We start from the raw sequence: 122,856 nt of genomic DNA, 5'->3' as shown, positions 1-122,856 counted from the left end.
TCTGCTGTCTGATTAACAGTGCTTGAGCAATAAGAGTCATAGCTTTACACGTTACAAGATGATGAACTCGACCTGCTCAACACCACAGCAGATACACTGCCATAATCTCTGCACTCATTATTAAGTATCCCCTACTGTAGAAAACCTGCTGCAGAAAACCTGCTATATACCTACTTGTCCATTATAGATGTCTTAGTTTAGAAAATGACGCAAGACTGCTTTTTACTGTAAAGCCTGTAACTATAAGCACTTTTGGCATTAAATTGTAGCCCACTGACACAGGCTGATCTAGTTTATGTCAAAGGCATATAGAATCAGGCCATACAGTTTCGTATTGCTTCGAGTTTTCTTTTTGACAACAAATATAATTCCTTGCATTAGGCTAATCACTGAGTATTCTCTCCTATATTGCATTTATAGGAACAAAAAAAAATTTTGAAGTATAAGAGACACTCCTCATTTAATATTTTCCTTTCACATTGGATTTAGTAATTAATTAGTGCAATACTCCAGAGTCTACAGACTATCACAAGCATTTAGATTAGACAATCCTCATTTTTCCTGAAGCAGTCAGTCCAGGAAACTGAATTTACATAAACAACAATAAGATTTTATATCTAAAATATACACATAAAATCTTTTTATGTGCAAGTTCATAAATTCTGAGTTTCATGGAAGCAGACACTTGAGCTAACAAACTGTAACAATCCTATACAAAGGCAACTATGCTGGCTGAAAAAACAGCTAGCATTCTAAAATAACTACTGAAGTACTACAGCACAATTCTGCTACTGGATGCCTCAGCTTATACTGGATAACTGCAGTGTGATTTTTTCCATATGGAATATCTAGCTCTGGGGCCTGTACTCAGAAGTTGAAATCTGAGAGCTACAGTGCTACATACATTGCTATTACATATATTCTACAAAAATATCTTCTTACCAATAATTTATTCATAATTTACCCTACCTTACTGCTTCCTTAAAGATAACAAGATCAAATATCAAATATAAAAAAAACAAACAATCTTAAATGAGAAGAAGCAGGAAGAATTATATAAGATCATTTGTGAGCCAGAAGGATGTTCTTTGTTGCATTTCCCATCTGCAAAACAAATTCCTATAGGAATCAATGGACATCATAAGACTGTATCTTTTTCTGGCAGGTACTATTCATGCATTTTATTTAACAAACTTCTAGAAGCGCTTAAATTCTTCAAAGATGAGGGCAATATAGGAGAAGTTATTAGAGAAGTTGAACTGCTTAGTTGATACTGAGCTGTTTGAAAGAAAGATAATTGCATGTTTAACAATGACAAACACTGGGGACTACACATGAAGTAGTTACCAAGAAAAACTGCAATGCTGGAAGTACTTTTAATACCAAGCAAAGGTAAATTCCTATGCCATACCTGCAAAAAGTATCTGCATGTTTAGCAAAAGTGAAAAATTACAACTCAGATAACTCAATGCAGATTTCAGAATATTTATTACAGAAAGAGACATATCTAGTTTTAAAATGTTTGTAACTTTTCCCTCATTTGAAAAATAAAAGTATGCAGCATGACAGAATTGAAACTAGAAACAAATGGGAGTACTTTTCATACAGCAACATGACTCAAAATTGAAACTTCACCATAAATTGACCATCACCTAATATTTATTTAAGAAATAAGCTTAAGGGAAAGCTAAGGCCATTAAATGTATTTCAGTGTTACGCTGGAATAGTCTTGACCAAGAACCTCATTTAGCTAAAATGTGAAAAGTTTAAATACATGTTTCAGTGTAAATTTATTGTTGCTTCAACATTTTCTCTATCGATTTAGTCATTACTTATGGCAACATAATTGGCTGGAAAGATGCCAGTTTGTCCTCCTATTCTTCCTTCCCACCAATCAAACTGTGAGCCTGTTTTGGTTGTGACTATGATTTTGTCTCCAGCTTTGAAAGTCAAGTCACCTGGCTGTTGTCCTTCAAATGAATAAAGTGCTGTTACTTCTACTGGATGGCTTGTGGAGTTACCTGCAGTGAAAGAAACCAAATCAAATAAAAATTACTAAATTGCATGGACAGTAAATCCTTGAATAAAATATTCATAAAAGGCAGTACAAAACAGTAACAAAGATATCAGAATAATTTATCTAAAATGTATAATAAAATTTATCTAAAATGCATAAACTGCAAGTGAAAAAAAAAGGGTTACTCCTTTTCCTAGTAAGGTAAAATTGGATTCCAGCCTATCAGCACAACTTTGTCCATAAAATAGCACTATGCACTAAATAAAGATCAGCAGTTTTCTCTGTATGATTCATACAGAGAAAATAGAGATTGGGAACAAAAGTGTTGTGTTGGAGAAAGTTCAAATAATTCCTGAAACAACTTTAGGTTTTTGTTTAGTTTTAGAATGCGTTCCCTGTGACAGTTTCTTGGCAAAAAGTGCAAACTTAAAGCAGGGATTTTAATTTTTTAATCAATAATCAGGATACAGAATAGTAAAATTCAAAATATTCACAGCCCATCTCTTCTCCTTCCACTGGGTTTGCAGTATTTAGGATTTTAATATAACTAGCATGTTGTAAAAATCCCACAAAATATGCTAGCAGAAATAGATTATTGCTTGATGTCCTGGAAGTGACTTGGCTTGCACAGGGGTATTTTAGACCAGTTATACAAACGGTTTTTATTCTCCTGTAACTCCTTCAGTTCTTGGTGCTGGAATCATGTCATGAAACTTCTGATCTAGTTTGGAAGTCATCTATCATCTATCCACTCTCCATTCATTTTAAAATTTTTAGGCAATTTCTCAACTTTTCATACTATTGAACCTGTAGTATAAGTGAACATCTTCAATTTGGTAATAATTGTTTACTCTCAATTCCTTTAACTGCATGAACTGTAGGAGGCAGTCACATTGGTTTAATATTGACTTACTTTAGCCCCTGGCCTTATCATATCCCAAAGTGAAAATAAGTACCCTAGGGGTGCAATGGAAGACTAGTTAAGAGGAAATAATGAAGACCTCTACACAGCTATGTGGAAATAATTCAGGACACAATGTTTATATTTTATATGAACGTGGTGGCTGCATAAATGGTCAAACATGCAAAATTAAAGGTATTCAGCATTAGCTGCAGCTGCAAGTAATGTTTGTGGGCTAAACTCTGCTGCAAAAGCAGAAACCCATGCTCCTCTTAGTCTACAGATTTCAAGTACAGAGCTGGAAGTGATTATGAGAGATGTACCACTAAATGTTGTTTGGTCAGTCTGCCCTCAACAATCAATAGCCCCAGAATTATTTTTCTGGTTGCTTTTATCAATTCAAAAGATAAAGGAAAAACCCCCATCCCAAATACAAACCTCACTCAAAAAGAATGAAAGGAGAAGATGATGATTACAAATGTATATGCAAAGAGCATAGCTATTTTTCCATTTTTCTGATATGCAAGAGCTGCTTTAAAAGTAATGCCTCTACATGTGCATCCTTCCATACATGCAGAATCTGAAAGCACCACAACTCTTTATGAACGCTGATTTTCAAGTCCTTGCCCCATTTGCTACCTACTATCATTTAAAAGCTTTATTACTGTTTATTACTGTTAGCTATTTTATAATATTTCCTAGAAGCCCTTTCTCATTTTTCTCAAGATTTTAATCTCTGTGCTTTATTTATGCATGTTAATAGTGTAAACCACATATAATACATACTTACTGTCTTCAGATTGTGGCACCTGCTACCTCATATTTATATGGGGCATTCAAACAAAGGAGTACCTTCAATGAATGCAGCATTATGAAAATCTGCCATGTGTTATAAGGGGGAGCTGTTTCATGTTCTCGTCTCCACAATGAAGCTTTACATAATCTCTGGTGGATACTTAGTATACTGTATTACAATAGATGCTATAGTCTATGCATGAGAAAGTCTGAGTTTTTCAAACTCCACTATAATTGATTTTTAGAGCATACTGTCAAAATCTAAATTGTTTTAAATCAAATTGTTACAGATACACTTGAAGGTTCCTGAGTACAAATACTGAAATCACATTTGCAGCTCACACAAGATGGTGCTACAGTGCTACACACAGAGCATGATACTAAAATCATTGAGATTTATGAGTATGCATACTGGATTACACTGTGGAAATTCCTTAATTAAGGAATCTGAATACACACAGCAACCTTCTACAAGCACAGTGGTCAAAACAGAACTGCAGAAATTTTGGTTGAAGATCTGTTACTGAAGATGCACAGATGTCACTTTTTGTAGGACAGCGATACTGGTTACATTTATACTAATTAGCTAAAGAGTGCAAGAGCCTTTGACATTGAGGCCAGCTAGCAGAGACCAGACACACACGTAATAGTAAATGCTAGAGCCACATCCAATCTACAGTCTTCTAGACTAAAGTAACTCCTGATTGGCATCCATTAATTCTCTTGGAAAGTGCTAGGTGAGAATAATGTGAAAGAACTTTCAAAGAACGTAACCATATTGGTAACTGAGTTATAGTGCTTGGACCAACACTGCTTAATTTACTACTAGGTACAGATATTAATTCCACATTCTAATTTATATGATATCACATGTGCCTGAATGTCTGATGGTGAATAATTTGCAGAATTATACTAAAAACGTAAAATGCTGCTTTTGGCCACTGACACAGTAATAAAACTGAAATAATTTTCATGTGTTTGAGGTTAATGGTGAGTTTGCTAGATATCCACCTTGAAAAATTAGCTAATTGTTAGCAATTACACAGCTAGCAGGATCTTTGTGGGTCTTGTGTGCATCTGTACAATAAAACCTATAAGTGAATTAACACAAACTACTTCTGCTGGTTTTGAATTCACCTAAACCACAGTAAGGGAGCTTGCAAAATAACAGCCCTATGATTCAACTGTCATTCCAGATCAGTCAACTGACCAAGGATATTGATGACTGAGAGAGTATTGAATAAGAGGGTAATCAGTAATTGTCCATCTATTATGCATTTTCCTTTTGGGAGTTGAAACTAGATGATCTTTAAGGTTCCTTCCAATCCAAGCCACTCTATGACTCTATGATAAAGTCTCTGCTTTGATAAATGAAACGTGGGACTGTTTTTTTTTGAAGCTGAAACAATGTAGAATGGTTTTCATTGGTAGGCAACATACCATATGAACGCCCAGAAGTCTAGGTAGTTTTACTACCTAGGGGACAGTTTTACTACTAACTGGGGCTGTTTAGTCTGGGGAAAAGAAGGCTGAGGGGAGACCTTATTGCTCTCTTCCAACATCTGAAAGCTGCTTACAGTGAGAGCGGGGTTGGTCTCTTCTCACTGGTGACAGTTGATAGGATGACGGGAAATGGCCTCAAGTTGTGCCAGAGTAAGTTTAGGTTGGATGTCAGGAAACACTTCTTTACAGAAAGGCTTGTTAAGCACTGGAATAGGCTCCCCAGGGAGATGGTTGAGTCACCATCCCTGGACGTGTTCAAAAACCATTTGAATGTGGTGCTCAGGGACATGATTTAGCGGAGATTTGTCATTTAGGGTATTATGGTTAGGCTGTGGTTGGACTCCATGATCTTTAAGGTCTTTTCCAACCTGAGAATTCTAAGATTCTATGATTTTTCCTTGAAAGTGAGTAATCTTTCTACCTCACTCAGAATTTCTGTACAACTTGGATAATGCATAGCTAAAGATTTTGTCACTTAAAATCAAACTGAATGAATATCACATTCAACATACTAACTTCTACTTCCTTTACGTTATGTAAAGAAATAGGGAGAAGTGACTGGAACTGCCACACAAAATGCTGAGGTTGGATGAATTTCCAGCATTAGAGATGACAGAAGTTGTATGCTGCTGGCATAAAAGCTCTGCCAAAAAGTATCATCTTACAGAGAAGCTCAAACAGAGTTCTTGTTGGTTAAATGGACACCTAGATGATTAAGCAACCATATGATCTCTGCTTGTTCTGTAGAAATTAAAAAAAAAAACAAACAAAAAACAACAGACAAAATGATGGAAAACAAAGGATCTAGGCAGATGCAAACATCTATGCTTTGAAAAACAAGTATATCAAGTGTCACAAATATTTAATAACGCTAGTATATAGTGTTCACAGGGACTGAAAGCCTCAGTTGTTGTTCGTGAACTTAGGATGAAAGCTGTAACAGTGAACAGATGCAAATTTTAATGGTTCACCTATTATGGAACACACTGGGCTTTTATTAGAAAGGATTATTGTTGTGTTTATAATAAAAGTTCATGAAAAAATACAAAGTAGGCTGAAGAACTAAGTTAATTTTTTGTCCTGCAAATGTTTGAGTAAAAAATTAAAACTGATGCCAGCAGCAATGAAGATTTAATTGCTTTTAGTGGTCATCTTTAGCAAACAACTTGGAGAACAACATCTGCTAACACACAATTTTAAAATTAGATAGTGTGTGTATACATAGATTGAACACAACAAACTGAATGATGCTTGCCCCAAACTACCGTACTAAAAAGGAAGACTATCACCCATTCCCAAAAGGACATGCTAAACAGTAAGATGATCATTAATTTGATTCAACAGCAACAGAAAATCTTCACAAAGAGTTTTGAAACAAAGAAGTCACCTTAAGGAAGGGAAGATTTAGGCTGGATGTCAGGGGGAAGTTCTTTACAGAGAGAGTGGTGAGGTGCTGGAACAGGCTGCCCAGAGAGGTTGTGGATGCCCCAGCTCTAGAGGTGTTCAAGGCCAGACTGGATGGGGCCCTGGGCAGCCTGGTCTACTATTAAATGTGGAGGTTGGTGGCCTTGCATGTGGCAGGCGGGTTGGAGATTCATGATCCTTGATGTCCCTTCCAATCCTGGCCACTCTGTGATTCTGTGATTAAGAAGTATAAAAGCAGCAAGAAAATTTGCAATAGCAGGGAGAGAGTTTGGACTGGAAACTGCAGTATTCAAAATCCAGCTTGATTCTACCTGAAGCCACCTTGTTGGCATCAGCTCTGTTCAGGCCAGATTGAGCAGCCTTGTCATTGATACTGTGACTCTCCTGCACTCATCTATGGGGGTGAGGGCACAGGTGTATCACTTTGTGCACACCTGGCCTTATGGTGGGGCTTTCTTGCCAACTTACATTTCAGTAGGTAGTAGGGGTCTGCACAAACACACACACAATTGGAATACCCACATCTCCAACAGGAGGTGTAGGAAAACTTGCACTTGTGTACTTTATGTACATGAATGCCTGTAAATGCAATTAAGAATTTGGACGGTTAATCATAAAAGAGCATTTAGGACTTTGAGGTATTCATTAATATGTTGCAGTTGTCTAATATTGTACTTCACTTGCTGTAATGCTAACACTGATCATGTATTACCAGCAATCTCTCATTGATGAATTAATAAACTTCTCTGATTGTGGTTGTGATTTAAGCTGTATTAACTGAGCAGTCGTGCTCTGTGACAGTTCTTGCATGTGTCTGCGCTCACAGTGAAGACTAATGTTGAAATTAAGTGCCTCATGGCCATTGCTGAGTTTTAACAAATAACTTTAATTAAAGAGCTTGATTTAACTGCTGGACTAGTAAGGTGGACAAGTATGCACTGTGGTAATAAAGCTAGGATGAGAGTGTAATTCTAATTGAATAGCTAAGTTCACTAACAGTCCCATGAAAAGCCAGGACGCTTATTCTTTCTTTACCTAAGACTGAAACGGTGACTGGGCTACTGGTAGGTCAGAGTTTAATAAAGTAAGGGCCAATAAAGTAAGGGTGCACTAGTGGATCAACAATATCAAGAATGAGATGAGGCACTATATTTCTGGTTTTGATGTGCTCAGAATGCTCAGAGCAAGATTTGGATTCTTGCATAAATAGAGAGTAGGAGCAACAAATTAATTAGGGATCATTCTGAGTTAAATATGTTACAGCATCACTGTCAAAGCTTTAAAGATGGAATTTGAATTTAGTTACAGGAGCCAGTTAGCAACAGTTATACTTTCACATTAATTGTTAACAAGGGTTTAATAGATCTAGTTCTTACAGTGATTACTGCGGCCCCTTCTCCTTCATATTTTGAGAATTAAGGCATACTAAGCAATATTTTAGATAGGCGTTAGGAACCACAAACTGAGACACATTTTCTGTTGGATCCATCACATTCCTTTAGAATGCAGACAACACAATACAGAAAAAGCAATATCCCATAGAAAATTCTGAGGAATCACAGTACTGCTAATGACAGGGATAACTTTTAAATTAGAGTTAGGTCTCAGGTCAGTAGAAACTAAAGACCTAACATTTTGACTTAAGGAACGCAGCAACATTGGGCTATGATGGGGCTGGAAGATAGACAGATAAATGACTTAAGTTTGAATTAGCAGGTGAACTACTAAGTTCAATCTGTAGTATTCACAAGAACAAGATCAAAGCTGGATCTGACAGGGGCGTTCTTTCACTTCTGTTTGAGCTCAAAGACATTCTTAACTTAAAGGAAGATGATACAGGAAAAGTGACAGGGAAGGAAATTAACTTTGAAGTAAGAACTCAGCCTAGATGAGAGTAAAGGAATATTGAATTTGCAAAGGTCAGAGAGAAGGATATTGCAACAATTGAATCATAACAGGACAAAATTCTGGACAAAAGTAGAAATGGAAAGAAAAGGCTGCATCTTTGAAACGGTACTCAAAGGTCAACATATAGGAAGGTGAGAACTGCTGAAGAAAATTTGGAAAGTGATTTGGAAATCACTTGCTCTGTATCAACCAGCAACAGACAACATTTCAAATTCAATTTTAAAAATTTTGGCTTGAATTCAAGTAAGCGACACATTAAGGCAAAAAGATCTGGAAAAAATTGTTATGAGGATTTTGCACAAAATAGTATCTAATAACTGAAAAGGGATAGAGAGTAGGTAACTGGTTGGGAAGTTGTAACAAAAAATGGAGGATTGATAAGGAGGATCTCTCAGAGACACTGGAACAACAGATGTAAAGGCAGTTATAGACACAGTCATACAGTGGAATATAAAGAGCACCAACATTACAAAGAAAACATGCGATCATGTTCTATCAGGTTAAGGTAGGATGCAATGTGATGTCTAATACATGCTTATAAAGTGGTCACTGAAATCTTGTAAGTAGCAGTTATATTTACATTACAGAATGGACAGTAACAAATACTTTTAAAATACTAAGGAATCACTTGGCACCCATTACCTTTCCCAGGTCAAAATCATACTAGGGACTTACTAACAATGCAGTAGAAGTGATTGGATTTCAGTGCAAAAAGCACACTCCTTAGAAATGTTTCATTTATCGGCACAACTGGAGTCAGTAGTTTCAGCTGGGTGCAAGAGAAACTGCTTTAAAGAGGGTCCAACATAATACAGAAGAATTTCAAATAGAAACATAAAGTAAGATTAGGTAACAACAATATTGTAGGTGTTGGAAGGGACCTCCAGAGATCATCGTGTCCAACCCCCCTGCCAAAGCAGGTTCCCTACACCAGGTAGCACAGGTAGGCATCCAGGCAGGTCTTGAACATCTCCAGAGAAGGAGACTCCACAACCTCCCTGGGCAGCCTGTTCCAGTGCTCCATCATCTCACCGTAAAGAAGTTCTTGCACACATTTGTGCGGAACTTCCTATGCTGCAGTTTCTGGCCGTTTCCCCTTGTCCTGTCACCACACACTGCTGAAAACAGTCTGGCCTCTCCATTCAGCCCCCCACACCTTAGATATTTATAGACCTGGATCAGGTCCCCTCTCAGTCTTCTCTTCTCAAGGCTGAACAGACCCAGTTCACTCAGCCTTTCTTCATAGGAGAGATGCTCCAGGCCCTTCACCATCTTTGTGGCCCTCCACTGGACTCTTTCCAAGAGATCCCTGTCTTTTTTGTACTGGGGAGCCCAGAACTGGACACAGTACTCCAGATGAGGCCTCACCAGGGCAGAGTAGAGGGGGATGATCACCACTCACTGGCTTTTTTGGCCACAAGGGCACACTGCTGGCTCATGTCGTCCACCTGTCCACCTGTCGTCCACCAGGACACCCAGGCCCCTCTCTGCAGAGCTCCTCTCCAGCAGGTCATCCCCCAACCTGTACCAGCGCATGCATTCCTCCCTACGTTCAATACTCTACACTTGCTTTTGCTGATCCTCATTTGGCTTCTTACTGCCCAGCTCTCCAGACTATCCATGTCTCGCTGAACAGCAGCACAGCCTTCAGGTGTGTAATATAGTCAGCAATGGATTTTATTAGATGTAAGATAACCTACCAAGAGACAAGATTAATTTATCTGCATGTTCCCAGTTTCTGAAGCATAGGCTAGTGCTGCCAGACATTAAATCTCCTTTTGGCCCCTCTTTTTGCCCCCAGTAACTCCTCAGAGAAACTATTTCAGAGCCCTACTCCACCAGTAGGAGGGGGCGTCAAATAACACAGCTTCAAATAATTCACTACTGGTTAAATTCTTCTTTTTGGCAACAATAGATTTTGGCTAAAAGTTTTTTTTTCTTCTTATTTACCCTCATGCTTTTTTAGTCATATTTTTTTCCATATCTCCAAATTGTTACAGTAAAAATAACTTAGCAACCTTATATCACTGACTTCAATGAGTATCAGAATACTGTACAATACAGTATCAATAAGTAAACAGAATACTTCAGATAAGGTGAATTCCAAACATCACTTCCCTACTTTCACAGTAAGATGCTTGTAGGTAACTGACTGTTTTACTATTAAGAGCACAAGAATGAGCAGAACTGAATGAACACAGTGCAGATTTTGTGGAGATCATGGATTTATTTTTGCATGTGAAAGTTAAAAAAAAACAAAACTGAGATGAATCAGCACAGAAGTCTGTCAGAACAGATCTTCTGATGAGGAGATAAAGTTATGAATGAACAAATCAGCAAAGCAAAAAGAGGAAAAGCATGGACAGCAGAGAGCACTGGAGAAACTGGATGCCACAAACTGCTAAAACGAGAATGAGAGAAGCATTAGCAACAAAGAAAGACTGGGAAGGCTGAGTTGAGTGAAGGCTACAGAATAATACAGATAAATAGCACAACACAGAGCTAAGGGACCAAATGTTTTTGAAAGAATGACAATGGTATTACATAGCTAACAACGAAGACTGAGAGAAATCATAAGAAAAAAGACATGACATAGTTTAAACAAACTTCAATATACAGCTATAGATTCTGAATGTCAGTAGTGTATTCCACATACCAGATCTCTGAAATTAGAGCCATATAACATAATACAATGTTGAACACAAAAAATTAACTTATTAGTTCAATGGTCATTAATCCAAAAAAGTCCTCAGTTCCATACACTATATTGACAGTAAGTTTCAAAAGAGGAGTGTCTATGCACAATAATGAGACCTGTTCCAAGGTTATAAAAGAGAAAAAAAAAAAAAAAAAAAGGAAGATAACAACCCTAAGGCTGGGAAGATGCAAGATTAACAATAGAAAGGAAAAACTATCTGCAATGAGGGCTTTTTTATCTGCTCTCCAACCATGAGAAGAAATACCAGCATGGTAATTAAATGGTGAAGTTATTCCAAGGAGAGAAAGGAAATAGGTTTAAAAGTAACTTGTTGATATTAAATTAGAAAATAATTAAAAGCAGTATTAATCAGGAAACCAAAGAACTAATTATGCTGGACCACCAATATGGACAGAGACACAGGAATGCCCACTGTATGATAAAATGCTATCTCTTCATCCCTCTTTTCTCCAAAGAGTTATGAATCTGAAACTAGGTATAGTAATAATGCACTTTTTCAGGACCAGAAGGAAAATCTGAGCCTTTGGTTATACACGATTATAACAGAATGGCTAACGTTGGAAGGGACCTTAAATATCTTCTAGTTTCAGCCCCTCTGTGCTTTGGACAGTTACCACCCATCAGAGCACGCTGACCAGAGCCCCATCCAACCTGACCTTGAACATCCAGGGATGGGGGCATCCACAGCTTCTCTGGGAAATCTGTTCCAGTGCCTCATCATCCCTTGTGTAAAGAATTTCCTCCCAGCATCTAATCTAAATCTCTCCTCTTTTAGTTTAAAAGCATTCCCCCTTGTCCTATCACTCAATATCTACGTGTGTAAAAAGTTGGTCTCCTTCTTGCTCATAAGCTCCCTTTAACTACTGGAAGCCTACCAAGATGTGTCCCCAGAAGTTCGTCTTCTTCAAGCTGAACAAGCTCAGCTCCCTCAGCCTTTCTTTGTAGGAGAGATATTTCAATCCTCTGATCATCTTTGTGGCTCTTCTCTGCACCCATTCCAACAGCTCCACATAGTTTTTGTGCTGGGGGCCCTAGACCTGGATGCAATACTAAAAGCGGGGCCTCACAAGCCAGAGTAGAAGGTGACCAGCTGGCGACCTGTCTTTTGATGAAGCCCAGGGTACGGCTGGCCTTTCAGGCTGCAAGCAAACACTGCTGGCTCACATTAAGCTTTTTGCAGATCTTTAGTCTTGGTATTAAGTAAAACAGCACCCCTGAAAACTTTATGAACAAAGTTATGCCCTGTAGTGATTTTGGTGAAAAGTGCCAGGGAAAGTCTAAGAAGCGTTGTAAGGGATCGGAGAGCATGTGTAAGAATGAAATAAGGCTTAGCGTTGGATTCTGAAGGAACCATTAAGTATTCCTACATGCCAGTTTCCTGCAAGCTGTCTAGTCATCTAATTTTATGTAGCACATGCTCTACATCAGTACTGAATTTTGGAATTGCTGTTAAGTCAGAGATGCAAAACAATGAGTACAAGTTTTAAATTCAAGTTGTAAAGATTCATATTCTAATGTATTAGAAGAAAGAAATGATTAAATACAAACTTAGATGTCACTAGAAAAGACGGTCTTAGAAGTAGTTTGATTGCCTAAAATGCATTCATGCATATTCTGCATGTGTCCCCCCTAGAAACAAAACAGTGGAAATGATTTGTTCATTCTAGGACAATAATAAAAAATGCACAGAATATTTCTGAAAACTAAGAAGAAAGTCTAGGGTGCAAAGAAGCAAAGCTACAGAAGTATGTAATTGTATGTTTATCACTGTGCAGACAAAAGCCTGTTGTTACAGTGGATTTTTCCACTCGGAGTTTATAAAAACAATCAAAACTATGAAAACTGCAACAGAAAATAGTATTCTTTTATGGAAACAGAAAATGGATACTTTAGAGTTGACATGACTATCAGTTTGAATATTACCTCATACTTAAAAAGATCTTTCATAATTCCTATTTTAAAAAAGAGAAATAAAGAAAAAGGATTGGCTCATTTGGTTGCTAGAATGTAAACAAAGACAAATAAAATATTGCTATAGTGCGGTTACAGAATACTGAAGCACCACTGCCTCAAAATATTTACTTTATGATCATATGCAATAATAAAAACATGACAGATACAGTATATTATTTCACATGACTTTTGGAAAAGTGTCATCTTGAATTAAGAAATTTTCAAGTATAGTTGACTGGATGTGTATGCTTCATAATATTTTATGGATGTAGAAGTTTAGTGAAGTTAATAGTCCATCCTTTGATAATATTAGAACTCCAAGGCTTTGCTATTCATAATAACTACTGTTTAAATAATGTCAACTTTGGCTTAGATCTATAGGTGATGTTTGGTTTATGTTCACAGCTAGGTAGCACAAAATCTAAGACAGCTTCCTGCGTTAGCTAAGTTAGAATATCATGTTTAGAAGAAAGAAAGCACTTTATAATGTTAAAACTCACTACAGGGTAATTCTCTGGACTTAATACCAAGCATTGTGAGTGATAGGTTGAATGTGAGAATTCATCTATGTTTAAAGATAAGACAGAAGCGAAGTAAGAAATACTGAAAGGGGAGATAAAAGGAAGTGAAACAAGTTGCTGCACAGAGCTAAAGAGGCCCTTTGGGGCACTTTTGGCCTGACTTTGGAGCCATGACAACTAGACGTCATGGCTTTCTTCAAGACAAAATGAAATATCAAATGGAGGGGCAGCAAAAGAGAGTAAAGCAGAAGCATAGAATCACAGGATCTTAGAATGGCTTGTGATCATCTAGTTTCAACCCCCCTGCTATGCGCAGGATCGCCAACTACCATATCAGAGCCTGATCCAGCCTCGCCTCGAGTGCCTCCAGGGATGGGACATCCACAACCTCTCTGGGCAACCTGCTCCAGTGTGTCACTGTCCTCTCGGTGAAAAACATACTGCAGTATGTTGTACACTGCGATTCTCTGAAGAAATTAACTTTTCAGATTCTGTCTGGCAACAAAGCATTCCATATGTCCACTTACAAAAGAGTCTCTTTAAAGCACTCATTCACAAAGCAAAACAGTAGCTCAACTGTATATTAAATGCTACAAGTCAAGAAAACAATTATTTCAGTTCTTGAAGCATACCAGTACACGCATTAATTCCTTTTTCAACTTACTGCAATTTTCTGCATTTAGACTACCTCTCTAAGCCTTTAACATGAAAAGAAAAGGTTTTAGCTGAGGCTCTAGAGCAAAACAAACACAAGAAAAAATTAATTTAGTTGTTTCTTGACAAATTATAATCCAGTGTTTGTTCAGGACATAGATAGGAGCTAAATGCTGGAAGTCAGGAATCTTACAAATGAAATCTCAAGTGTCCTATCTGCATTAAAGTTCTTTTGTTCTGGATTTTTTATTCATTTATTTTTTAAAATTTTCCTAAATGTAGAGTCACCTCAAAAACCCTCAGCATGCACAAAAACAAGAACCTCAGATCTCAACTGAACAGATGCGAGAGGGCCTAAATATGCACGGTAGAATTGACATTTTATATCTACAGGTACTAAGCCGCTATAATCAGATATAAGCATAAGTTTTCCCATACAGATGCTTGAAGTATGTCATATGCCACCACTGATCCAATTAATCTCCAGCAATGTTCATCTGACGAAAGGTCAGGAAACATGATATTCAGCAAATCACTCTCAGAAACAAATATTCTCTTGTCTGAGCTGTTGTTTTACCTCAAACTATGGCCTCCTTTAAGTAAACAAAAACAGCTGCCTTTCTCTATGCTTTGATAAAAAAAACTTAAGATTCTCAAAGTATTTTAATTAAACACTGAAATCAGAAAACCTCTGATGTCCACAGAAGCATTTATTAGTGCCACCAGTTACACAAACACTTTCCGAAGGGGGAAGGCAGGCCACAGCTTCTCTGCTTCATCCTAGTACTTGTAGACGAAGAAATGACTCTTATTCAGAAGACTCGATGTCTATTTTATTATAGCATCTGTAGATTTAAGGCAATTTCAAGAAGTTCAAGCTTAGATAATAGCAAGGAGAATTTCTTTAGTATTTCTCATGACTAAAAGTACTCTCCAGTCCTGGAAAAGATGGCAAAACTAAGCCTGAAGCCCTCATCCACTTTCACAAGACTTGTCTGAGCAAATTTTATTTAGAGCTAGACATTATCTATTTGTTCAAGTAGGTACTTTGCCCAAGTTTTTGCTTTCTGGTACTCCTGGTTACAAAGCCCTCTAGTTGATTTTGAGAATAATTTAAATACTTAAATGATCTCCATCAACACAACAACAAAAAATGGTGATGGAAAAAATCATCCAGGTTTAATATTACATGTTACAGACAGTACAAAGCAAATCTAGACACAGACATAGACACAGCCTACAAGGTACGCCATTCTCAGTTTTGCTCCAGGGACTCAATTTCTATTTCTTAATAGAAATTCAGCAAGAGATGAAAATCTGTACGCATGGAATTGATATATTATACTCCAACAACCCCCTAAAACCCTCAAAAAAGCACTCAAACACTTTGATCTCTTCCACAATCAGCTGGAAACAGACTATCTCAAAGCAGCAGCTTCTGTAATATCACCAGTTTGTGCCACATCTAACAAATAAAATGAATGGTTTCATTGGTGGTTGAAGAAGACCTGAATATATTTAAAGTTTAAGTTACTATGCAATTTTAGCTCATTCAGTACAAAACACTGTTCACTGTTTTTGAGTTTCTGGCCTGCTAGGGAACATGCTGGCTCATCATCTTCCTCTGCTGATGGAATGTTTCTATCTTTGTTTCAGCACACTCAGCTTTTGCATTAAAGAAGTGCCTTTTTTGTCAAGCATCTGTGGATATATTTGATATTTAGGATATAAAAAAAAAATCCCCGCCTTCTAAGAGTCAATTCCATAACATTTTTGCTGATTACTTCTTAGATTTTTTCTGCCCTTTTCAAAAAACATTTAAATTTTCATTCAAACTGAAATGGTCAAATAAACTGTATCGATGTCAAGGGCTTTTACTATGGTCAAGATTACATTAATGCAAATAACGTCTTTTCTGAAATTATAAAGCATCACAGAATCACAGTAGGTCACACAGGAAAGTGTACAGATGGGTCTTGAATATCTCCAAAGAAACTTCACTACCCTTCCAGCCTGCCTGTTCAGGTGCCCTGCCAATGTGACAGTAAAGTTCTTCCTTGTATTAGTATGGAACTTCCTGTGTTCCAGTTTCCACCCAATGCCCCTTGTTCTACTGTTGCTTGCCACTCAAAAGAGTCTGCTCCCATTGACTTGACTCCCACGCTACAGATATTTATAAACAGTTATGTGATGAGATGCAATTCTAAGCATAACATTCACATTCTGAAAAGCAGAATAAGTAAAGAGAACAGATCTATGTTTTATTCAGGTGAGTCTGTTTAGGAATGACATGCACATTTTTTATCTTGTTGACAATATTTCCCACATTTCTGCTACACATACTGAATGTTAACATCTCACCCTGAATACAATGTCTCTTCATTTTGCTTATTAAATCTCTATATTGTTAGATTCAAAAGTTCTGCCACTGAGTTATTAACACGTGCACTGGTTCACCTGATACAAAGATTATCTTCAACCTAACTCTGGAAAACAACTCACAGCCTGAAAACAAATAAAACCAACAGCAAGCCCAATCTCATTCTATGCAGTTTATACACAGATTCTATGGTGGTATCTTCAAATTACTGACTTTTTTCTAATCTGACTTTTTTTTTTTTTTTTTTTTTTTTTTAAGTTTAGTTTTGCAAGACTCTGCTGCTATCAATTCCTGCTTGGCTTCCATTAGAACTAATGAAGCAGAAGCTCCCGTACTCCCAAAAGCTTTTTATAGAAAAATAGATAGAATAGTAATTTAAATCTGTTTATCCTACTACTACAACAGAACAAAAATTAAGCATACATATCATAAGCATGCTAAAACATCAGCCTGTTTTAGTAGGGCCTCAGACAAAAGACTTTAAACTATACCACTTAATATCTTTAAGTTCACATGAACAACTTTGCATTTTAACTGCATCAGAATGATTACCCTAATGCTGCTTGCTGCTTAAAAAAAATATAAGCATAAGCTACACTGAGATTTTCCTGTAATTTTTGCTGTAATTTTTATTCCTATTCATTAAATAAATGCCATGAAAAAATACTGCTCCCTATTCTGTACTTAGCATTATAGTTCTCCACCAACGCATGCACACACATCAGGAAGACACCAATTTCATCCCAATGCATATGACCTCAATCTCTTGTGCTATGCTGTATTTTGAGTTAGTTGATTATACACAGTGAGTTATTTACTTCAGCATAACCAGAAAATTCCTGCGTACTACGTTTTCCTCTCAGCTTGCCACAACATAAGCCATAAGCAGCTGATCATCTGACTTACTTCATTCACAATAGTATGATCCTAGAAAAGTGATTCAGAGATAAAAATAGTCTAAAAAATAATTTCCTGGGATTTCCTGGGTTTGGTAAGTATTAAGAAAGAGCTTGTAATAGCAAGGAAGTTAATACTTTGGGGACCACCAGATGGATGTTTTATGATTTCAGTAACTAAATATAAACATGTCACAAGCCTTGTCATGAAGAAAACAGAAAAATACACCAGGTTTAGCTAAAAGCCTTAAGAGAAAAAAAAAAATTACCATAGATAATTTCCAGGATAGGCCTTCATGACATTGTCTACTGACCTAGTAAACATGAGCTAATGACAGACATCATATATTCCACTATGCAAAAGAGTTCTGAAACAAATATCCATTAGTCTGAGCTCTTCCAACAGAAAAACCAAAAATTCAGATATTACACACAGAAAAATGAATTGGAGACAAGAGAGATATTTGAATTTTATTATCGCCAAAACTGGAGATAATATTTTTACTTTGAGGTATTTAGTCTTACAATAAAAACGCCCAAGTCAAAGGATTTGAGCACACTTAGATTTTTCTTGTGGTGTAGCTGTCAGGTTTTTTGTCTGTTTTTAAATCTGTGGATTTCTAAATGTGGAACTATATAACTGATGTAAATAGTCACATGATAGATTTCCAGTTAAATTTGAGCTGGTACTAGTTTTGTTAAATCAAAGAGAAGACTATCACATAAAAAAAAAAGTGATTGCTTCAATACACATTCAGCAAAGTAAGCCTGTTTTGAAGTTGCAAGCGCACTGACAGTGATGCTCTTTTTCAGAAGCTCTAAATTGTTTCTCTACACTATGCAGAGCTCAGCAATACACATAATTAGAGATACTGATGTAGACACATCTAGAATGTTGTCACAGTTCCACTGCTTTATCTTCTTTCTGCATTTTAATGATATCATCCTACAGAGTAGGATGCACACAAAATGGCAAGATTTTAAGCGCAATAGAAACAAGTGTAGAGCAGGCATCCAAGTACAGTAGGTAAAACAGGAGGTCATGAAAAAAAAAATGATATGGTGCTCAGAGAGCTGCAGAACAGATTTTGCTAACTTTGTATCTCAGAAGCATTCTCTTAATTCTTAACTCATTTAATTTTTTTTTTGGCTTAACATACGTGTAACTGGCCACAGAAAAGGCCATAATATGCAAACAAAACAAATAAATTTGTATACAGACCCTTAAATTTCCTTGTCAAAATATGCTTAAGGAGGCATGAAATTCTTTTTTAGAATTGTCACACCAATCAAATTTTCATAGATTGACTCAACCAGCTGGAATTCAGAGATTATCGAAATATACATTGAGATCACCCTGAAAATCACAGAGAATTGCAGCAGACCTGATTTCTGGAGAACTGTAAGAATGAAAAGCAGCACCTCTGAGAGGGATTTAGTAAATACAAACTGAGTTTGCCACAACTTCATGGTACCACCTACTCAAAAAGGATTGATACAGCCTCAACTGTTTTAACATGGATTAGCAGTAAACAAAAAGATGTAAATAAATTAATAAAAGGTAAGGGGTAGAGTTTGGCTTAAATTCATTATACTCTTTAGAAGTCAAAATCCTACTGATCTCAGTGAGTTTACATCTCAGAATTTGCTATTTGTAGTACTATTTAAGATTTGAGATGAAAAAAGAACATGACTTAGCTCGTCAATCTGTTTAGTAATCAGAAGAAAGATCAAGAAAGATCAAGAGGTGATTCGGTTAGAGCAGAATTTGTCTGAAAGGTAAACTCTCTGGGCAGGAAAGAGCTCTAGTGAATACAGTCACAATAAGCATCATAGATAGACATTTATTCAGCTCAAAAATCAAAAGAAGAGGGCGCATTTTCCCAAAGATAAAGTTAAAATTAAAAATATTTGGTTCAAGTACTTATGAAAGGGAAGAAAGCCCATGTGTCTGAGATAAATGTTAAAGAGCAGCAACAAAAATACAACCAACCAAACCAAACAAACAAAACCACCAGTTAACCAAATCTCAAACACTTAGGATATATGAGCACAAGTTTTCATGACTTTCTTAAGCAAATCATACAACTGTCATGAAGATGTACACAGTATAATTGCTGTTCCCTGATTATGATAAAGTAATTATTCTGTTACAAATGGAAGCACTTTTGTTAGTAGAAAAAATATATATTCTTAAAGCATTGCAACAATAAACCCACTGTTCATAAACATTCCTGAAAGGGAACACATTACTGAGCAGAGGCAGAACGAAATGCTAAGCAAGTATGCATTCAGAAGGTCAGAACTTGGATATGAACTATTTCATACTAACTTACGACGACTGCAAATGAACAGTGAAGGAACAATGTTTAGAAAACTTTTGTTGTTGTCTTAAGGAAAATGAATTAATACACTCATCCCAAGTCCTATCTCAATTCTGTCTCCTGATAGTTTCAGCATCTTGGCCAATTTAAGTGATTTTCTTCCATACATGTGAACCAGTCTTTGTTTCAGATTAGCTGAGATGAAGAAAAAGTGACAAAAATATTGACTTCTGATCCTGAACAAATTTCCTGTTATTATTTAGTTCTCACCAAAATTTCCTGCTTCTACCAGTTCAGTTGAAAAATGGCTGCACTGTTTTCAGAATTGTACAGTATTCAGCAATCTGGATGACAGCCAGATAAAGTAAAAAACCATTCATTTACAGTTTTGACTGCCTGCTGTTCTGTAGCATAAAGCCAAATAGAAATAATGAGAAAACAACACACTCTAAAAAGAATCTAACATCTAGGAGTAGGTATCATTCAAGTGTGGCAAGCTAACAACTTTAAGTTTCTTTAAAAAAAAAAGTAATAGTAAAATAAATTTGTATCCTGATTCTACAATGCTCAAGTAGTCCCTTGAAGAGCCATGAGTCACTTAAATTACAGACCTGGTACAGAACTCTACAGAAACCTTCTATCCAGATAACCTAAGCTACATTTTGCTTATAAAACTTGGAAGGACCAGTCGGCTCTTTTATTATTTGTATGTAACATACATGGGACAAGCAGAAACATAAAGCTACAAGTCCTTTATGCCAGAAGGTAGGAGCAAAGAACTTTCATAGACATAAGCAAATTTAATTTAGCTGAACAGTTTTAAAACAAAACAAAACAAACCCACTGCAAACAATAAAAACAAAATAAAACCACACCTCTATTCTTCAACTACTGTAAAAACTTTACTCCACTGAATCACAATCTCAGCCATGTTTTTTTCCAGAATTGCAAGAGGTTTCTGCAAATTATTATTCCTCTTCAAATAGAACGTGTGATATTTCCGAGTGCATGGAAAATTTTAAAGTGTTTCTGAATCTTATTTTCCAGCTAAATGCATTAAGTATTATTGAGTTACATGAAAACACTCTACTTGAATCTCAGTCAAGTATCACACTATCAGTTTAGAAAAAACATGTTTTTCCATCTAGCATTGTTCTTGTGTTTGAAATAAGCAATGTAATACAACCTTTTTAGATAATTCAGAACTACATAAAATATAATTAAAAATGTCTCATCTGTAAGTCTAGCTCCCCTTTCATTTAATGAGATGGGTGAATGTTTCAGTCTTTCTTCTACTTTCATAACTGTTGAAAAGAGAAAACTTCCAACCAGCACACTCTTCCTACCACCCTTTTCCCTAACCCCAAAAAAAGAAAAATGAAAAGGCACTTCCCTTAGTATGTTACAACACAGAAAAGTTTGTTGCTCATTATCAAAACCTAACCCTGAACTAGCCATTATTCCTACAATGAAGCTTCTTAAAGATTAGTCCCATGCACTCTTCCATTAGCCATCTAACAAGTGCATCATTTTTTTAATGTAATTATAAAGATGCAAGAAATGCTAAGTGTTTTTCCAGATCACTGTGGAACATCCATTGCAGCCACTGATCCTCCAATGAAGTCTGCATAGTAAAAGTTAGATCTGCTAGGCAGCATTATTAAAATCATCTGGACTACAAACAGGAAGAAATAGATTACTGACAGGAGCCATGGCTTTAAGGAGGTTTTTACCCCATCACTCAGCATAAACACACCCTGTATTTCTGTAGGGAAAGGGACTGCAACTCTTTTCCAGACTCTCATCAATGTGCATTTGTACCAGATCTGGAGACTGGTGGCCCTGCCTGTGGCAAGGCATTGGAACTTGATGACCTTAGGGTCCCTTCCAACCCAAATCATTCTATAATTCTATGCATTTAAGGCTTTTGTATTAACAGACAGAGGAGAACTGACTTCTTCCTCGTTTTACCCCTGTAATAAGAACAATCCTTTATAGCCTATAGAAACATATATAATATAAAAATTGTAGATTCAGACACCACTTGAACTGTTACCAAAGAAATTAGAACCTGCAATGCAACGCAAAATATGCCACATCTAGCTTGTAAGAAAAATGAAATTTACCGTAAGACATTTCTTGAAGAAAGTGCTTTCTACAGAAAATTCCACTTTCTCTTGTGCTCTTTAGAGATAGCTTTGTGAATTTTTAGAAATCCTTAGGAATCCTCAGTAACAAACTGAGTCAGTCTACATTTTGATTTCAAGTCATCTGTAAACTCATCAACTATGACCTATGGAAGATTTTTTACTTTCTCACTTGTGTTGAATAGAACACTCTTTTTAATGTTTTAATGTAGCAAATGTAAGTTTGACCTTTTTCCCTGTTGCTGAAGAAACTTCTCAGTTGGTCAGGGTTTTATGAAAACCTGCAAATTTTAGTTGGCCAGAAGACCAATTTTTTTTTTTTTCTTTCTGGATGATAGCTGCTGAATATTTCTTTCCTAGGAAAAACATCATTTTTTTTCCCAGGAAAAGCTTTACAGCATGACAGAAAATTTTTCTTCTCAGAAGGACTTTGGGGATTTGCAGAAATAAATCAATGGCTCAGCCTAAGTTCCTGCTTTGTTGGTCCCATCAACACATACACATACCCCAACAGCATGTATGGCGAAAAGATAACAGGGAAGGTTATGAAGACAATAACACATAATTGACCTCATTTTTAGTGAAAATCTGTAATCACATGAATTGAGAGATTAAAAATACAATTAAGATTTTGGCATTCACACAAGACAGGATAAGTACTGTGTTAAATGACAACAGTCTACCTGAATTAGACTCTTCTGTGATCAGTTATCAAGTTTGATTAAGTAAAAAGGAAATCGTTTCACTTTATTTTCTATTGGTTTATGAAATATGTGAAGACGTCTACATATCCATACACACACATACATGTAATATAGAATGTCTTGGCCTTGGTTTTTATCCCAGCCAAAACCACAAAAACATTTATTTATTAACAGGACAATATATTGTATCAAGTAATTTGCCTCACTGACTCTCAAATAGCAGTCTTAGCTCTATGAAAGATGGGATATTTGATGGGAGAGACCACTATGGCAGCTACATGAACATTACCAGCTCAATCATAACATTTTCCCTAATGAATCACAAGTTTCCAGTTGATGGGCCCCACAAGAGTTACACAGCAAATACTACAGAGTAAGATTCTCTGTTAGAGCTCAGACTGCTCCTGCTTTACAGTTAAGAAGGCTAAAACATGACAGGAACAACTAATAGATCTTTGGTATAATGCAGAGATATCTCACAAAAACCTCAAGGACTGTAACTGCAAGAGAAATTATGTTTATGCAAGCATAATCAGATACGATCTGTGGAAATGCTTAATTAAAACTGGAGTTATACTACCTTGCATAAGAGTTTGGGCACAAGCTTGTTAGATCAGCTTTCTTCTTCAGTTCAGTTAGGTGGCAATGTAAAATAGCTTTGCTGTTTTCAGTGCATTTTTCAAGGTCATTGAGTAAAACAAAATAGCTTTTGCTGTAAGACTTATTTTTGTTGGAACATAAAGCCAAGGAATAAGATACACATTAATGAAATATTTTCAGGATATTCAGGATTTTCATATACAATGAAATATCATTTTAACTCATGGAGAATAAAGAAATGGGCAAATGTTGATAACGTCTTCCGAACTACTTTCAACACTTTCATACTGCACTAATAAAATATGTAAGCTCAGTACTTACTCAGAGAGGCATAATCACTTGGAAGTTCAGGATAAAGCTTGTTTGAGTTCTTTTTAGCTGAAAGATAAATTTAAGCAGCAACTTATACGATATATCAACATACATTGTTGTACTTCATACACTTGTTTTCTAATACATGTTCAATAGTTCCAAAATGACTGCAGTTATCTAAGGAGCGGTACAGGAGAAAGAAATAAGGGCTCTATCTTAAATCCTGTCTTACATCCACTGGAATAAATCAAGTTGGCAAGAGAAACTGCATACTGACTTGTATTCAGTGTGAATATAAAGGTAGACAAATTGTTAACAGAATCAAAACTTTCCCCACTCAACTGTAAGAACTGCTTACTTAAAGACATGACAACCTAAAGGAGAACTAATATTTTAGAAACCAGTAGTTTCAAGAACCAGGACTTTTTACTTAAGCAACATCACTGAGCCAAGGGCCTTCTATCCATCTAATAAATAAGCATGCTTTGAACAATTATTTGCTTTTGTAACTAAACAAATATTACTTCTATAGAAAATATGTCACAGAGAAAAATTTGTTAATATAACACGAAGAAACAAAAAACTCTTTACTCTTCATTGCTCATGGCACTCGGAATGAACATAAAAAACATTATTATGTAGACATTTACTATTGCAATAACTTCATAACTTTAATTAGTCTTAACTTTCTACTTCTAGAAAGAGATAAATTAATTGTTATAAAAATATTCTCTAACCTGGTGGTGTTGGCCTAACAGAAGGTTTATGTGGTTCGGGTCTTGATGGTCTACCAGGTGGGTCATTTACCTAAGATGCACACATTTTTAAAACAAGTTTCGTCAAACTGGAAATAATTTTAACTTCATAGTCTAAAAGTGCACTGAAGTTATACTGAAAATTTGCATCTCCACTGAAATTGTATTAACACTACAGTACACTATAGAACTAGTGAATACACATAACTACAGAGAAATTCACTGTGGGTTTTAAAAAGATGAAACTAAATGATTACATATCAATACAACAGCTGAATAAATAATCTTCCATATAGTTCTCAGTATTATTTTAAATGTGACTGAATGGAAAAGTAGAAAAACATGAAGATTATTCACATCAAACCTAGTATGCCCATTATTTATTTGATTATGAATAGCTTGAAGAAACTTTAACATCATCTTCAGATTTGATCATGTACTGTTCTAAAAAGGCACTTATATATTGTTCTTCCAGATGATACAAAGCCAAACCAACAACAATCTTGTCCACAAAAGCTCACCAGTAGAACACAGAAAAGTGTATCTGAATGGACACATTACACAGAAAGGTGTCCCTGCCCATATCAGGCTAGTTGCAACCAGATGGTCTTTAAAGTCCCTTTCTACCCAAAGCATTCTATGATTCTGTGATGATTCTGTGAATTGCTGGTTATGTGTTACATTCACAAGCATCCAACAGAGATCTTGTGAATGCCACAACACCAAGATTGCCATTACCCTTGACTGTAAACAGTTTACAAAGAGAAAAAAATCTGTGAGAAGGAGTTGCACAAAACCTTCCTTCTTCCCTTACAGCTTTTCCTGGATTATTTCTCTGCTCTTCATTTTCATACACTTCAGTGAAGGATGCTAGAGTTTCATAAAGATCTTCTGCTTGAGCAGGAAAAGGAACATCACCGAACAGGATGGCACTGGCACGTATATCTTGCCCATAGAACCTGGTATCAAAGAAAAGATGTCAGGGATTTGATCACCATTGTATTTCAGTGTCTAGATAAGTCCAGCTTCTGAAAGTGTTTCTTCTCCAGACTTCTCCTACTGACGAGCTATTTTAAAGTGGCATAACTAGTGATAAACTTTGAATGATGAATAACTGCAACCAACTTGGATGCCTACCACCACTTCATTTGAAAATGTCATTCACCAGTTATATTTTGTTACTGGTCACACTGCATGCATCAGCCAGACCATTTGAAAACCAATCACACAATAGACTAAAGAAATACACATTAATTCTACAAAATGTTTTAACAGATTCCTTAATGATGCATTGGAATGGCAATTTTATGACAGGAGATATCTGGAAGTAGCTGATATGCTGTCATTAAAAATCATAGCAGTTTTGCTCATATTAGCAGAACTAAAGTTTTTATAAATATAGAACATACAATACAATAGACATCTCACAGTTACTGTATTTTAACTCTTGAAATTATTTGGTTGACATTTTAGGATCCGCAGCATAGTAAAATCATTACAAATATTTCCTCCTACTCATATGCACCTTAAGTACTTTAAATTTAATAAGCTGCACATCAGAAGTAGCACTTCAAAAATTGTTCTCTCAAATTCAGTGATATCTAAAACATACTTTTTTTTTTTTTGTTTAGCTGGTTTGTTTCAAGTCACTTTAAAGGATGTTTTTTATTATACAGTAAATATCTCTATAACTATATTCTAAAACACTGAGTCTCTTAACATTTAGCTTCTAAATATGTACTTAGACAATACCTGTTATGTAAATTGAAGAAACCCTTGCCATTTAAGAAACCCTGAATTCAGCATGGAACATTCTCACAACACATTCTGCTTTTACAATTGAACATATCCCATTTCATTGCACCACTGTTCCTTTATTGAATCCTCTAGATTCAGAGAGAACTTACTTGCGATTGGTTTCTTTCCTTTCAATTAAACAGGTTCCTTCCAGAGATACACCTGCAAACAGTCCTCGAGATTTGCAATATGTATACACAGCAGCCGAGCTTCTCAGTGCAACATCCCCTTCTAAATTTCTGGAAAGAAAAAAAAAATAAATTACTTCATAGTCTTCAATATGGCTTCACAACATAATGACTGTTTACATGGGTAGACAGTGATCAGACAAGGGCAAATGTTTTCAAACTAAGATGGAGGAGGTTTAGGTTAGATCTTAGGAAGAAGTTTTTCACCCACAGGGTGGTGACACACTGGAACAGGCTGCCCAAGGAGGGAGGCTATGGATGTTCCATCCCTAATGGCACTCAAAGCCAGGCTGGATGTGGCTCTGGGCAGCCTCATCTAGTGGTTGACAGCCCTGCACATAGCAGGTGGATTGAAACTTGATGATCTTTGAGGTCCTTTTCACCCCAGGCCATTCTACGATTCTGTGAACAGTAATGGAATTTAATCTTAATCCAATAAAAAATCAGCAAGGCTATCACATTTTTTTCTGTTCATAAATACTCTACTGAATATGCTTAACTAAGTCAAACTTAAAATTCACCTTCAGTTTTCAGACAGAAGCCAGTACAAAGTATTTAATTTTGGTAATAAGGTTTCCCTCTGAAACACAGAATAACAACTTCTCATAAGAATATATTAGACCTCTTCTTGCATTCAGAAGTCTGAAAAAACTCATGCTAGTTGCTTTTTTGAAACATTCCTCCAATAGCAAATTCCAAATTTTCAATAGACAGATTTGCTACTGCTTACATTTTTTTTGTTAGCTCTAAAGAAATCCTTTTTACCACAGTAATCTAATTTTTGTCTCCTCTACCACTGGCAGAAGGAACGTTTTAGTTGCTTTCATTTTCCTTGTGGCCATTTTGTGCATTCACAGACATAATCACCTCAGTGTTTTCTTCTTTAGCCAGTACTTTAGTCATTGCACATGTTTAAAAAGTTGTAATTGAATGTGCTGTAACCAGGAACTCTATCTTCCTTAATTTTATGATGCCCAAAGCAGCACAAAATATTTAAAGTAAGGTCTTATCAGACCTCAATAGAACAGTAAGATTACAAAGTCTGACCGATGCAGAATCACAGAGCATTTTAGGTTTGAAGACACTTCAGGTAGTTACACAGTGCAAATTTCCGCTCAAAGCAGGTATAACATCAAATTAAGATCAGTTTACTCTGGGTCTTGCATAGCCAGTTTTTAAATACTCCATATACACCCCAGGCAACCTATTTCAGTGCTCAATCACTCTCACAGATATTTTTTCCCCCCTCATATCCACTTAGAACCTCTCTTGCTTCAGTGAGACAATACCATCTTTCATTATCCTGCCAGGCACCTCAGTAAAGCGCAGAAAATTGGTCTTGATAATTCCCCTGGTGGTAATACAGCCTCTTAGAAGGCTGCAGCTAGGTGTCTCAAAGGCTTCTTTCCTCCAGATTAAATATGCCAAGCTTCCCTAACCTCACAGTTCACATTCTCCATGTCTGTTGCCATCTCAGTATCTCTTCATTGGAAGCACTCAGGGTTAGACATCTTTCTTGTACTGCAGGGCTAAAATCAGATATTCTAGGCACAAGCTACGAACAACCAGCTAAAGGGGAGTAATCACTTTCCTTATCTTCTGATTACAATTCTGTTGATGCAGCTCCCCGTGCTGTTAGACATCTTGCACTGTTGACTTAGCCTACTGTCTACCAGGATACCAGTAGGTTGGCTGCTCAGTCTGGCAGGCCCCATCTACACAATTGCTGAGGATTCACTCACATAAGGTGAGTCTTGTTTAATTTCATGAGGTTTCCTGATGTAACTTTCCTCTGTATACTCTATGTCCATCACTTTGTATACAGGACAGCATACCAAATACCCTGCAATGCAGATAACACTCACTGCCCTCCCTTGGTTCACATATTTATCTCATCAGAGGAACAAGCATCATCCTTTTTTTTCTTAGAAGAGATGACAAAACATCAGCAAAACTTTCATCATAAAAACAAAGGTATAAGGAGGGACATATTCCAAGAGAAGAAGCTGAGGAATTGGGCTTGGTTAGACAGGGAAAGAGAAGTCTTAGGAGGGGACCTATCAGCAGCCTTCCAATCAAGGTAATTAAGAATATGATGCCAGGCTCTTCAAGTGGTGCATGGTGGAGGGATGTAACTTTTCACTGAGTAGTGGAATATATTGCCCAGAAGGCTAGGCAGAGGTTTTCGTGATCCATTTGGAATAAAGGCGTGAGCAACCTGATCTGCAGTCATAACAAACCTTGCTTTGAGCAGGAGGCTGGAGTAGAGATCTCCAGAGGTCCCTTCCAAATTAAATTATTCTGTGATTATATCAACTTGTCCTTCAAAGTAGGGTGGCTTAATCACTTAAGCTTTAAAAGTAATTACTTTGTGTATTTCTTTTACTTATTGCCAGGCAGATCTCTGGTAACAAAACACAGGCCCATAGATAAGTGAAAATAATAGTTTGCTATAGTACATTTGCTCTTTATTGAGCCCAGTCAAGCAATGCTTTAAAAAACATGAGTAAACCTTCCTTCCACCAATAGATGCCTTTATCATGGAACAAAAAAAAAAAAAAAAAAAAGATAAAGCAACAAGTAACTAAAACACTGTAACACTATATAACACTGCAGAAACAATAAGGTCCAGCCAACATACAGGTTTGCAAAGATTATTTTCTAAAGATTAAGAAAAAAATATCTTCCGTATTTAAATCTCATCCATATTACAATAAGATTTTACTCTCACCTTCCCAGAGGTCCAATTGCCACAGTCAGATTACCTCCAAGTGTAAGATTCCCTCCTTTGGCAAAAGCTTCTACTGCTCTCTCATGATTCAATATTATTACTAAGTCTGAAACCTATAAAAACATCAAACAAAAGTACCATGCTTTTTAAGAAGAAAGTCTGAACTGCATGGGAGCAAAATCTGCTTGGTAGGCAAGTAGGCAGTAGCATTGAAGAAATTTCCTCCCCCATATGAAAAACTAGCTCCAAACGTATCAAGGTTTTAATTCAATCTAGAATCTGTCATCCTCTCAGACAATTACTTCCATTCTTGCAAATAATCCTTTTGGAATAATTTTCTGAATGAAATTAATTCTTTTTCTACAAGATGTTTGGAAGCTAAAAATCCTGTTCCACAGTTTTTTACTCAATGCAATAAACACAGTTATATTAGAAACACTATTGTGATTTAAAATTTCCTAATCAACAATTTTTAATTTTATAAAGCTTTTGCAAATAATTTTGAAGGCATTTTCAGAATTGAAGAGACATCAGATTAAGAAAATCCATAGCAATTAATGGTAACAGCAAGAAAAAACAGTAAACAAAAATTGCTTGTCTGTCAAAGAATAATACAAAAAAATCCAACAGAACAACAGAAAGGATACTGCTTTTCCTATAATTGACAAAACTGTATTTTCTTGACAGAAAATTGGGATTCTGTAAGACTTCAACTTATGAGATGTAGCCAGTTTCTTCCAGAAACTATTGAGGGAAATAGTTGGAGAGAGAAGGTATTTTTGAAAGACACAAATGCAAAATATAAGAAAAAAAGACGAGTGTTTTTTAAACACCATCTGGATTATGATACAAAATGCAGAAAAACTTCAACTACAACCCAGTAGATGCTTTTTTTGCCACCAGTACCGTAAAACTAAAGCTCTCTTCATAAGTTTCAATAGAACGATCCTATCATTTTTTTTAAGAGAAAAAAAAGTCAAGTCCTTTCTTGTAAAGATCATGGCATCATAACTGAAAGCTCGTCAAACACACAGGTATTAAAAAAAATAAAAAAGACAGGTGAATTTGATGTTAAAGCCAGTACAGCAGAGTGTTTCAGAGTTCAATAAAATAGACTGTTAGACTGTTATGTTGTTGACTTTTTTTCAACTTACCCCAAATTCCAAACAGTGACAGCAGGAAATACAAGAGGAAATATCAGATAATTTGCAAAACAGTGCTAGCCATGAGTATTAAAAACAGTGTAAGAGAGGCCTTTGTTATTAACCTTTCATAACCTCCACCCCATCCCATACAAAAGGTCTGACATTAACAGTTTTTTAACCATCCAGTGATGTAGAGAGAACACAATTCAGGGATGCTGCCATCTCTTTTTACCCATAAAGATGATGAATTCATAGCTAAAGCTAAATGAATTAATTGTGAGAAAGACCTCTAAGGAAAACATTTTAAAATTTTAAAACAGATTTTCAATTTGAAGTACCAAACATTTTCACTTGGAAAACCATTATGCTAATACCACAACTAGAGAAGTCTGTGACTTCCTTCTTATTGTTAAAAGCCACCCGTAAGTATACACGCAACTATGTTAACTACAGTTTGTCCTGTATGAATAAAATGCAAACAATTTCTACAAGGTTTAGCATTTAAACTGCTAAAACATTGCTGAAATTGGAATCAGGGCTCCTAAGCAGCTCAGCTATTTATCTTCTAAATTTCTCCTCTAACTTTATGCTTTAAAAGTAAGGAAACACTATTTTGTAAACCAAGTGACTACAAACGAAGCGCATAATGCTCAGAAAAAAAACAAAAACAAAGCAAAACATATTCTCCTGGAAATATCTTGTGTATTTAAATCTTTTTAGTAAATATCAGTAGTAAATGGTTATATTATCTAATACACCACATGGAGATAATTACAGGAAAACTTTCACAGGTTAATCAAGGCATCTAATGAGTCTGTTTCATTGTCACTAGAGGAAAAAATACAAAATAAATAAAAATAATACAAAATAAAAATCTCCTGGGGCACATCAAATAATATTTTGCAATGTGTTCCAAATTTGTAGTCAAGAAAAACGAAGAAAAACCCTTGCAAAAATTATTCATTTTGTATTCAAAGCATCTTTTAAAAAGTGCACCATAATAATGATATCTGAGATCACATACTGAACTATGAGGATATAAAAAAATACTCAGTTACTCATTATATGAGTACCAGGTGACTAGTTGACAGGAGAGGGATAACTGCAGGACACAGTCTACATCCAGACCAATTTTGCACGGATTCTTCAGAAGAAGAGCAGAATTCTCAAAGCAAAAGATCTTGGCAGTACACTATTACATTAGATTTTATTTAGGAATCAGTGGAAGAGAAGCTAAACAAAGAAAATGGAAGAACAGGAGTAGAAACCAGGGCAGGAAAGAGGAAGACATGGCAATAAATAATGGTGAACAAGCTGTAAGACAAAAGCAGCAGCAGTGGATGATCAGAGTTCAGATCAACAGGGCTCCTCCTTGGATGTGCTGAAAATTCCTCATTTAACTGTTTCTCCTGGATGGAAGATCTTTTATTTTCTGTAGCGAGCTTCCAGAGTAAGTACCATCAGTTTTGGTGCTGCTCTTACACTGAAGGTTGAAGCCAAGAATCACAGTTTGAATAAGGAATGCACGAAGTATAGTGGCATTCTATACCTTCAGTTACTTTCACTGTTTATTGTTAGATGGAGTCCTTGTGCTCAACAAAGCATTTGATAAACTATTAAATATAGTATACTTTTAGTTAATTCTGTCTTACATATGAACTCTGACTTGAATTTTCTCAATAAGGGAAGATTTCTGTCTTCTCTAAGAAATCAATGAAACAGCCATTAAATCACTTATTTTCATTTAAATCTCTCCAAACAATTAGGTTAATAGGATTAAAACTCCACATTCTGTTTGGATTGTATATGTGAACTTTAAAAAAGTGTTGTCTTTTTTTCTTTCGTCTTCTCTGAAAAACAAATCTCACCATCTCACCAGCATTTACATCTTTAATTGCTTGGGGAAAAAAAAAGAAAAAAAAAAATCAACAAGTACTTTAAATGAAAAATTATACCTCAATTCCAATTTCAAAACCACCACCAACGCCAGCAATTCCTATTGCAGAAGGAGCAGACCAGGCTGTCAAACAAAACAAAAATTACAAAAGCATTACCACAGATTACAAGAAATGCTCATCTAATTATTACAGTTCCAAATCACTTGCAATTACCTAAAACTACGTTCATAACAACTACAATGCAATCATATAAAGACACTAGTTTATCCCAGTAAAAAGAATCCACGACACACAAATCCTCATTTAAACAAATCTGTATGTTACAAATTATTTGGCATACACTGTCCATTACTGGCTATAATTCATTTTCCTCATGAGTTTCAAACATAAGTTTTTATATTTCATCCTTTTCTACAAAGATACTGAGAACATTCAGTAAAAAGCAGGTATAAAATTCTGAAAACAGCTTTCTAATCAGACATTTTCATATGCATACACGTGTGTGTGTGTGTATGTATTTTAAAGCTTTTAATTCTCCCATGAAGTACAAAGGGAAAACATCTACTTACTGCCATTAGGAAGACGAGCTAATACAATTCCACTTCCACCTCGAGCAGTCACCAAAAATCCAGCTTTGATAACAGACAAAACTGCAAGGCCTTTGGCTTTAGCTATCACATGGGCTGAAACAGCAAAATCATTTATTCAGAAGGTTCAAAGGAAAGGGAAAATAAAATTCTGCATTTCACAAATTTGAACACACAGAAGTCAAATAATTATAGCAAAAGCTTAAAGAAAACTGAACTAATAATGACATCTCCACTCCATAGTCAACTACAAAGCTAGCTGCATTGATCTACACTTCCACAACTGCTCTAGTTAATCTAGTTAGCTCGTACAAAATTAGCTTGCTTATTGCCATGAATACTGTGTGTGAGGACCCTTAGTAAGACAATCAGGCAGTAAATAGTTGACATTCGTGACTCTACCTATTTTTGGAGGACTGAAGTCTGAATTTAAATCACAGTGACACACATCAGCCTAATCAGTTTACATCATTAGACAGTGCTTTTGTCAAGTAAAATGTCATCATCCTGAAAGTCTTAATACAGACCTTCTGGAACATAATAGATATAAATTCAAAGCCACAGCTACCAATACCTGGGCAAAACAGAGAATAACAATTGCAGAAATAAGGAAGACAGAAGCATGTAAGACAGTCTAACCATTATCAAAGTAGAAATGTACCCTGATCTCTTTCATTCAACTTATTTTTGTCTATGTAATTCCAATAAACAAAAAATATTCAAAATCTACAACTACTATTCAAAGTTCTCCTTACAAATGGACATTCACATGGTGAATGAGAGACATTACAGCCCAGAGAGAGGCTTTCCTGTGCAGATAGCCTTCCTGTGTCTATAAACATGCAAAAGATTTCACTCAGTAAGCAGTGTCTGCCTATAACCCAGCAAACTGAACAGCTTTACTTGCAAAATATTTTCAGAGAAGTTACAACAGTCCAATTCTCCACTCCTTTCTGAGTTAACACTCAATGAATACAGAGGGCATAAATAAAGAGATGAGGGGAGACCTGGAGGTTTTAGTTGAATCATAACATTTCCTTTACTCACGAGGTATGATTTTATCAGGTCCATTTCTGGAAGTTATTTCTGTAAATTCTCGTAATATTTTAGCTGCCTTTTTAGCTTCTGACTTCAAGTTGGAAGGTATAGGGTTATTCACTGTAAAACACGAAACAAATAACTATAATCAGTTTGGGACAGCACAAAAATAAACCAGTGTAACTCTATGGGAAATTTGAAATTTCAGACCAGAAGACTTCCTCTAGCAATCTAATTTCTGTTGAAGTGTTTTGCCATCTGGAGGTATCAATACCCACCACCTGCAAGTTTATCAGCAACAAGGTTTTCCAGTAACATATGCATGTAATGTTGGACCAAAGACCCATCTAGTGTCATGTTTCATCTCTGAAAAGAACTTGCTAGAATAGCACAACAAAATTCCACTGTTCTTCAATTCAAAAAAGCATAAGAAAGAAAATTAACTCTGTAGAAAAGCAACTAGCAGTCAACAGTGACCTAGTTTTTTTCAGTTGGTATTCCCCAACATTCACTCACCTCCTCACTCTGGGTGACATTCCCACTCAAAGCTACGGAGGTGAAAAGACCAAATACATTTTGAGATTAAGTCAGTGAAACATGGAGAACAAGTCTGCTCCTATTAAGTGAAGCACTCAGTGGCAAGTTGGCAGTCTTTCCTGACTAGAAAATGAACTGCTCATCTACTATGACAATAATAAAATAATAATTAAATTATTTGCAATATGTTTTTATTTAGTTCTGTGATATGTTTTTAAATAGTGTTTCCACTGTTCTAACCGTGTGGGGGCAATTTGAGAACAGGCTTTGAGATTGCTGAAAAAAACCATCCACTGTTTTTGTCTACCTGTAGATCCATTTTCAGATGGAACTACATAAATACATTCCCTGCAAATTTTCAAATGGAATGCACAGGGTTGCAATCAGACATTCAACTCAAAAATTTGATCAAGTCACTTTCCTAGGCTTTTATAAGCCCTCTTTTACCACAGAAAAACATCCCTTGGTTCACAATGACAGAGATTTTGACAGCTGAGATTCTGAAGTAACTTGCTCTGCAAAACCTTGTAGCAACACCTGATTTTGGTGAAAATTGAGAGTTTTAAGGTACAGAAATCACCACAATGCTGTGCAAAAATAGCACTCTCTGGGAATATAGGGAAACGGATGCATGGAATGCAACAGACTATTCTGCACTGTGACAGCAGATGGAAGACATGCAAATCTTGTCTTCTAACCTGTTCTGTTTGTATTCAGAAAGTTAGGACAAAGGTGCAGTCTTCATGTGCTGAGGGATACAAAGTGAAGGTCTAAACCCTAAGAACCTAGGACTTTCAGAAAAAAACAGTCGAACGTGCAGTTCTCTCAGGATGCTATGGCACTGAAAGCCTATGCCTATGTTTGCAGGAGTTGAGCACGATTGCGTCTTCCCTGGCTCACCTGGCTGGAACCGGCTGTACCGACCACAGCAAGAGAGTGCAGCTCAGCCCCAGCAAAATGTAAAAGGATAATTGCTTTTGGTAGATCAACAAACTAGATTAAAGCAAATGTCTCCATTACTTCTGCTGTTTGCACCTGACATTACAATTTCAAGGGCAGAGGTGAAATAGTACAAGCATGTTGTAAGAGAAAAACAGGACTTTTGATTTTGTAGAAAGAAAACAGAGTCAGTCATGAAAAGCATATTACACCACCATTCCTCCTATGAAATAAAAAATAACAATTTTTGCATACTGTAAGTTATAATTCATAAGTAACGTTGCAATACAGTGCATGTCCATTTGCATAATCAGGTGAACACTTCTGCATGTGGTATATTTTTTTTAAGTTCAGAGATCTTGATTTTACTTAATCTTCATAAGATACACATTACATTTCATGGTATTTTAATCTTATTCAACAACAAAAATTAAATGGAGACATGCTTCATTTTAACAGTGGTAAAATGGACAGTTGCATGTGTGGCCATGTAGGACTCTTAGCAAAGTCATCAAGCCTTTATGACGCTAATGTGTGTGCACTGACATCTGGAAAAGAAAAACCTGATGAAGCAAAAGCAAGCAATATCTAGCTTTTAGATTGTAGGGAAACAAAAATAACTTCTTTGCTCCATTTACAGTTCTTTATACACATTCACTCCATCACTTTCTCTCTGGCCAATCTTAGATTTTGTAGGAACATCTCCAGTCTGTTTCTTGTTACTTCTATGAGGGAAAAAAAAACACCAAACAAACACACTCATATTTCAAACATATTAGAAGAGAAATATTTCTCTTTAATCCTCCCCCATGCACCTCCATTGACAAGAAACAGGATGTCCTCAGATCTAAAAGTCTGCAAATGAAAGTTTAAAAAAGAAGAAAAAAAATCACTTCCAGTTTTCCACACAGTTTCAGATTCAGAATTGCTTCAGAGAGATATTACGGTTACCAGAAAAAAGTGTTCATGTTCATATAGGAGTTACTATTAGTTATTATTTAATTGAAGACTATCTGAAGCTGAACTTCATGAGCCAGCAAAAGTAATACTGTTACTACCTCACTGTCTCGTCAATTCATCCAGTCACATCTTGTAACAGTAAGTCCGAGAATGAACTTTATTCCCACTCTCAAAAAAACAAGAGAACCATCACTATCTGCCTTTTTATTTGTAGCATACATCAATATTGCTTCTGCAACCTTTGAGCATCTACAACAATTCAAGCACGCATCGTTCTTTGCTTTTTTCTGCCTTGCTACAGACTGGAGTAACACAGGACTATTTTTCTGGACAGAGAAATATCAGGAGGGTTTAAAAACATTCAGCCAGAACTGTGCCCATGGAGTCAGCATAATGCACTGTTAGAAGTGGCCTGAGGGACTCCTAGATCACACTAGAGTCCGAGAGGAAGAAAGGAAAAGGATGAACTTGCTGTCAGCTGAAGAGCTGGATCTTACAGAGGAGGACTATAAATGAGATGATTTACATCCAGACTTTAATTTGGACAATGGGAGATACAAAATTTAAAGGACTTTTCTTTTGGCAAGAAATCAAAGCACAGAAAGGTTTTAATCAATAAGCCAGCTGATTAAACACTTTCAGTGCTTAAAACCCAGAGTTAGTCAGAGTGACCCTTGAGTCGTAAGGAAATGATGACTTCTTTAAAAAGACGACCAATAAATCCACACCCTGACCTTAACTATGGATAATATGATGCTTGACTAAGTGTGGCTGGACTCCTGTTTTGATAAAGTTGCTCATACCAGGCTGCAGTGCCACAGCCAAAGAACGCTGGGGGAAGGAGAACTGGCTCTCCCTCTTAGGCTATGACACACTCAAAATCTTGTTGATAGAATTCAAGATAAAATACAGGCATGGACAACAATTAACCAACAAAACATTATGTTTAATGGTTAAATATACAGTGTAGATGAGGCCTCATTCTTACAGTCTAGTAGTTTTATTAATATTTGTCCAAGGCCAAAGAACATTGTTTCTCATTAAAAAACAAAACAAAACCAAAACAACAGCACAACAAATAAGTGGAAAATCACACAAAGACAATCCAAAGATAGCTCTTTACTATGTGGAAGTTTGTACTATAGAATACTTTGTTTGCCCCCAAATATAACTGAAATTCCATGACTACAGGCTACAGTGAAAGTCAGGAATGAAATCGTGATTCCACTGATTTTAATTGCTGAGTAAACAGTCAGAACCATAACTGGGATTTCTGTGACATCAAAAATAAGTAAAATTTCTGTTCATTCAGCTGCTCTCTTCCTTCTCAAACTTACATTAGGATATGAATAGTAAAATTCTTAAAACCTAAACACTGCAATACTTCGTTGGAAGACAGAAGTTATAGAAATATGTGCTCTTTATTACAAGTACTGTATAAATATTTAGAAGCAAGCAGAAGCTCCATGCTCAGTTCATCCCACAGCAACATAAGGAATAATACTGTACTGTCCCCCCTATTGGCTTTAAGGATGCATACATAATTGTCTGCTTTGTATTCACCCAATGCTCAGGAAAGAGGTAACGAGAAGCAATAAGACAGTAATATCTATCAGGAGGATACAGTGAGTGATGGATTCAGAATGCCGTGACCAGCAAATGCTCAGCTGGGAGCAGGCTTCATTTACACTGCTGCTTGTTGTTGAGGGGAGAAGATACTGAGCATATGTGAGTCAGCAACACAAACCTCATGGGGGAATATCGCACCAAAACTGATTAACTGCTTAATTTGTAAGCTGATGAGACAAGTGCGTCAGCCTCTCATTTACATTCTGACTAACAGTAATAATGTGTTGGCTGAACATTTGGTGAAATTATGTGAGCAAGGTGTAATAAGGAATAAATAAAGTCTTTTTACTTAAAAGCTAGAACTAATTCTGATATAATCAAAATTCTGCTGAATATGAACAGATGAAATAAAGCTTGGAGGCATTATAAGAACCTGAACATCAAAAATACAGTTTCAAAGAAGACTGATGACAAAATGGAGACAAAGACTAGCATGTATATTTCATATACGTATTGTGCATGTATATATGAGTTTTGAAGTACTTTTGCAGAGGTAGTTTTTACATTTTTATTACAAGAAAAAAAATTAATGGCAAACACCTTGCACAAGTCTAGGGCAGCAATTCAGTCTTTACTTTTGCTTCACTAAGAAGTTCAAAAACAGCAAAACATTAAAGCACAGCTAATTTGCATACAGCAAGGTTACAGCAGTAGCATCAACTTCCAAAAGCAAGTATGAACAAAGAATGATTGAAAGCATTCATAAACACGAGAACTAACATAATCAAGAATGGTTAAAGACAAACACTTTATGGGATTGAGAAACCTGAAAATCAAGACCAGTGACCTTTTCCAGTGCTGGAGAAGAGCCTAAACAAGAGATTTCAACTCAGTGTTACAATTAGAAAGATGTAATTTTGGTTTCATAAACATGAAACATCATGATACTGTGGCAGCCTGCTCCAGTCCTGTGGGATCCATCTGGTAGTGGAAATCCTTCAGCAGCATGCAAGACATGCACTGTATTCATTTTGCCTAACCCAAGAAGAAGCGAGTTAGACTTAGAGCAGCAGCCAATTAGCAAGTATTAATCAGCAGATTATAAAGTGCATCTCTGTCCAGTCTCCCTCTATTTAATACTTCCAGCACTGAAAGCCAACAATTGACAGTAAAGATTAGATAGATGTCAAAAAAATATCTGTGAAGTTCAAGGAAGTGTTGGTAGAAACTGAAAAAGAACCTGTAGGAAAAGGATGGAATACAACAAAGGTAATAATTACCACCTTCAGCTGGGACCCACTGTGTTCCAGCTTCTTATTTTGAAGCCAAGAACGACAGGCAGTTACTGCTTCCATGAGAGTTCAAAGTGCATGAGAGAGAAATGCCAGAGAACTTACATATCCTATTGCAAAGCACTGCTGGTATGGCAGAAGGATTCTAAGGAAGCAGTCCCAGGGAGAAAGTAGCAATCAGTGACAGTGAAGATCTTACCAATTGAGTATGTTGCAGAATTTTCCAGATACCTCTGACAGAACAGTAAAGGAGATAACATATGACAGAAAACACATCGTGTAAGGCAATGAAAACAAAGCTGGAGAAAACAGACTCTATGTACAGTGAAGCCTTTCTATTGATCCCATGCACTTGTATCACATTCTTTACCATTTGGATTCATACAGCGCTGTATGAAACCTCACCAAGCTTGGTACAAATGCTCTGTGCTCAGGCAGAGTACCAGTATGCCAGCAGGAACCAGGCGGCCTTGCAGAGCAGCAGCTGAACAGGACTAAGACTGGAAGACTCTAATGTGCACCTTCACAGCTGTGAGAGGTTTCGTACAATCACATTTAATGTAAATAATCTTTCTCCCCTCCCCATGCTGGATAGGTAGAAGTATTTATATGTGTTAATTACGTCAGTGTGAGTAGTGTCATATAGGGAGCCCAAAATACAAGGTTTTCAGTTAGAAATCCCTGCTAGCATTGACAAGTCTTTTCAGACTTCGCTATCAATTATGTATGTACTCCAACAGCACAGGAGATCAATGTTTTTTCATATGGAATCTTCACTTTGTTAATGCTAGAAAAACGCATACACATAAATAAAGCATCCACTTTCACCATGTGCATATTTTTGATTACCACTCTCAAAGCGAAAAGGACTTAACTGATCCAAACAGGAAGTGTAACAGTTGGTAATTTTATGGGTTCTCAGCCCTCAACCTCACTTTGAATTAATTATTTCCTTGAGAAAGGAAAATCTATGAGGTCAAACAACTTAGGGGGAAAAAAAAAGACGTGTAGCAAGTTGTATTTATCAAAAGCATTTGAAGAGTTTGGTCCCCAGCAGTTTTTTTGTTTGTTTGTTTTTGTTTGTTTTTTACTGAAGTCACTTCAGAGTATTCCTAATTCCTTTCAACTCCTAAAGGGATGAACTTCCTGCTGTGAGTTGGGATTTACATGATTAATATGATGATAGTGACATAGCTGAATAAGGCGCTTTAAAGAAAGATGCGTTTACTCTGTATATGTAAGATGTTTTAATTAGATTATGGTTCCTTTAAGGAACTGAGGTATGTGGATACAGTCATTAACTGCCAGAGGCACAGGTGAGTCAGATGACTTCTTCTGTGAAGCATACAAAACAGCTGGTCACCTGCATGGGAGGCACAGCAAAGGAACAGCTGTAGCTAAAGCCTTCAAAAATCCCCCTTAGAAATGGCAAAGATGCTGAAATCCTAACTTCAGCTGAGTATAATCTTGGCACTAGGAGAAAACACAAATGCAAAGGGCAGGGGGAAGAAATCAACACACCTACCAATAAACTCAACATATTATTCTCTCGCAAGTAATACAGGTCCCACTACATTTGAAAAGGTTATTTCTAGTAAACATAATCAATACAAAAGCTCTCTAAGTTGCTAAGTGGTATTCAATGTGTTCCTAAAAATGGGAAATTGGAACAAAGATAACCAATTACAGTATGCTACTTCAAGTTTGTAGTTTGGATATGTGTGATGATCTTGACCCAGCATTTTAATAAAAACAAAATAGATTTAATGTTTCAAGGCAAACAGAAGATACAAGGGGGAAAATGAAAGGAAAAACAAAACAAAACAAAAATCAGCGTGACAACTGCTAATTAGGTTTGTCAGGATGTTTAAAAACAACAAAGAATGAGACCTATTTCTCATCTCAGGAGCAGAAGAAAGCTATGCTGCTAGGAGAGTTTATGTTCCACGACATGGTTTTAGCAGAGTAAATGCTTAGATGTGAAATATGAGGCAATGCTATCCAGACATACATACCATTGGAATAGAAAGAAAATGCACAGTATGTATATAGTACAGAGTTTGTATAAATTATCATCTTCTATAAATCACCTCTGTCCATAGTGGTATGTCTCAGTATAATAGTTTAGGATTGATGTTAGACTAATAAAGTATCCATCAACAGTAGAAAACCCACCCTTTTTAGTGTCACTGAACACATTATACTCACTCAAACTTAGCATCAATAACTATCATCGATTTTAGCCACTAAAGTTGGAGACATTGTATGAGAACTACAACACCAAGTCAACACCAAGCTTTTCAGTTTAGGATATCCAGAAGGATCAGGCATTGGAAAAAGCCAGAAAAAGAATTATGCTCCATCTAAAGTGTTAAACGTCAGTCACACACATATGGAACAATTCTACTATCCTCAAATGAAGTTAAAACAGCCGAAGACAAGAACAGACTCACCTTTCAGATGGTAAAGAAACAATAGTTTATACCAAAACAGTAAAAAATCTGTATTTTCAAGAATATTGAGGCAGTGGAATACTCTACAACAAGCACCAAAGGTAGTTACCTTGAGGGTTCTCTAAGACTAAAAAGTGAACTCTTCTAAGAATTTGTGCAACAAGAATGGCAGGCTTTTGCGCAAAACATCACTGCACCTATTCACCATGCCAGCCAAGCCTTAGGAAACCACCTAACTGAAGCCCTGTTTGCAAGTTTTTCAAACACACTTATTGTAATACGTTTGATGTGTCAACAGTCAGTACCAGAGGGGTTGGGCGCTGCCCACCAAGCGAGATAAGTAGCATAACCAAAGCTAAAGCAGAGCTAAGAATTCAGTTCTGCCTGTCTCCCTTCACGTTAAATACAAGGCTTAGCATGCTATGCTAGAGAGGAAAAGCCCAAACTGAATAGCAGTTTTGTTTTGCTAACTCTATTTTAATTAACTAAAAATAAACTTCAAGGCAATCTAAGGTTCTAAGAAAGTACATTAACCTTTACACAACAAAGGTTTAACTAAAACAAAGTTTTAAGAAAGCTTTTAAGAACAAAATTCCAAATGCCGTCCTATTTACCATCTCACCAGGGACAGAAGAACAGAGGGAACAAGCACCTGGTAGCCTACAGCTGCCCCCCACCTCCCCTCACCTTGTGCACTGCACAGCTGCCTCATATGCTACTGCAGTAACCCAGGAGAAAAAAATATATATATTTGGGTACCTTAACAAAATATATATTCCAGATATTTCCTACAGAAAGCACTTCTATCAGTCAAACTGGACATCATCCAATTGTGGCTCTGGGCAGCCTGGTCTAGCACATAGCAGGGAGGTTGAAACTACATCATTATTGTGTCCTTTTCAACCCAGGCCATTCCATGATTGTATGATCATCCTGTCCCTCATTTCCCCTTCCTGCATATATCTCTGTTCCCTATAAGCATAGAATCATAGTTCACATTGGAAGGGACCCAATAAAGGTCATCTAGTCCAACTCTGCTGCAGTGAACAGGGACACCAACACCCACATCAGGTTGTTCAGAGTCCCATCCAGCCTGACTATGGGTGTCTCCAGAGACAGGGCATCCACCACCTCACTGGGCAACTTGCTCCAGTGCCTCACCACACCTACAGTAAAAAACTTCTTCCTTATACCCAGTCTAAATCTCCTCTTTTTCAGTTTGAAACTATTTTTTCTTGTCCTATCCCAACAGAATCTGCCAAAGAGCCTGTCCCCTTCTTTCTTACAGCCCCCCTTTATATATTGAAAGGCTGTGATTCTGACTCCCCAGAGACTTCTCTAATAGCTCAAACCTTTTGGAACAGTTCAGACAGAGGGGATCTGCAAAGACCATCAGCTCCAAAGTGCTCACTTCCATGCACAATCCCAGCTTTCCCCCAACCAATACAAGTACACAGGTAGGAGGCAGAAAACTATTTCTGATTCGAGACTTCAGGACACTTTAAGAACACAGAAATAAAGGCAGAAGGTGCTGCTTGGCATATGCTACATGACAGAGCCACATGTGAGCAGGACACAGAGCTAGACTCGCCCTGCAGTCTCAGGAGGCTGCGCCCATAATCAGGCGGTGTCACAGCCCCGTCTGGCTCCAACGCTGCGCATTCTTCACACCTACATGGTGCTGGGTGCGTGGGAAACGCAATAACTGATCTGGGATCACAGAATCGTTTGAGTTAGAAGGGCCCTTAAAGGCCATCCAGTCCAACGCCCCTGCAAAGAACAGGGACACCTACAGCCAGATCAGGTGCTCACAGTCCCACCCAGCCTGACCTGGGTGTCTGCAGGGCCGGGGCACGCAGCACCGCTCAGGGCAGCCCGCTCCAGTCCCTCACCACTCTAATCGCAAAAAACCCCAAACTTCTCAACACCCAATGAACGGCCGCAGCCCTTGGTGCCGCCCGGCACTCCCCGACCCTCCAACCGGCCCGGGGGCTCGCTGCCCGGCACGAGGGTTCGGTGCAGCGCCCACCCCGCGGATACTCACTGCTGCCGGCCCCGGCCTCGCCCCGCTCTGCTCAGCGCTGGGGCGGCCCCGCCGAGCGGCACACCTGCGGCAGGTGAGGCGGGCGGGGCTGAGACGGCCCTCCACCGCCTGCCCGCAGCGATCGCCCGCTCGCCCGCCCGCCTCCCAGCGCGCGTATTCGTGCCGTGTAGTTTTTTCAGGGTTTCCTTAAAAAAAATAAAATGATTTATTTCATATATATTTTTTCCGCCTCGACTGTCTTTTCTCAAAACAGGCAAAACCCGCGGCCGCCTACGGCCGTAAAGCCAGGCGGTGCGGCTGCGCGCCAGGCCCGCGTCGCGCGGTCGTGCCCGAGCGAAGATGGCGGCGGGGGAAGCGAAGTCTGTGCTCTTCGTATGCCTGGGTGAGCGCTGGGCCGGGCCGGGCCGGGCCGCGGAGGCAGCAGCAGTGCGGCAAGGCGGCCCGGGGAGCCGGTGGAGTGCGGGGTGCTCCGGGCCTGAGCCGCGTGTCTCACCCGGCCTGGCTCTGCAGCGGTCGCTGAAGCGGGCCGGGAGCCGGGCGGAGGGAGCGGGTGCCGTCCGCTTCTTGCCGCGGCACAACGCTGCCGCTGTGTAGATCGAGGCCGTCGGTAGGGAATAACGGGTGAAACGCGGTGTCGGTAAGCGTGAAGTTGATGTGGGGACTGAGAGTGCGCTGAGTCAGCGCAGTGTGAGTGTTCGCAGTGCTGTGAGCAGCTCGGCTAAGAAGAGCAGCCCGGGGGAGGGCGGAAGGCACGTTGTGCGGTGCGGTCCTGGCCGTCATCTGGAGAGCGGCCCACGTGGAGATGTGAAGGCAAAAGGCTTTTAAACTAAATGAATGAATACGTGAGAATCATACATCATGCATGAGCCTCGTGAGAAGTTAGGAAAACAGAAGAGTGGAGGGATCAGAAAAGGTTTGGTTGCTTTCCCAAAGCTCCTCTGCAACCAGCTGATAGCTAACCTGACTGTATGGCCGTGCTCTGTTGGGTGTATTCTCAAAGTTTCTACTCTCTGATGGGATGGCAAGCTGTGTGCCTCACTGATCTCATGCGGTTTTAACGTCGTCTGTTTCCTGGTTGTTTTAGTCTAACGTGGAGAGAGGTGATCCCTATTAGTCCTTGATGTTTTGACAGTTTTGTTACAAAACCACTGGTTGATTAAACGTTTTTAAACTGTTTATCTGTTTTAATAAGAGAAAACGAAATGAGTTGAATAGCAAAAGAAGAGTATACTTTTGTGAAATATGTTCTAGTATTTCCCTTATAGTAAAACCACCCGTAATACTTCCCACCTGGGGAAGAAGTTCTTTAGATAAGAAATGATCAGTTGCTGTATGTTTGGGAGCGTGTGGTTTGGACAAACATCTCTGTGTAAAAACATCTAACGTGCATCCTTCTCTCCAAATGGTATGCTGTGGAGGCAGTGATATCCATCACAAAAAAATTTATATGCATGTATGGGTCTTTACATCCATGATGGTGATTTGCCCTGTATCAGGTTCCTAATCTAGCTGAGAAACTGTTTTTAGTGAAAGGTAGTTTAGATGTGGATTGAACTATGATATTTAATTTGAGGGAAGGATGAATAAATCACAAAGGACTGATGTGTCTGACACTAATTTTTTAAAATAAATATCTTTGAATTTCTTCTTCTATGCTCCCAGGTTATTAAAAAACAAACAAAAAAGCCTAATTGTACATGGCATGTGATGTAAGAGCTACTAAACATGAAAAGCACTTCTTTTTTCTGGTCAAGTGTATGTTAAGATTTGAAAGTAATCTGTACCTTCTTCCACTGTAAGTTTGTTTCATATTTTTAATTATTCTTGGAAACTGATACTCGCATCTTAATAGATTTTTTTCCTCTGACTTTTGATTAGAATAACTATTGTTGGTGCTGAAAAAAGCACCACTAAATAGGTATCTGGAACTGCATTTACCTGTAGTGTTCTTTGCTTTTTAATGAAGCATATTAGTTCAGATATTCTCCCACATTCAGGGAGAACTGATCCCCAAAAGATCGTGCCTTCATGAAGAAACACACTTTCTTTTTGCATTATTTTGAAAGAAGCCTGTTACAGAAGTATCCGTTTACTGTGTTGGGACTTTTTTTGTAATGAGATAAGCAGCTATTCATTACACAATAAAATATAATCTAGTTAATGTAGATAATTACATTAATCATAGGAGTTCCTTATCACTAAGAAATAAACTGAGCATCCAAGAGCATATTTAATTACAGTATATGAAAAGGCACCAGGAAATATTTTTTCATTCATTTAAGGCAAAGAAATGATTTAAATTGGAGTTGAACCAGAAATCACTTTACTGTTTTTACACTTATGCAACGTACCTAATTAATGCCTGAGCTCTAGAAATGAACTTAGAATGATGCTATGTTATGTAAGTAAGCCTCTTTCCTGTCTTGTCTACTGTAACGTAAAAGGCTGTGTGGACATCTTAGACCAGGAGCTGGCTTACTGATCTCTGTGTGTGGAAGAACAGTTGCTGTATAAACGGTTAAACAAAGTGATTTTGGTAGCATTCTCAAGAAGTTATGTTTGCTGAGATTTACAGAGTGTGAATATTGCCATCAGAGATTGCATAAAATCTATTATAAAATGACAGTGAATGTATTGGCTATGAGAAAACTATGCTGTAGTTAGACTGAGTTGAGCTTTCTGGTTCAGTTTTCACAACCCACAGTATTTGCTTTTAAATGTGGCCAATAGGAAAGCAATAGCTTTGGTAAAACACTGAAGTGACACCAAGACATTTATGACACCAAGTTGGCTGGAAGTGTCGATTTGCCTGGGGGTAGCGAGGCCCTATAGAGGGATCTGGACAGGCTGGATAGCTGGGCTGAAGCCAATGGGATGAGGTTTAACAAGACCAAATGCCACTTTGGCTACGACAGCCCCCTGCATGGCTTGGGGTGCAGAGTGGCTGTAAGACTGTGTAGAGGAAATGGCCCTTAGGTATTGATTGATGCTCAGCTGAACATGAGCCAGCAGTGTGCCCGGGTGGCTAAGAAGGCCAGTGGCATCCTGACTTGCATGAGAAACAGTGTTGCCAGCAGGAGCAGGGCAGTGATTGTCCCCCTGTACTCAGCTCTGGTGAGGCTGCGCCTCGAGTACTGTGTCCAGTTTTGGGCCCCTCACTGCAAGAAAGACTTTGAGGCCCTGGAGCAGGTTCAAAGAAGGGCAACAAAGCTGGTGAGGGGACTGGAGCACAGGGCTTATGAGGAGCAGCTGAAGGAGCTGGGAATGTTCAGCCTGGAGAAGAGGAGGCTCAGGGGAGACCTCATTGCTCTCTGTAACTTCCTGAAGGGAGGTTGTAGTGAGCTGAGGGTTGCCCTCTTCTCTTGTGTATCTGGTGATAGGACTAGAGGGAATGGCTTCAAGCTGCACCAGGGGAGATTTAGGCTGGACCTTAGGAAATACTACTTCTCCGAAAGAGTGGTCAGGCACTGGAATGGGCTGCCCAGGGAGGTGGTGGAGTCACTGACCCTGGAGGTGTTCAAGGAATGTTCGGACATTCTGTCGAGGGACATGGTTTAGTGAGAGCTGTTGGTGATAGGTGGATGGTTGGACTGGATGATCTTGTAGGTCTTTTCCAACCTTGGTGATTGTGTGATTCTGTCACACATTCATCATAAACAGCTGCCAGAACAAGGGTTCTGCCAACAACAGGGGCAAGCTGACAACAAGAACTAAAGATATTTTTGGAGAAAAAGAGAATGGGAAGCTTTAAGTTTGCTGAGAAAGGTATAATGACCCTGTAGGTGATAACTGAGAATAATTAATCATTAATTGGTGTCACGGACAGGATCCCCTCAGTGTTGAAAGGTATCACTTAGCACAAACACTCTGCCCAGTATGTGTGAGTGAAGAGAGCTGGGAATTGGCCTCTCAGCTATAAGCTGGGAAAGGTACAGGCAGTGGCAAGCTGTGACTGACCAGGAAATGGTGGTGCTTAACTGCTCCCTGTTTTTGAAAAATTTAAGTAATATAACGTTTGCCTCACCTCCGTAGGAATAGCATGGGCCTATATTTATATTCAAGGTCAGGCTGGCTGTGGCTGTGGGCAGCCTGGTCTGGTAGTTGGTGACTCTGCAGGTAGCAGAGGGATTGAAACTAGATGATCATTGTGGTCCTTTTCAACCCAGGCCATTCTATGGCTTTATGATATGATTCTGTGATATTATTAGACATGATCCAAATGCTGTGGCAGATAGGATTACAGCACATGTGAAAGAATGAAGAGTGTGACCAGGAAAAGGAAAAGCCATAGTGTATGCTGCGCTGGGAGCAGCATCAGTGAAGGCCTGGAAGGGGACATGCCTGATAAAATGTTAAATCCTTGCAAGAACAAATAAAAACCCAGCAGAGCAAACTAATCGCTGAATGTAATACCACTTAATACCACTCAGCAACTCCCTGTGGCTCTGTCATACACATTGGACAGATTAAATTTTTCAGTCCAAATTAGAGGAAGGAAGATGACAAGGAGCTCCAGGTAGGACAGACCTTGATTCTGTTCCAGATAGTGAACAAAAATTTTCAAGCGTTGATAAATCAGCTGACAAACGGAGGCTGGATTCAAAACCTGTATGCCAATTAAGTAGTATAAAATGAGTTGGGAGATATTTTATCCTGAGAATGCAGAAGCAGTGATGAGGGCATTAATTAAAATGGAGACTACTGATAATGGCCAGAGTTGGAGACCCCTGGAAGTTATTACCTGAATGGCGCCATTCACGGTGACTGGAATTTTGAAAACCTGGGAAAAAATTCACTAGCTTGAGACTGACGTGGAGGGTGTCACTGACCAGTAGTGATTGAGTTTTACTAGCAGAGGATGAGGCTTGGGACCTGGAATTTTCTTAACTACTGATGACCCAGCAGAGCTCTGGTCATCAACTCAATGAGTTACCTATTGGGCAGGAGGCCTGGACCGCTTAGAAAGAGGGATCCAGCATGTATTGATCAACTATAACTATAAACTTTGACCAGAAGTTTGCAGAAGGCAGCTTGTGTTCAGTTAATGCATGATGGATGTTCAGTGTGTCAGCAGCCTTCCCAGATGTTATCAGTTGTTAATCCCAATGGAATGACTCCCCTGAATTGAGGTCTACCTGATTATTTGAAATTATATGCAATATAGTTACAAGACCATTTGTGGGATGCATTTGCTCAGTGAGGAGGGAGGTGGGGCCCAACAAGGAGAACCTGTGACATGCGAAGAAATACCCTAAGAGTTAATAAATTATGGTGGGAGAGTGGGTCTTAGGGGTGGAGTTACTAGGTCTAAACTTGACGTCAGAAGAGTAGAACAGCAGGAAAATTGTCCCCTTCCCTGCACCTCTGGGTGCAAGGAGAAGTATATTATGGGCTGAAAGAATGGAGAAAGGAGTTCCTCAAGATTTCATGGATGTCCGTATACAGCAGCATTAGAAAGTCTTATCTGAGTATTGCAAGGTAAACGACAGTGGACCCTAGCAGTGAGCAGAACCCCTTGTGGGAAGTAGAAGGAAGGAGCCCTGACTAAATGATGTAACAGTAACTGGCTTTGAGGCGCCTACTGCATGTGAAAAGGACTTATCTTTGGATGGGAAACCATGTTTACTGTCCCCAGTGAGTGAGCTGGGGATCAGCTGTTGAATTCACAATTCACTTATAGCGCCTCATAGAAAGTGATGAGGGAGACTTGCTGAGTACTTTCCCCCTTGGTCCCCTTAAAACCCCAGTTAACGTTTCTAGTTGGCAGGGATTATCAAGTATTAGCATTTAGGATTGATGTCGCTAACTGCAATGGCGTAGTTGCTCTTAAAAAACAGATGTATTTGTGAATTCTGAACCTCAGTTGACTGCTCAGGTTAAGTGCTGGTTGCCTGGAGATGAAACCGCAACTGATACTATTATGATATTAGGAGCTTTGCTGACAAACATCCTGGGGTGTGTGTGGTTAGAATGGAAGGAAAGCAGTGGATATTTGATCTCTCCACAGCATCTGTGCAACTGCTCCAAAATGCACCCAAATTGCTCTCCTCTAAGATAGTGAATGTACAACCATACCCCCTTCCTCTGAAAGCATAAGGAAGTCACCCCAGTGATACCAGAATTAAAGGAAAAGGAAGTAATTGTCTCAGTGCACGCTGCCTACAGTTCCCTGGTATGGCTGGTCCTTAAATGTAATGGGAAATAGAGACTGGCCATTGATTAATGCAGGCTGAATGCTAATGCAGGCCCCTTAACTGCCATGGTACTTAGCATAGCCGAACTGGTTGTAACCATACAGGAGCAAGCTCATCAGCTTCTAGCAACCATTGGTGTGAAATGTGTGCATTTTTTGTTCCACTTACGGAAAGCAGATAGAGACTATCTTGCCTTCACCTGGAAAGATGCAATTTACTTTTACATGTCTTCCTTCAGGGCTATTGCCATTTGCCAAGCACGGCTCACAATGCATTATCGCAAAAACTTGCACAAATTACTCACAAAAGAGGGAATCTGAGTATACGATGTATGGATGATATATTGCTCAGGTGCCCAAACTGAAGTAGTACTTCAAATTCCAACAGAAAGTACTACTTCTATCTTCAGAACTAAAGTTTTTGGGCATCTGATGGAGGGAAGGAACAATGTGTTCCCTTTGAACATGATGAAAAATAAGAAAGAGTTACTGAATGCTCAAGGCTTACTAGTATTTTGGAGGAATCATATGAGATTTTTCCATCATAGTCTATTCCTTATATGATTTAACTTACAAGTGCCAGCTGGGAATGAACCTCCATTCACGAGGAGGTCTTAAAGTTGATAACTATTGAAGCAGTGTATACCAAGCTCTTGAGCCAGTACACCCAACTGATCTGTTCCACATTATTGATTGCAAAACTCCATTTAGATCGTGAAACATGTATGTGGCAGAGTGAGCCTGAAGGCCTTTTGGGTTCTATTCACTTCTTCAGAAATGGAGAGAAACGTTATTCAGGCTGGGAAAAGGACATTTTGTGGTTAACCTAGTGATACAGAAAGTTGAAAAGATCGTAATACAATAGCCAGTCATTTTTAGATTACCTTCTAAGGTCTTAAAATCAGTTGAGATAGCATCAAAACTAACCCAGGCTCAGGCAGTCTGATAGGCAAGAAGAGATAATACTATCAGGAGTTTGAAATTGTGATTTAGCTATTTGCCTGAACCTAAGTCCATTCAGTTGGATAACAGAAGCATCCTCACTGCTGCAGTGGTTCGAGAGTGGGCACAGGATGAAGGGATCCAGTGAATTTTCTGTACTCCATGCTATCTCCAGGCATACACAGTGGTATTACTGAATGTACCAGTAGCTTCTTGAAACTGGTTTTAAGATCCCATGAGCCTATGTGGGTGCAGCAGGTGACCAACACAGTAACAAAGGTTACAGCCATTGTGGAATTAATGGCTGCCTGTGCCTCATTGCGTTCTGCCCTAAAACCCCATCCCTGCATCCTGGGAAAGGAAAACATTATATTGTGAAGTCATTCCACACTACCCAGGACAGCCCATCCTAATGGATATGTCAATGGTAGGACAAGTACCTCTGACCTTAAGAACTCCCCATAACCTTTATGCTTGAGTGGCCACTGGTGGACATGAGAAGGACCATTGGGTCCTTACCTGAAGGCACGTTCAATCTTTTAAACCATTTGCTTTTAATATATTACATATCTTTCAGGTTGTTAGAAACCTGTCGTAGGACTTACATTTTCTGTCATTGAATGGATCGTTATCGTTAGCTTAATTTTATTTGGCTTTTTTTTGTAGTTTACTAGGGAAAAATGGATTGGAAAATTTGCTTTTTCTCAGTTAGCATTGGAATAATAGGATTGCTATAGGAGGGGGAACCTCCCAGCCTAGCTTTGGAATTGATACAAGGATTTATGCGTATCTGGAATTACACAAATCAAGGGGTATGTGTTGCTCTCCCTGATTCCATGTTTGAAGGTATTAAATTCACTCTGAATTGGGTAGATTTTGGGGGGATATTAACAAAAGAATTGGATAATCTTAATGTAGGGAAACGCTACATGGGGAGTGGTTAAGTCCCCTTTTCTTGATCAGAAGGAAGGGCAGCCGTGGGTGATAAACAAGACCTGAGTAAAGCGTGAAAGAGCTTGTATCAAATCCCAAGCAATTCTGCTTGGAATCATTTGTAGAATCAAACACGTTATCCATCACTGATAGTTAACTTGACCGTAATACAGGAAAATACCACTTCTATTCCTTGCACCATTGTGCCATGGTGGGGTTCTCCTCATGAGGGTGTATATTTTGAACACTAATGTAATTTATACTGGGATGCAAGCTGGTGTATACAAATTGTTAGCAGGCCAGGCACCACGCACCCCATCAATCATACCAAGTAGCCTAAACAGTCCTACACATGCTCAGGAATGTGTTATAGGGGTCTATGTTCCTGATTATTATGCATGGGTACAAAAGGTCAGTCTGCAGCTAGAGACGTTCTTTGCACCAAGTGAAGTTATTGAATGGCACCAGATGTTCCAGAAAATTTAACTTGGCAGGCTCACATACTGAGGAATTGGACTGAACGCGCATCTGGAGAGCTTAATTTACAGGTTCGACAAGTATCAAAGGTGACTTTGCAAAACCAGTTAGCCTTAGACATGCTATTACAGGAGCATGGTGTATGTGGAGTGTTGAATTTAACAGACAGGGAATGTTGTATCACCATTCACAACGCCACCTCTACCATAGCTGAGGCCCGTCAGAAAACGAAGGAAATCACTGAACAGACTGGTTTTGAGCTTTTCCAGGTAATGCAGGCAAAAGACTGATTTGTCAGACTCAGCCCCAGGTTGCATATGGCGTTGCTGCTGAAATCTTTTGGACTCGTGGGGAGAGGAAGATGGCTCATAAATACCAATCTTATAATATGGCGTGTGGATTTTTGTTTCTAATGGCAGGCCTTGCAGTCAGTCCCAGAAAACTGCACAGCTTAGTCAGATGTAATTGTGAGCAGGCCACTGCCGAGTAACTGTTCCATAGAAATCTCCCATGAAAGTTTACTTATGGTTCTTGACTGTTATTTCACCTTAATCCATACTGAGAAGTTTTGCCAGTCTTAGTAACTCTCCTCTCCCCACATATGGAATGTGACAGGGTAGCTGTATATTTACATATCCAATTGAACGCAAAGTGTCTTCAGGTAGATGTGAGCACAAATAAGGCACAGGGAACCATGAAATTCAGACAGGAATTTGAGTACGTAGTGGCAGAGAGTAGTTAAATTTTAGATGCTTGCTGTTGAGGGGGACAGGTGGTAAGTCACTGAATGATGCAAATTACAGTAGGAAGCAGTATGACAGTGACTTAGGTGAACTGACCATGCAGGGAGTTGAAAGCACTTTCTTAAATGTGAGAGAATGAAAGCTAGTAAAACTTTCTCTTTTGCTATTCCCTCTGCTGTTTCTAACAGAAGAGAGGAGCATCTGTTGTCATTTGGGAAGACAAAGAGTGTGAAAGAGTTAGAGAGCTGAATAAGGAACAATGAAAATACAAAACAGATTGGAAGACTGAGTGGATGACAAGATCAGCAGTATGTAGAGATGAGCTGAAAGGCAATCAAGTTGTCTTTCATGTTGAGATAAATGACACTTACATTTCTGTTCGAGAGTAAATCAAAGATTAATGCGTGGTCTGGAATAAGAACTCATACCCAACATTGGTTTTGATAACCATCAGTGGATCTCTTATTTCTAGAAAATGAGTGAGAAAGCGTGACAATGAAGGTGTTCAACAAAAGGTTCCACTAGTGATTGTGCAATTGAAGTTAGTTAGCTAGTTAATTAATTAGGACTAGTAATGTTATGTTAATTATTATTAATAAAGTACTAAGCGTAGTAATGAAGTTCACTGTTCATTCAGAGTTGTGTGGTATCATTCACACAGAGAATAATACAAGAGGTAAATGGCCTTAACAGCTGGAGTAATGGAAACAGAATTTAAGTTCAGAAACAAGACTTAAAGGTAGTTTGAAGAAAGAGAAAAAAGAGGGGCAAGTTGGAAGTATGAGATTGCGATCATAAATTTGATACTCATGAAGGAGCCATAAATGGTGATAGGAAGTCATCTTTGGTTATTTTCAAAAGAGCTATATAAAAATTTTGGAACTTTTTTTTGTAAAATTTGTCCTGGAATATATTCGTTGGTTTTATTTGTGAGTATTCAGGAATTCAAAGTTCAAATTTATTGAATTTAAATAAATTGGCTTAACTCTAGTCATTGGGTAAGGCTAAATTCATTTCTTGAGGAAACCAGAAGCTTCATTTGTTTAGTTTAGTGTAACTGTGCTTGACAAGGGTTCTGTATCTGTTGAAGGAAGGGAAGATTTTTAAGTTACAGGATGATGTTAATCAAGATCAGATAAGCATTGACTTCCATGGATAAATACTGAGTGGGAATTTGAATGTTTGTGGTTACTCACAAGAAATGAGTTTCTGGAGTATCCTCGAAGATAGGAAATGCTTTTAAAAGAGAGCCTGATGATTTAATAAGAGAAATGATGCTGTAAATGCCTGTGATATCAGAGGACTGGACTCACTGGCTTTGAAGGTTCTTTTCTTACTTATGATGTATGTTACACATTCTGTCTGTTTCCTATTAAAATGATACTATTTAATTCATTGAATTAAAAAAGTAATTTTTAACTTACTACGTTCTTTAACATCTTTTATAATAAATATTATTATCTTGTCTCATGAATAAAAATATTTTTCCTCTTTTATTTATTCTTTCAAGACCTATTTTTTAGTTTCTTTGGGTAAACTAGTTTCAAGTAAAAGAAATTGTATGTTTTCCCCTGGAAAAAGATCTGCTGCTATCAAAATTCATTTTATATTTCAGCACAGTTGTTTTCCCATTGGTTAGCCAGTTGCTTTTGCCCATTTAGCGATGTTCTCTGAAACTCATACCTAAGTGGCTCGTTTACCACTTGTTTTTTTTTTAGTGGTTGGCATGATTGACAGCAACTTATTAAATGCTCACACCATAGCAGCTTCTTCCTCTTCAGTAGTGAAATCTCCACTTTGATATTTTGCTAAGTACTTGATCTGTGAATGTTGTGCTGCCAGCAATGTAGTTCTATTTGTGGGCATTTCATTTCCAGAATTCAAACAGTAAGAATTTCATTTGTAGCAGAATGGTGATCGTGGTGATTTATTTTTCTTTTTAAAGATGTAGAATTGACTCCTACCATTTGTGGTATCTTATACTTCTCAAAAATCAGAGGTGAATGAAGTCATACATTCTGTTTGGTGGAAAGTGGAGGTTTGTATGGCTTACTGTGCATGTGGATAATGTGTCAGCTATAAATGTCTCATTTCTCATGTGAAAGGAGAATAGATATAGGATGAAAAGATGCTGACAGTTTGAGTGACAGTTCAGTAGATTTATTTATTTGCTGTTGAGGTATTTGTTTTTTCCCTGAAGAGAATGTATTTTTGCATGCAGGTCATAGAATCATAGAATCATAGAATCACCAAGGTTGGAAAAGACCTAAGAGATCATCCAGTCCAACCGTTCACCTATTCCCAATAGCTCCCACTAAACCATGTCCCTCAACATTATATACAGGCTTAGCAGTGAAGGAGAAATACTATAGGCCTATTATTTCTAGTTTTTAATTGGGCACTATTTCTCTGTTGAAATAGATCTTGCTGAAAATAAGGTCAGATCAAGTGGCTAGTGTAGTCTGAGGCTGTTTGAAGGCAAGACTCATTACATTTATACAGTAAACAGCCTTGACTGTTGGCTGATTGATGGTACTTCAGCTTTGCTGTCAGTTACTTTTCATTACTAATCTTTCATATTTTGGACCTTACAAACATCTGGAATACTTTTCCTGAATGTTCATAAACATAGGGATCTTATTAATGTTTGTAAATATCTTAAGTGTGGGAGGCAAAGGGACATGGCCAACCTTTTTTCAGTGGTCTGTGGGAACAGGACAAGGGGAAATGGCCATAAACGGAAGCATAGGAAATTCTGCACCAATACGGCAAAAGAACTGCTTCACTGTGAGGGTGACGGAGCACAGGAATACACTGCCCAGGGGGGTTGTGGAGTCCCCTTCTCTGGAGACGTTCAAGACCTCCCTGGGCGCCAACCTGTGCAGCCTGCTGTAGGGGCCTGCTTTGGCAGAGGAGTTGAACTCGATTTTTGGAGGTCTCTTCCAACCCCTGCAGTTCTGTGATTCACTTCTGTGTAATTGAGTTCTCTTTTGAAGTTGGCGAGTTGGTGTGCTGTTAGTATTTGGAAGCTATTCTTGGTAAGGGTTCATTTTGGCATGCAGTTACTTCCCTTCAGTGATCAGGATGTATATGCACATTGTTCAGCCTTTTCTCTATGTTAGTTCCATAGTAGTGGCATTTGTGTTTTGGAATTGTCCAAAAGTTTTCTGTTAATAGGTAGGTAACAATGTAAATGCTTGAGGCAAATATTTATAGAGTAAAGCATTAGCTGAAATTTACTAGCATGTAGGAAGAATATTTGCTCCCATTTAACATTTGTAATTTTTCTTTATCTTTTCTGATCAGAGTGCCTTTGTATGGGAGGAGTTGCCTTCCTACTTATTTTAGCAAAGTGTACATTCTCAGTGAATAATATGCATTTCAGGACACAGGTGGATATTGCGTTTCCACTTTTGCAGAATCTTCTGGGTTGCAATAAGCAATTCACATTCTATCCGAATAAACAAAAATCTTTCATCTGAGCTGTGCTGACAAGTCCACACAATTACTGAAATTGTTTTTAACTTTGATCTCCTGTTTCTGTAGGAAACATATGCCGCTCTCCAATAGCTGAAGCAGTTTTTAGAAAACTTGTAACTGATGAGAAAGTTGAAAATAAGGTAAGCTGTTTATTTCTGTTCCTGTCTATGAAACGACTGTATTCTATCCAGTTAGTACAAATGTAAGAAGTGAGAAAGGAAACATAAAAACATAAATTTGTTTTTCTGTAGTGGAGGATAGACAGTGCAGCGACATCTACCTATGAAATAGGAAACCCTCCTGACTATCGAGGACAGACTTGCATGAAGAAGCATGGCATTACCATGAATCATATTGCCAGGCAGGTACTGTACTTTAATTTTCTTTAAATGTGTGTATGTATTTGTTTTGTTCTTGCAGTGGATGACAGACAGTGCTGCTGTTTCAGACTGGAACGTGGGGCGCTCCCCAGATACAAGGGCTTTAAGCTGTCTAAGAAATCATGGCATTGAGACAGCACATAAAGCACGACAGGTAGAAGAGAGTATATTTTCTTTCTTGTTCATACCCATGCTGTGTTTAGCCCTAACCATTATATTCACAGAAGTAATTTGACCAGTGCATAGATAAGCATCAAATAATAAATGCTGTATGCAGTTTTTCAAAGAACTCTAAAGGTACCTAAATCTTCCAGTTGAGGTTAATTAATTTCATGTTATTAAGTTTGATTGGAAGTGTAACTGGGAAGCATTGGAACGCTTCCTCTGTTGAAATTCCTACCTTCAGGTGTTTAGTATTTGGGGCATTTTTCAAAACATTTGTTGAATACTCTTTTAAAATGGACTTAATCTAGTAATCTGTGATGCTTTTTTTCTGCAAGGAGTTACATTTTTATTTAGCAAGCCCAAAAAGATGTAGAGTACCTGTTTCCCATCACAAAAAGATTCTGTTCTTGAATTAAAAACCATAGAGTCCCGAATCAGGACTAAGGCACTCAGACCCAAGATTAATAAATAATATTGTTGGTGATATCTGCAGAGATAAACATACCTAAACATACCCTTGAAACATTCTTAAGTCAGAGACAGGTTTCTTAGTGAAATCCTTAACTTTGATAAAAGTTCATCTCAGTTTTCAACAAAAAAAAAAAACTAACAAAAAAAAAAGAGTTTATTTCCACTATGATTCTGGAGGGATCAGAAATAAATGTCTGCATCTATGTAAATCATTCAGACACTAAAATAAATGCACATAACTTACTTGACTTAACTACTCTCTGAATGTGGGATATTCCTCAAGGGCTTGACCTTTAGTTAGCTTGAGATTATGCCACTGGTTCTTCTGATGAAAAGATCAAGTAGTTTTGTCATTGTCTTTTGTTTCTGATCCCTGCAGAATTTTACCAGACTGTGTAAGGTCATATTTACTTTCTTCACTTTCAAAAACTGCATGTTTTTTTAACTTTTTTTTTTAAAAATCCCTCAATTAGTCCGTTGCTTTCTGCTGACCTTTCCTGATGCTAATCTCTATTACATAACAATGCAAACAGGACTGAGCACAGTACAGCTCCAGATATTTAAGGCTTTACTATTAAAAAAAATTACTAGGAAATGTCTGTTGTTGTGATCCTCTGGTGGTTCTGCATTTGCTATTTATCAGTGCTTACAAACAGCATTATTTGTCATTATGCAAGCTAAATGGTACTTAGGCTAATCACTGACTATTTCAGTCACTGTCACATAACTTGTTTGTTTTTTTTTTAAAGATGAGCCTTGGAAACTTGAGAATTGGATAGTTAAGCTAAAGCAAAGTGTCCGAAAGCATCTGGTCATTTTCCTTGAAACAGCTGAGAGAGAATGAAAGCATCTTAGTGAAAATAATTGATAATACGTACATTTGGCTAATGAAAAGATTTCAGTAGAAGGAGAAGAGTCTAAAATGTTAAAATGCATAGGGAGAGGGAATTAAAAAGAATGAGACAATAAATTGAAAGAATAACAGGATGAAAACATAAAATCATCCCAGCACAAGCAGCTTGATTTTATTTTAAGTGAAAGAAGTTCTTGAACTGCACGTAGCTGTTCACGTTGTACTGATGTTGACTATGTAATTCCAGTATTTTTTCAGACTTTTGTCAAATGGTCTCTACTGATACTGCAAACACAGTATCAGGTGCTGCAAAAACAGGTGGACCTAACATGGTCTCATAGCACCTCCAGAGTGGGACTGAGCAGTATGACTTTGCAGAATGATCATGCTAGTAGAAGTAGAAGTATATTTGTTCTCTAGTAGGGACAAACTCGAGGATAGAGATTCTGTATGATTTTGTAGCTTCAGAGCAGATTGAGAATGGTTTAATCCAGGAGCTGCAGAAATAGAAAGGAGGGATTTTTCTTCCATTGTCTTATAAATACTGTCATAAGATGATGACCTGATGGAGCTATCTTCTTCGTTTCTGTTACCCAGTGGAAAGCAATTCCTGTGCATAATTATGATAATCATTATGATTATCATCTTCTATACTAAACTCACATATGTGCTACAAGAATCAATATTCAGAAGATAGAATGTTAACTTGGTTGCATCCTGCAATCATATACAGTGACTGTTCAAGTGAATTTTAAATGGAAGAGTAAATATATGTATAAAATACATTAAAAAAATATATGTCAAGATAAAAATGTTTGTTAATGTCTTAGTTTTTGGTAGCTTGCTGTATGTTTATGCACGCATTGAAAGTCTCTAAGCCTTCATGCACAGAACAGAAATGCATTAATCAGTTTAACTTCTGTTCGTGCTGAGGCCAAAATTGATTTCAGTATGACTCATATCGAGCATTTGCCTTAAATGTGAAATTGAGATTAGAGGAAAGTTGCATTAAACATTGCTTCACAATGGGATAAATTTGAGGACTGCTGCATCTCTTTGGTTTAGATAGAGTAAAGGAGATTACTACCCTGCTGTAAATGAAGGCAAATGCTTAACAGAAATTGGAATGATGATGTGTTTCCCTGTTGATGGTCTTCAATAATGGTTATGTACTTTTTTTTAATGTAAAATTCCTCTTTTCTGTGTAGCTGACTGCTTGAACTCTTTATTATTCCTCAGAATGCACATTCATTTTTATGTCCTTTAGATTCTTCCCCTGAAATGGTAGTTTTCATAATATCTGATATCTACTCAAGTACAGTCTAACCAGTAATCCTGTGTTTAGGGGTGCATTTAGATTTGTGTTAATGCTGGTTCATAAGGTAATAACTGTCATATTGTCAACGTACAGAGAGGTTGTGGGAAATGTGGCAGGTGCATTTTTTTGTTTCCACTTTGTTTTTTTAAGTTTTCTCTGTCTGCACAACAAAGGAATCTATGCCTACTTATTTTTGCAGTGTTTAGTTCTGTGGAGCAAGCAGGAGAAGCTTATAGAGGTTCTGGTAGAGTTGCCAGGAAAACAGAGCTATTTCCACTGTAAAAATATTTTTGTAGGTCAAAGGCACTGCATGAATACAGCAAATATTTTTACAGTGAAAATAAACAAGTCTGCATTCGTTTTCATCATTAACTCTTTATTATCAAAAGTTTTCCCCCCTTACATCCCCCTCACCCCATGTGAAATCTTCCTTTATGGTCTTAATCTAGTGATAATTCCTATAAGTTTTTTGTTACTTTCTGTTATGAAAGTGTTTTTTCTGCTGTATATTTTTGGAGGTTAGAACTCTGGTTTCCACCTCTTCTCTTACTTACTCTTTTTTCTAGGGCATCATTCCCAAAGACACCTGTTAGACAGAGCAGAAGAAGCCTTTCAAATTTAATTGTAGGATGGTTTAAGTTGGAAGGGACCTCAAAGATTATCTAGTTCCAGCCCCCCTACTGTGGACAGGGTTGCCAGCCACCAATTTCATCTTTTATATTTAATATGAACTCACTATAGGTTTTATTTGATTTATTCTGATTATCAAAGAATCAGAAGATGAGCAGTTTTTTCTTTCCACCTTTTTTTTTTTTTTTTTTTTTTTTTTAAGAAACTAGAACTAGAAAACGTGAAAACAGTCCCCTCACCTCCCTTCTCCCTTTCCTTCTCCCTTTCCTTCTCCCTTTCCTTCTCCCTTTCCTTCTCCCTTTCCTTCTCCCTTTCCTTCTCCCTTTCCTTCTCCCTTTCCTTCTCCCTTTCCTTCTCCCTTTCCTTCTCCCTTTCCTTCTCCCTTTCCTTCTCCCTTTCCTTCTCCCTTTCCTTCTCCCTTTTTGTTTTTTTGGTAATCAAGCAATGATTGTGGGCTAAAGTACATGTTTTTAATTCTAGGTTACTAAAGATGATTTCCAGACCTTTGATTATATACTTTGTATGGATGAAAGCAATCTAAGGTAATGTATGAAGAAATTTAGAACAAATTCATATGTATTGCTCTAGTGCTAGCTTGTGGGTCGCTTTGAAGACAGAAGTCGCATTTTATTGCTCGTCTCAGCATTTTTGTTTGTGTGTACATGTGTAAATGATAGAAGGATTCTCTACTTCTTTCATGTTTAATGAGTTAGAATTCCATATTTTATTTGTGTGGTATGTGCTACTCTAAATTAAGGAAAAGGAAACTTAGTATGTGTTACACAAGTGCGGCTGATGCCTGTACAGCTACAAAACTGTTTTTAGACCAAAGTGATCTGGTTTTCTGATTGTGTAGGATCTGAAAGATCTTTTGAAAACTTGGAAAGAATTAAATGTGTCGCTTCCAACACATGTCCTTTTTTAAAATGGAAATCTAGTCATTAGCTGGGGAAATCTTGCTCGCTTCTGCTTTCCATGTTTTTAATTGTGTATCTATGAGATGGTTTGAGCTTAAGAAAGACTTAGTGAAATAATTGCTTAGTATAATAGGTTGGATATCATTAAAAAAATTTCTGCTTATTATGTAGATATGATTAAGGGTGAGCTTTAATAACTTGGAGGTCTTGCAGTGTTTTTAAAGACAGTAACATGTAGCATGACAGGATTTTATTTACTATTGTTATTATTATTAACATATGAAGACTTTTAGGACCAGCATCTCTTATCTGAAGTATCATTTGTTGAATATTCTAGAGTGTTTTAGGCGACTGCTGTTACAACTTTTTTTCATACATAACACTTGTGTCAGGTAGAGAGATGACTTGCTTATCTATAGTTTCACGCAAATTCTTAAACTGTTAGTACCAAAATAAGTTTTCATTTGTTTATTAACTGCAGAGTAGCAGAAACATCACAGCTATAGCAGAATTAAGGGCTTTGCTATGGCCACACTTGTAAGTTTCGTCTTGAATGTGTACTCAGTTCAACCACTGTCTTAGGAATGCTTGTTTGCAGCTGGTTCCAAGTACTAATGTCATATCAGTCTGTCATATCAGAAAAGAATTTGGGAAGTCACTTTTCTGTAGTATTGGAACCAGATGGCCCCTTCCTGTTCATTAGCTGGTATGCTAGAAGCCTTGAAGCAAGTGGTTGGACTTCATCATAATCATATGGACGCTTAGGATGACAGTCTTCAAACAAACATAGTTCTCTGAAATATTTCCAGCATTCATTGGGCTACTTTTTGTTAGTTTTAAAAAAGATTTTTTTTCTAAATCTCTAAGGCACAAATTTCTTAGTTGATAAAAAAGTCAACGCTTCTCTCTTTGCTTAAAATGATATTGTGTCCTCACTGCTATTTTGTCTTTCTTGACTATGTGAAATTAACTCCTTCGTTAATTATAATTCATTAGAAGTTAGTTTCTTAAAACTGCTACTTACAACCAGTCGCAAACCACTGTAAGCTTTGTAAGCATTGGACAAGTTGAATTCTGATTTGGTATGGAAAGTTCTAACATTATAAAATACTGAACATATTCCAGTAATACCCAGCTTTTAGTCTAAGGGTGTTTAAAGGTACATTTTAACTGCATTTGGGATACTGGATGGCCATTTACAAGTTGACAAGGAAAATATTGTTTCTAAACCAGTATGCCTCACCAGAGGGAGGCATTGTAGAAGATAGGGCAATTGCTAAAATATTGCAATATGTCAAAGTCAAGACAGATCTAAAGAATCTACTATTCTCTGCAAACTGAATGCGGAAGAACTTCACATGAGCTAGAGGCATAACTGAGAGATGTCACAACATGCCCATTTAAATGCTGTTTTGTAGCCCATGAGCTCATAAATCTGGAAGAAAAAAAAAAAAAAAAAAAAAAAGTAGATAGTCATCATTATTTCTGTTTAATTCAAGTTAAAGGTGGACATTGAAAATACTTAGTGAATGATCTGAGGACGAAGGTAAATTTGCTGTCTCAAAGTTCTGCCAAAACTCTTTGTTCTGGCTTTTTTAGTAGTCTGGAATAAGTTTACGTGAGAATTGAGTGAGTCCAGAAACTTATTGTTTGTCTGTGTTCTCTAGAAACTATCATGAGCATCTAATACTGATGCTGAAAAATTCTGAAGAAATTGATGGGAGTTTGTTTTGTTTTGTTGTTTGTAATATATATATTTTTTTTCTTCCCCAAGAGATCTGAAAAGGAAAAGCAACCAGGTTAAAGACTGCAAGGCCAAAATTGAACTGCTTGGGTCATACGATCCTCAGAAACAACTTATTATTGAAGATCCATACTACGTAAGAAATTATTTTGGTCGCTTAATGAAAACCTGTATATATATAGTACATAATCTTGGCAGATTCCACAGTTCTTATGTAACATGTGAGATGTGCATACGTATAGTGTATATCTATCTGATAATATACAATATAAATTATCGGAGTAGGAAATGAAAGCATGTCTTTATTCATTCTATTTATTATTACTTAAATAATTTAAGTTCATAATACAACTGTATTTTGAATATTCAGTGAAATCCTCTGTGTCATTTTCCATGCAAAAAGAATGTAGTCACAAAAATGGAGACAAAGACAAGGAAACGGTCAAAGAATTTGAGTAGTGTCAGCTAAGAGCAATCACTTAAATTAGCATTCTTCAGTTTAGGAAAGAGAAGTGGATGAGGATATGGTGATGTTCTATAAAACATTAGTATCACGGGGAAATACCAGGAATTGCTATATGTTATATCAGAAATAGAGAACGTCAAATAGATTATTGAATAGATTCAAAACAGAATGTTTGTTTGCACACAGTGCTTTGTTAAATAATGAAATAACATGACAGGATAATGTGAATGTAAAAAAAAAAAAAAAAAAAAAAAAAAAAAGAGGAAGAAGGGAAAAGAAACACCCCCAAAAGGCTTGTAAATTGAATGAAAAAACCAACACCAAATAAGCAAACCGATGGTGAATCAAAGTTCATCCAGAACTGCTGGGTACAAAATCTGTTAGTTAAAATTAGGGAGGAAATACATTAAATCTGTCACCGTATCTTTGTACTGTTTTTGTTGTTTTATTTGCCATTATTGACAGTAGAAAAAACATTTGCAAAGTGAGCCAATATTACTATTCTTACCTTCTTTTTCTTCTTTTTCTTTTTTTTCTAGGGGAATGAAAAGGACTTTGAAACTGTTTACGAGCAGTGTGTTAGATGCTGTAAAGCATTTTTGGAGAAGCCTCATTAATGTTTAATCATTCTATTTCTAAAAGAAAATAATTAGCTTCTCCTGAAATATGTAAGCTTTTCTTGATTGATGTATTTAAATTGTAAAACTGTGCTTCCTTATAAGAACAATTCACAACTTTTTCAGTTTAATTTTTTATTGTAGATTTTGTCATCTCATTGGAAAAAACAGATATTGTAGATGAACCATTTTCTCACATATCAATGTAATAATAAAGTACTTGTTAAGAATAAATTTAATCTGTAAACTCTTACAGTGCTTTCTCAGAAGCACTGAAAAAAAAAGTCTTGCTTCTTTATGCGCTGTACAGTCAACAAGATGTTATCTCATTGTGCCATTAGTGAGTTAGTTGAAGCCAACTTTCTGCAGGTGTATGTGAAATAATAGTTCATGTATGTTAATGTAGGCTTGTCATCCCAATATCATTAGACAACTTTCAGAAAGAAGCTTGTTATATTGAGTCTGGTGAACTAAGGAGACTACCTTCCCAAAACAGGCGTTGTTCTTAGCACTATTTCAAAGTTCAAGCAAGCAGAACTTGTTATCAGGATCCTGTGAAAATGGTTTGTTATTTAGGTTTAAATCTTCATTTATCAAAGAAAAAATCATTTTGTGCTGATAGATTTTTATGCTCATTAAAATGAAATCAGTTTGGAGATGGTCACTGATGATGGTACTAAGACTTCATTATCCTTTGGTCTTGGGGCCAATTTGTAGCACACTGCTGTACATAAAGTAATATAGCACTTGCTTTCACAATAGAACAGTTCAGTTTAAAAGTCTAAATGTGAACTGTATATTTTATATCAGAAGTAAAATATTCAAATATTCCGTATTCCTATATGAGTGGCAGATGATATTTTTATATTTACTCAGGAGAATGGATAGCATGTCAAAAATGTTCTTTAAGAATATAGTTCAACTGGAAGACAGTCTGTGTGTAATATAATTTGAAGCTATATGAAGGTCAGTAACTAAGAAGTTGTGCTCTTGCACACACAAGAAAATGGAATGCATTATGCAAATCTATTCTTATTTGTCTGTACATCATCCTCAATTTTTGCCTAGGCAGAAACATGACTGTGAAATGTAATTAGATTAGTAATGTGACTGATGCCATCTTTTCTTATTTTGAGTAATGCTGATATTGATATGAACAAGGATTACTACATAATCTGTAAAACTGTAAAATTTGCTTTCTTATTTATCTGTTTGCATTTATTCTTCTATTTGCCTTCCAAATCAATAGGAACAGCTCTGTATTGTCATCTACTTTCCTTCTGGGAAAGGGATGCATTTGGATACAGAAGCCTGTTGCCTTTAGGGTTGAAAGGAATCTTAATGTCACCATGCATCTAACTGCAGCCTTTACAATTGGGATTATGTTCTATAGAATCATAGAATGACTTACTTTGGAAAAGACCTCAAAGATGAACTAGTTCAACCTTCCTGCCGTGGCAGGGTTGCCACCCACTGGTCAGGCTACCCAGAGCCCTGTTCAGCCTGGCCATGAGCACTTTCAGAGATGGGGCATCCACAGCTACTCTGGGCAGCCTGTGCCAGTGTCTCACCACCTTAAGTAAAAAATTTCCTCCTAACATCCAGTCTACATCTCCCCACTTCTAAATTAAAGCTGTTGCCCCTTGTTCTGTCACTGTCTATCTGCTTGGGGACTTTTCTGGGATTTTTTTGCTGTAAAGCAGCTAGAATATGTGCTAATGAGATCTCTGACTTTTGTGAAAATTTCAGTTGGATATAAAACTTAAGAACCAGTTTACAGTAAGGGAAGTGGTAGATGGAACACTTGGGTACAGAAAGTAGGATCTGTGTGTATTACTGGATTACCGATGATTTTGAGTTTTTGATGAACTTGCTAGGACTTTGCATATTAATAGCTGTTTTGCTTCAGGGACAAATAACAATATAAACAATATTTCCGAATAGGTCAAGCATGGACTCTGAAAAATATCTTCCATTTATTTTATGAGCACTTGAATATGGGAAAATGATGGGCAGTTGGGGACGAAACATCTAAATGAATTTTTTATGCAGCAGCCTCAGAAGTGGAAGTATTTAGGCACAACCATTGTTATTTTCAGCCAAAAAGACCTTTTAAAATATGCCAGTGACTGTAATAGACTTCAGACAAGAGCCCGATGGGTTCTGCTTTCCCATTTGTGGCTGAGTAGAAATAGAACCTATAGTTTCCTACATATTGAAGTTCAGATTTAGAAGTCTTAACTCTGTATCTTTGGTCTGCTGGGGTAACAGAAAGGAGATAGGAAGATATGGTTGTTTATCTTTGCTAGGCTTAGGAACTTTTCTTTAACATGGTAAGAAATCAAAACTATTTGTGTTAAATTTAGCTCGATAAAAGTTTGAGGTTTGACCCAAGGTATGTTTTCAGCCTGTACACTTAGCTACATAACTCATCAGTTACGCTAGGAGATAAAAGCTCGTTCATTCATTTATTTAGTCCTTCATTTGGTTTCTTTTGGAGGAACAGGAGGAGAGCAACATTATGGTGAAGGCATTTGTGGAACATGAGAACGTAGAATGGGAATTGCCTTCTGGAAGGACATCCGCACAGTACCGTAATTAAGCTTCCAAGAGAAACAGTGAACATATGATACACAGTTTGTGTATTAAACATTGTACATATTTACATTTTTTTATGTTATATTTTAATACTGAGTGAAAAAATGTAGAACTGACTCCTCCTCCAACCCATGGACTGTTTCAGCTTACATAATAAACCTGCACCCAAGACTAAATAAACAAAATCTGCTATCCTATGGTTTTTATCTTGTTACAGACAATGATTTCTGCTAGAAAAAAACCTTCCACTGAATTTAATTTATGAAGCCGCTAAATAGATTACCATTTTCCTTTTATGGTGCTTTTTTTCTGGAAAATTCTGATTTAACCAGATTTCAGTCCTACTGCAAACCAAAATAATCACACTAATTTAAAATCCCTATTATGGGTATTGTGTGAATAGACAGTCCTACAGCACCTGGCTATCGATCAAGCACTGTGCAGGGATTTGGTTTGAAACAACCATTTGTCATGAAAAAGAAATTCAGAATTCTGTATGAAGTTGGAGCAGCCTTGTGGTCTGAGCATTTCGTGAGATTTTAATGCAAAGATCTGGCAGTTCTCAGAAATCCACAGTCCAAAGTACTGAACTTCTCCAAGGTGGGTGTTCCTTTCTTTCTTAATGAAGCAAATTATCATTGGAAAGAGACTTACGTGTGGATAAATGATAGTAGCTACCTGCAAATAGCATCCGATTATCAGATTCAGTGAACAGAAAGCAAATGGAGGACAACTTAATACCAAACACTTTATTACTTATGCATGTTATTTACATTATTTACATATTGCACATTAGCTGGAATGTTTTATACTTTTATTATATAAAGTAAATTAATGGCAGCTTGTGTTTGTGTACAAAATCCATGCTCCACTGTCCCCAAAAATATTTCTACTTGGAATTACATTTCTGGTTGTCATGCAATTAGTACTCCCAGGGTACAATGTGACCCCAATGCAAGTTTGTTTTAACCAAACTTTAAAAAATTTGCATAAGCATGAAGGATATCAAGTGACCACAACTACTGTGGAGAAGATCTTTAGTAGTTCTAAGTGTACTAACAAACATTCCTTAAAACTGTAGAATTAAGCAATAGAACATCAATTTTCTCGGTGAAATATTTGTGTTTATGTAATTTTTGGCAGCATTACACATCATTTGTGGTGTGTTTTTAAGTATGGAACATTATGTATTACTGGCAGTTACGCTACTGTAAAGAGAATGTCAATCTGCAAACTTGACAACATACAAAATACGTGTTAAAAGAATTATGGGAAGTAGTCAATTTGCAAAAATAAATCTCTTGTTCACAATGGAATATGTTATAAAGGTAATAAGTTCTATTTCCCTGTTGGTTTCCAAGGCACTTCTCTTGATTCTTGATGTTTCTTGTAATGGTAACAGTACCTGGTGGATAAAAAAATAAAAGAAGAAAAAAATTGCCTGTCATCATTTTTATATTTAGATAAAACTGCTTGAGAATGTTGTTAGCATAGCTAAAATAGTAAGTAAATAATGCCAGAGAATTCAATAATAAATCTTCACAATGATCTAATAGTGTGTGTTGCTCTGCTAAATTAAGTGTTTTGTTTTGTTACTCAAGGCTGAGTTCTGGAAATCATTCTTGTTTTTGTGCTGGTTTATTTCAGGTAGATAGAAGAGACTGGAATATTACAGTTCTACCAGTTGACAGTATGCTTATAGGTAAGTTTAGCCTGTACCTACATCTGCAGCAGTGATGTCAAAAAGTGAATAAACAAGGATAGCATTAATAAATTGCAAATTTATTTGTTAATGCCTTGCTATTGGGAAGCTGTTGGTACGATGTTTAGTAATATAAATCATCAAGGTAAGGTTTGAAGTATTTAGGAAGGATTTGGTGCTTCATTGGGTCTGTTAGTGAAGAAATTTGGACTTATAAGAAACAATCAAGTAATTTCTTGAGATTCAGTCATATAGCTATTGCTCCTGGAATCTGCAAATAGTGAGGCAACGCAGAGTAGAAGCTGCAACAGGTCAATTGCTGCCAGTTCTAATAACTTTTCCCAGAACAGATTCTTGGAATGAAATTACAGCCATTTCTCTGGCATTGGTATTAAAAATCACTGTTAACAAAATTATAGATTTCTACATTGTGTATGCACGTGTACTGTCTACTGTAGAAATATTAATTTAAAAGTTGTGCAGTGACGCCTACCACAGCCTCTCTCTCCAGTCCTTTAAGCCAGCTGAGAAAATGTAGTATGACCTTCATTGCATGCATGTATCCAGAAATCTATCTCAGTAACTTCTATGTTGACGTTTTCCACAACTGTATTTTCTAGTGATGTGACCATAAAATGCTGCAAGTAGTGTCTACCCAAATTCATGTGTTTCTAAAACCAGTTGTTAATGCCATTATTGAAGGAAAATGCCCTAACTAGAGAAAAAAGATGTCTTACGGTATCAGATGTGGAAAATAAGAACAAAACAGGAGTGGATCCTCTAATACTAGAGTTCTGCTGATGCCACTTTTCATAGTTGTAATTTTCATATTTTGTATCCGAACATACTTATCTCGGTCACAATCAATGTGAACTCTGATATTTTGAGTTTCTCTACATTTTCTGCTGCTTAAGTGTAATTTGTAATGGTATCATTTGAATGCAAAGTCAGACTTGATGTAACCCATTGAAAAGCAAGCTATTGATGCATACAGAAATACTTGTTAGTATTATTTAAGCGTATATTTAATTCTGCAATGTTTTTGAAACTATTAGGAAATGTAATAATGTTACTGACAAGCTTAGTATAATTTAGTTTTCTTCTGGCTGTGTAGATAGAACAAATATTTATTTTATGTCCTGCCTTAGAGGGGAAAGTGATGTAAATTTTGTCTTGCATTTTGATCTGTTTTCCATATGTGTGTCCATACTGTGCTCTATTTAAAGCGAAAAGGGTTGTCTGAAAACAAATTAATGTGTTTTTAGTCTGATTAGAGTGTGATATGACTGACAAGTTAAACACAGGTTTTAATAAATAGTTTGTTCATTACTAATGAGAATATGCAGCTTACCAAGGCTGGAAAAGCTAGAACTGACTGAACTTATTTGAACTTTACCTGCTCTTGTACAGATACCTGATCAAAGTCTGTGGGTCTTAGATGCTCAGTGCTCAGGTAAATTTCAGTAAACTTCTAAATCTGTAGTTTTAGTTTTCTAAATCGGAATTTTAGCCTTAATCAATCTGTTGCTGTACTTTTAAATGTTTCTTATAATCTGTGTTGCATGCATCAGTCTAGAAAAATTAGAATGGAATTTAGTATAGTCAAGTAGTATTGTTAGTGGAGATCCTGAATGGTACTTGACTGCGATAGGCATACAACTCCGTTTTCTTTGACTCTTATTTTTTTTGTTTTCCTTTGCTAATGCAAATAATAATAATAATAATAAACATGCTTTAAAGGCATATTACTGCTTTTCTCATTTGGTTCTATTCATTATCTGTGCATGATGTTAATTCTGAGAAAGAACAATACAAGAGAGGAAGTTAATGTTTTAAATATCAATATAAATAGTAAAACATTGCACCAGTAGGGCTCTGTGGCAGAATTTCCATTTGCTAATATCTAAAATTCCTTTTCCTTTCCCATCAATCAGCGCCAGGTGGAAAGTGGCTCTAGTGGGAGCATCAGGTCACAGAAATCCATACAGCAAAGATCAAGCCGTTAGTGTTACATCTGGTGCTAGCTACAGATATCCCCTACTAATGAAAATTCAAAATTGCTTCTTAACAAAGTTGAACAATACCACAGTGGTAACCAAGTACGCGAGCTACCTACTTAGTTCAAAGCAGTGGTTCTGATAAAGTCTTAAATTAGTTTCCTTGGGGATGATTTCCTGTCACCAAGCAGAAGTGATTTAATATGTCATGAAAAATTGTATGTGACAGATCAACATATACTTTCTAGAAAAAAAAAAGGGGTTGTTTTCACTGTATGATATGCAGAACTCACATCTGAATTCCAACTTCACTTTCTTTAAGAAATGAAAGTATCTGTGATGTTTCTTCAGTGCACTTGGTCTTAGTCTGAATAAGAAACTGTAAGAAAGCAATTAAATACTGCTGTTCTACTGTTAGAAAACACTTGAAGCAAAACTTAAGTAAGAACCCAATATTTTTGCTTAAAGATCATTTGAAGTAATGCTTATACAATATGGTGTTCAGGATTGGGATGTCCAGTATGGTATTTGTTTTCTCTTTATGTATTTAAAGTTTCCGAATTTCTCTCGTACTTTCAATTTTCTTAGCATACATTATGAGTTATGGTTAATGCATCTTAAGAAGTTCACAGTTTTTTAATTTCCAAAGAATTTTTTAGTTATCAGGATGCTTTATCTTACTAGGATTTTTATAAAGAATCTTTGACCTTCTTATGTATAAATTAATTCTTGCTCTGTAATGTGCATTATTAAGCAAGCAATATTTATTGCTTTTATTTAAAATATTGCTAGTTGTATCTGCTTTTATGGGGAATAAATAACCAGTAGATTTTTCATGTACTTTTTGTATTATAGTTCCCTTTGTCACCCTTTGGTCTTGTATTTAGTAATTTAAAGCTGTATAGCGAGTTTTATCTTATTCATTATTAGCAACTGAAGAAACTTAAGGGAAAATAAAAGTTGATACATAAGCACTTATGTGCAAGCACTTAGAACAGAAATATGTAATCATACATTCACTTGCAGTCCTTAGTCCTTATGGGACCAGGAGGTGTTAAGAATGTATCATGAGATCACCATTGGTCCTAGAAAACACCTGGTCATGGAAATGGGAGAGTGCCAATAGGTGCCAACCACAAGCACCTTGTGGTTTTCAAACAAATGTAGTAAAATGTGAAAAGGGTAAAATAAAACTAAAAAATAAAAATAAATAAAAGTTAGAGGTAAAACTAGTGACAAACAAGGAGTACGGTCTGGGTTACTTATCAGAAAAGGGATTACTGAGTGATGTGTTAATGCAGACATGCTGCTCTGGATTGAGTGATGCTCTCTGAACAAGTAAAAGGGATCTATTGGGACTGTGCATTGCTCAGATATATGGGACAAGCGAACTTTGAAAGTATAGTCTAAGAAGTAGACGGGAAAGGAAGCTTAGCTACATATATGTGGGATAAACGAGATGAAGAACGTGTTCTCTACTACTTCGGAATTAGTATGAGATTTAGAATTGATACTAACCCATAGCTTTATGGCAGAAACAAAAAAATGTACATTTCCAGACTATTAAAAAACCCTCTTAAACTAGAGAGCCATCTTAAGCAAGAATAGTTTTGAAGTCTTGTCTTGCTATGTTCAAAACTTCAAAACTACTTGAAAACCCTCTGTGGAGATAAATGATTGATTGTTATTTGGACAAATACAAACCAAACCCAACCCCTACCTTTTTCTACATCTCAGTCCATGAAATGATTAAAACAAAGCCTGCTTTGCACTTCCCTGTGAAAGTGGATGTGCTACCCACACAAAAATGAACTGATTCAGTGGAAAATATTTGTGTAGAAAAGATGCTTCATTTTATGGGGACACCAGTGTGGATCACTAGGCACATGTGATAAAGAATAGCATTTCTCTCCACTAATAAATGCTGTGTAAGGGTACTATTGTTTGTGTATCTTTGTGGAGGAATACAGAAGAGAAGCCTTGTTGAGACTTTCAAACGTGTAAGTCAGCTGAGCAGAGGAGTTGCTTGGCAAAATAAGATGGATGCAGTTTTTTCTAAAAGATTTTCACGTTAAGTGAGAACAGTTATAGTTACTAGTTTGTGCTTTCAGGGTAGGATGTAATGATACAGATGGAACTTCCAAAAGAACGGAAGAAAAAAAAATCTCTGCTCCAATGTATCTGCTTGCTAGTCTTGGTAATAATCCTAGTCACCTGCCTTTCACTGGTGAATATTATTATATAATAGCCAATTTGTTCCTTGCTTTCCTTGAAATGAAAGGTTGAATCCCTCAAATACATTCTAGTTAGGTCAAGAGATTTATTGATCTGCTAGCTTTTATTTGTCTTACTGCTATATGCAGTTGTTTCTACAATTCCATTCCTGAACACATGGTGTGAGGGTAAAAAGTGTCTTTTCTATGGCTGCGTGTTTCAGTGACATCAAGTCACCTAACAGTCATTAGGGCTTAGAAACCTTCTGCTTTGAAGCTGGGCTGCTTTAGGAAGTGAGGCAGAAAATACTAACAGGAATGTTAAGGTTAGCCTGAAGTCAAAATGCTGAATTACGTCTAATTATTTAATATATTATCTCTGCTCTTGCCATTAGAGGAGTATTTTTTAAAATCTACTTGGAACCCTCTCTTGAAAATTTAAGCAAATTACATCTTATTTTACCACACTGGGTGAAGAGAATGGCTTATGAAACCTTTTATGAAACTGAATAGCTCAGTTATGTTTTCTCATACTCCTCTTTTCTTCCCAATTCCTTTTAGCTGTTCTTGTAAATTCTGTTTTCTTTGGTCATGCATGTTGCTCTTTTTCAGACTCTGACCAAGAGGCACCTGTATGCCTTCAAATGTTGGGTCCTCAATTAGATGCATTATTCACAGTGATTATTTCAGGTGTTTGATAAACGTTTCCATTTATAAATTTCATCTTGTCCTTTGCCTTGTTTTCAAGTGTGACACGGTTGACTCGTGATTAGTTTATGACCCACCGTAATCCCTACACTTTCTACAGAACTATCTGTCTAGTAATTCATAACTTGCCATATATTTCTGCAGTTGACTTCTGCTCCTTGACTTCTTAATTCTGCTTTCCCTCGTATTTTATCCTTGTTCTAAACTAAAATTTATCCTTGTTCTAAACCATTCAGCTAATTTTTCAAGATTATTTTCAATTTCAGTATTCTTTGCTGGTTGTGTCTGTTACTCTGCTGTCATCAATAAGTATACTAACTTCTCCTACAAAAAAAATAATGAAAATGCTGACCAATGACATATCTACAATGTAGCTGTGTGACCCTGTTCAGTACAGTCTTCCAGTTTGACACTGCAGCACTAATAATGTGAATGGTTTTCCAACCATTTTTCCTTTTTTTTTTTTTTTTGAATAACATCTTCCTCACTGGCTTCTGAGAATGCCATGCCAAACAGTTTCTGTGCTTCAAAAGAAGAAATTAAGATCCTTAAGCATTATTGCTTTTTTCAGTGACTCTGTAAGATATGTATCTTCTCATCATGTATCTGATAACATTTGTTACTGCCAAATCCATGTATTACTTATTCCTTTGTCAAAGGTCACATTTCTGTCTCAAGCAAAGACTGAGGACGGAATTTAAATTTGTCCTTTTGTGTCAGTTTGTGTCAGTCTTCTAGAAGTACAGATCATTTGGAAGAACTGTTTTTTGGAGCATGCTGAGATCCCTCAAAGTACTTCTAGGAATTAGTGGTACATCTAAGCAAAAAGGGAGAGAATAACCATAGGCATGAAAATCCCAAGAAATCTGGGCAGCTTAATGTTAGTTTATGAACGCTACTAATACATTTTAAGTACCGTAAAAGCACCTGCAGCCTATCTGCATTTATAAAGCTGTCTTGTGTGTAGCTACTTATATATTAGCTTATGCTAAAATGTACCCCGTAGATCTACAGCTGCACTCATAAAAGGGTTGCTGCTGCCAATATGAATGATTGTATGCTGAATTAACTCTTGAAAAATGTTACAGCTGTCTTCTGTTCTATAACAACAAATTCACTATTTGCTAACTGTATAATGCTATAAATAATTCACAGCTGATGCATGTGGACTTATTATATAATGACTTCCAGTAGGGGGTAGCCTTTATTTACTGCCACCATTTGCCAGATTAAGCTAGTTACTCCAGATATTCTGAAAGAGGAATATCTTATCCAAAGAAAGGTATTATGAGTTTTCATGTATGAAACAAAATCCACAGCTATGCTGTTCAGTAAAATGTCATTACTGCTCTTAGAGAAGCTTACCTTATCCCTCCATGCACATTGGGCTTACTGCCAACCGAGTAAGAAGCCTGGCACATCTTTTGTAGTCTGTCATGAAAAAAAGAGCATAAATACAGACATTACTAAAGTAACCGATTTTGCTTTTAAAAATCAAAGTCAATAAAGGTGTGCAGATTACTGCTGTAATTAAGTTTAATGAACAACTTAGTTTGAAACAGTATAGGAATCTGTTCCTTGGACTTCAAAAGCTAGTGCGTAAAAACTTTGTAACTGAAAGTTGATCACAACAGCAGAATAAAGTATCTCTTAGTTGTTAACACTACTAAGTTACCCAAAATACTAGAAGTTATGACAACAAAATAGTTTTGTGCTGGCTCCCACCTTGTTGCAGCATCATAGATGCTTTTAATTTGTCTTTCAGATGCAAAATAATAACATAGAGTGAACAGTAAGCTTAACCTGAAATCGGAATATTATCAGAAAGTAATATCACACTGCGTGTGAAGCATTAAAGTTGTTTATTTCAGGTTTGTAGAAGACAGTTACTTTAAGAAGATGCTGGTCAGTCCAGTCCAGTGAGTGATGTTAATTTTCATTCAGCATTATTTTCATTAACTGCTAACTACATCCTACAATCCTAGAGATGCTATGTTAACAGTTTTTTATCTCACAGCATAAATATACTATCCAATTATCATTTGTACAAATTATCTGCCGTTATCCAGACGCTATGTTGGCAGGTGTATCACCTGTCAGAAGGAAAAGGCTAATTCAGACATAAAAGCCTACTAGTTTTTAGCTTCACAGCTTGAAGTATTTGTTAATACAGAGTCAAATGGTATTTGCAATGTTATCCTTATGAAAAAGGTAATATGACCATTTCCTTATTTAAATCACATTAGTTATGAACAACTCCATCTCCATCAATGTAAACCATTACATTAACTGTAAATCTCTCTGTTTCCAAGGAAATCTTAATATGAGGCCTTATGAATAGGGAGAAAGTCTGCAGGTCTTACCCAATATGTCTTTAAAATATATTTAGCTGAAATATTTATTAATACTTGAAACTTGGAATCAGGAACTCCTATTTCTATTCCCAGCTCTGCAACTGACCCAACTGGTTGACCTCAGACAAGTAAAATAAAGTGTGCTTCCATTCTGAAAAGGCTGTGCTAAAACAGCGTCTTATTCAATAGGTCCATCTTGGTATGATTCTGGAGTCATGCCTACAAAGTGATAAATGTTGGTTTCTGATTTATTTTAAATTCTCTGTGCTGCCAACACTGATGAAATATCATAATATGAATTTGCTTCTTTGTACCCATCAGCTGATTTTTTTTTAACTTTTTTTTTTCATTAAGCCTTACAAAGTTTTATTTTTGTAATTTACTGAAGAGAGAGGTTGCAAAGTCAACATGACTGATAGACTGGTGACTGAACTTAGAAAATATGTGATGCCTTTAAAGCATGTTATAGAATCACATAGCAGCTGAGGTTGGCAGGGCTCTCTGGGTTCATCTGGCCCCACCCCTGCTCAAGCAGAGACACTCAGAGCAGGGTACCCAGCACCACATCCCAGTGGCTTTTGAAGGTCTCCATGGAGGAGATCCTGCACCCTCTGGGCAACCTGTGGCACTGCCATTACGTGTTCTACATAGATAATTAACGAAAAGAAAATAGCCCCTGCTGTTGCTATTTTGAATTTGCAGCACTAGAAGTTAAATGTGACAGGTTTAGGAGACAAATCATGTGTTCTATGAAAAACACGCCTTTGATTTTGAACAAAAAAGGTGTATGCATAAATAGCTGAGGAAGCAGGGTTTACAGTCATTCTGTACAGTCTATTCACAGCTAAAAAGTTGTCTTGCCATTTCCCCTCACTGTAATATTAATGCTGAAGAGCACTGCAAGAAATACACTCTCACAGAATCACAGAATGGTCAGGGTTGGAAGGGACCTCAAGAATCATGAATCTCCAAGCCCCCTGCCAAATGCAGGGCCACCAACCTCCCCATTTAATACTAGACCAGTACTCTCACACTGTGTTACAACTGGTATTCCACGGAGTTACTCCACTTTAGAGTTCTCTGTTGTTTTATGAAAATTAGCCTTTGTTTTTAGCACTTACAGGCTGGGATGGTGCAGTCCCTTGTATTGTGGTAAAGCCGATGAAAGTGTTTACTGCATTTTGGGCTGAAGTAGAGTGGACCTGAAAGAGAAGGAAAAACTAACTTAAGAATCACCATAGCTTGCAGGAGAAACAGAACAGCTTATGATACGTATGCAAAAAAATGGATAGCAATGCAAAATTAAAACATACCTGTTAAGTGCTTTAAAAACTTGTCTTTCATCCTCAGATCTCTGGGAACTATTTCTGATGGAAAGAAAAAAAAATAGTCACTGCTGTAGGGACAGTTCTTGGCAAGTATGGGAAAAAGGAATGAATTCTGACCAGCACCTCTTGACAGATGCACAAAAGTCAAACTCATTTGCACACAGTAGGCCAAGTGCCAAACACTTGTTTTACCTTCAAAGCCACTGTGAAACACACTGTGATATGAAACAGGTGATGTCTATTAGGTGTGCAGTCATCAGTGGTGTTGACAGATAACTAACAATCAGAGTTTAGCTCTCCATAAATTGCATTTTCCCATTTACCTACTTAAAAACCTCTACAAAATTTTGATTCACAGTGACTGAGAAATGGATTATTCTAATACTGGTAAGGATCCAAAGGTAAATTCAGGTTTGGTTCCATGCCTCGTCTTCCAATTTTGTTATGCAAACAACATCTATTCTTTTGTTGGAGGTGTGTTTGTATGAGCACTGTCCTGCTGTAATCATGAAACTGGATTGATCTACTTACAGGAATTTATTTTTTTTTCCTCCCTCAAGCTGTAAATAAAATTCACAGGAAATGATTCTAAGCAAATCGCTCTCTTCTGGCTCTCTGTATTTGTGGTTTACCACCTTGCATATTGTGTTCAGCAGATGGCAAAATGAAACTGGTTTACTGAAATCCATTTTAGCCCTAACCCTTCCCTGTGTCTTCCTGATTTACAGCTATCTTTGATTGCTTTCTGTTACAAACCCAGTGCTGATAGCAGAGTGCTGCTTGTGTATGATACCCTACGTGGTGCTTTATTTATCTGACCATAAATGCTTGAGCAGCCTTTTTCATTCCCCTGCCACCTCTTATCAGATATAAAGCAGAGAACATTTCCATCTAGATCTGATTCGTTTCTGAGGTTAGACACTTCTCGAAAGTCATTCTTCATTTACTTCTAACTTTAGTCAGTGTAAGTAAAATTGACCTTATCGTATTTGACCTAATTATGTCATGAAAAGCATAAAAACCACACGTGCTTCGCTCAGAAATTTCCCGGGGGACAGACTCACTGGGAAAGTGATGCCAAAACTGAAATGAAGAACTCTTAAGCAGTAGTTCCAAGTTGCTGGGAATAACTCCGTTATGACAGGATGAAAGCTTCTCCTGAGGAGTCAGTGACACTGGTACCAATGCTTCTGTTTTGGTTTTCCAGTCTACACAGATAACTGATTGGTACAAGCCAAATGTTTTGCACCGATATGCTGATGTGGTTGAGTAGTTGAGTTGCACACATTAGGGTTCACCGCTCAGCCTGGTGTAACTTTTCAACATTTATAAAACAACATGTTCTCACTGCTCTGTTCTTAAGTGGAACAAAATTGGAAATAACATTTTCATGACAATCGCCAACAAATGCAAATCATGAGGATATTTGAATATGAGTGAGTAAAGGAAATAGAGCTCTATGAGATCAATAAAGGCAAAGTAACATACTAGCAAAATAAAAGACAGATTGGAAAAAGGTGAGTAGACATCTGCTGGTAAGTATTCAGAAAGTCACTTTCAGTAGGAGGGGTAAGATAAGCAGCAATGCTCCAGGGGTTTGGAAGTGAGCAATAAATGAGACTTGGCAGCAGAAGCCACATCAGCTTGCAGCTGGATGCACAGAAGCACACCATGAAACTGAGCTGTGGACTTCCACCCACCCCTTTGGGTTTGGTATCACTGCTTCCGGGCTGCTGTGGACATCCAGCCCTGGATGGGCTTCTTCTGGACAAATGGAACCTCATGCAGGTCACAGAGGAGCCACTCAGCTGAGCAGAACTGACTGAAGGAGTGACTCAAAGCATTCAGAGCTTGCATGGTGACAGAGGAGTACTCTGCTGCAGTTCCCTACCACCTATCAAATGTGTTACTTCCAGAGTACAAATGGGACTGATTAAAGCTGGGCAAAAAGTTAAATGAAATGACAGAGTTTCTGGTATCTATCACTGCATAGGCATAGAATCCTGCAGGGGAATCACTACTAGAGTGATTTCCACTTAAACCGGGCATGTTTTAAAAAATGTAAACTAACAAGAGAAAGAACATTTTCGTAGCTTCTTTGATCTCACACATTTCAGTCTTTTCCCTAGTTAGCAGGTTTTGTTCAAAGCCCACACACAGGAAGTCAGACTCAGATGAGTACATTGTCCAGAGGGTATGAGACTCAGATGTGAATGGAGTTTTTCTGTTCCAAATGTGCCTCCTGCATCACTTTCTGATACCAAAGTGAGGCTACAGGTATTCTGGGTGGTGAATCCTCGGTCTAAGATTGGTAACCTGATGTCTGATTCCCCTGTGCCCTGCGAAACAACAGAGACCTAAGCCACGGGTTAGGACTTACCAACTCTCTGCTCATCCTGGTATCCTCCGTAGTCAGCCACTTCCCTGCGATCCAAGCCGTAGTCGTGCTTGGAGAAGTACTGCACCCCACTGTCCTTCTCCAGGCGGTACCTCTTCAATTCCTGAATGATCTCCATGATGAGATTTAAGAGACTTTGCCTGTCCTTCAGATCCCCGGCGTCGGTTTTCTCTTTGCAGTATCCAGCCGAGAGCACCAAGAGCATCAGCCCCAGCAGCCCAGGAGACCTCAGTCCGCTCATCGCCGGCTGTCCTGCGGGCTGAGCGCGCCGGCGGAACGGAACGGGAGCTTCCCTGTTTCACTGCGAGAGAACAACAGCGGGAGCGGGTCGGAGGCGGGCGGCTCACGGGGGTGAAACGGGGAATATCGGGGGGAGCGGGGAGACCGCTCCGCAGGTCGCATAACGGGGGGAGCCCAACTTTCACAAGTGGGCAGCCGGCTGAGCCGCGCGGGGCCCGGCAGCACCTGCCCGCAACCCGCCCGTGGCTGCTGCCCCGCGCCGCCGGCGTTCGCTCCGGCCGCGTGTGCGCTGCCCGTCGGGCGGCTCCGTGGCGGCTGTCAGCCAGCAGCGGCGGGAGCGGGATGGGGAAAGGTGGGCGGCCGCCCCGCGCCGCGTTACCTGCGTGTCCGCTCCGAGGCGAGCTGCGTGCCCCCGGGCAGCGGCGGGGAGTCCTGGTTGCCGGCGGCTCGCCGCCCCCTTCTCGACCCTCTGCTCCCTCCGCATCCAACACCTTACTCCATCGCCGCCAGCCCCGGCGCACCGCTTATATAGGCTATAGGATGGCCATGAGACGGCAGATAGTATCGACTTGGAAGTGGGTGGAAAACAATAAAAGTCCACTTGGCAACCTCGGGAACGTCGCCGCCGCACTATTCCCCCCCCCCCAACCCCCCCTTCAGCCCTGCCCTCGCCGCTCCCGCCCGGTCCCCCCGTCCCTCCCCCGCCTCGGCGCTCGGGCAGGGCTCAGTCACCGCTCTCCGACGTAAGGAGACGGTCCCCAGCGGGCGTGTGTGGTGCGAGGGGGCGGCGGCGGGGAGGTGAGGAGGGGGGGGGGAGAGCCTCGCCCCGGACTTTAATTAGAAACGCGCGGAGCGGCCTCTGCAATATTCATGGCCCTGGCGCAGCTCCCGCCCGGCGCTCCCCGACCGCGAGGCCGCTGCCCGCCGTCACCCGCCGGGGGCCGCGCGGCGGGGGCGGGCGGGGAAGCCGCGTGTTTACCAGGAACTTCGGGCTCGGGGAAGGGGAGGTGGCGGGGCGCCGCCGGGGAAAAGGAAACATTTCTGCTCCAGCCGGCCGGGAAACCCGCGCAGAGGTGGCGGAGCGGGGTTTGGCTGTATTCTTGGCGCGGGCAGCGCCGGGCGGCGGGGCGGCTTCCTGGGTCGGCGCTGCCTGGAAGCTCGGGGACGGGGATGGAGACGGGACGAAGGCTCGGCACGGGCTGCGGGCAGCGCAGCGTCCCGTGCGCGCCCTGCCGCTCCGCCGGGCGGTGTCACCGCGAGCCTCGGCGGGGCTGCGCACGGCTGAGCCCCTCGGAACGTGTGGAGCTGGAGGGAAACGCGGATGAAACTCGATCCGGCTGAACTTTTCTATTTACTTTGATTGTGTGTATAAACCTCTCCCTTGGCAGACGAAAAAAAAAAAAAAAAACAACTGGCAAATACAAAGTTGGACCGCGTGGCGGGAGCTCTTTCCAAACGCTGAAAGTAGACCGGGGAGGGGGGGGAACCGACCTCACAGCGGCCGCGGGGCAGGTGAGGCGGCGGCCAACAGTGACCCGCAGCGGCCGCTGCGCCGCGAGGCGGCCCCTCCAGGCGGCGGGAACGGCGGAGCGCGCGGCGCTGTGAAGAGTGCCGGGTCTGCCCGCCGCCGGTAGGAGCGGAGCGGGCGCGACCTCGCGGGTACCGTGGCTGAGAGAGACTTTTGGGGACGTGACTGAGCATGAAGGGCTTTGTCTGAAGTCCTGAATCCCACCTTCTCTTTGGCCTTACCTGCCGCCCCGAGGCTCAGGGGAAGGAATTAATTGGAAGAGTAGCTCAGCAGCGACAAAGCATGGCTCTCGGCATGACATAACTTGATATGGTGTATTTACATGTTAGACACGCCAAATATTTACGCTCTGGCTATGTGCTGGGGTCAACTAATAGACATGGGCAAGATGGAGAACCAAGTAGGTACAGCCTGATGTTCATAGGATCACAGAATCGTTTGAGTTGGAAGGGACCCTTAAAAGCCATCCAGTCCAACACCCCTGCAATGAACAGGGACACCTGCAGCCGGATCAGGTGCTCACGGCCACATCCAGCCTGACTGTGGGTGTCTCCAGAGACAGGGCATCCACCACCTCTCTGGGCAACTTGCTCCAGTAGCTCACCACCCTTACTGTAAAAAACTTCCTTATATCCGCTCTAAATTTTCTCTCTTCTAGTTTGAAACCATTTCCCCTTGTCCTATCCCAACAGACTACACTGAAGAACCTGTCCCCTTCTTTCTTACTGAAAAGATGTTGAAAGACTTGGTCCCCATGCCCTAAGCCGCCTGTGCTAAGTGTGCACCAGGCAGCTCTACACCATTCAGCTCACAAGTTAGCCACAAGTTAGCAATTCATATGTACCAAAGCAGGTCTGGCATGGAGACCAGCTGCCGTGGAATGACCTGTATTGCTTTCTTCCTCTGGTTAAGACACAACATATCAAAAACTGTGCATTAATCCCTCCATGAGGTAACTTCATAAAAAGGTATATGGCATGATCCAAAAACATGCCTAGGACAAATTAACATCATAGATAATTTCAGTGCTCAGGAATACTCCTTTTTAATTGATTTGTATAAATTCAAAGTACTACGGAAATACTAACTGGGATATCAAGCAGGTAAGTAACTCTACTGTCTTTTTATGCACACAGAAATTGAGGCAAGGGTCTGTTCTGATTTGTTTATGCTAAATTACACAAATTGTGTACAGCTCCCATGGCTTTGGTGCAGTTAAGTGAAATTTACATTGATTGATTTGGAATGAAAATGTTCCACCAGGTTACATTTTCTTAGGGTTTAATCTAAGCCAGCTACCTAAATGCTTGCTACTTAAATGCTGCCAACTGTTCTCCAGCCTATACACTATCAAAACTGACCCCCAGAACTTCCACCCACCCTCAGTCTGACTCCTGAGGCTTCTGAAGTGAGTAGATGCACTGTTTGCCATTAAAGATCTTGGATTTCTTCCTTGGGTACTAGGAAGCACCTGACTCGTGTCAACACTAAGCAGCCAGGCTGCTGCAGAAAGCATTCTTCCAGGATTTACAACATGTGAGCTTTAATCTCTTCAGGTAGAAATGAAAGATGAACACAACTTCACAGCCAGAACAAAAAACAGCTTGTTTTCCATGAAAGAAGGTTGAGGAGATAGGAAACCCAAATCTGAAAGTGCGACCTGAACCAGGAAGACCAGATCACTATTCAAGTGTCACTGCAGGACATTTTGGCTTGTCCTGCAGTGGTAGATTTCATTTTAAAATACCTGGTGTGAGTCCATTGGCTTATTTTTACAGGATGTAAAGTGAGTGAGCTCCCCTGCAATCAAAATCTATGAATAGATCAACCTACAATGTTACTGAATGACTTATCATTAAAATACTCATTGTGATCCTTGAAATGAGTGAGCACGTTTGCATTAAAGGACCACATGCTGTATGTGGTGGATAGATTTAACCGCTGTACTTTTCCCACGTTCCCTTGGTGTGTTACGAAACAGGGGCACTACATTTGGAACGTGAAGCGAAAGCCAAGCAGAATCTTAGCTTTGTTAAATAACACACATTACTCACTGTTTTTACCAGTTCCACTCTATTACGCCTTGTTAAGATAGTAAAAGGAAAGATGTCTTGACTTTTTTTACTTTCGTGGTGTACATGAAAACAAGAAAGTGTGTACTCTTTGGTTCTGTCGTCTGAGAGTGGTGAAATTTTCATGCTAAGAGCCCTACGGTTTCAAGCATGCTCTTGTTTCAGCTGATTATAACAGACATAAAGGTTCCTATCTATATTTAATAGAAGTAAGTGCAACATTTTCTTCAGTGATTGCAGAGCAGAGCTGATTGACTAAACCAGTCTCATAACCAATACAGTGTATGCTTAGGAGAAAATTCTGATGGATGTTCTTATGACTTGACAATAAAAATGCTCCTTGTGTTGCTCTTTATTGACCTCTGAACCTCAAAATAATATTTCAAAATGCATTTTTTTCCCCTTAAACATCACAACTGCTTACAGTAATGTTAAAAACAGAAGCTACATCATTTGGTTAAAACAAACTTTTCATTTCTCTTGATAAATCTGATGGAATAAGGTGGGTCTGGTAATTCTGAATTGAGTGGGTATTGGCTTGTTAACATGGTAACTGGACTTCCAAAATATTTGAAGTCTGTTATAAAAATAAGGATTTGATAGCCATGGATACTTTTATAATTTAAGCTTCTTATCCCAATAAAAGTTAGGAACTTCTATTGAGGAGCTTTTATCCCACCTGATGTTTAAAGAATAATTGCACAGGCAGGTGGTAAGCTGGTTTCTTTTTCTGGCCAGTGTACTTGTAGTACTGTTCAGTCAATATAACATGTAAGTAAGCATTACTTTGGAATTAAAAGTATAATAGCTATTTTTAAAAATCTGTACAGAAAAGATACATATTGCATCCAACAGACAATGCTTTCCAAAATCTCTCCTCCAAGTTATGAAAATGAGTAACATGTTTTCAATATAATGCGTTGTACATCGCTATAAAATAATATTTATGCACCTGGCTCAGTCAGCTCTGTGAGCCTCCAGCTCTCAGAGGCAATGCCCAATGACAGCTGCTGGGGAGAGTAATGATGAGGCATTAAGAATTCCTGTAGCACTGAAATCAGCCAGAGAATATATACAACTTGAACAAAAACTTCAACAGATGTTAGGGTTATTAAAGCCAATTGAGCATTTTAAGGGCTTTCCCCGACTTCCTACCTGATGCAAATGCCACAAGATTAAAATTCCATCAATCATCACTGCAACCAAAAGTGAAGAACTTTGATATAGTTCCTAAATATTTTATTGGTATTATGATCAGGGCCAGCATGATGTTTGGTAGAAAGTTTAAAAAATACCACAAAACAGATTTCTGGCTATGGCTTTTCTGTACTTGTAAATTTAAAGGCAGCTCTGTACTAACCAACAATCGGTCATTGAGCAGTTTCAAAATTATCCCCTATCAGTTTTACAGTGCTGCATCCATGCAAAGCTGCTGTGGAAGTTGTCCTCAACCAGCAGTAAAAGGAAATGTAAATGTTCTGAGAGTTGTCTCACCTTTTTTAGCTACCTTGCGTTGTGTTCAAAGTATTCCCTGAAATCTCAAGGTCCAGAGGCCACCACTTTGAGCTATTCTCTATATGGTTTTTCAGAGTAAGGATAAATGCCTCAGAGAACTAAGTCAAACCTCTATTGACAGTTGACCTCAGCAAGATGCTAACATAAACCTTAACCTTCAAGCAGCTGAGGAGGTTGATTCCACTTTAAGAAACTTACAGGCCATAGGAAGTTCTACACCTACTGTATAGCAGTAAGCCTACTATATGTGTTTTCACTGTTGACTCTTATTTGTTCACTTACAGTCATATAGCTGCAGTTGCAAGAGACTGCCTTGCCATATCAAAGTAAATGAGTAGAAGCTGATGTCTCATTAGCTGATAGAATGCATTATGTTTGCTCGCTTGCTCTGTTCTCTGTCCAAAGGGAAAGAGGATTGCTTCAGCGTACCTAAGAACTCAGTAGAAGCAGGGTAGCTTCCTCTTTCCTTCCCAGCAATGGTTCTTAACTTGAGGAGACAAGCGAATCACATGTGTTTTGTAGAGCCATTGCTGACAAATGACGTATTTTGATTGTACAGCCTAAACTCACTGCGTGTTTGCACCATTTCTTTAAAGATTTATGCTAAAAACCTGAAGTCATCTCAGGCAACATAAGGATATCTCACATATGCCTTGTTAACAGCATCTGAATGATAAGCACAAACATCTAAAACTTGAAAAGCAGTGAAATGTTTTCCTTATGTGGATCTGTAGGCAGACATACTGCTCATCTATTGAGCAGGCTCTGTGACTGTCGGGTGGCAACTGGCTGTCTTTTTACACTTCAGGTCTAGAGCACACCTAACAAGCAAGATCATCATCCAGAAACTGCTTGTAGGTAAGCTTACTTTTTGAAAGACCACAGGCCTGCAAAATAATCACTGGTTCTGTCCTTCCAGAAAGCAGCATTACAGTCCTGACTGTACACTGCAGCCTCTTCACGACCAGCTTCGTAGTAAGAAAAGCTGCTTTCTACAAGAAGGCATGAAGTTTATTCAGCAGTAGTTCAAGACCATAAGGAGCAGCCTAGAGATTGAAGACATTGACTTCTAGCCTTTCTTGTGCAGAATCACTTCAAGTCCACTGGAAGTTTTCCACTAATCCAGGCTTGTGATTATTGTCTCCTTGTATGGAAGACTGCCATTCTTTAGAGGAGAGAAAACATCTTGAGTCAGCCAAACTGCGGGAAATCCAGGACCTGGCACACACAGGCTACGTTTCTAGGAGTAAATGTAATGTGCTCAAGACCATTGCTAAAGACTGTGTTACTTAAGCCAGCTGGCACAGGATAGGTCTCATCCATTCTGTCCATCCTTCTTATTCCCTGTGAGAGGACATCCTTACGCGAACTACTAATTACTTCCTGTGCTTCCTAACTTCCCAACAGTACCACAGAATCAATGGGGAGAGTTGTCACAACCACGTGTCAGGGTTTGCTATTGCAATTTAACAGTGCACATGGCTGGATTCCAGTGCCAGGAACCCTCCCTAGCAGCATTCAGTTTTGTGTTCTCGTGGAGGCGCGGCCTGTAAGTTCTGCCTGTACTTCAGTGATCACCAACATCGTTTGAGGACTGTTACCAGTTGGAAGAACTTACAGGGCCTTTTTTGCATCATGGCCTAAACTGGAGTAAAACAAACATCAAAATCTGAGAATTCGTAAGCAGCTTCGAAAATAATTCTGTCTTTACTGTCAGGCAGCTGTACAAAGCCTCCACTGGAGGCAGCAAAGGCTCTATGTAAATCAGGAAGATTCACACTGAAATCGTATTAGCAGCAAATTGAAATAAAAAGGGCCTAAAAATATCTTTTTTTTCTATTGTGTACATTTTCTTTTGAGTAGATCCTATATTGCAATGAAATAAAACTGCCAATATTTTTAGTTTTAGCCTGAGGGAAAAGAAGCATTTAAAAAGCAGTATTGTAAGATCTTGGCAAGATGGTCATTCTACTAAGACAGAAAATGACTTTGCCTCACATTACATTATTTTTAACATTCTATACTGTACTTACTGAATTCTTTACTAACACAACTGCTCTCTTCAGCCTCTTTCATCTCATTTCCCTCCAGAAACTTAGAACCATGCTAAGTGGTTCTAAAGCTGAAATTTGTCTGTATTTAACATTCAATACAAAGTGGAGAAAATCTTCTGTGTTTTTTTTTTTTTGTTTCTTTATGTTTTTTGTTTTTGTTTTTGTTTTTGCTGGTGTTAAATTTCTTTGTTCCAAAAATCATGTCATAAAGATCTTTTCTACCATCTTGAGTCTAATTTTTTAAATTATCACTATTCTGGAAGCACAGCTAGATGAAGGAAAAAAAAATACACCACAAAACAACCATGTAACTGTGAAAAGACTTTTCATTGCTGAATTAGTACTTAGTTTGCTGTCATCAAAAATAAAAATCTAATTGATGATCCACTGTTTACATTATTCATTCAGGTTTTACATGGGGCTCAGCCTAGATAGTAAAAGCAACCATTTTCACATTTTCCAGTTGGCACTCTTATCTGGGGAAGTCTTTATGCATTTTTATAATGAATAAGAGGAAAAGCGATAGCTCAAGGGAAAGGCATTTGTCTTAAAATGTTAATTTCCAATTAAAATATTGAATGCAGAGATTATTTCTCTTGTTTGTGAATTTTGCATTTTTTTTTTTTCTGGTATACCAAAGAATTTGGCTTTGTAATGAAAGAAATGCAGATAGACTTCTATCAGTGCCATCAGATATTGCACATATAAATGTTTACACTTTCTTCTTACTTGTTTTGCCGTGCAAATTCAGTGGAAATACCACTATGGTATTTTTGGTTAAGTCAGAAATTGCAGCCAGATGTTTCTATTAGGGCTGTCATACTATTGGGGGCTGTTAAAGAATGAGAGTGCTCCTTGGTCGGCTTTGACCAATGCAGCTGTGATCTTTGCAATTATTCTTTTTGGAAACACATGATCTGAAGTGAAAGACAAAACCAAAAATCAGATGGAGATATTTATCTCCTTTTCTTTGTTGGTTTCTTGCTCTGTATGTTACAGGAGCAAGAGGATAGTACCTAAACAAAAAGGCTTTTGATGGTAGTATTTGTAATTAGAAGCTAGATGAGACCTAGAATTTTCATTGTCTGGAAAAGTTCAACATTTCAAATTATATTTCTTTTTATTTGAAGACAGTCTCATAAACAAAAGCCTTCAAAAATATTGACGGTAGAAAGTAATTATTAAAAGAATTTCAGGAAATCACAGCATATCCTATGATTTATTCTAAAGTTAATTGAGGCACCCTGCTAATTAAGAAGTGGGAGCACTCTTGGGAGTTCCCCGGAATGATGACTAGCACAAGGAACACGTAGAACAGGATGTTTAATGAATCAAATCTTGAAAGGCCTTCCAGGGTCTTTAAAGCCGGGGTCTAACTAGATTTCCCAAGGCTACTACTATGTTCTTGGCTTCATGATGTTCTACAACTCCTGACTGTGCCAAGAAACTTGATCCTGAGATTGGCTGTTAAATCCCCAGTTGCCTGACTGAGGCAATCTGTTTGGTGTGACCTACTAGGAAGCTGTGTTTGCAATTTGTCAGAAGTTGACAGAAAGTAAAATATTTCAGCAGAACTTTGTTTTTAACAAAGGAAGGGTATGCTAATGAAATATTGCCATGTTTGAAAATGTCTCACTAGTTTTCTTCATGTATCAGGAAGTTCTCAGAAATTGGATGAAGGAGTAGAAATTAAACGAGTGCAATCTATCTAGGGTACTTCATAGTAGAAAAGCACAAAATTTTACTACTTTTTTACTGTTTGTTTTGCTTTGTTTTCTTGATAGAGAAGGTAAAACACGCTATGTTTAACAAGTTAGTGCTGGCGTACGTGAGCATTTGCTTAACAGCCATTGGGGCTCATTGTGGAACATTTGTGTGCTTGTGGCAAAAAGAAGCATTTTCATTTTATCCTTTTTAGTCTGTAATTAAAGGTAAGATGGTGATAGCAGAATAGTTATCTGCCAGCAGGATCCTTTTCCCAGGAGAAAAGCAAATGGCAGATTTCTATAGCATACTTTGGAAAAGAAACGTTATTCCAGTATTGATCATGTATGCATCCAGTACAAATGGATAGTCTGATTAGTTACTCTAGGTGACAGGGAAAACAAGTATATTTGTCATGTCATGAAAGGGAAACGGCACATTTCTTTCTGTTGCTATCCCAACGGAATGCATACAGAAGATCAAATTTAGATGATTTTTAACTCAGTGGAACCACATTAACCTTGAAGGTTCTACTTCTCTCAGTTGATGAAATATCCATGTTTGTTATAGAAGGGTCTTACTGAAGCCAGCCCCAATTAACTACTCAGATAGCAGTGGATCAATCATAGCTTCATGGAAGATAAAGCAGATAAATTATTGTTTTTACTTGCCCATTTTAATATATTTTCATATTATTCAAGGCAAGAACATCTGACTACCAGTCTTGTTTCAGTTTGTATTCAGTTATTTCCTTTGACAATTTATACAGCCCTTAAAATATTTTTATGTTCTTTTCTGTGGTTCTTCCACTTTATTTTTTCCAAATTCTTTTGGAATAGGAAAAATCTGAAGAGTTCGTAGCATGTCGCCAACAGTCACACTGATACTGTGCATGGACTTACAGTGCATCTTTATGTCTTTCTCATATACTGAAGTGCCAATTCATTCTTATCGTTTTGCTACAGGTTCTCATAGGAACACATATTTAGCACATTAAACAATATGATATCTGTGTGGCTTTTTGTCAACAAAATCTATTGTCTGAAAAAAATCCATCTCATCTTCTTTGATAAAATCTGTTTTCTTATAAAACCCACACTGACTGTGATGAAGCAGAATTCCATCTTTTAATTCTTTATATATTGACCTTTAAATCGTTTTCTATTAATTTACCTCTGACTGGAATCAAGCTAATCAATTATCATCCATATCACTCCATTTCCTCATCCTGAATGGTGACCAAAAAAAAAAAAAGGGGTAAAAAAAAAAAAGAAGAGGTATTTTCAATCTCCTACAGTTTCATTGCCACTGTAACAAATAAATAAAATTAAATCAGGACACCAGATATTTCCTCAGCAACAATTAAGTGTTACTGGAAACATCTTATGAGCCTGTTGGATGTTTATCAGTTTTTGAGGTTGTCTAACATCTTTTTCAGTTACTAGTGAAGTAAGAATCTTTCCTTTTATTTCTATGTGATCCCTGTATCTTCTCCAGCTTCCTTCTAAAGACAGAAGTATTAATTGAATAAATGTTCCTTTTCTGCACTATTAATAATTTAACAATTCATGTCTAGTTAAAAGGCTCGTTTCATTGCTATGATTCAATCTCTTTTGCAGTGCATTAGAATTCCTCATTTTTATCTGTGCCACAAATAGATTTTTTTCCACTGTTATCAGCTTTCCTATAGTTCAGGTGGTTTTAGCTGCCTACCATTTTGTTTCAATATTATTAGCATAAGTTTCTTAATGAGAAGTCATGCCTTTCAAATCTATTGTGCTTTTTATGGAGGAATCAGCATGTTTTAGGGAAATCTGATGGATACTGTCAAAAGAGTCTTTCAAAGTGCTCCTACATAGTTAAAATGTCCATGTAATAAGAACCAAAGTCTTTGCATAGGTAAATAAGTGTCTAGAATACAAAAAATAAAATCAAGTTTCAAATGGAGGTCCTTTTTTGCGATGCAAGAAGTTTACCAGTGGAGCCTTTTAAGGAACTGAGCTATGAGTGATTATTTTCAGGGTATTCATTAATGAGATGTTCTTTGGAAAATGTGACAGTGTTTACTGACAATAAGGTATTTAGGAAAACCTGACTGTGAAAAATCAGGAAGAGAAACTCTATGAGATCAAATCTGTGGTCACTGTAATGCAGATTAATCTCAGTATGGGTACATCCAGAGTTAAGTAAAAAATGTGGGGAAATGGATCTAAATTTTACAGAAAGTAGATTGATCTCTGAGCTGATCACCATTCTTATGGAACGACATCTTGGAATTGTAATAGTTCTGTCAAAAATGTCATCCCAGTGCTCCAAGTCAAAATATTAAGAAATATTTGATAAAAAGAGCGGACAACAAAATGGAAACTATTCCTTCCCTCTCCATGGAGATGTTGATCTGCCTGCAGCTGTGTTGCATCCTCCCTCTTCATTACAAAAATGAACTGAAGAAGGTTCAGAAAAGTTGCAAAGAGGTGACCATGTACCTTGAAATAGCTTCTTTACGGGGAACAGCTAAGTAGATAATGAATCTTGAACATGAAAATTATATGACAAAAGGGGTGTATCTGTACAAGATAGAGGTCTATGAAACGATGAGGCTTTTCCTATGAGTCTTCTGTCAGACTCTTCATATTGGTGTAGATGCAATGTTGCTTTCAACAGGTATGATCATTCTTAAGGAATGCTATGGGGGAGAGCAAATAAAACAGCATATGGTAATAAGAAACTTAAAGCAATAGAATTTAATTTGAAACAGAAAATGTAAAATACATTGCAGTCCAGATCTGCAGTCCAAATTGCGTTCTGCATTTTTGACAATAGATTGCTGCTACATTTTAAGCCTGTCTAGAGCCTGCTTACCTTCAATTACCTCAAAATCAACTACAAACTTCTTCACTGGCTCTAACTTTTCTCCTAGCCCTGAGGATACCATAAAACAGCAACGGATAAACATCTTCAGTTCTTATTTTTCCCAACTGAAATGTTATCTAAAACATAGTCATGTTTAATTGTAATATCACCAGTGTTAAATCTCATAAAATTGAGTGAACCAGCTTTTCCCTACTGTTTCCCTTCACCCAGTCCTCTCTTTAAACCAGCATGTCTTTGAGTGCCCTGACATTACCTGGAATACCTGTGCAACCAAGCACACAAACTGTGTGCAAAAGCTGTGTGCAAACACAGCCCTCATTTCAGTGATAGCAGGGGAACCTGCAGTCAACATAATTTTGCACCTACCAGCACCAACAAACTTCCTGGATGCTGGGGTTTAGTTTCTCACTAGCACTGCCCTAAACTGTCATCATAATTCCACCTCTCATGTAAATCTTAGTTACAAGCCTACGAAGGAAAAGATCAGTGAAAGTGATTGATGTGAATAGAGGGCAGCTGAGTGGTCAGCAATGGATGTTACATAATTTGTTCTCCAGCAGGTATTTGCTGCAGAAATACTGGCAGTGATCATTAGCCTTCATTGACAAGATGTCTTTGTGATTGATGTGCCGGATGTTTGAGGACACTCCCTGCTAAATGAAGAAGAGATCTTTTGGAGGTCCATGCAAATTCAGGTCCTTTGAGTTCAAAGTGTTCACCACTAAATAAACAAACAAATAAATAAACAAATGTTTACATATATACATATATGTAACATATATACACATAAGTTCTTTTCATCTTTAATTTTTTTTTGTTTCCTTTTCTCTACCCTCAGTGACTGCTCTTTCTCCACTGACTAGTATTCTAATGTTTATCTTTCAAAGGACTCTCGCTAGAATTGTGCCTTTCCTTGTTCTTTGCATGTCCTGAGCAATAGCCCATCTCCAGACCAAACGATTTGCTTAATGGTTACTATCACATACTTTATAACCCCATTTGCTAAAAGCCAACTATATTCTTATATGATGTGATCCTGCCTGCTTCTGCTATCAATGTCAGTGTGACGATTCCAGACCTCCAACCATTCCTGAAGATCCTACAAAATCTGAAGAAAAGTAAAAATACATATATATTTTTTTTTCATCAGTTTATGTACAGAAGACTTGTTTGGAGAATTAATTCTAATGTAGGCCAAAGAGCTGTGACTGTTGTTATCTCTGACCTTCATTATAAACCTATGGACTAGTATGCTATGATCCTTAACTCTGTTACCTTTGTAAACTAGCTATCAAAACTTGCCAGAAAATAATTTTAAAAAGTCGTTATGTTCCTTCTGGTTACTTGTTTTATCCTAGCCATGTCAGCTTTGCAGGCTTCAAATTTAAAACTAAAATATCTATTCTTCCTGTTCCGAATAATTTCACTTTACCAGCATTGCAGAGATGACTCACAAGAACTAATTTTGTTAGCTCCTTCAAATATGGTTCATGTGTCTTTTTTGAATCTAGCAAATCGACTGATTTTGCTCTGTAATAAAATGATACATGCTTGCAATAAGCCTAGGAGGCTAATTCCTACCTCAGTGAATTAAGGTCCAGACTGGAAGGAGCACAAAAGCTTGCATATAAATTTTTCAAGTATGTGTGGATTTTGAAAATTTGGGGCTGTCATTGTATATGTTGTGATTCTTTTACAATAACTGAAAAAACTTCTTTACCTGAAGAAGAAGGTTTTGTAGTTGTTGTCCTGGGTAGAACTGCTGCATTAACTTTATTTTGAAATTGATCAAGAGTTGGCTAGTGGAGTGAAACCAGAAGTCCTGTGATGGCTGTAGGCAAAGTCAGTTCACCTGTGATGGAGAATGTACTACAAGGATGATGACAAAAGAAAATACAGATTCAGAATTCCTCAGAAAAAAAAAACAAAAAGCAAAAAAAACCAACATAAGGTTAGCTGCAAGCCATCAGCAACAATTGCAGAAAATGCACCTGTAGGCACAGCTAAAAAGACGGAGGCAGCAGTCATAGAGGAAGCTTCACGAGCAAGTTGAGAACAGGTGCAAGAGTGGCACAATAAGAGCTGCAGCTACAAGAAGATTAAATGCAAAAGAATCCAACTGAAAACTGTTACTGTGTTCAATAAACCTTGTTAGAAAGAAAAATTAATGTATAGGGCAAGAATAATGCTTTCAAAATTCACTAAGAAGCCTTGATTCCCCAAATCATCAGCCTGACAATGCAACTCAGAAGTGTTGCTAGAGTTTTCAAGTGGCTGACTGAGATCCAGACACCATTCAGTTGACAAACCATCCAGTTTGTAGAAGACAGAGTAGAACATCCTGACCTGTTGTAGGATGTTTATTGAAAAAAAGTTCAGAAGTCCAAATGTGGTCTAACATGCAGTAGAACTAACAGGATGGATATTGTTACTGGGTATTGCTGAGGATGATTTGAAAAGAATTCTCAGGAGCTATTAGAGCATCCCTAAACCATTTTTTTTTCATTAAGAGAAGGCAAGTTATGAGTGAATTTGTTGAAGGGTGTTTGTGGGATTCTGTGACATGTTGTGAGGATTGGCTGTAATATACAGTGCCTGGATCTATTATATTAAGCAAGATCCTGATAATTTCAAATGACTCCTTACTTGCAGGACTCAGACATGGTAACAGATCTATAGATACTGTCCTCAGGATATCAGAGGAGTATATGTAGCTGTTTGGAAAACTTTGAGATGTTTGTTTTGATGTTAAGGACACGGATTTATTTGAGCACTTCTATACAGATGGTTGCACAGCTTCTGAGCAGAGAAATCTTACAGCATACAGGAAAAGAATACCAGAAGATTGACGTTAACAGCACTGAGTTACATAGTCCATAATATAGCTCAAGGGCATTGATTACAAAGTGTGATAGAGATCCGACTATGTGCTGTGTTATAACTGATGTAATAATTATATTTTGTGAATATTGAAGAATTTTAATGTATTTTGTCTTTATTGAACTACCAGAAGGCTAACCTGAGGTTTGTATTTTCTGTGGGCTATGACAGTGTTAACAGGGAAATGATATTGCAAAGGTAACTAATTCCCACTGGAAATGAACAGAGAGGCTGATCTGTTTACTTAGGTGTCTCTTTCCTGTTATCATACAATCAGTCAGCTCTTGTGGTAGCAGTTTATTGTGAAAATATTGGATATGTGTTCCTCACCTTGCTGTCAGGGCCCTGAGCTCACCAACAGGCTATGCAGTCTTTCTCTCTCTAAGGTGTTCCACCACCTGTGGCGAAGGCCATATCTGATGCAGTGCAGCCACATTACTTGGAATAACTGCTGTGAAAAGAGCTCTGTGAAAGCTCCATGAGAAGCTTGTTTGGAGGCCTCATCTAGCTCAGGAGCTGAGTTTCAGTTCAGGCACTTTCCTCCGGCACTTACCTGAATGTAGGTTTGCCTGTGGCTGGCTGTGTACTTGGTTGTATCCTGCACAGAATCACAGAATCACAGAATGGCCAGGGTTGGAAGGGACCTCAAGGATCATGAAGTTCCAACCCCCCTGCCACATGCAGGGCCACCAACCTCCCCATTTAATACTAGACCAGGCCCCATCCAATCTGGCCTTGAACACCGCCAGGGACGGGGCATCCACAGCCTCTCTGGGCAGCCTGTTCCAGCACCTCACCACTCTCTCTGTAAAGAACTTCCCCCTGACATCCAACCTAAATCTCCCCTCCCCCAACTTAAAACCATTTCCCCTTGTCCTGCCGCTATCAACCCTTTCAAAGAGTTGATTCCCCTCCTGTTTGTAGGCTCCTTTTAGGTATTGAAATGCTGCAATGAGGTCACTCTGCTGCTTTCTTTTCTCCAGGCTGAACAAGCCCAGCTCCCTCAGCCTGTCTTCATAGGGGAGGTGCTCCAGTCCCCTGATCCTCTTCATGGCTCTCCTCTGGATCTTCTCCCTGTCAGCTCTCTGTCTTTCTTATGCTAGACCAGACCTGGATGCAGATGGGGACGTACTCCAGATGGGGCCTCATAAGAGCAGAATAGAGGGGGACACTCACCTCCCTGCTCTTGCTGGCCACCCCTCTTCTGATGGAGCCCAGGATACCATTTGCTTTTCGAGCTGCAAGGGCACACTGCTGGCTCATGTTAAGCTTTTCATTTATCAGGACCCCCAGGTCCTCGTCTGCAGGGCTGCTCTCAAGGACCGATCCTTCCAGTCTGTATGGATGCCGGGGATTCCTCCAGCCCAAGTGCAAAACTTTGCCCTTCACCATGTTGAACCTCATTAGGTTCAACTGAGCCCACCTTTCCAGCCTGTTGAGGTCCCTCTGAATGGCATCCCTTCCTTCCACTGTGTCAACTGCACCACTCAGCTTGGTGTCATCAGCAAACTTGCTGAGGGTGCACTCAATTCCATCACTGATGTCATTGATAAAGATGTTAAAGAGCACTGGTCCCAAGACAGACCCCTGGGGGATGCCGCTTGTTACCAACCTCCACCTGGACGTAGAGCCATTGACCACCACCCTCTATCTGCTGCCTTTCAACCAGTTTCTTATCCATCGAGTGGTCCACCCATCAAATTCACATCACTCCAATTTGGAGATAAGGATGTGGTGGGGGACCATGTCAAAGGCCTTGCTTAAGTCCAGGTAAATGACATTGGTGACACCGCACTCTGTTTTGACTTTCTTGCTTGACCTTATATCTACCTCATCACAATGAAATTGTCTAGTTGCCACTGGTCTACTGGATGACTCCAGTTACTGTCAGCAGATTTTTTTTTTTTCTGTTCTGAGGTACTGTGGAACTCAGTCTTTTCAGTTATGTTACTGCTCCATCTGTTTTCTTTTAGCTTACCCTCTGCAGAGCAGCTCACTTTTTCTGCTCCATGATACGTTCTTGCAAGAAAACTAATTCCTTTTAGCAGAACTCCTTCAAAATAAAAGTCTTTATCAATACATTACGACAGTACAAAGGATGCTTGTTTTTTTGAGGTTGTTTTGGTGTGTATGTGTCTGTAGATGTGTTAATCTTATATCATCTGAAGTATTGCTTTGTAAACAATTCATTGAGGTGGTTTGTGAAAAACTTGAGAAATTGCTTTGGTACAGAAATATCATTAATATTCAGCTCTTCAGTCATGATTTACAAGCATAGCCTGAATCCAGCCCTGGTTCCTCGGCACTTATAACTCAATAGCCTACTTTTGGATACCTTTGGTAAAGATCTTGGCTTAGATCTTTGTTCTATCATCCAGAAGTAGACTTCAGTTTTGTAAATTGTAATGTGTAGAAAACAAATTTTAAACTTCTTTGCAGGGATCCATGGAAGAAATGTAATTCACTCTGTTGAACTGTTATTAGAATGTAAGTCACCTGTTCTTCAGTCATTGCTGTTATCCGCTATTATTTTAACTATATCCATAAGCATGATCAGGTAGCCCATATTTGGCACAAATCTAATGTGATTTTGTTATTTCTTCCCAATAATTTTCTTATTCAGCGGACTTTGGATTGGCTACAAATAAAGCTAGCTTTTCAAACTGCCTGTATTAAACCCCAACATTCAGCCCGTACTCATCTTTACCATGTTGACAGGTACCTGCAGTGGTTAGAGGAACAGCTGTAAATCATTTACTTGCACCAACTCCCACACCTGTCTCATATTGAATTTACATCTGTTATGCTTATAAGTGGAACCTTTGTTAACACAGCACACTTATAACTGTCAATAAATCAATGATCCTGAGAATTCAATAGATGAGAATTATACACTGGAAACAACTAAATTGAACTTATCCACCTCTGTTGCTTCACACTTAGCTTTTGCTAACTCTTTAGAACTCAGTATTAAGTTTTTACTGTGTCTTACTTCACATCTTTTTCAAAAGCCTACTATGGCCAGGATATTTCTCTCTTCCCTATATCCTTAGGTTAGATATTATTGTCCATCAGTTTCATAGAATTATAAAGTGAGTCCAAGTAGCTGTTAATACAGTATTAGAAAAAAGCCTCGTGGTGTTGGAATAAAAGCTGGTGCTAACAGGAGTGGGGGAATCATGGTTTGTTCTATGACAATTATGACTAGTAGATGCAAACTGAGAGTATTAGGAACAATGTTAATGCTGACAGAGTAGACACTGAAGAATTTGATTTGCAGGCATCCTGCAAGCCACGCAGAGCTAAAGTGAAGATTGAAACCACCAGGACGAATGCTTCATTTTTATTTGTGAATTAATGTAGGTGTGCAGTTTGACTTCAGATTCAGGTTGAGAAACATTGAAGGCATTCCAGACCCCACATTCTGCAAGTCCGATTCATCCGATTTCTGCATGTCCACCGCTAACCTTATGAAATAACCTTAATATTTCCATTCTTAAACACGAAATGTAGGGGTACAGGTGGGTGGGAAAGGAGGTAAGAACACAATGCGAAATACAGCAATTATCCCAGATTTCCATCATTTCATCTCCCCACTGGTATTGCCAACAGCAAACCCAGTTTTTACCCTCAGGTTTATTATTGGCCTACAGTAACCAAAGAATTGACTGTAAGGTTCTAGATGTTGCCAGGTCAAACCCAAATCCCAGTTTTCCAAGTAGCATGCATTGACAGTATAGTGCAGAAAATTGACATTTTTGCTTAACTTCAGCTTTTTCCTTTAGTGCACACTATTGTGCTGGAATAACCCCTAAACCATTTCCTAGATTACACCTGTACACTTCTTTATGTGAATGAAACTACTCTTTAAAATTTGATTTGTACACAAAACAAATTCTATGGAAAATGTAACATCTGGGCTAATTTTATGGAATGGACTAATATTAAGAACAGCAAGGATTGAAGTCTTTTAACATATTTTGCAGTGGCAGAATGAGACTGAGTACTGTTAGAAAAAAAATAATACTTCCTTTGAGTCTATGATGGTTGTGGTGGAGGATTTATTTTCTAATGAAGTGTACGAATAAAAAAAGTTTAAGGTGAGGGAAGTAGGTGAAAAAATTGGGTTTATTCCTAGACCAAGAAGAACATACAGGGCCAGGAGGATATGTAAAGGAGTCTACAGGACATCAAAGCCTATCTGAGGGAAAGGTTAGAAACAAGGCTAGGAAATGGTCAATTAAATGTGGTTTCTGTACAAGAGGTGATGAAAAGTTTTAAGAATATTGTGTTTGCATAATGCCTGCAGAATTAGGGTGTTCCACAGCTTGGTTTTATTTTTTACTTGAAAATGCTTCACATAAATCTAGGATGGATACCATAATGATTATAAAGGACTGTAACAGTTTATAAGTGACTTGCAAAGCTTAATTGCTGCATCCTGCGTGGACTAACACACAGCCTGGAATTTAGAGAAAAACTGGTAAACACAGGAGTAATGACTGGCTCTGTTGGTTGGAGGTGAAACAGAGAATGCCAAAAATCTGTGTTCATACTGGAACTGGAAACACAAACATTACAGAGCTATGAGCTTAACAGTAAATATGAGTGGATTTGAGGGAGATTTAGGTTGCAGATCCTTACTTGAAGCTTGTGTTATAGATTAGGCACTGTAAAGCAGGATCTCTAGAACTTAGCTTATCACAGTACAATTCAGGATACAGTTATCATAGAATCATAGAATGGCCTGGGTTGAAAAGGACCACAATGATCAACTCTAGTTTCAACTCCCTTGCTATTTGCAGGGTCACCAACCACCAGACCAGGCTGCCCAGAGCCACATCCAGCCTGGCTTTGAATGCCTCCAGGGATGGGGCATCCACAACCTCTTTGGGCAACCTGTTCCAGTGCGTCACCACCCTCTGGGTTGTGGTTTTCCTCCTAATATCTAACCTAAATTTCCTCCTAATATCTAACCTAAATCTCTCCTGTCTCAGTTTAAAACCACTCCCCCTTGTCCTATCACTAACCACCCTCATAAACAGCTGTTCCTCCTCCTGTTTATACACTTCCTTCAAGTGCTGGAAGGCCACAATGAGGTCTCCCCGGAGTCTTCTCTTTTCCAATCTAAACAAGCTCAGTTCCCTCGACCTTTCCTCACAGGAGAGGTGCTCCAGCCCTCTCATCATCATTCTGAGTCAAGATAAAGGATAGTTTTGGAAAGCCTAATATCTAATACTAATGTGGGCATTGACTGTTGGTAAAAGTAGGTTATATATTACAAATAGTTTGTTTTGATTTTTTGTGTGTGTGTGTGTGTTTAAGACAGGAGATCAGCTATGAGAGATTATTTTTTTTTTACAATTTCAGGAACTGCCTTTCTTGCAGCTTTCAAAAATAGTCTTACCTGTTTAACACCTGTCTCTGAATCGGTGACTCATATGGGTTCTATCTGCAGTATCCCCTCATCTTGATTCTCAAACTGAAATGAAATACTAACCAAACTTTAGGAATAAGCTTATTGGCTGCGTGCATCTATTTATTCTTACGACTTGTTTGATCCAGCTAATCACACAACATCAGGTTTGCAAATTATACATATTAAAGTGAAAAATTAAATCCTTACTTTCCTGAAGTTAAGCTGCCACCCAAACCAGAAGTCTTAATTCTCCTCCACTCAGCATTGCTGATATTCAACTACTGGATATTTTTGAGTCTATATTCTCAGGACCAAACTTTATTCTTATTGATAACTCTACTCAGCATCCTGTAACAGCTTAGAAAACTAACCAAAACCACTTCCAGGTGTTTCACAGCCCACTGTGTTTTTCAAGTGCCCTTTTAACACTGTGCTCTTTCATCATCACTCCAGATCCTAATCTTACACTTTTACTTAAATAAGCAGCTCACATAGGTCTTCAAACTAAGAAGCCATTCTTTCCCGGCACTTTTAAATCCCTATATTAGCTTTCTAGACACTGAAAGTTCTGAAATTTAACCTAGACCATCAGTGCTCCCTGTCTCAGACACTAAATCTACTTCTAATCCAGTCTTAGCCTTATAAATAGTCTAGATTCCCTTCTTTAACTCATGTAATGGCATTTTCTCATGCTCAATTTTTATATACCCAAGTACATTAAGAATCCAAAAATAAACTAAGCATTTCAGTCCAACTGTAATTGTAAACCTAAATTTAGGTAAATATCTCAAGTACAGCCTTCAGCTACAGATCTCCCAGCACAAGAAAGATGTGAAGTTGTCGGAGCAAGTCCAGAGGAGGACCACAGAGATGACCAGAGGGCTGAAGCAGTCCTCCTATGAATAAAGGCTGAAGGCACTGAGATGGTTCAGTCTGAAGAAGAGAAGTATGTGGGAGACTTCATTGCAGCCTTCCAGTATCTAAAGGAGCCTATCAGAAAACTGGAGAAGGACGTCTAGTGATAATACAAGAAATAATTTTTTAAACTAAAAGAAGGTAGGTTTACCTTAGATATAAGGAAGAAATTCCTCACTATGAGGGTGGTGAGGCACTGGAACAGGCTGCCCAGAGAAGTTGTGGATGCCCCATCCCTAGAAGTGTGCAAGTCTGGCCACAGCAAGGAGTTTGGAACCGTATGAACTTTAGGTCCCTTCCAACCTAAGCCATTCTATAGTTTCTTGGTTCTATGAAAAAACAGGGAGCTAGCTAGAGATATTTTTGGTTTCTACTGTTATACCAACTCTATAGGTCATGTAATTTCAAATAAATGAGATTTCTAGAGTCAAGAAGAAGTGCTAGTAAAACTTTTTCACGTCTAGTGAGAAATTTCTATAAGCACATTTTGTTTTAACATCATTGATACCTGCATAAATTTCTTCTGGTGCCAAACTTGGCACCAGTATCAGGAATTTGCCACTACAAGGAATGCAGCTCTGAACCAGGCTTCAGTTTCTCAGCTGTATGACTTGCTTGATACATGATCTGAGGTTAAGTTCTCTTGTGAAGTGAGAGGGATGTTTACTTCCACTCCTTAACTAAGAAAAAGCTGTATAAAGTGGGGGTTATATTATGTAGACATCCTTTTACGTATCCTCCAAAGTACATTATTCTGTTTTTTTAAAATTATTTTTATTTTATTGTAAAATATTCAGTGGTCCAAAAGAAACTGTCAAAACTTCTCAAATGCATTCCCACTAAACTTTCGATGCCCAATTGACTACATAAACAGGACTGTTAAGAATTCAGTACTCAGTTGCCAAACTTATTTCAAATCAAATGATGTTTTCCATATCAGAATGATGTTTTTGCCTTTTCACAAGTGCTTCATTGTGTTGAACTTAAAACTAAATACAATTTCTTGTAGACCATATGAATAATTATAGTTCTTTATTAGCATTTGATTCTTACAGTTCCTTTTTTTTTTTCCCAATTATTTTAGTTATAGTGCTTCCCTACCTTCCTTAAAAAGAATCCAAACCACAGAACGTAGCTGTAAGAACGATCGATTCCATATATTAAGTCAGCACTATAAATGGATGACGCTTATTAACATACTCTGAGGATAAAATCATCCTAAGATTGATATTCTATTCACAATTTTAGCATCAACAAACAAATAAAACAAGATTAGTATCAATAAGCATTGATTTTGTATTACTTGAACATATCTCTGCATGCTCCGCTCACAGCTGAATAAATTTAGGAAAAACACAGATGATCATTTAATAAACATAAAGATGTAAAACTGAGATAACACAGGAAACCTTAATTTTGATATTTCCCAGTTTTTGTTTGTATGAATTTGAAACCAAAATAAGGTTGTTTTTCTGAAGCTCTTTTTATATACCTGAAGATAATTTTTTCCCTGGGAGCACATTATTCCTTTTTATTGTACCTCCCAAAATCTTTAAGCAGAATCAAATTTTTGTACACCAGGAGGATTCATTTCAAAGAGATCTGGGCACAGTTCTTACGTTCTTATGTACCTAGCCCTTCACAATGAGTGCTTCTTTATGTCCTTTTGCCTCTGTGCATAATGCTGTTTGGTTATAGTTGGAGTCTTTTAAACTCTTACTGCTGTCTCTGCTTTCGAGAGCATTTAGTAAAACATGTAATAACTTTTCCTATCAAGGCCAATTATAAAATGTCTTTTCAACTTTCAAAATCCCTTAGATTTACAAGTTCATCTTTTGAAACAGAAAGATAGAAATGCACTTTTGAATATTTATCCCACATTCATTTTAATAAATAAAAATAAAAATACAAATCTATAAATACAAATCCATACATTTATTTTACTAAATAAATGTGCTTTTTCAATTGTATCCAAATGAGAGGGAGTTATTAATGGTACTTCAGCCAACATGTAAAGAGCCCTCTATTATGAACAGTAACAATTATCATTTTAGTCTTCCCTTGTAAAATAACTGTACTATCTCTACCAACTCTTCTGTGTCCGTATAGCCAGTGTTGCTCCCCACATTGACTCCATCAACATTTTTTGTATTGTAATTGACAATTTACCTCAGTTTTGCAGTCTGTAGCATGACAATAAAACTGCTTTTACAGATGAGATATTTCCACATCGTTGTATTTTTTCGTTTAAGAAAGGTGGAATTTAACTCTTTAAATGCTAAATTAACAAGCAGTCTCCCTTTTCCTAAATGTTGTCCATTTGTTACTTACTAAAACCATCCAAAGTGTGGAGAACTCTGAGCAAAAATCTTTTACCCCAGTGTTCTACTGTGTAACTGGGTTTGGTTCTGAGCCATTACAAGGTCTCATTTTATAAAATGAGCCTTTGCAAATGTGGTACAATTTTATGCTGAGCTCAACCCAAGCTCAATCCAATCCCTCTTCCCCTCTATTTAGCAGCATGTAGATAGAGCATCCATCCAGATATCAAAGAACCTTAATTGTATGGCATACACAGCCAAGAGGGTGATCATGCACTCCAGGAGAATACTTTCCTATGAGAATATTATTTCACAGGCTGCTTTGTGTGGTTTTGAGCATCATTCTTTATTTTCAGACGTTCTGTCACTGTTCTGGGAATAACAACTATAGTGAAGCACCCAAGTCAGTCTAATGAGTGTGTCTGTGTATATAAGAGTACCCTTCAGACTGAAGAACAGTAAGGCATACCCACACTTCAGAGGGAGTGTTTGAGTATATACGCGCATATTTGCATTAATCAGGAAAAGATGGAATGATTGCATTCTTACTGTTTCTCTGAAAAAAGACATGAACTCTCTCCTAGCCTTGACAGCAAGGAAATAATCATGTCAGGAACAATTTAGGCACAGGAGATGTTCAAACACATGTTTTTCTCCTCATAGTTTTTCTAATAGCTGCTTTGAGCTGTTTGATGTTACGTGTTTTGGGTCCGGCAATCCCAACTACTATTGGGAGGCTAGATGTGAGTTTAAGTTTCAGGGACCTAAATTTTTTTTGCAACATGTAATTTTATTGGTCCTAACTGAAGTGTGACAGAAAAAAAAAAAGAAAAAAAAAAGAAAAAAAAAAGAAATTCTTTTGTTTTTCTAAATATAAATAGATAACTGATTTTTTTTTTTTTTTTTTTTTTTTTTGAGAATTTACTGAATGTGTTTAATCAAGTAACCTGACACAAAGGGAAACTTCTTACCTGAAATACTTTCTTCCATATCCATTGTCTTCTAAAAGGAATGTTTGCAGATTTGTTTCTCTGATTCATATGTAAATTCTCTGTGAAGTTCATCATAAAAAAGTAGGATAATCCTGCCAAATATCTGCATCCCTTATATGTTAAGGTTTAAAGAAGTCTGACTAGACAGAACTTACACCCTACAGGCATTTTCTTCTTAATACAAGACATCTGTTGAATGTGTTACAGGGAGCAGGACTCCATGAGGCTAACAGGAGTTTTTTCTTTATTTAGTACAAAAAAGTATGGCAAAAGCCCCTTGGCAATTGGAAATGCAAGAATATATCTGGGCCATTTTCTCCAAATTCCTCACAGTATGTGATCTAATTTTCTTCAGGAAGTAAAGGTTTTTAGCTGCTTTTTATTTAAATAAACTGTTTTCTTTCTCTTTAGAATTTTTACTGGCAGAAAAAAAGACAAAATGCAGATGTGAGAACCACACATAACTTAGTACCTCAAGATTTCTTGGTCTGCAGTTCCGTTATCTATGTTGCCAAAATATTCCATGCAATAACCTCCCCCTGTTTCGGGTTACAGGTGGAAATAGTAGAGTTGCCTTGTTGCCAGATGACCAGACATGAAAAGCACTTTTCTTTTCTCTGTCTTACATTATTGGCTTAAATTTGAATCATATCCTATGAAAAATCATCTCTGAATTTTTAATTAACTTGTGTGTCGTGGGATCATGGAATGGTTTGGGTTGGGAGGGACCTTTAAGATCATCTACTTCCAATCCCTCGCTATAGGCAGGACATCTCCCTCTAGACTAGGTTGCTCACAGCCCCATCCAGCCTGGCCTTGAAAGCATCCAGAGAGGGGACATCCACAAAATTTGGGGACCAAGCAGAACCGATGAGAATTCTCTAGTGCTATCTTTTCTTCTCCACCTGGTGTGCTTTAGCGCCGCACCAGAGAAGACTGGTCTCTACTGTATTCTTTGTGAGGTGTTGAAGTTTACATGTTCTGGAAAATAACTCTTTTGAAAGCAAATTTTATCATAAAAGGTCATAAGTAGGGGCTTAGAGACTATTTTGTTATACCTAATGAGAATTAATCTGAGCAAGCTTAGTTCTCACGGAAGAAGTTATTTCAGATGATCTTACTGAGGCTACATACTTACACAAATCAAAGAGAAGGTGACATAGAGATGTGCTAAAGCACTCAGGCTTACGGAATGAAAACCAGCTGAATGGCTGGATGGCCTAGAGGTGGTTATCAGTAGCACAAAGTCTAGGTGGAGACCAGTAAATAGCGGTGCATCCCAAGGACTGATACTGGGCCCAACTCCATTAAACATCTTAATTACTGATCTGAATAATGGGGTAGACTGTAGCTTCCGTAAGTTTGCAGATGACACTAAACTGAGATAAACAACAGTTCAACAACTCTTGCCACCATATTTCCTTCTAGAATATAATACTATTTGCTCAATTCTTTATTTTTAAAATTATTATTAAATTACATATTCAGAAGAATCAGTGAAAAAACATAGCTGTCAAAGGCAAAAACAACTTCAGTTATGAAATTGAAATATTAATAGAGAATTTGAAATGCAGCATTTAAAAGAACAAAGAGCAACTTTTAAAACTTCTGCTTTGTTTTAACTTTCCAGAGTTTTCCCTCAGGCTGCATTTGGAAAATGAATGCAGCAGTGAAGTACTTGAAATCATATATTTGTGTGCAATATTGGATTAAAGCGTGGAATCCAAAGCTGCATTTATGGAAAAAAAAAAAAAAAAAAAGTATAGAGTGGAAGTCTGAGAGCTATCTGGTAAAACAGGAACTGCATTAAAAGAAAGCAGTCTTAAAGAATGAAGTTTGTCACAGATGTAGTTTTAGATATATTTCACTGTATAAATGGGATAGGGTTGTTTTGCTTAAAGATTCTAATTTCAATCTGAAGAAAGGCTTTTGTGATTTAAGCTTTTTTTTTTTCAGTTATAGTTCTCTTAAGTTTGAAAGGATGCTGTAAGGACATCTGTTCTTTTCCACTCTCAGTTTTTCGCCCTACTTAACGACACTCATACAGCTCATCCTTTTCAGTAGCCACAGACAAGTAGTTCAGAAAACCAGAGAACAAAAGAAGCTAGATCACAGTGAGAGAAGTTGCAACTGTTCAGTTTAGCACCACTTTATCATTTAGGTCTCTTTAAAGCAACACCATGATAGGTTAGACAAAGTTAAAAAGTACATCTGAATCATCAGATTGAGTGTTTCCTTTTAATGGGTGGTTTAGAGGCCAAGTTATAATGGTCTTGAAAAGAAGGCATGCTGAACTTATGTAAGTAGAAATAAATAATAGGATTGAATCAGAAGTAAAACTCATTAATTTGTCTTTCTCAAGGCTGCTGCTTGAATGCTGAGTCTTCTGAGTAAAAGATTTCAGCACTTCTGTGTTTGTCGAGATCACACATTTGCCATTTATAGCTCTGTTGTTTCCATTACATCCTAGGCAAGATTAATTAAGCTTTAAATGACATGATTTGCCCATACCAAATTTGAACCATGTCTCTCTGAATCTTTCAGTAGCGTAATAAAGAAAACCTTGTAACAACTGGATGTAGAAACGTAAACCTTTGCAGCAGATCAGAGGAAGATACCTTGTTCTGTATACATTTCCTTTACTAATACATGTTGAAAGCTCTCACGTAGTTTCTATCCTATTTTAGAAAACTGCCAAGATTAGAGAATTGATGTAACTCATGAAATGCGAAGCTTTCTTATGATCTATGACTTGTGGAAGACTGTAAATCAGTGTTAGGAATCTTCAGTGGTCAAGTGTCAAATGTGACAAATGTGTCAACAGTCTGGATGTCTGATATATGAAGAACTGAACAGACAATTAAAATTGGAAGGCACATGCAAACTGAAAATAACAAGAGCTGTAAATTTTACAGTAAGCTTTATTAAGCAGAGTCACAAAGTGTGCTTAAGAAAGAAAAGAGCTAGAGCATGAGAGAAGTCATCAAACAAAGTTTGTATTGGGGTATAGTTAGAGAAGTGTAAGGTAACAGAAGGAAAAAGATTTTGAACTTCATTTTTTTTAAGAGAAGGTTACAGTGGTGATGTTCCATGTGTTGATGGCCCAGTTTATCCCTATCTCCCCAACACTGGGAATAACAGCATGCTTTAGTAGAGGTTAGGGTATCACTTGCTGGAAAGGAGCTCTGCAAAGAATGACCTAGGGATTGTGGCAGACAACAGGTTGGCCATGAGCCAGTAGTGTGCCCTGGTGGCCAAGAAGGACATTACAAGTAGCCTAGCTGGCAGATCGAAGGTGGTAATTCTCCCTGTCTGCTTTGCCCTAGTGAGACCACATCTGTTTTCCATTCTGGGATCCTCAGTTCCAAAAACATGGAAATTCTAGAGAGCCCAGAGGAGGGATATAACAATGGTTAAAGGCCTGAAGCATCTCCCACATAAGGAAACGTTGAGAGCCATGGGACTGTTCACTCTGTAGAAGACTGAGAGGGGAGCTTATCAATGTTTGTAAATATCCGAAGTGCAGGAGTTGAGTGAATGGAGCTAGGTTCTTTTCAGTGATGTAAATCAGTAGAACAAAGGGCTATGGGGAAAAACTGCAACACAGAATAGTTCCATACATGAAGAACTTCTGCACTGTGAGGGCGACATAGTGCTGAACCAGGCTGCCAGAGCGGTTGTGGAGTCTCCTTCTGTAATGATAGTCAAGACCTGCCTGGACACTTTCCCTTCTGAAGCCCTGGGCTGCAATCCTGCTTCGTGCTTTTTTTTTTCCCTTTTCCAAGATTCTAATCTTGAAAACCTTCAATACCCCTTATCAATTCTTGATCTGTAAGTAGAATGTCCAGAATTGAACCACTTTTTGTGGGATCCCCAATCATTTCTGGTATGACGCTGTCAAAATGCACTCCAGAAATCTGGTTTACTGTGTTGCCATTCCAGGATGATACACTGAAGATTATGGACTTCCATGAAGAACAGGGGCTGTGAATGTAAAACTTCTTTCAGTTTTCTGAAGATAAAGTTTTCTGTAGCAGCCATGCAACACAGTTTTGCCTACATTTGTCTGTCCTCTTACCCTAATTGGTTAGTTCTCAGGGGGTTTAGTATCTGTTCTCACACCAGTCTCCACGTGTTCCTGCTGGTAAGGCCTCATCTGGAGTACTGCGTCCAGTTCTGGGCTCCCAGTACAAAAAAGACAGGGATCTCTTGGAAAGAGTCCAGCGGAGGGCCACAAAGATGGTGAAGGGCCTGGAGCATCTCCCCTATGAAGAAAGGCTGAGTGAACTGGGTCTGTTCAGCCTTGAGAGAAGAAGACTGAGAGGGGACTTGATCCAACTTTATAAATATATGAAGTGTGGGGGCCATAGTGGTGAGGCCAGTCTCTTTTCAGTGGTACGTGAAGACAGGACAAGGGGAAATGGCCAGAAACTGCAGCATAGGAAGTTCCGCATGAATGTGCGCAAGAACTTCTTTACAGTGAGGTGACGGAGCACTGGAACAGGCTGCCCAGGGAGGTGGTGGAGTCTCCTTCTCTGGAGATGTTCAAGTCTCGCATGGATGCCTACCTGTGTGACCTGGTGTAGGGAACCTGCTTTGGCAGGGGGGTTGGACTCGATGATCTCTGGAGGTCCCTTCCAACCCCTATAATACTTTGATTCTGTGATTCTGTGATTCTGCTGCTCTCTCACATAATGGGTGACTATTCTTGCTTTGTCTTTCTTAGAGCACCAGTATCCACACACAGCAGCACTCTACCTGTGGGATTTATTCCACCACATTTCCACATTTCATTCACCTGATCCCAGTGAGACTACATACAGGCCTTTAAATCTTCCCATTTGTTCCCCATTCTGCATGCATTAGTGTACAGGCACTTCAGGGAGGTCCCTAGTTGTGCTGATTTCCCAGAAGAAATGTGAAAGACTCTCCCATAGAGCTGCCCTTTCATCATTCCTTTACTTATGTGCATATACAGTCACTCTTCAGCCCTATTTTGATGATTACAATATCTATCCTGCCCATATCACCCTGCATCCACTGCTTGCCATCTTGGTCTACCTCTTCTGCTTGTTGATCTTAATCACTCTCCTCCATACTTCCTAAGTGTAAGTTTTCCACAGCAGGTTGGCAAGGGTGCTTTAGTTCTACTTGCTGAGGTATTCCCGGCTCTTCCTAGCATCTTCAAATCTTCAAAAATGATCATGAAAGCATAATCTGTCTTGCCTATACCATCTGTGCAAACAGCTACTTACCCATGGGATCCATCCACTCTTCCCTGATCTCTTCCCCATGTTGGAAATATTAAAAAGAAAAAGCCCCGGGGCCCCATGCTTTTGATCATTACCCCAACAGCAGTGTCCAGTACATCATTTTGCTCTTGTACTGAATGGAATTTGTAAACATATGATCACCAGAAACTCTGATCAGGCTGTTGTAAAGGGATCATCCCAAACAAATGTGTGACTTGTTACCATTAATGTAAAGGAAAAATTATTTTGAGACTTATTGGCAAATTTTCATGGTCACTAGAAGAATAAGAATAAATTGTACGACTCTGAAAATAATTTCATTTGTAATGATAGCAAAAACCTTGATGATATGACACAAGATGAAGATGAACTGGTACACAGAGAGATAAATATTGAATGAAACACCTGAGATCATACTAATGAGTTTTGTTTGTATTTGTGGATGTATATTAATGGGGACAATAGATTCTTTTGGGGAAAAATATCTCCTGTTTCTTGATTCTTATGTCTTCCTTGTGTCTTTCAGTGCTGACACTAACAAGGAATTTGGGATAATATTTTAAGTTTAGAATGTCCTTTGTGTTTTCAGGGGAGAAGTAGTGGCCTAAAAGATGCAACTGAACAGTCTGTGCAAACTAGTAGAAGGTAAGGGAAGACAGAATAAGAAGTAGGACCGTTTTATTAAAAAAAGGAAATAATGTCATAACTAAGTGCAACAAATACAGTGCGATTCTGGCTGCACTAAAGTGATAGTTTTCCATTTGGTAGGAATTTTTATTTCTTGTAACTTGTCAAGGAATCAAGGGGCTGGTTGTTACTACAATAGCTCTCTTAAAATCTTCATATAGCTTTATTGATTTTCAGTAGTCAATGTTTAAATTTCCAAATTCATTTTCATCCGTGAAATTTGTCATATTCCATCTAAAGCTAAAGAATGAAATTTAATCAAGCAATACATTTTAGAGCAATAAAAGGATTTTGGAATCAGTCCAGTCTGATATTAAGTGTAATAAAGATGACAGAAGTTCATCCAGTCATTCTTGTGTTAAATTAAGGTTTCTTGATCACATCTGGCTCAAAAATACAATATGTAAGTTCATCTGCTAAAAGCGATAGTACAGATCATTCCATTTGCTTACTGCTTGTATAATATACAATATAAAATATACAACATCTTGGAAAAAAAAATATTTTAAGAGCGTCCAGACAAACAAATGTGAAAGATTTCTGTTTCAGCAGTAGTTCATGTAATAATTACATTCTGAAGGTTTTTGTATTTTTTCAAAAGTCCTCATCTCTTTCTCTCTGTAGATATAATTGAAAGGTTCACATAGTTATTAAGTGCCACGACATTTCTCTACTTTTAGATAGAAAATTTTAACCTGAGATCTAGGCTTTTCTAGTGGGAGGGCAGACATGGCATTTTGTAATCTCTCCAAGATAAATATAATCTATGTGAGCTGCTCTGAAAGCAATGCCTCATACTTTATTATGCTGGCCCAGGACGTCAGAGGTGGATTATGGTGATATGGCAGTAAAGATTGAACATTCCCACCCATATTCCACTCCATTTTGTTGCCATGTGACAGGTGGCAGCAGAGATGCCGTCTGACAGTATGAAGTGGGAGTGCAGATGAAGCAAAGATGTGGCACTGAATTCCTCCATTTGGAAAAAATTGCACCGACTGACATTCATTGATGCTTACTGAATGTTTATGGAGACCAAACACTGGATGTCAACAGTGAGGCATGATGGTGTTCTACAGCAATGGCAACAGCGACAGTAGGTCACCTCTTCTGGTGCAGATTTTTATGGGCATGGCATGCAGGCTGTCATTCATCACTGGTGAAAATGTAAAGCAAGTGTTGATGACTATGTTGAAAAATAATGTTTCTCTCTGCTTGTTTGACAGAATCCAAATGAGCTACTTGGCCTAGTGAGCTAGTAACAGGCTAGCAGAAACTTTTAGTGTCCCACTGAAACCCGAAACGTCTGGCTTATCTAAGACACCATCTATGCTAGTGGCTAACAGTAGGCGCTTAGGAAATGGCATAAACAATGAAAAAGTACAGACAGATGCTTTCTGAGTATTTTGTCTCAGGACCATGTGCAACAGAAACTTCTTGATTTATCCCTACCATTATTTATATTACTACCAGACAGTATTACAAATTTGGAAGAAGGTATCTTTCTTCCAAAAAATGTACCTAACTACTTTTTGAACCCATTTTTATTTCCTTGCTGCCTTCTTACTTTTGCAACATGTTACCATTGTGAAAAAATAATTTTATTTTGAAGTGATCAGCTGTGATTAATATTCAAGGTACTTTTAAGTATTCATTGGTGGTTTTCTACATAAGGATTGGCAATGAAATACTTAAAAGCCTATAGGCATGGTTCTGACAGACAGGAAAGAAGTTTCAGCAAATGTATATTAACGTCATCCATTATCTACCTTCTAATTCCTCTTAAAGACAAATCCATAAGAAGAATTATTAGGGAGCCAATAGAAACTCGCCCCTCTAAATCCCTCTAGATTTTTAAAGAGTTTAATGAGCATTTTCATTTCCCATCTTGAGACACTGTGTGGTATCTCTTTACATCCTTCCATCATGACCCTTCACCCTTTTCAGAAATGAATGGATGAAAAAATATCTTCTGTCTTTTCAGCTTCTAAGGGCACTGTTCAGCTTATCTCATTAATATTTGTACAGTGGCTGATCAGAACTACAAATCCAGAGCTCAGTAAAGTTAATGAAAAACTTTCCATTGTCGCCACTGGGTGCCACACGGCTCTCAGACTCCAGAAGGGCAAGGACCTGACAGCCTTCTTAAGAACACCTCGTTTTATATGTGTATCATGAACTGGAGGCTTTTGTTACAAGGCAAGATTCATCCTGCCTGACATCTGCTCTCTGGTGCTACCACTGAAGGTATTGAGTGTAATGATATGCTGTGAAGACTGCTTAGCTAACAATAGTAGAGAAAATATAAAACTGCAAAAACGTCAGTGCAGAAAAAAGTGTTTAGCTTGGTTAATGTATCATTTTATTGCAGAACTCACACAGTGGAGGGCACAATATCTTTCCACTTGGCTCAATTGTATTATCTGTTAGCTAAAATGTTGTAAATGCAGAAATAGTGATCGCAGCTCATATTGTAGTATATACATACAAATACTATAGCTGATGCCAAAACTGTAAATTTACCTTGATGTTTCTCTGGAAGGAAAAGAAAGAGTTCATCATGAAATTCATAATCACATAATGCCTCTAAATGAGGAAGTAGCAAGGAGGTAAAAAGTATTAGGAAGAATAGTTTCCCAGTAATTTTCTTACTTGTCCTGTCTTGACTCAAGTGAACCATCTGCTGGGGTTGGCTGTCTTTATCTCCACTGTAGGAAAATTCCACGTTTAACTTATAACCCTTGCCCAGAGTCCAACTCAGAACACATGATGCTAGTGTTTATCTTTCAGGAAGACTGAAATTCAGGAAGAGAAAAGAGGCATCCATGTATTACATAGGCACCTGGTTCAAGACTGCCCAGGCTAAGGGTTTTAACCCCGTAGGCAGCTAACTACATAGACTCTCCCTTGGCGGAATGGGGGAGAGAATTGGAAGTGCAAAAGTGAGAAAACTCTTGGGTTGAATCACAGAATCACAGAGTCACAGACTGGCTGAGGTTGACAAAGACCTCTGCATCCATCTGGCCCAACCCTTGCTCAAGCAGGGCACACCCAGAGCAAAATTCTGAGGACCATGTCCAGGTGGCTTTTAGAGATCTCCAAGGAAGAGACCCCACAGCCCCCTGAGCAGCCTGTGCCAGTACTCAGTCACCTGCACAGATAAAAGCAGCTTAGAGACAAAGGATGTTTAGTAGGTAGCGAAAAAGCTGCATGTGCAATCAAAACAAAATAATGAATTATTTCACCACTTACCATCAGCAGGCAGATGTTTAGCCATTTCCAGGAAAGGAAAGCTTCATCATGTGTAATGTTACTTGGGAAGATAAACACTATAATTCTAAATGTTCTCCCTTCCCAGCTTTTATTACTAAGCCATGACCAATATCATACGATATGGAATATGCTTTTGGTCAGCTTAGTTCATCTGCTCCCAGCTTTCCTGTTTAACTTCCAGACTACTTGAAAGTGAAGAGAAAGCCTTGATATCATGCAAGCAATAATCAAAACACTGGTGTGTTATCAACTCTGTTTTAGCCACAAATGGAAACATTAATTTTACCTCAGCTAAAATCTGTGCAAGGTTACAATCAGGTTTAGAGTTGCGTGCATATCCTTAATAAATAAATACATGATTCTTTGTCCTTTCTGGTAGTTTGAACATCTACTTCTATTTCCTGGTGGAATATCCTCTTCAAAGGGCTGTAATCAAGACTGAGAAGATGTGACAGTAGAACTATAACTTTTCATCCTGAAGTCACGTCACTGACTGGATGAAATCTCAAGAACCTATACAGTGAGAGACAATAAAGATGCAAAATCACATTTCCACTGTCCAGGGATATTGTCTTTCCGCATGGAGGAGGGGGTCATGATATTTTCCTTTCTGTTTTGCCTACTGTGATAATTTTGAAACATTAAATTTCATTTACTTTTGAATAAACAAATAAAAAAAAGAGATCAAAGTCATTTGACTGCAAATGGACAGAAGTTTCCCCGGGGAAAGGGTTCTCTGCCTGCATCTGCTGGCAAGTAAAGGTAGCTGCCAGGGTAGACAAATCCTCATTTGTAGTAAGTTGTGTAAGAATTTGAGGCAGTGTTAGCATTCCAATATATTTTGATGATTGAATTTTAATTAAGAACTGAAAATGTATGGAAAACCAATCTCTGGTCAGTGTGCTGGAGTGAAGAATTGCAATGGAAAAAACCATGTTGTAAGCTGTGGCAGGATCAAGTTTAAAAAGAGTAAAGTTGAGAAAATGGGAAGGAGAAACCAGTTTCTTTTCTTTACCCTGACATGTCAGAGAAGAGGATATAGTTAAGACCCCCAGGTTTTACTGCAAGACATGAAACCTTACCGAGTTTGCTGCAAGAGGTGAATAGAGCAGATGGGTGCTAAGTGCAGCAGTAGAGAGAGGTAGTGATAATGGTAACATCACGACTAAGTTGAGACCAGCCTTGCCAGGAGATGGACTCCTCTATCATAGACTGCAAAGTAGAACTGGGGAATAATGTAACAGAGATACCTAGTGAGTAGCTATTCTGACTGTTCAAACATCCCAAAGGGTTTAAAAAAAAAAATAAAAATATATATATATATATATATATTTAAAGATATCTTCAGAAACAGTCAAAGGATACCATACACAATGGCAATAATGCAAAGGTCAGATGTCTGGGGTTTAATGGCAGGTGGCATCTAGTTATTGTGGTTTATTGAGATCCATTGCTGATGGCAGTGTGCCATATGACACTTAGAGGGCAGAGAATGAAACGGAGAAAGGCTATTTGAACTGAATTAGGAGAAAAAACAGACAGGTTTTACGAGGGTTTTAGAAGGTTTAAGAGAAGGGAAATTAAAGCCAATTTCAGGAGGAAAAGAAGATGTTACTGATTTCAGGATGAGTGTGATTTTTGCTTGATACAGAGTGATTTTTATCTACTTAACAGGTAACGCTAGGGGAAAAATGAGAATGAGCAACGGGTGATTTGAGTTTTAGTTTTACAGTGAGCTTTCCTGCATTTGCACCTTTCATTTTAAAATTAATTGAATATTTTGTTTTTAACAGTTTTGATACTCAAATACTTCCTTTCCCTCTTCCCTCCCCCCATCCTTATATATATATTTTTTATATTACAGAGCATCTTTCATTTGATCTCCAGAATCTTTTATGATCTGTCAAATTAGGCAATTAAAATTGTGCCACAAACACCAGATAACAAAAACTATTCAGCCAACAAAGTATTTCATTACAAATAAGCACCTAATATACATTCAAAGAACTCAACACTGGTTACTTATCAAAATCTTGACCTTCATTCTTTGCAAAAGTTAGCCATGAATTTATGTTTTTCAGTGCAATGAAACTAAAGTGCCCATTACTTGCCTAAGTTGAATTTTCGAGTGACAACAACAACTCTATTATAACTATATTAAAAAAATAAGTATGTATTGAAAATGGAAAAATCTGAACTGAGGATGAGAAGGTTTCTCTCTAGAAAAGGAGATGTTAAATAAAATGTGCTCTGTCAGTCATTATGTTAGCATTATGCAATTTTCTGCTAGTACCTACTTCTTGACTTATGGTATTAGTAATTGATTATACTTTCAATATTGTTACCTTGTGTATTTATTTTATTATTACTTTTATTTTTTTTTCTCTGTTGTGGTTTTTCTGTGCTCATAAAATACTTATTTTCAGCTTGGTTTTCTGTCAGACTTCAGGCCTTTCCTGAATTCTTGAAGTATATAAACCCACAGAGGTTAATATTTCTAGTGCATCTGAAGAACAGCTTAGCTTAGAAATGAAGCTGGTGATGAAACTCACTTTTGACACAATTCTTTCCATCACTACAAAGATAGAAGTAAGATAGAAGAGAAATGTTTGTCCAAAAGTAAACATGAAATTGAATGTAGATAACATGAATATTCCTGTCCAAAAGGAGAAGGTGTTTAAATGGCCACATTTCTGTCTCCACTCTCAGGGAAGATCTACTCTGATTTCAGTGTATAAATTCGTGAGCAAGCTGATGAATGAAAAACAATGCCAACTTTTCATTGTTGCTCTCAGTTAGGTAGAGTTAACATGGCATGATGGATCAGAGCTATTCAATTGAGCTGTACACCCAGTGTACAATGCTATGTATTACTAGCCTGTCTCAAATGTGATTAGAGTGCATTATATTAAATTTCTTTCTTTGAAACTTCAGAGAATATGATTGTCTTGCACTTGTGATGGATTAAGAGTATATATGTGGCAAGGCACAATAGTTTAGCTGTCAATGGAGGTCTATGCAGGTGATTCACTACACCTGGTACCCCATTGTAATGGGATTCAGTTTTGAGTTAAGACATTGAAGCGCTGGTGTCAACAGATCAATGTCTGTAGGGGTGCTGTTTTTAAAACTTTCTTTACTATCATTAAACTATTGTTCAACATAGCTAAAAAGAAATTAAAGTGATTCAGTTCACCATAAAATAGATACCTAGTTCTATAACGAGTTATTGAATGCACAGAATAATGGAATCACAGAACTGCAGGGGTTGGAAGGGATCTCAGGAGATTGAGTCCAACCCCAGTGCTAAAGCAGGTTCCCTACAATGCCATTACTAATTTTCAATAAAGGAACCATCTCTATGAGATTATTTTTCTGGACTCCAGAAAGAGCCTAGACAAGTAAATTAGTCCAGACGTGTAATTCTTATGTAGCTGGAATTAGGTAGAATCAGTCTAACCAGTTTTACTGCAAGCTTTTATCTCTATTTCCCTCACATATTTATGTTGTGGCCATTATTTCTGCAAATTTCCCTGCTACAGTTGAATTCTCTGCTAGCACTTTTAACAATATTTTAAAGAAGAATAGACGGGGACTTATTCTGACCAAGTTTTTCTGATTTATCTGAAGACTTTTTTTACAGGAAGAAGAGGTAGATAGGCCTCAGTTTCTCATTGGCAAATAATTAGATGAAGTGCAGTTATCCTAAAGACTGTGGTTTTGGTTGCTCAGGACAGTAAGACTAGGGAAAAAATCTTTGAAAGCAAAATGACTTGTAATAGTGAATCAGAGCTGAGAAAGGGAATACACCAAATAATCCTCTTGGCTGTATTGATTACAGTGTACAGACAGCTCAATCTCTGATGTAATGGGAAGAAGTAGTCTATGGCACTTCCCCAATGACTACGGGACATTATGTTATTGTATGAATGTCTTCCAAACAAGAATGAGGATTAATTTTCAGAACTCTGAAACAAAAGCTAAAAATATATTTTTTTTCTCCTGTTTTGTTGGATTTATTACATAGTAACACCCACAAAATTCTTCTGCAAACTGCAGCAAATTGGCCCTTATTTTTTTAAAATTGCCCTAATCTCATGCAACCCCCAGATTAGCTTTTGTTTTATTTTGCATTGTTTTCTAAATTAAAATAGCAAGTTATACAAGATACAGTCCCTCAAAAGTGCTCTGTTGAAAAATGCACCTTAAGATGCTGAGTTGGGAAAAATATGAACTCTTCATAGAATCATCATAGAATGGCCTGGGTTGAAAAGGACCACAATGATCTGTTCATGTGCATATCAAAATGATTTTTAATCCTCAAAATATTATTCTTTAGTAATTAGTTAACAGTGCTTCTGCTGTTGGTATATCTTGCTATCTGAGTATCAGTATTGTGCATCAGAATCATTCCCTGGAATCTGCTGCCAGCTTAGAAAGTCAGGGAAAAATTTGTCCTACATTAAAACACGAAACTCTTCAGTACTATGAAGAAGCACCTAGAACATAGCTGGAATGTGTAACTGCCTATCTAGGGAGATGTTCATTTGCCTTTAATGAAAAGGATTTCAAAATGCAATGAAATAAACATTAATTACATTAAATTGGGAACTGTTTACCTATGGAGGGAACAAAGAAATTATGGAAAGTAATTTTATTGTAGAAGTTATATTTGAAAGAGATATGTTCAAAATTTTGTCCACAAGTCATCTAAGTGACTGTGATGATATCTATTATTTAATCAAACAAAATGTCCCCAGTAAAACCGGGCATGCTGTCAAAAGCAACTGTATACATGTACCACACATCTGCATCAGTTTCTATGTGTGAAAATAGAAAAATCTGAGCAATCATACATTACTAATTCTATAATTACCTCTCAGATTTCAGTAGTAACCTATAAAGAGCTATGAAGAGTAGCTAAACTTATGCATGTACATGCATAACAAAAATATGTATATATATACATACACATGTACATATGCATGTACAATAACATTCTGCATTTCATTTTCTCAAAATTTCATAAATCTATAAAATCTTTACACATATATTCGTTTTGATATATTGAGATAGACTATCACTGTATCCACTGAACCATTATCTCAAGCATGTTCTGTCAGCAGGACATACCATTTACACTTAATACTGTTTAATCAGAATCACAGAATTAAGGAAAGGATGACATTGGAAGGGACCAGTGGAGACTATTTAGCTCAACTCTCAGATCAGCGTAGGATCAACTAGTGCAGGTAGCTCAGAGCTGTGTCCGGTTTGACTTTGAATACCCACAAGGATGAAGCCATCAGCTTGGTTGAGTGTAATTTTATTTCTTACTTTTAAACAGGTTTGTGTGTATGTGTGTTTCAGTTTGTTCCCATTGCCTCTTGTAATTCTAGTGGGCACAACTGAAAGGAGTCAACGTCACTCTTTGTTCACTCCCATTACGTATTTATACTTATTGATAAGATGCCTCTGAGCTTTCTTACCTCTCCTGAAGAGTCACAGTTTTCTCAGTCTCACTGTTTTGTATGTCAGGTGCTCCAAGTTCTTAATCATCAAGTCTCTTCACTGGACTCACTTCAGTGTATTCACGTGTCTTGTACTGGGGAGCAGAGAACTGGAGACAACATTACAAATGTATTCTCATGAATAACGAGTGGAGAAGGACCATCTCGCTTGACTTGTCCATATCTCCTGAGTCTGTCATACAAATACGAAAGACTATGACTTTGGACAGATATTATTTTTCATTGGCAAATCCATGATGACTACTCCCAGTCACATTTTTGTCCATTCTATGTTTGGAAATGTTTTCCAACAGGGTTTAGTGCACCCACTTCTGAGGAACTTCAACATTTTTTCCTTATGTAAAGTTTTTTATTAGTAAAAACAGATGTAGCAGGTCATATGTAATGTATTGATTGAAAGTATCAGTATTTTGCAGGAAAACACAAAGAAAAAAAATACAAAGAAAAGAAAAGAAAAGAAAAAGGAGGAGTTCAAGAAATGCATATTAATCTATCATATCAGTAAGACAAGAAATTAATTTTATTCCGACCAGAAAGAGGAATAACCTCTACGGATAACTGAACTGTCATCAGTAACACCTCTGGGTTTTGCCAAATTTGGTTCTGTGGCCTCATCTATTTCATGTTGTTTCACATAGTTTTTCCTTACCAGCTCAGGGGAAAATTTGTATGAAGTGCAATTTTTCATAGATATTATTTTTTCCTCTATGAGGCATCCTTCAGGTTATGCTATTGCTTTTGCATTTGTTTTATCATCATTTTTGGACGCACTTCTTACTGTTTCTACAATAGAAGCCAAGTTGAAAAATTGATGTGGAAGACAGGAAGGTTATGAATTTGGTCAAAGACATTTCCAAAGGGAATACAGACATCAAAGTCTAGCACAGTGATTTGCAAAGTAAGAAAGCTAACACCTATTGCTTACACACTTCAGGACTTCTTAGGGCTTAAGCTTTGACAATTTATCGCCTTAGATATCCCAAGTTCTGTTATTAACAGCATCCCAGAATTCCAGCTTTGGGACTGACTAAACTCATAGGCACATTCTTCTTCCAAGAGCTCCTTAGTGAGATGTATAAATGTGCTTATATTTTTTAGGAAGCCTAAGGCAGCAGCCAGTTCAATACTTAGTTAACTCATTAAGAGTTCTGAGTCCGGAACAAGGAGTTGAGAGCTGAATTTCTGTGTTATTCAAAACTATCATATAAGCCCTGGTCTTCAGCTGGATCATCTCTCTTACACTACTCTTACACTTCTCTGTATAGACATTTGAATCACCCCTTATATATTTAAAATCTATCCTTCTAAATCTAGAGTAATTATTATTTTTATATTCAGTGGAAAGAACATACTTACATATGGTGACTCAGGTAACTAACTCAACTTGAACACCTATTTTATGATGCTATGAATCATTTTGTGATGATGCTTCTTGTAATCAATTGCATGTAAAAAGACTGGCTCAGACTTAGACATCTAACTGTTTAGACATAGTGGTTATGTTAAATTAATTGCTTCTGTACTCCCAACCAGCACTACAGCTTAATGACATATTGTTACTAACATATTTTATCTCTAATTTTGACCTAAAACCCAGTAAGATGAGCTTAATTTTTCAACTGATTTTGGTAAATGTTGGATCAAACCTAGACCAAGAACTCAGGGAAAAAAAGAAAACAACACAACAGAATTCTGAGAAGGGAAAATGATTTTGTAAATGGAAAGAAGGAAAATCAAAATACTGAAAGTAAAATGTGTGTTTACAGAAATTGTTTGGTTTAGCAGCTCAAAATGTCTTAATTTTAGGATAGAATATAGAATGATCATTTGTTCTAAAATCTTGCGGTTACTCTGTTTTTCATATTGTGTTTCATATTGTGCAAGATATTTAGAAAAAATATGGACAGTGTGAGCCTTCACTCTAGCAACTGAACTTTGCTCATCAAAATCAGCTGGCACAACAAGGTGTGGAAGAATGGGCTCAAACTAATGTTAAGCTTGTTCACTTGTTTCTCATCTATGCTGCAATGGGAAAGCAAAACAGATCTGCTAAAAAAAAAAAAAAAAAAAGTGAAAGAGTGACTTGACTTTCATCTATAAACACATACGTAAGGAGCAGACATCTGTTAACAGAAAATTCTCCAGATCTCACAGACAAGGAGATGAGGGCTTGAGGTAATTCAAGAAAAAAGTTGGAGACAAGATGTCATGGAGAATTGATTGATTTTCATGAATAACAAAGTGCAAGAATGATCCAGCCTGACAATGAGAATGCTAAGGAAAGGTGCCAGGAGGCCTGCATGGATGAATAAGGAACTCTCCAATAAACTTAAAAACAAAACATGCAGGAAATGGAATCAGGGACAGGAGAACCAGCAGCAACATGGACACAGTATTCATGCAGGGAAAGGTGAGGAAAGCAAAATCCCATTTGTTCTTGAATTTTGCAGGGGATATAAAGGACAAGGAAGGCTTCTTTCTGTGACTGTATTAGCAGCAAAAGTAAGGACTAGGAAAGATGTGAACCCACTGCTGAATGGTTTGGGGGCCATTGGGACACAGTGTTTCAGTGCTTCTTAACTTTTGTCTTCAGCAACCTTAGGGCCCTGAGACAAGTCAGAAAGACTAGGGCAAGAAAGAATTACAATTGGTGAAGGACAGCTGGACTAGGGTACACTTAATAAAAATGTCCAGCCACAGGCTATGGTCCCTGATGAGATGCACCATTGAATACTGAGGGATCTGGCTGATGTCACTGTGAAGCCACTCCCAATTTTCCTTGAACAGTCTTGGAGACTGGGAGAGCAGTCTCCATGACTGCAACAAATGGACCCCACAAAGGAGTGGGGGAAAGTCATGGTATAAAAGGAGCAGCAGAATGAAACATCCATGGCTATGACTCTCTATAATTCCCTCCCCATCTCTGCTGCTCTGCTCGGGCTGGGGTAGAGACTGGGGACTGAAGGAGTGAAATAGGAAAAAATCTGGGACTGTTCAGCCTGGAGAAGTCACAGCAGGGATCTTATCTATATGTACAAATACCTGCTAGAAGGGAATGAAGGAAAAAGAGCCATGCTTTTCTCAGTAATGTCCCCCATCAGGTCAAGAGACAAAGGACACAAACTGAAATACAGGAAATCCTGTTTAAACGAGAGAAAAGCCTTTTCATTGTGAGGGTGGTCAAACACTAGAACAGGTTGCCCAGAGGTGTTGTGGAGATTTTTGAAACCAAATAAATGTCCTAAGCAATGTGCTCTTGTTGACCTTGCTCTGAGCAGAGAATTGGACCTCCTGAAGTGCTATTAACTCTTCTGTGATTCTATTCAGTTCAGTTTTAAAACTGAGCCTTAACAAACTCACCTGCACAGTTTTTTGAGAACAATAAAAATTTATATTGATTATATTTTTAATAGGCTGCAGAAGATCGTAGTGAAAAATTCTTGTTTCATCTTTGAACTACTTGACAAAATTTGAGCAACAGACAATATGTCACTTGCCCACATATGAAGGCTTTTTTCATGGGATTCTTTGATACTGTGAATTAAGTGCATTCTCACTACTTCCTCAATTATCATCATCCATAAGCTGCTATGATTAGATAAAAATAGTTCTAAATCAGGTCAGACCAGAGTAGCATGAAAAGTCTTATAGTGTCAGTAACTTCATCTCATCTCAAGTCACTGTTTTTTTTCCTTGTTAAATATTTAGAAGACCATTTGGATCAAGTTTGGAAATTGTCAGGAGAAACCTTTACAACCTATTTTGAGTTACAAATTTTTCCAACCGGATACTTAATTTCACCAATTCAACTCACAATAATTAGTCCACAACAATTTGGTGTGAATGTTACGTTCTCTTTAAAAAGAGCTGTTATGATTATTACTATTTATCCCAGTTAGTTAAGTATGATGCTTTTATTTAGCACTTTGTCCAACAAAATGAAAGCCCTATCCTGTTACTGCTACTTTTTCACAGTATTTGATTTCAAAGTAACACATTGGTAATGTCCAGTATAAAGCATAAACTTGACAAATGTGAAGAGTGAAGACAACCTTGAACTATCATTTTATTTATCATAAAGAGAAGCACAAAGAGAAGCGATATGTGTTCAAACAGAATAGTAAAACTGGTACTTGTTCAGCAGTGCAATATACATAATTCCAGCAGGACATTAAAGCATATCCTTAGCATCATTTAAGGTGTGGAGTGATACTATTGTGGAGTGAGAGATGTCCCAGATTTGTATCTCTTAATTTTAGCTGCTTAAATGAGGAGCTCTG

General features: G+C 38.0%; 3 protein-coding genes across 5 annotated transcripts; 1 reads left to right on the top strand and 2 right to left on the bottom strand.

Moving 5' to 3' along the window:
• Positions 1 to 1,471: 1,471 nt before the first annotated feature.
• On the bottom strand, positions 1,472 to 43,837 carry SH3YL1 (SH3 and SYLF domain containing 1). 2 transcript variants are annotated; one of them, XM_048936679.1, is made up of 10 exons: positions 43,693 to 43,825; positions 33,908 to 34,018; positions 32,843 to 32,956; positions 32,331 to 32,395; positions 29,231 to 29,343; positions 26,422 to 26,550; positions 25,329 to 25,473; positions 24,497 to 24,566; positions 23,769 to 23,825; positions 1,472 to 2,021 (listed from the first exon to the last, which is right to left on the bottom strand). In XM_048936679.1, coding segments are annotated over exons 1-10 (1,005 nt in total). In that variant the 5' UTR covers positions 43,694 to 43,825; the 3' UTR covers positions 1,472 to 1,821. The 2 variants fall into 2 exon arrangements, with proteins under 2 accessions (XP_048792636.1, XP_048792637.1); XM_048936680.1 differs by lacking the exon at positions 1,472 to 2,021 and adding an exon at positions 7,713 to 15,241 and having other exon boundaries at positions 43,693 to 43,837.
• A 104-nt stretch (positions 43,838 to 43,941) lies between these two features.
• Positions 43,942 to 66,852, top strand: ACP1 (acid phosphatase 1). Of its 2 annotated transcripts, none has more exons than XM_048936683.1 (6): positions 43,942 to 44,074; positions 56,527 to 56,600; positions 56,881 to 56,994; positions 60,758 to 60,819; positions 62,969 to 63,074; positions 63,944 to 66,852. In XM_048936683.1, the coding sequence occupies exons 1-6, from the start codon at positions 44,032 to 44,034 to the stop codon at positions 64,019 to 64,021; spliced, it is 477 nt and encodes a 158-aa protein (XP_048792640.1). In that variant the 5' UTR covers positions 43,942 to 44,031; the 3' UTR covers positions 64,022 to 66,852. The 2 variants fall into 2 exon arrangements, with proteins under 2 accessions (XP_048792640.1, XP_048792639.1); XM_048936682.1 differs by lacking the exon at positions 56,881 to 56,994 and adding an exon at positions 56,712 to 56,825.
• A 7-nt stretch (positions 66,853 to 66,859) lies between these two features.
• Positions 66,860 to 80,178, bottom strand: ALKAL2 (ALK and LTK ligand 2). Its single transcript, XM_048936684.1, has 6 exons — positions 79,939 to 80,178; positions 79,302 to 79,620; positions 76,907 to 76,960; positions 76,715 to 76,795; positions 74,605 to 74,670; positions 66,860 to 68,024 (listed from the first exon to the last, which is right to left on the bottom strand). Exons 2-5 carry the CDS (start codon positions 79,558 to 79,560, stop codon positions 74,606 to 74,608), a joined length of 459 nt encoding a protein of 152 aa, XP_048792641.1. The 5' UTR covers positions 79,561 to 79,620; positions 79,939 to 80,178; the 3' UTR covers positions 66,860 to 68,024; position 74,605.
• Between the last annotated feature and the right edge of the window lie 42,678 nt (positions 80,179 to 122,856).

This window comes from Lagopus muta, chromosome 2 (assembly GCF_023343835.1).
Source record: "Lagopus muta isolate bLagMut1 chromosome 2, bLagMut1 primary, whole genome shotgun sequence".
Classification (NCBI taxonomy): Eukaryota; Metazoa; Chordata; class Aves; order Galliformes; family Phasianidae; genus Lagopus; species Lagopus muta.
The sequence above is the reverse complement of the archived record's forward strand: the minus strand, read 5'-3'. Positions and strand labels throughout refer to the sequence as shown.

Coding starts and splice junctions, on each gene's coding strand:
- SH3YL1 (XM_048936679.1), bottom strand. Junction 32,957..33,907: donor ACCTGATAAAATCATACCTC/GTGAGTAAAGGA, acceptor TTGCTGTTTCAG/CCCATGTGATAGCTAAAGCC. Junction 24,567..25,328: donor GAAATAATCCAGGAAAAGCT/GTAAGGGAAGAA, acceptor TGTGCATCTTAG/GTAAATGACCCACCTGGTAG.
- ALKAL2 (XM_048936684.1), bottom strand. CDS start 79,560: ATGAGCGGACTGAGGTCTCCTGGGCTGCTGGGGCTGATGCTCTTGGTG. Junction 76,796..76,906: donor GTTTTTAAAGCACTTAACAG/GTATGTTTTAAT, acceptor CTTCTCTTTCAG/GTCCACTCTACTTCAGCCCA. Junction 74,671..76,714: donor GGACTGCACCATCCCAGCCT/GTAAGTGCTAAA, acceptor TTTTCATGACAG/ACTACAAAAGATGTGCCAGG.
- ACP1 (XM_048936683.1), top strand. CDS start 44,032: ATGGCGGCGGGGGAAGCGAAGTCTGTGCTCTTCGTATGCCTGG. Junction 44,075..56,526: donor TGTGCTCTTCGTATGCCTGG/GTGAGCGCTGGG, acceptor CTGTTTCTGTAG/GAAACATATGCCGCTCTCCA. Junction 56,601..56,880: donor ATGAGAAAGTTGAAAATAAG/GTAAGCTGTTTA, acceptor TTGTTCTTGCAG/TGGATGACAGACAGTGCTGC.